General features: G+C 46.5%; 4 protein-coding genes across 5 annotated transcripts; 3 read left to right on the top strand and 1 right to left on the bottom strand.

Moving 5' to 3' along the window:
- The first annotated feature begins 3,048 nt into the window (after nt 1-3,048).
- LOC146184983 (uncharacterized) lies at nt 3,049-6,683 on the top strand. The gene is made up of 3 exons (XM_084605857.1): nt 3,049-4,095; nt 5,114-5,342; nt 6,679-6,683. Exons 1-3 carry the CDS (start codon nt 3,049-3,051, stop codon nt 6,681-6,683), a joined length of 1,281 nt encoding a protein of 426 aa, XP_084461983.1.
- An 850-nt stretch (nt 6,684-7,533) lies between these two features.
- On the top strand, nt 7,534-32,139 carry LOC146184982 (neprilysin-4-like). Its single transcript, XM_084605856.1, has 2 exons — nt 7,534-7,811; nt 31,692-32,139. Exons 1-2 carry the CDS (start codon nt 7,534-7,536, stop codon nt 32,137-32,139), a joined length of 726 nt encoding a protein of 241 aa, XP_084461982.1.
- A 34,339-nt stretch (nt 32,140-66,478) lies between these two features.
- LOC146184981 (aurora kinase A-B-like) lies at nt 66,479-85,874 on the bottom strand. The gene is made up of 9 exons (XM_084605933.1): nt 85,696-85,874; nt 85,403-85,435; nt 85,241-85,311; nt 84,978-85,095; nt 80,497-80,576; nt 80,272-80,410; nt 73,079-73,227; nt 70,338-70,569; nt 66,479-66,745 (listed from the first exon to the last, which is right to left on the bottom strand). Exons 2-9 carry the CDS (start codon nt 85,421-85,423, stop codon nt 66,653-66,655), a joined length of 903 nt encoding a protein of 300 aa, XP_084462059.1. The 5' UTR covers nt 85,424-85,435; nt 85,696-85,874; the 3' UTR covers nt 66,479-66,652.
- A 196-nt stretch (nt 85,875-86,070) lies between these two features.
- LOC146184980 (protein disulfide-isomerase A5) lies at nt 86,071-125,841 on the top strand. Of its 2 annotated transcripts, none has more exons than XM_084605931.1 (22): nt 86,071-86,206; nt 86,695-86,830; nt 87,570-87,660; nt 87,733-87,798; nt 88,403-88,448; nt 90,718-90,810; nt 90,926-90,986; nt 92,013-92,080; nt 95,723-95,814; nt 95,900-95,968; nt 99,952-100,088; nt 100,948-101,015; nt 101,148-101,242; nt 102,169-102,234; nt 103,435-103,574; nt 105,202-105,272; nt 107,343-107,471; nt 109,853-110,078; nt 112,798-112,865; nt 113,876-113,970; nt 116,429-116,567; nt 121,933-125,841. In XM_084605931.1, exons 1-21 carry the CDS (start codon nt 86,156-86,158, stop codon nt 116,532-116,534), a joined length of 1,974 nt encoding a protein of 657 aa, XP_084462057.1. In that variant the 5' UTR covers nt 86,071-86,155; the 3' UTR covers nt 116,535-116,567; nt 121,933-125,841. The 2 variants fall into 2 exon arrangements, with proteins under 2 accessions (XP_084462057.1, XP_084462058.1); XM_084605932.1 differs by lacking the exon at nt 86,071-86,206 and adding an exon at nt 86,270-86,400.
- The last annotated feature ends 6,430 nt before the right edge of the window (nt 125,842-132,271 follow it).

Genomic DNA, 132,271 nt, shown 5'->3' with positions numbered 1-132,271 from the left:
GGGGCGGAGCTGGTTACGAGGCCGACGCCGACGCGAAACCCAGGAACGGACGCCAAAGAGCTGCGCTCTAAAAGGATTGCTTCGGCAGCTTAGCGCGCAACTTTGGGCCCCTGCGATAAGAAAACTGCAAAGCATGCATTGCGTTTTGCCTGAGCGTACGAAGCCAAATCCGCTGTCTACGCGGCGATCGGTCACAGTGGAAAAGAAATCAAAGCGAGCTACGCACCAGCCAGTGAGACGCCGTGAACGCGCTCAGAGTTTATCATGACCTTGGACTATCTAGCACCTGATGACTATCGCTTCGCGGCGCTGCGCGGTAGTCCAAGGCACGCTTTCCGTCATTCGGGTCAAGTCTGCATCCTTTGCTGATTTTAGAGCAACGTGCACTGCGCCTTTGCCTAGGTCTCCCACAATCAGTCTCCACCGCTGTTCTGTACTTTGAGGCTCGTATATATTCCGGACCATAACAACTGCGACTGCGCGGCGCTAGCGACCCTTTCTCCCTCATCTTTCCTCCTCTCCCCCCTTCTCCAACTATCAGCACCTCGGCAGTGGCGGTGTCGACAGTCAACCTGCCAGTGCACTCCCCCTTCATTTTCAAGTCAACCACTACCACCACCACCCGCACTTAACTCTCAGATAATTCTTGCGGTCATGTGAGTCTGCTCCCGGGGTGGCTATAACTATCTTTGTGTCCCACCCGGCCCTCACTCACCAATGACCAATGATCCGCATGCCTCAGGTTGTTTTCACTCAGGACATTTTACCAAAAATTGGTGTGGACCTCACTTCTATACATTCTTTTGGTTACACAAAATCAATTGTGGGTATCAATCTTGATTCTCTATTTCCATCTAATGTAAAGCACTCACTTTCAAGTCTAATATCTAGTCTGTTATCTTATCACCTTGAAAAGTTCCCGATTTACACTGTAATCACCACGGATGCGTCTGTGACCGTACAGAAGGCAGCGATTGGAATTTTTTCAGTCTCTTTTCTGTAGGTTTTGGGTGCGCGTCCCCCATTACACACGGATCTTTTTAGCATAGTTTATGGCAATTGGGCTTGCACTTTTAAAAGTTCCCTGCATTCAGTCGAAAATAATTTTTCTGTCAGACTGTCTCTCTGTTTCATTGTCATTGGAGTCAGCACGGGAGGCTCTTTTGAGCCGCTCACGAAAGTATTTCATACCGGTATGGGAGAAATAAATACGCTTCATCGGGGTCCCAGGTCACTGCGTTATTTTCCGGAACGAACCGGTAGACTTTCTTGGCTAAATCAGATCTTGATGCACCTGTTCTATGTATCATTCCTCATTCCATCATTTTTGGAGTGTATCGTTTTCAGCGCTATCAATGCAATGATCCCTTGTCTTCAGCAGAATACCAACATCTCATTTACTCATGGAAAGTTCGTTCATGTAAATCGCGGCAGTTATAGATAACGATGACTCTTATGCGCTGCGGGATCCCCCGCCTAGATCTTTATGTAGATGCAGGTTCAGTCCCACAAACCTTTGTGAAGCTTGCGGTGAGATTGAAACTATTGATCATTTCCTTCTCGCTCACTGAAGATTTTCACATCATAGAAGGGTGCATTTCGAATTTCTAATAGCACAATTGTGATTTATTTTGTCTTATCCGCTTTTTCTCTCCTTAGGTGAGAGTGCAAGAGGATTTGCGTTGCCTAAAGTTCGTCATTATTTACATAACTACATCATAGCTACGGACAGATTTTCTTACTAATTGTATTTCAAATTTACAAACTTCCAAAACTGCTCGTTTTTTTTTTTTCTTTTGCTTTCATTCAATTCTATGATCTTAAATCCTGGGCTTTTGTTTAGTCGATAATTGATTTATTACACTAATTTAGTATCTGTAGTACATTTGGGAGTCAACAATGAACGCTGGCCAATCCTCCTTCGTGGTTATGTGGCGTTGATCAAGGTGGAAGAAGAAGAAGGTGCTCTCGCGCCGCGACGCCAGCAGTCGTATTCGGTGCCGTTTTCCGTGCGGAGCACAGCACAGCATTTCATGGACCCCAGTTCAGAACAAGATAGGCAGCGTTATCGACAGTATGTGGACGATCCATCATACTTTAATTCTGTTTCTCCCTCCATGGTAAGTTACCGGAAGTGGTAGAATGTGTTATACGCGTCCTAACCAAAGTGGCGCTTCGGCGTTAGTAGTGGTCGAGGTTGTTAAATTTGCATCAGGAATGGGTGGAATAATAATGCTGACTTGCCGCTAAGGATTGGTGCTGTCCACATAGTCGCAATGTTGTTCTTATAGTTCAGATGTGATTTCTGTCAACCCAGTTGTGTTTCTTCCTTTATCTTAAAAATCGAAATTGTAGGGCGCCCCAACTGCGGGTTTTATGCATCCTCGATAACCCTCATGATGATGATGATGATGATGATGATGATGATGATTATAATCCTCTGTGATTTGCACCGCGGTATCGTGGTGCTCTAGTTCATCTGTGATCAACCTTTGTGATGAGCGTCTTCCGCAATTTTTGGACGCTCATCACACTGGGGGAGACCTGTTGCTTCATTGCAAACATAAAATATCAGCCACAATCCGGAAATAAGTGGAACAAGGAGCAGACGAGGGACGCGGCATGTGCTTGAGCATGAACGGGAATTAATCCGCATGCTGACTTCCGGTCGGTATAAAACATTCAAGGCGGGTGAGTAGAAAATTTGAAAAAAAAAGAAATGATGCAGTTCATGAAGAAAGCCTCACCGGGAGGTTTAGTTATGAAAAATATCGAAGACTAATCTCGCGCTTCTATAGCGTGCATTCTGTGAATTTGTTATCGTGCTGAAGTGTTCATTCTTTTCTTGGCTCTTCCCTTTGTGGCGCGCATCCCAAAATTCTCTTCACTTGAACTGTTTCCGTACACTTTCAGACTCCGGAAGTGCTTTCTGAGAGCCTGTCCGAGGTTGCCGGCGTTGCGACAGCAGCCGAGGGCTCCGACGCCAACAAGAAGCTGACGCTGGTTGCTGTCGGGGTACTACTCTTCACCGTTTTCGTAATCCTGCTAATGCGCTATGGATATCCGAAGGGCAGCACTGATGCTGTTCCCTCCCTCAACGTCTGCAGCCTGGAACCGTGCCTGGACTACTCGGGCATACTACGCGCCTCTCTCTCCGACACCGTGCACCCATGCAACAACTTCTACGCTTACGTCTGCCACGGCTTACAGCTGCGCGGCAAGAGCATCCTCTCGCAGACAAGGCAGCGGCTTATCGACTCCGTACTCGGGGAGTGGCTGCACAACTACAGCGCGGATCCACGAACTCCTAACAAGTCCCTCTTAGCTGGGAGGTTACTGCAAATGTGTGTCGACCAGCACGAGTCGGGAGCCGGATCTATCACTGAGCTACAGCGGTTCATGCTTGAAATGAACCTCATCTGGCCTGATGCTGGTGTGAATGCCACGAGCCGCGACACGCTAGCCACACTAGTCGAGATGTCTCTACGCTGGAATGTGGACGTGTGGTTTTCGCTCAGAGTACTGCACGTGAACTCGTCAACGCGAAGGCCCACGTTCATACTGACCCGCAGCGACAGCTACCTCGAATGGGAAGGCAAGCGTCGGTTGCTATTGGAAAACAGCACGTATAGCCAGATCCTGGCGCCGTACCTCAGCGTTTTTGGTGTCAACGAGACTGCTCACGCAAAGAGCATCGCAGCCAGCCTCCGCACGCTCGAGGATGACATTGCCAGCGTATTGGTTGCGTCCATGAACGATACCCGTTCGAGCAGATTTGTCGGGCTGCCTATAAAAGAGATGACACCCAATGTCTCGAGCACCCACGCATTCGATTGGACCGCATCTGTAGCCAAGGCGTTCGGCACCGCAGATAGCGAGTTCGCCAGCGACAATGTCGTGGTCGAGAGCATGAGCCTTTTGCAAGGACTCAACAAGCTCTTGCAGATGGACGCCGACAAGGCGAACGCTTACGCACTAGCTGTCGGCTGGAGCGTGGCAAGGGACCTTGGGAGCTTCTTCCACGCCGACATCAGTCGGGCGTACGGCGTGGGAAAGAGGGAAGCCGCCGAACGTTGCCTGAACCGAATCGATGAGGTAAGTTGGGTGTGCTACTGCAATTTATGACAAATATCCAGCTCGAAACCTAGATGTGTACCGGCATTGTGGCCTTTCCGTTTTGTATTTGTCAATTGGAGTTGAAATTTAATTGCGGCAATATTACGAAATTCGAGCCTTTCTCTTTATAATAATAACAAAGAAATAACACCTATCGAAGTCATCAGTACCCATAGCAGCAATTGCTAGGAACTACAAAAGACAATCAGGGATTTTTGTGCAGAACAACCGCTGTTTGAAAATAAAATCATTCATGTTCGAAGCCTGAGCTCAGCCCCACCACCCGTTTGGCACTCTCATCTTCAACGGGTATCCAGAGAGCGAAGCCGATGGCAGGGTACGGACGAATATTGTCGGGAAGGGATAAATTCCGAGTTGCAAGGTAGAGATGCGAAGCTTTGCTGGAATAACTAAAGTTGAACGAATTCATCCTGCTCATATGCCCGAATGTTTTGAGAAAGCTATAGGCCTGCTTTCGTCTCTAAAAGTGAATAATACCTGAATGCTCAATTTCAAAAGATGTGTTTGAACTGAAAATTTAAAGCAAGTGTAGTTTTACTCGTACGAAGAGTGAATGTTATTCAGGTATTATCCCACCAGCAAGGGTTCAGTGAGAGTTGCATACAACCGGGGGGGAGAATATAAACATTGTATGGCCAACAAAATTCATGTGAATTTATGCATAAGCTGCAAAACGAAATTATGCCACTCTGTTATTGAAGTCTAGGAGTCCAGGTTTTCATGATCAGTGCTTTTTTTATCTCCACTAAGACATGAGCGGCAACGAGTGCCGCTCCACGACCCTTTCGATTAGTCTCTCGTCGGCTACTTTTGTCCGCTCGCCGATGGCTGTAGGCCTTTGAGTTTCGTATCCTGATCCTTCAGATCACTTACTGCCCCATGATTACCCGTTTCGGCCGCAGTCAACCAGGCCGGCGTTGACACTCCCTCTCTTCCGGAGGACGCTGCCGGACGAGTTGCTACTGAGGGTACGCAGGATGTTCCACGCGGTGCAGGACGTCGCCATCCAAAATCTGGATTCCAGCCTCTGGATGGACAGCGGCACCAAGCGCAGGGCTCTGTTCAGCGCCCGCCGGATAGCCCTCGTGACGAGGCTGCCGCGCGAGTCAGACTTGCGCCACGAAAGCGGCCACAGCATGCCTCGCCTGAACGACAGCCAGAGCTTCTTCCAGGCGTGGAGAACCGCTATGGAACACATGCAGGAGGTAAGAGAAAGGAGGTTATGAACTCACCTATGGGGCTGAAACTTGGAGGCTAACAAAATGGTTCTACCTAAGTTGAGGACAACGCAGAGGGCTATGGAACTGGAACTAAAAATGGTAGGAGTAACATTAAGAGATAGGACACGTGCAGAGTGGGTCAGGGAAATAAGTCAAGTTACTGACATTCCAGTGGAAGTCATGAAGAAATGGGCATGGGCAGGACATGTAGGACGAAGAGAGGATAACCGATGGTCGCTTAGGGTAACAAACTGGATTCCAAGGGAAGGAAAGCGTAGCAGGGGGCCGCAGAAAGTTAGGTGGGCGGATGAGGTTAAGAAGTTCGCAGGGGTCAAGTGGATGCAGCTACCACAGGACCGGGTTAATTGGAGGAGCATGGGAGAGGCCTTCGTCCTGCAGAGGGTGTATTCAATCTGATGATGATGATGATGATGATGATGATGATGATGAAATCGAGAGTTTTTGGGCTCATTATTTTTTAATACGATAGCCTCAAAAGAACAATTAGATTCCTTTCTCCGGTATATGGCGTAGGTACTCGGAGTGAAACTCACGGAAATGACTTTGGCAGGTGATAGCTGGTGGCTAGAATGGACAGGTGCTGATTGGTCTCCGGGCTGTCTGACGTCACGATAGCATATTACAAGGGCGATTTGGCAAGAGCTGCCAACTCGGGTATCTCCTTTCAGATGGGAGGACGAAGATCAGAATCTAGTCTTCCAGGAGCCTTACAATCGAGACAGGCACTCTACCCTTATATGGGGCACGCAGGCTCGCCATTGCGGCTTGGTTAAGCGGAGCTCCGGGTGGCTTTTCACATTCGACTGTACGCTTAAGGGCATGTGTGAGATATTAGAAGAACAAATCAAAGGATTTCTAATTAGGCGAGTAGCATAGTCCGTATACACGAACTACAGGATCCGTGAGAGGAGCAGGCAAACTGTAGACATCGCTGTTGCGTCATACCCTTAAAAGCGCAGCTCAAGTGCTTTCCCCCCTCCCTCAATACCCAATTGTTTTTCATTTGTGCGAAGTTCATTTTACACCAAGGCCAACGAAGGAAGGCTGATAATTCCTTGCTCTCTAAATCTTTTATGCGGCGGACCGAACTCACGAGCTTGAGCCCGGCAGCCAAACACCTTCCACTGCAAGGAATACATAGTTGAATATGGAGGCAAAAAAAAATTTATTCAGCATGCGTTACGAAGTAATTACACCTTACGGCCCGCCCAAATGCAGCAGTGCGGCTACACAGCTTTCAGAGAATTTTCGTAGGTGAAGAAAAGTTTGTCCTAGTGTTCGTGTTTCTCCATTCATGCAGGCTAGCTTTAGCGCAATAGATTTTCTTGGTTCACAATTATAATAGCAGATTTCGCGCTTCGATTATGCTCACTGCATGTCATACGATGACGCGCCTGCGCACTTCAACACACGCTACACACAGTATCCCATCAGCAGTCCTGAATATCTGCTCTTCTAAAGTTGTACGTCACTGTGTCGCAACTGCGGAGGGCCTTCTACTCTATGACTCTAAGTGCTTTTCTACGGGTGTCGCCATTTTAGACATACGCCTACCTAACTCTGCGTCCATTGGCTCGAGCCCCATCGACCGATGGCTCACGCGGCCGCTCGAGCCAATGGGCGCAGACAGAAGTAGACGTGTCTAAAAAAGACGACACCCGCCAAAAAAAAAAAATTAGCTGGGGGTTCTGGTTAAACTTGCCATGCAAACGGAAGAATCTTTTGCCTGGCGACGCCTGTGGCCGAAAGTGTGATTAAACACAAGGTTAAGTAGTGGCTAAATTTGTGCATGGTTTCGTGAAGCTTCCGCTTCAAAATTATGAGGGACACTTAATATCCACCTTTAAGGGTATGATGCGATAGCACATAGGCTACCAGCCCACATGTAAAGCTCAGCTCTAACCAAGCCGCATAAACGTGCCTGCGTGGCCTAGAGGTAACGTGAATTCAAGGGTCGTGGCAGGATTATTCATATGCTGCTCCTCCATTTGAAATGGTATAGAACCGAGTTGGAAGCTCCTGCCAGACGTACCGTCTGACGACCCGGCGTAATGTCTGGCCCCCACTGACACTTAGGCTGAAGGCTCGAGCTGGCTGGCGTAGTGAAGCTCCCGCTTCAATATCACCGTCGCTATATGACGCATGACCGCTGGCAATGACGCAGCATTTGCTGGAACCGCGTGGAGGAAGCCCCGTCGAACTGGCCTTTCTGGGAACGCTGCCCTCTTTCGATGCCGACAGCAACCACGTCGTGCTCCATCCGGCCTCGCTTGGGCCCCCGCTGTTCACACCTGTTCTGCCAGGGGCTGTTAAATTCGCCGGTCTCGGACAGCTTCTAGCCCGCGAACTCATGCGAGGGTTCTATGAGGCACTGAGCCGGGACATTGCGGATGCTCGCGACGCATCAGACCAATGGCGCCCAGAGACCTTCCAGTGAGTAGGAAGCGATATAGTCAAGTGGTTTTAACAGACGCGTGTTTCGTGTCTCCTCGGTTCCCCGTTTCCAATTGAACACGCGCGTGCATCATTACACGTTTAATAGTACACATCTCGGAGCACCAATATTAAGGCAATAGCCTTTAATGGCTCAGGTTTGCGGATCATGTCAGTCCGCCCGTAACGCTTTCGTTACGTGGGAGCCGGTAGCTGGCAGCTGTCATGGCCGAGCACTAACTGGACGTAGGGCTTCCTGGCATTATATTTGGCAGGAGCTGTCAACTCGGGCCTCTCCTTTCATATGGGAGGGTGATATCACAATCAGCCTGCCAGGACCTTGCATTCACGTTATTACTAGGCCACGCAGGCACGTTCATATGGATCGATTAAAGCGGGGCTTTATATGTTGGCTGGTAGCTTACGCTGTCGCGTATTGAGAAGGTGAGAGTGAAAACAGAGAGAACGAGGTGCCGTAGTGGAGAGCTTCGGACCACGCGCAATAGAGGTTTTCGCCTTATCGCAGTTTAGTGATCCAAAGTGCCCCTAAATTTTTTTATATGCAAAGACCATCTGGGCAGCATGACAGACATGATAAGGTGAGTCCTCCTATCCAGAAACCACCGTCTTCATTCCCTCATACGCTACTCTCGACAACCTATCAAGCTGACGAACCAGCTGTCTGGTTCACGGGATACATCGCTCGCACCAAGTCGTCCAAAAATTTATCGGGACAGCGTGACATACAAAGCCCCGATTTAACCAATGCACATGAATGTGCCTTCGTGGTCAAGAGGTATATGAATGCAAGATCCTGCAGGCTGATTCGGATATCCCATATGAAAGGAGAAGCCCGAGTTGACACTCCTGCCCCAACGTAACGTCGGGCAACCTTACGTCCAATCAATGCGCTGCCATATAAGCTGGCAGCTACCACCTGCTAGCGCCATGCTCGTAATTTTTTGCTCACAACGCCAGCAACGACGCTGACTGCGCCGCCGCTGCATTTTCTAGTAAACGGGGCATTTAACGCTTTCGCGTTAAAGCTTCTCGCCGTGCGTAGACGACGCTCTATAGTTGCTCTTCCCAAGAAACGCTGAGAATTGGCGGAATGGCAGATCAGTCTCCTCTTTTCCTGTGCGAACTCGCCCTCTCACCAGTATCCAATGCATCGCGCACTTTCCTGTGAAGCGGTTCTAAAGCATCCCCTTACAAATTGCCACTACCCACTTTGTGAATTTATAGCACTCTGTCGAATATGTACCGTCTGTTGCAGAAGTTTGCGGCCCAACGCGCCGGGCAGAGGAGCAGTATCGCTCCCGAGAGGCGGCGCTGCGCCCGCCGGCGCTGCCTGGTGACGCAGCTATAAAGAGTGAGGAGACTTGTTCTCTTCCCCTCATCCCGCGGCTGAGAGCAAAGATGTGCGATATCAACCGCGGGATGAGGAGAAGAGAACAAGCCTCCTCACTCTTTATAGCTACGTCACGAGGCAGCGCCGGCGGGCGCAGCGCCGCCTCTCGGGAGAGATACTGCTCCTCTGCCCGGCGCGTTGGGCCGCAAACTTCTGCAACAGACGGTACCTAACTAAACACATACAATCTGCTTGTAATGCGGCTTTCTCACTTGAACGGCGCTTCCGTTGAAGGAGTATCCACGTGTGCATAGTATAAATTAAAGAGGATATTTGGGAAAGAGGGGAGGACTGTGGCAGCCACGATGCGGCGTACGGATCTGTTCTGCACTAGACTCACTAGAAAATTGCCAAGGTCTATGTGGTAGACGTAGCCGGTATAACAAGTAAAACTTCATTTTCGGAGGCATACAATCGGAGGCACATATGTGCCTCCGATTGTATGCCTTTAATTGTGCATATGTCCACCGAGAAATGAGACTTACTTCGGCTTCCTTTCCTCAAAAAATAGCTTAAGCATTTATTTTTTATTTTATTTATTTATTTATTTATTTATTTATTTATTTATTTATAACAATGTAAAGGCGCCTTATCTGTCACTTTTTCCGCGATTGATTGATTGATTGATTGATTGATTGATTGATTGATTGATTGATTGATTGATTGATTGATTTATAGGAAGGGAAAGGCGCGGTAACTGTCTCACTTGTTTTCTGTGGACACCTCAACCGCGCCTTAAGGGAAGGGAGGAAGGTGGGAGTGAAAGTGGAAAGAGAGAAAGAGGAGCCGTAGTGGAGGGCTACGGAGTAATTTCGACCACCTGGGGATCTTTAACGTGCGCTGACATCACACAGCACACGGACTCCTCTTCGTTTCGCCTCCATCGAAACGCAGCCGCCGAGGTCGGGTTCGAACCCGGGTGCACCGGCACAGTAGTCGGGCGTCTTACCACTGCACCACCCCGGCGGGGCACTTTTTCCGCGAACCGCGCCGTAACGGAAGGTATGAACGTGGGAGTAAAAGCGGAAAGAGAGAAAAAGGTGCCGTAGTGGAGGACTACAGAGTAATTTCGACCACCGGGGATCTTTAACGTGCACTGGCACCGCACAGCATGCGGTAGTCTTAACCGCTGGTTCAGTGGTTAAGACTTCCGGCTGCTGATTCGGAATACCCGGGATCGAACCTGACCGCCGGCACTGCGAAGAAAAGTGAGGGCGCAGATTGGCGGAGCTTGCGTCCACGCTTGGCTTCACTCTTTGCACTGACCTAGTCCATCTAACCCGACTGAGTAACTCCATGATAAGACACCTTCCCGGACCTTGCCTTTACTTATAGCATCCAAAATGCAGACTGAATCAACTCCGAGGAAACCCTTGGCAGCGACCATTGAATTATAATATACCACAATTGGAACTTGTCCACTCTTCTAACCTACAACACAAGCCTGTATCCGAGACTGGACGACATTTTGGCAAAATTTCGACAACACAAACGTCATTATAGAGCATGGTTACACCTCATGGTCCCAGCAATTGGTTTGACAATTTCGCTCCACCGAAACTCAGATTAAGCTCTCAGAGGTGATCTCAAATGTGGACAACCACCTCCTCCACATATGGGCAGCTCGTCACTGCCTCGTCCGCCGATGGCGCTAGCATAAGTATAATAGAAAGCTTAAAGCTCTAATTGCCGAACTCACCCAGAGAGCGGCTGAGTACGCGGCCTAGCTAGCCGACTGTATCTGGACAGGTGCAACGTGGCAGCGCGACAAATTTCCAGCCGAAACACACGACGCTTCTTTCGCGCCCTCACTGATACATCTCAGACCCGTATAGAAACTTAGAAGCATCTTCAGCACACAATCCATACCCTAGAAATACTACACAAATCGTGCCCAAATTAAGGGAAATATATTTATGCGCCATACAGGACAACCTTGAACCGACTACACATCAAACGCGATTACCACATTGAGGAAAGGGTGAGAGTGCCAGAACTCTGGAGCCGCGCCCTCCGGGTCCGACCCCTTCCCCGCAACATGTCCAAAGAAGACCATAACCGTCGTAGCTGCAGGCGCGCGCGGAAGCATCGGAGCGACACTAGGGTCACCAGCAACACATATATTATGTGAATATTGCCGGACCATACCACAGGGGGGTGGTATACGGCTGCAGTTGCACACAACACAAACATGGCTAACGGGCTAACTTTCAAAGCATACAGCACAACTCACGCGGCGGAGATTGCTATTGCTCTAACTCTCAGCATCCCCAAGTCGTAACATATGCATCATCATCGACTCGCGAGGGGCCTGTCGGAACTATAGGCTGGGATGGCCGCTCCCCCGCTTGCCCGGCGTATCCTGCAATTTAGCTGCCGATACATAGACCCAACTCCGCATAACCTCATTTGTGCACCCGTTCCCCAGGAACTCAAGAGAAACGAACAGGCCGATCAGGCCGCCCGTGCACTCTCTCCCCGGGCTATCTCCCTGTCCTTGGAAGCCTACTCCCAATCAGACAATCTGGCCCTTACATTCAAAAACATCACCGATTACTACAAGGAGGAGCACAGGCGCTACCCGGCCCCTTGTAAGAGACTGGATCGCGCTGACGAACGCCTCCTCATCAAATTTTTTACTAATACAGTACTGTGCCCGGCGGTGCTTAAACATTTCAACCCGTCCTTTGATGGTGCGTGTCAGTACTGTGGGAAGGTGGCTGACACCTTCCACATGGTCTGGGCGTGCCAGTCAAACCCATCCATTCCCCCAACCCCAATCCAACTAGAGAGGACTGGGAGGCGGCCCTGCTCGGCTGTCAAGATCTCAAGGCTCAAAAGGTATTGGTTCAACGGACGGTGTTACTTGCCAATGGTGCCTCGGGGCTCCATCTAGTATTGTGAGGGAAGGAGGCCAATAAGGCTCTAACCCAACCACCTCTCTATAACCACTTAATTGTTAATAAATGTTTTGACCACCACCCTATGCAGGCTCAGAGAACGTTGAGCTGGATCAAGCGTTCCAGCTCTTCGACCTACGAGCGGCCCTGGCCAAAATGAAACGTGGCACTGAAATGGGCCGGGATATATTCACTAATAAATTACTAGCCAACCTCCTCGACTCAGCTTATCCGACTTCATTGGGCTACATCAATGCAATTTGGCGAGGAGACATGCCACTCCCATTGATTAGAAAACTGCTGTGGTCACTTTCATCCCAAAGGCCGACAAATCAATTTACATGGAGAACCTCCACCCCACCTCTCTTACCTCTTCTGTGGGCGAAATTATGGAGACTATATGGTGCGGGATCGGTTGTCGAAATACCTTGAAGCACAACACGTCTTCGCGGACATTATACACGGATTTCGCCCACACATATCGGTACAGGATGTCTTGCTTCAACTACATCAGGAAGTTCTTCATCTCCTCGAGTGCCCTCATACCGACAGGGTCGTACTCGCCCTGGATCTTAAGGGAGCATTCGACAGTGTAACTCACGACTTTATTCTCACTCATATAAGTAAAACCAACTGCTGCCACCGTGCCTTCGAATACACCCGCCAATTCCTCACGGACCGCCACTCTTATTCGGGATCCCGAAAACGGTCTCTTCCTACTAGGCACCACGGTAACGCCGCAATGTGCAGTGCTTTCTCCACTGCCATTCAATTTGTCCATGATGCACGTGCCTGTCTAGCTGGGTGCTGTCGCGAGCATGTTCTGTATACCTACGGCATCACCCTGTGAGCCACGCCACTTTCGCTTGGATATAGTGAGGCCAACCTTCAGCAGGCGAAGACTATAGTGGACCCCTATGCACGTTCCTGCGACCTTCAATGCACCCACAAAAGTATGAATTTGGGCACATCCGCCCCTCACCTAAATGCACTACCAAAATTCAGCTTTCCTTTCAATCGGGTCCAATTCCAGAAACACAGGACGTCCGAGCACTGGGACTTTTCATTCCCAAACACCGCAAGCCAGACACCACATTGGCAAAAATTCGTAAGATGGGGGACCAGGTGGACCGCATGGTCCGCCAAGTTTTTAATAAACGCAGGGGTTACGAAGTAAAGATGCCGTGCGGCTGGCAAACGCCTTCGTAACCAGACGAATCTTGTTATCGACTCCACACCTCCGCCTGCGAAAGCAAGATAAGGATGCCCTCGAACTCATTCTCCACAAAACCATTAATCGTGCCCTCCATATCCCGGTGAACACCTCCAACCTGCTCCTCATTGCGCTGGGAATGAACAATTTCAGGGATTGATGGAAGTACACCTTACCAACCCCCATACGAGTTAGTCGCATACTCAATCGGTTCGTCGCCTTCGAGCCCGGCTCCACATCCAACACACCATACTTATGGAAGAACGGGTACGCATTCCAGCGCCGTGAAGATGTGCCCTACGCTTACGCCGTGTTCCCGCCAAAATGGCACGCAAAGACCATGACGGCCGGCGTCTGCGCGGGCGCGGGCGGAAGCTCTGACACGCCATTATGGTTCCAAGCCCGACATTTATTATGTGGACGCCTCCGACCCACACCCTGAGGCATACATGGCAGTAATTGAATTACAGTAATGGAATTACTGTAATTTAATTACTTTTCTCGGTAATTTGTAATGTAATGAATTCCTTTGTCGGCTTGGTAATTTAGTAATGTAATGAATTACTTTTGGCAGTAATTTCGCAGCAAAAGTAATTAATTCCTTTCGAAATTACTTTTGCTAAAATGCGCCACTACTCCTTCAACATATGACGAAGTAGAGTGCCGTGAAAGCAGGAACGGCGTGCGGCAAGCGAAGCCAGCGTAACGGATCGGCAAAGGGGGACAGAGTTGAGCAGAACAGTGCGTCTGAGACCTCAACCATTCTCCAAGCCGCAGGATACAAGGCGTCAAGGGAATGCTAAAGGGAGAGATGGTGCAAGAAGGCTGGAGCTGAAAACTAGTTTGGAGCGCGGCGTAGCGCCACTCCCTGTTGCGTCGGCTAGGGCACAGTGGTGCCTGGTTACACTCAACACCACGGGGCGAAGGAGGATTGGGGTTGAGGGAGATAAGCAGAAGGGTCCATGACGTGAGGCACCGGGGCTTGAGCATTACTGAGCAGTGAGCACAAATGTGCCGACATCGATTCTTGGGACTGCGGAAGCAATAAATAAGCTAGCTTCTTCGGGCCCTTCAAATGGCGGAGACAGCTCCGGGCCAGCAAGATGCTGGGTTCGCCGGTCATTTCAGGACCGTTCGACCGTGTTTTATTATTTTTTTTTTGAGGTAGTCTTGTTTTTGTAATGGCACGTACTGTAGGAGAGAGAGAAGGAATAGCTCTCTAGGACGGAATTTGACGGGAAGACGAAAGATCGTGCGTGCTTCGCGTCTGGAGAACAAGTTGTTGTTTTGTTTACTAGCTTTGCTTAGTTTTTGCCTGGATGGAAACTAGAAAGTAATTTAAAAGTAATTTAATTACTCAGTAAAAGTAATTGTAATGTAATTTCATTACTTTTTTTGGGAGCAGTAATGAGTAATGTAATTTATTTACTTTTCTGCGATTTTCAGCAAAGTAATTAGTAATGTAATTTAATTCCTTTTCAAAAGTAATTTTGCCATGTATGCCCTGAGGGATGGTACATGGTCGCAGTCGTCCACGAGGCGAAAACAGTCAACAGTCTTAGCTTCAGGGTCCGCAACATAACTCATGCGGGGGAGGTCGCCATGGACATAACATTGGTTGCTTCCCAACCTGATTCAAAATATATAACCTCCGACTCGCTAGGGATCTGTCAGAACATCGAACAAGGCTGAACTCCTTTTCTAGCCTATCAAATTCTTCAAACATACCCCGCTCACCGATATATTATTTGGGAGCTCCTGCTCACCAGGGGATGGCTGGAAACGAGGCTGCGACGCTGCCGCCCGCGCGCTCTTTCTTCGATAAATTTCTTCCTCCTCTCCCTCCGACTAGGACGCCGATCCTAATCCGGCTTATACATTTAGAGATGTCGTAATTCAATCAATCAATCAATCAATCAATCAATCAATCAATTTTTATTTTCACCGAAAACAAAAAATACATGGCGAAAAAAGGGAGTGGGAGAAAAAGCTGCACAATAGCAGTTTGACAAAGCTCCAACCACCCTGACAACAATGACAGCTTTGTAACATTTCAGATTTTTGTTCAGTGTACTAGGAACTGTACAAAACTAAAGTAAAAAGAAACATCTAGTTACACTAATGCTATTTTATAAATAACTGCTCTATGTCCCTTTTGTTAAGTTTCGTATTGTATATGTCTTGCTTCGCAAAGTCATTGAGTGTGTGGGGGAGTGTGTATTCAACGCGTTGGCGGCCATAACCTGTGCGCGTGACGGGAACTTTCCATGGTATAGTTTATGGCGATGAGGGTATATGTATTCTTCCTTATGGAGATTGGCGAGTGAGAGGAATGTATCTAAATTGCCCTGCATTGCTGCAGTGTAACTTTTTATTAGTTTGTACTTGTATATGCTATCGGCTTTCATTATTTTGTACTTGTAGAATAGAGGTCTAGTATGCTCGTTGAATGGAACGCTTTCTATCGCCCTAACAGCTTTTTTTTTTTTGTAGTAAGATTAGTTTGTTTAAATTATGCGCACTAGTGTTTCCCCACACCAGTGCACAGTAACTGAGCACGGAATGGAATAAGGAATTATACAAAAGCTGTTTAATTTTGGCAGGAAATAAATGTCGATTTTTATTGAGAATGCCAACTACTTTTCGCGCTTTTGAGCAAAGATGATCGACATGGTCGTTCCAAAGTATGTGTTCAGAGAAAATAACACCAAATGTTTTCACAGATGTCTCTCTATTAATTATATATGGACCAATGATGATGGTTTCAGGCATTTTCAGACATGTACTGGGTGCGCGGAACAAAACACATTTTGTTTTTGATTCATTTAATAAGAGGTTGTTTTTCTCGGTCCAATCCTGCAGCCGAAAACAAACTGAGCTTGCAAGTGGTAGAATATCGGTCACATTTTTTCCACTAAAAAATATGTTACAATCATCAGCGTAGATGACAAATTTGGACACATTATCTATTAGCACTATATCATTTATATAAAATAGAAAAAGGACTGGACCAAGAATGCTGCCCTGAGGCACACCACTTTGTATGGATCGTATTTGTGACTTATGGTCATTAATTTCAACGAACTGTTAGCGTGAGAATAAGTATGAACGAATTAATCGAGTGCACTTACCACGGAAACCATATTTTTCTATCTTGTCTATTAACAGATTGTGATTAACACGATCAAAGGCTTTGCTGAAATCAATATAGATTCCCAAAGTCATTAGTTACTTTTCTATGTTTTCCAAGATGATGTCTTTTTGGGTGAGCAAAGCATTTTCTGTGGAACGCTGTTTCCTGAATCCAAACTGACATTCAGTCAACAGACTGTGTTTTTGACAAAAAGTATCCATTCGAATGCTAATTGTTTTTTCTAGCCCTTTAGAAAATATTGGTAAAATGGATATTGGACGGTAGTTATATTATTTCTGTCACCTCCCTTATGAATTACGATAACGCGCGCCAGTTACATGTCCTTTGGGAACACACCTGCTGAGAGTGCTGAATTAAATATATGGGCTAACACAGGTGCAATTAGTATCAATCTCTGGCCACAGCATACATTGATGGGCCCGGCAGCTCTAAAACATTTTTACCCTGCTTTCTCTGGCAGCTGCCCACACTGTGGGGCGGTGTCTTTGGACATCTACCGTATGGTGTGGGCCTGCCCCTCCAATCCCGCTCCCCCTCTCAGCCAAAACCAACCCGGCAGTACTGGGAAGCAACCCTGATCGACTGCTCTGACCTTCAAGCCCAACGGTCCTTTGTCGGGCGAACCCGAGCGACGGCAGACGTCAGTGGGGTTCCGAACTGGAGGCCTACATCTAGTGTTTATGAGGGCTCGCCCCTCAGGGTCAGCTCGTGCATAACCTCCTGTATTATCTGTGCAGTGTTTTCCATCAGCAGCTGCGTTTGGATGCAGGCGAAACGGAAGCATCTGTCTGCTGTACAATGACAGTGCACGTCAATTCCCCAGGCGTTTAAGTTACTATACACAAAGCCCTCAACCACGGCACGTCTTTTCAATTTCACTCCCTTCTTCCTCCCTTCCTTTACGGCGTGGTACAGGTGTCCACGCAAGAAGTGTGACAAATATTGTTTCTTTTTTTTTTGCTGTAAACTAATTATTATTATTATTATTTAGCCCAGCCGCGGTGGCTCAGTGTTTAAGGCACCCGGCTACTAATACGGAGCACCCAGGCTCGAACCAGACCGCCGACAGCTGTGTTTCGATACAGGTCGTCCGTGTGCTGTGCGACGTCAGTGCACGTTAAGATCCTCATGTGGTCGAAATTAATCCGTATCCCTCTATTACGGCACCTCTCTCTCCACATTCACTCGCATCTTCCTTCCTTCCCTTACGGCCCTATTCAGGTGCCCACCGAGAAGTTGGACTGATGCAATGCCTTCCTTTTCCTATAAATCCACATAAAATTTCACTAAAGACTGTAACACTCTGCCAATGTCTGTACCAGTCTTCTAATGTTAAACCTGTCCTGCCGCGGTGGCGCCGCTGCTAAGATGTACGACTACTGTTCTGGAGTGCCCGACGGCTGCGTTCCAGTGGAGGCGAAACGAAAAGGTGTCCGCGTGCTGTGCGATGTCAGCGCGCGGTAATAAATAATAATAAATTGGTTCACAGGAAAGGAAAGGCGCAGTGTCTGTCTCGCACTTGTTCTGTGAACACCTGAACCGTACCATAAGAGAAGGGAGAAAGGTGGGAATGAACGTGGAAGGAGAAAGGGGTGCCGTAGTGGAGGGCTCCGGAGTAATTTCGATCCCCTGGAGATCTTTAACATGCACTCACATCACACATCACAAGGATGATTATCCGTTTCGCCTTCATCGAAACGCAGCCGCCGACAGTCGGAATCGAACCAGCTTACTCCGGCACAGTAGTCGGGCATCTTAACCACTGCACCAACGCGACGGGGCCGTTAAAGATCCCCGGGAGGTGGAAATTACTCGTAGGCATCCACTACTGCCCCTCTTTCTCTTTCCACTTTCACTTCCTCCTTTCCCTTACAGCGCGGGTCAGGTGTCCACAGAAAAAGTGCGACGGATACTGCGCCTTTGTTGTTGTACTAAACCGCCAAGCAAAACTATGCCAAAAAACTGCTTTTGCTGTTCTTAATTTGTTAAGTGGATCTAAACGCGTGCGGTGGTGCAGTAGTTGGGGCGCTCGACTTCTGTGCCCAAGGATGTGGGATCGAATCCCGGCCGCGGCGGCCGCTTTTAGACGGAGGCCGCTTTGGGACGTTAACCCTCACAAACCAAACGAAACCGTATGTTATTTTTATTTTATTTTCTTGCATCGGTGTACGCGCTGGAGTGAAAGCATCTTAAATTCTGCACCACCATTTTCATTGTGCTGTATAGTGCCGCGAAACCTGCAAAACAGTATTTGTTGCAGTATTTGTCCCCGTATTTGTCCAGTATTTGTCCCCGTAGCTTCGAAGTCTGCTTCGAAGCTACGGGGAGTGCTTCTCATCGTCATCGAAGGTACGACAAACACCACTGGCCAAGCATCGCATAATAACGGACGAACACGCCCGACCTCTGCGCCAAAGCCCTTATCGTGTATCGCCGCGAGAACGCCAGGCCATTCGCGATCAAGTTGAGGAAATGCTGCGTGATGACGTAATCCAGCCATCGAACAGCCCCTGGGCGGCACCAGTCGTTTTGGTCAAGAAGAAAGACAGCACACTTCGCTTCTGCGTTGATTATCGCCGCTTGAATAGCATAACGAAGAAGGATGTCTACCCGCTTCCCCGCATCGACGACACTCTCGACCGGCTCTGCAATGCAAGGTACTTCTCATCGATGGACCTGAAGAGCGGATATTGGCAAATTGAGGTCGACGAAAGAGATCGCGAAAAGACCGCATTCATCACACCGGACGGCCTTTACGAGTTCAAGGTGATGCCATTTGGGCTCTGCTCCGCACCAGCCACGTTTCAACGAGTAATGGACACAGTCCTGGCAGGCTTGAAGTGGCAAATTTGTTTGGTGTATTTGGACGACGTTGTTGTCTTCTCGTCAAACTTTGAAGACCACCTAAAACGACTACAGACAGTGCTGGAAGCCATCAAGTCATCGGGACTAACGCTAAAAGCAGAGAAGTGTCACTTCGCCTACGAAGAACTCCGGTTCCTAGGTCACATCGTTAGCAAGGACGGTATTCGCCCAGACCCGGAGAAAACAGCTGCAATCGCACAATTCCCACCGCCTGCCGACAAGAAAGCTGTGCGCCGATTCCTTGGGCTGTGCGCTTATTATCGACGATTTGTCAGAAACTTTTCGCGGATCACCGAACCGTTGACGCAGCTTACAAAGGCTGACGTACCTTTTAAATGGGAAGCGCCGCAAGGAGAAGCCTTCAACGAACTTAAGCGCCGCCTGCAATGCCCTCCTGTACTTGGCCACTTTGATGAAAACGCCGAGACCGAAATTCACACCGACGCGAGCAGTGTAGGCCTAGGAGCCATTCTCGTCCAGAAGACTGCCGGACAGGAAAAAGTAATCGCCTACGCTAGCAGGTCTCTCAGAAAAGCCGAAGTCAATTACTCGACGACCGAGAAGGAGTGCCTTGCGATCATCTGGGCTACTTCTAAGTTTCGTCCATACCTATACGGCCGACCATTCAAGGTGGTAAGCGACCATCACGCGCTCTGCTGGCTGGCTAATTTGAAAGATCCTTCCGGCCGCCTTGCCAGATGGAGCCTACGACTTCAAGAATTTGACATGACTGTAGTCTATAAGTCGGGCAGGAAGCATTCCGACGCAGACTGCTTATCCCGCGCTCCCGTCGATTCTCCCCCGAAGGACGATGACGATGACGCCTTTTTGGGACCGGTAAGCGCCAACAGTTTCGCAGAACAACAGCGATCAGACCCTGAGCTGAAAGCGCTAGCCGATTACTTGGAAGGAAAGACCGCTTCCCCTCCTGGTGTGTTCAGACGACATTTATCATCCTTCACGTTAAGCAATGGCCTCCTCGTGAAGAAGAACTTCGCACCTAACAAGACCGCGCAGCTTCTCGTAGTGCCTAAAACCCTTCGGCAAGAAATTCTGCAGGCGTTGCACGATGAGCCAACAGCAGGCCACCTCGGATTTGCGCGCACGTTGCGTCGAATCCAGGAGAAGTATTACTGGCCGCGACTGCCTGCCGAAGTTGCCCACTACGTGAAGACGTGTCGTGAGTGCCAACGACGCAAGACGCCGCCGAACAGACCAGCAGGACTACTAAACCCGATTCCGCCCCCAATCCTGCCCTTTCAACAAATTGGGATGGATCTCCTCGGCCCCTTTCCATCTTCGTCTATGGGTAACAAGTGGATCATCGTGGCCACTGACTACCTTACCCGTTACGCCGAAGCAAGAGCACTACCAAATGGTACCGCGGCAGAAGTCGCCAAATTTTTTGTCGAACAAATTCTCTTGCGACACGGCGCCCCAGAAGTGCTCATCACGGACAGGGGAACGGCGTTTACGGCAGAGTTGACGCAAGCCATCCTGGAATACAGTCACACACGCCATCGACGAACAACTGCGTACCATCCCCAGACCAATGGCCTTACGGAGCGCCTGAACAAAACGATCGCGGACATGATCGCTATGTACGTCGACGCTGAACACAAGACCTGGGACGCCATCTTGCCGTACGTGATCTTCGCGTATAACACGGCAGTCCAGGAGACGACCAGAGCGACCCCGTTTAAGCTTGTGTACGGCAGGGAGCCCACGACGACGCTCGACGCAATGCTGCCGCACGTAACCAGCGAGGACAACCTTGACGTCGCCGCCTACCTGCAGCGTGCAGAGGAAGCCCGACGACTCGCACGGCTGCGTATTAAAGACCAACAGCGCACCGACAGCCGACGATACAATTTACGACGACGCCACGCAGAGTACAATACAGGAGACCAAGTGTGGGTTTGGACACCAATTCGCCGTCGCGGATTAAGTGAAAAGTTGTTGCGTCGATACTTTGGGCCATATAAAATCCTTCGCCGCGTCGGACCCCTGGACTATGAAGTCATTCCCGACGGAACATCAGCATCACAACGGCGACGCGCACGCCCAGAAATTGTACATGTTGTACGACTGAAGCCATATTACGCGCGTTAAAGAATCTGTGGTGTTTATACTTTGCAGTGTTTATGTTTAAGTTTCTTTGTTTTGAAACATCGAGGCGATGTTTTTTTAAGGGGGGAGTAATGCCGCGAAACCTGCAAAACAGTATTTGTTGTTTTTTAACAGCCGCCGGCATACAGGCTTATCACTCTGATTCTGGACCGCGTATCAGTTCTGTAATCTTTGTTTGTTACTGCTCGATGTCGCGAGTCACACCTTTATCAGTTTTGTCGTAGCGCAAGACGCACCGAGATCTGTCTGGAAGGTTCCGGCCACTCGGGTGTCTTTCCACAATGTTCCAGCCCGTGCTGGTAGCTGTTTGCGACGTTATCTAGATTGTTCTGTGCAGCCTTTAAATTGAGCGTTGCCGAGTGTGACGAGCATTCTTTGTTCGACGAGCACGTTTATTGCTATCGCCGCCGCCGAGTTGCTTAGTTCTTTTGCGGGCGCAAGTCAGCCCCAATAAACAGTTTATTTCAGTACCATCACGCCTGTGTTTTCTTTTGGCGTGTACGGCCTTGTCACCACTACGTGACAATAGTTCATCTGAATACCGCTAGCAGCGCGAAAGCCAGTTGTCTTGAGAGTTTAGTCATAGAGAAAGAGATTGGTAAAGAGCGGACACTCCCATAGGGCCCAGCGGCCCATTTGACTGTAGTGCACCAAGCGGCCGGCGGCAACTACATCCGGTCTTGCTGAAGGGCGCGCGATTTGAATGCTAGCCATGCGCTGCGCCCTTCCCGGCCCTTTTGGCACATTATTTTGGTTTTAAATGGTCTGCTAGTGTTTCTATTTATTTTCAGCATGCATAACAACAGAAAAAATAGATTCCCAGTTCTCTAAACTGCCCATCAACGCAGCTGCGCCACAGCCTTTGCAATACAATATTGCAGAAAAGACGCCAAGTGCTTCGTGAAATGAATTTATTTTGCTGCATATAAAACACGAGATGCAACAGATGTACACGGATGCATTGACAATACTTGACACACATTAGGCGATGTGCACAATACAGAAAAATAAAAATACACAAGGTGAGAAACAGCACTTAGGTAGAGACAAAAAATAGCATAAGTTATTTCCGAATTATTGCAAATGATGTGTAACAAAACAGGCATTATACATAAACTACACAGTCCCAGTCGCGGCTACCTTAGCAAGGGTAACTTGTATTGTCCAGGGCAGAGAGGAGTACTAACGCTTGAGAAAAGGCCACACCATTCACTCGTCGCATCTGCCGTGCTTCGGCAGCAGTCCGTAGGTCCATGCAGTGCTGTTGGAAAAGGAATGAACATGATGCAGAAGGTTGCAATGAAATGTAAGGCCACTGCACCGAGCGCACATCTGTGCATGTGGGTGGGTACTGAAAACTTTCTGAGCAGCAGTTACGGTCCAGAACAGAAAAGCTGTCATTAGTAAAATTGATACAAAAGCTACTCTTGCAACGTAGAGGTCAGGAAATGCAGGCTAACCGAACCTATCTGAAAATACATTTCTACAGAGCGTGAAATAGCAGCCACTAAACTAAGAATATTGTAACGAAGTGTTCGCACGTTGAACTTTCTTGACGGCACGACGGCTCCGCCGCATTGAAGAAAGGGACCAGGCGATTTCGTTTGATAACACAAGTTAACTGAATTTAATAAAGATGAACTCAAACAATAATTAAAGCGAATCCAGTAGTACCAAATAAACAACTAATTCAAATTAACAACACATCAGTCCGCCAACGCGACATCTTCCGAGCAGGGGTCCCGAGCAGCAGCTCGGATGGTCGCCGTCCTCCCTTACTTGCCGCCAAAACCCCTCTGTCCAACGTTGTTCAGGATTCTCCAGGCAGTGTTTGTTACCAGGCGGAAATGCGCTTATCGGAGCCAATGAGACGACTTTCTTTACAGCTGAGAAACCAATAGAACGCCGGTGCCCGCGAGGTTGTTTCCTGGCGAGCACCGCGTGAATTTCTAGAAGACGCGGCGCATCTCCGCCTGGCACCCAAACACACAAAAGGTAAACCAAAAACACATGGGCCGCAAGGACGCAGACGGCACAAAACACAAAGTTCCGTCCGTGCTCTCAGCCGTCGCCCCCAAGCCCTCAGGCGTTAACCGGTTGGGACGCGAGCTTTCAACAGCTCGCCTCCTTCACAGCCGTTAACCATTTTCCGAACGGCGTACATCGTGAATACCCCCCCAAGAAGAAGGGGAAAGCACAGCGACGCCGTGCAAAAGAAAAAAAAGGACCGCTCCCCGGCTGTGCACGGGTCCGGAAAACGGCGCGCGACATAGGCATAGCTCGCTATGCGACACCTCCCCCCTATGAAAAAGAGTGTCCCACTCGGTCACAATCATGCCCGTACAAATAAACCGCAAGGAAATGCTATGAATAACTATGTACAAGGTTCAAAAATGAAATTACGTCTACTGGATAGGACCACACAACAATACCAAAATTGAATAAAATATACGCAATGCCGAAAAAACGAGAAAATATAAATGTCAGGTGAAACAGATTACAACCAGGAAGGTAGAGAAGAACACTTACACGCAATAAAACATTGGCATATCAGTCAAAATGTTACAGGGCACACTCAAAATGTCCACTTGCACGTATTCACACAAAACACAAAACATTCGGGAGTATATACAAAGTCACGGCGGATTAATTAACACTTCCGTCCGCGCTCATCTCGGTATCACTGTCATAATCGGTCCTTACTCCTTTGGGGTTGGTGCGAGTTCCCGTGGGTCTACACTGAAATGTTGATTCGGAGTATGAATATGTCTCAGTCGCACTTCCAGCAGAGGTACCGCGATCACTGTTTTTCACGGTCGAGGCCGCTACACGTTTTGGCCTTGCGGAGACACGAACACAGCGCTCAAACGCATGCACACCATCACCACGATCACCGTTTGCTGACTCGTCGTCGGCGTCCTCATCAGAAGCAAGCCGTGGGTGGTAGTGTTTCAGACGTTCAGCGTTGACGACATCCCGCTTTCGGCCGGTGCGATCGATGACCTCCCAGTTATTTTCTGATACCTTCCGGAGCAGACGGAACGGCCCGTGGTATCTGTGGAGCAGTTTGGTGGTCTTTCCTTTCGATCGAGAAGGCGTCCACAGGTACACAAGGTCTCCCGGATAGAAAACAGCATCCCGTCGTTTGGAGTCGTATGCCCTTTTGTTCTTTTCTTGCCGGTCTTTCTCACGCTGAGCTACGACTTGGCGCGCCTGGCGAAGCCGGTGCACCACCTTGTGAGCATCCACTTCGTCACAGTCGACCTGCGCGACACCGAGGGCCACCTCAACAGGAAGTGTTGGCTCGTGTCCGTGAAGAAGAAAAAACGGTGAAAAACCTGTCGTTTCGTGTTGCGACGAATTATAGGCGAAAAGAACATAAGGCAGGAATTCGTCCCAGTCCCGATGATGCGAGGAGACATACATGCTGAGCATGTCGGCAAGCGTGCGGTTGAAACGTTCGCACAAGCCATTGGTTTGCGGGTGGTACGCTGTTGTTTTCACGTGGTCTGTACCCATGGCTTTAAATATTTCCTCAATCAAGGAAGCAACAAAATGTTGTCCGCGGTCCGTAATGATGCGGCCTGGTGCCCCGTGGCGTAGGACGATCTCTCGCACAAAGCCCTGCGCGGCCTCAGCAGCTGTAGCCGCCGGGCATGCTACTGCTTCGACCCACTTCGTGTGGTAATCAGTCATCACGAGGATGTAGCGGTTTCCGGATTGACTCTTCGTAAATGGTCCCAAAAAGTCCATTCCAACCTGTTTAAAAGGCATTCCCACCGGAGGAAGAGGCTGGAGAAACCCGATTGGTTTGCCCGGTGGGGCTTTGCGCGTCTGGCAGTCAGGGCAAGACAGCACGTAGTTTGACACCTGCGCGAACATCTTAGGCCAGAAGTAACGCCTACGTATCTTCTCCCATGTGCGCTTGACCCCGAGGTGTCCCGCCGTGAGATCATCGTGGCAGCCCCTTAGCACCTCTGACCGCAAACATTTTGGTACAACCAGTGCGTCGTAGTCTGACTCGAAACCTTTCGCTCGCCTGTGCAACACACCGTTGATCATTCGAAAACACCGTGCCGTTTTTTTCAGTGTTCTGGCAACGGGTGAATCCGGGTTCTCCAGGTGTCCTATCACTTCCCTCATCCAAGGGTCTTCCCTCTGCTTCATGCCTACATCCACGCGACCTAGCACAAGCAGCGGTGCAAAGTTATCTTCACTAACCGGTGCCGGCTCGCGTGGCAGGCGAGAAAGGGTGTCTGCATCTGCGTTCTTCAAGCCTGGGCGGTGTTTGAGAGTCAGGTCAAACTCTTGCAACAGCAGGGACCATCTCATGAGGCGTCCATTCGGATTCTTGACATTCATCAGCCATGCGAGGCTGGCTTGATCTGTGATCACGGTGAAGTTACTGCCGAATATATAAGGTCGAAACTGCCTACAGGCGTAAACGACAGCCAGACATTCCTTTTCTGTGGTGCTGTAATTAGCTTCCGCTTTGTTGAGATGACGGCTGGCGTAGGCGATGACATGTTCCCGACCCTCGTCTTTTTGAACCAGCACAGCACCAAGACCGTAGTCACAGGCATCCGTATGGATTTCGATGGGCTTGCCTGGCTCGAATTGACGCAGAACTGGCGCCGTAGTCAGCTTCTCTTTGAGCGCTTGCATGGCCGCCTCGCATGCCGTGTCCCACTCAAACGAAACATTCTTTCTTGTCAAATTAGTCAAAGGTCGGGAGATAAGGGAGAAATCCTTGATGAAACGCCGATAATAATTGCAGATTCCCAGGAAACTCTGAACTCCTTTCTTGTTTTTTGGCGCTGGGAGCTTTTCGATCGCGGCTATTTTGTCCGGATCTGGTCTGATGTTCTCTCCAGTCAGCACGTGCCCGAGATACCTGATTTCTTGTTGCGCGAAGCTGCATTTTTCCGGCTTCAGACGCAAGTTGGCTTCATCAAGAGCACTTAACACCTTTTCCAAGTCCTCTAGGTGAGTTTTCATGGTCTTCGAGAAAATGACAATGTCATCCAAATAAGCCAAACACACCCTCCAGAGAAGACCACTCAAAACTTTGTTGATCATCCTCTGGAATGTCGCGGGAGCATTGCACAGACCGAAAGGAACGACATTGAACTCGTACAGACCGGAGCCGCATGCGAATGCTGTCTTCGACTTGTCCTCTTCGCGGATTCCTACCTGCCAATAGCCTGAAGTGAGGTCAAGCGTCGTGAAATATCGAGAACCCTGCAGCAGATCCAAAATGTCATCGATTCGCGGTAATGGGTGCACGTCTTTCTCGGTAACCGCGTTCACCCTTCGGAAATCAACGCAGAAACGCCAACCTCCCTGCGGCTTTTTCACGAGTACGACGGGCGATGACCAGGGACTGTGCGACTCTCTGATCACTCCGTCACGAAGCATCTCTTCCACTTGCGCTTTAATGACCTCCCTCTCGAAGGGTGAGTGGCGGTACGGATGTTGACAAATGGGTGCTGAGCTGCCCGTGTTTATAGCATGCTCCGTTACGTGAGTGCGCTGAATCGGATTGTGCTCGCCGGTAAACAGGTGACGAAACTTATGAATAACGGACAAGAGCTCATCCCTCTCAGATGGCGTCAGGTGTGGCCCAGTTTGGACGTCAAAGTCCTCTGTCGCAGTGGGGTCGTGTGGCACGGCGAGTCCGAGTTGCGCCTCATGAAGTGATGTGGCCCAGCCGATCTTCGCGTCGCGATGTACCACTATCGGCAGCAAGGTAGGGTTTGCAACACGGACGATTCCGATCCCACCAACCACGTTCACGACGGTCCGCGCCACCTGCAGTCCACTTCTAAGGGTTGACTTTGGCTCGACAAGCTGAATTCCGTCTCTCGGTATGTGTACCCTTAAAATGGCTTCCGTACGAGGCTCGATGGAAACTTGGTCTTTACTTCGTGCAGTGACCACATTTGACTGCGATTGCACGCTAGTATTGAGGTGCAGCTGGTACACTTCACTCCCTATTTTTAGTTGTTTACGGAGGAAGTCAATCAGCAGGTTTGCCTGCCGGCAAAATGGGAGCCCTCCTATCAACTCATAAGGGCAGTCCTTGAGGACAATGAATCTTACGCTGAATCTGGTCGATCCGAATTGAAGCACTACTTCTGTTTCTCCTACAGGTGCTAATAAGTCTCCGCTGATTCCTTTGATAAAAGCAGGGCCCTCAGTTAGTTCGACTTTTGAAGCAATTTTAGCCGCGAAGCTGGAAGAAATGATGTTTACGGAGGCGCCAGTGTCGATGAGAAGGGTGGTCTTCAAATTATTTGCCTCGACTTGGACCGTGAGGAGTTGGTCTTCGGTCATCACGCTCACAGATCGGCCAGGCTGACCACCTAAGCCCGGCCGTTCCCGTTTCCCGGATTGGGAGCCTGCTCGTCGCGCGCATTTCTCTGTTCGCGGTCCTCGTCTCTCCATCGCTGGCGACAATTCCGAGCTATGTGACCGCTTCGGTTACAGTAGCGGCATCGCGGCCGTCCGTCGTCGTCACGCGAGGTTCTCTGGGGCAATGGCGCGCGCCTACGAAAAATTTCTTCTTCCATTGTCTTTAGACGTCCGGATAATGATTCTAGAGAGGCGGCGATCGCCTTGAAATCTTGCTCACCTGCGAGCCTTTGTTGTTGACCATGGAAGGCAGCAGTGTAGGTGGGAAGTAGGTGGTGCTGCCCAGATCCCGGCACAGTCAACGGACGAGGCTCGTTGTTAGCGCTGCCAGCTGTTGGCAAGATGTCCGAACTACAAACACAGGGTCCCGTTGCCAGGTAGGTGGTGTTTGCTGCGGTGGCCGGCAGCACCCGGGAAGTGAAACCCATCAGCGCGGTCCGACTGAGGCTTTGCAGTGTCTGCAGGAAGTCGGCGCAGCTGGACGGATCGGATATTATCATCTTCTCCATTGTCGCCGGTTGCAGGCCCCGCAGCAGATGACGCAATTTGTCTTCTTCCGGCATTTTGCGGTTGACCCTGGCGCACAGCTGCAGCACATCATAAAAATATTGCTCCGGAGTCTCCGACGGCAGGTGTATTCGATTCTGCAGCCGAAGGTGAGCGATTTCCGTCGCGTGGCGGCTGCTGAAGCAGGTCTTGAGCTTCGCCGCCCAGTCACTCCACGAAATCGGCGCACCGGTAAGCAGCTGTGTGGTGTGCCACTTCTTCGCATCGCCATCAAGGGCAAGGTACAAAAATTTCACCTTTGTGTCGTCGTCCCAAGCGTTCAACGATGATACGTGCTCGTAGCAGGTCAGCCATTCCGCCACGGACTCCTCAGGGGTTCCCTTAAAAACAGGAGGGGGGATGGACATCCTCTGTTGAGAGCTCGTCATCGTAGCGAAGTCAGCTGTCGCCTGCATGTCCGGATCACTCCTGAGATGGGGGCGCATCTCCGGTAGAGCGGGGTCGTCGTTACCACGCACCTTCCACCACTTGTAACGAAGTGTTCGCACGTTGAACTTTCTTGACGGCACGACGGCTCCGCCGCATTGAAGAAAGGGACCAGGCGATTTCGTTTGATAACACAAGTTAACTGAATTTAATAAAGATGAACTCAAACAATAATTAAAGCGAATCCAGTAGTACCAAATAAACAACTAATTCAAATTAACAACACATCAGTCCGCCAACGCGACATCTTCCGAGCAGGGGTCCCGAGCAGCAGCTCGGATGGTCGCCGTCCTCCCTTACTTGCCGCCAAAACCCCTCTGTCCAACGTTGTTCAGGATTCTCCAGGCAGTGTTTGTTACCAGGCGGAAATGCGCTTATCGGAGCCAATGAGACGACTTTCTTTACAGCTGAGAAACCAATAGAACGCCGGTGCCCGCGAGGTTGTTTCCTGGCGAGCACCGCGTGAATTTCTAGAAGACGCGGCGCATCTCCGCCTGGCACCCAAACACACAAAAGGTAAACCAAAAACACATGGGCCGCAAGGACGCAGACGGCACAAAACACAAAGTTCCGTCCGTGCTCTCAGCCGTCGCCCCCAAGCCCTCAGGCGTTAACCGGTTGGGACGCGAGCTTTCAACAGCTCGCCTCCTTCACAGCCGTTAACCATTTTCCGAACGGCGTACATCGTGAATACCCCCCCAAGAAGAAGGGGAAAGCACAGCGACGCCGTGCAAAAGAAAAAAAAGGACCGCTCCCCGGCTGTGCACGGGTCCGGAAAACGGCGCGCGACATAGGCATAGCTCGCTATGCGACAATATTCTTCAAGAGCACTGAACAGCTGAAGCAATGAAGCTTGCCGCATAATAAAACATTTTTCACTTCAACGTTGTCCTGTTAAATGTAACGCGACACCACGCAAAACTAGCCGTTCGCAAAACCGCGGCCTGGCCTCACTGCGGCCGGCGAGCACGCCATGTTGGCTTGCCTTTCATACGCGACTTTGTGAAGCGCAGACCACCGCGCTGAGCTAAACAGCCCGAAATGCCTCGCAGTTTTACAAGAATGCAACATTTCTCACCTTGCGGTTGCCCTGTTAAACGCGACACCACGCAAAACTAGCCGTTCGCAAAACCTCGCGCCATGTCACATCTGCACAACTTTGCATGTCACATGTCATCGCGGCCGGCGAGCCATATCGGCGAGCGCTTGGTCATGCCTGTTGGCTGCCCTTCATGTGCGACTTTGTGAAGCGCAGACCGCCGTACTGAGCTAAACTGCCTGAAATACTGCGTAGTTTGACAAGATAGTCAAGAATGAAACGTTTCTCACTTTACCGTTGCTCTGCTAAACGCGACACTTAGCAAAACTAGCCGTTCGGCAAACTGCGTCACCATGGCCGCACCGGCCGGCGAACACGCCATTTTGGCGCAACGGCGTGCCTTGATGCCTTCACATGCCACTTTGTCAAGCGTTACGAGCTAAACTGTTCGAAATGAAGCTATTTCCCGAGAACACAACATATTACACCTCGCCGTGGTGGGAACCGCCAGAGTTACGGCGTAACGAACTGCGCCTGAACAGCTGGCGCTCCTGTTCACGAGCTGCGAAACTTATTGGCACCGGCCGGCATGGTCAGCGTAAACTGCTTGAAATGCAGCGTAGTTAAGCAAAAAACGTTGCTCACCTTGCCGTCGTTTCAAACCGCTGTCGTTCCGCGCAGCAGCCCACGAGAGGTCTGTGCCGCACAAGCGCGGCGAGTCACGAGCACACAGCTTCCTTCGACAACTTCTTGTCGTCTGCTAGTGCTCCGGCGGGCTGCCGCTGCAGCGAGTGCCGTCGCGCGCGCGTCCGCGCATGCGCACATTGGTGCCGCCATCCATCAATCGGCGGCAGCGCAAAAAGTCGCGCGTCATTTCCTGGGGCCGGTTTTCGCCGAGTGACCGCTCTTTACCAATCTCTTTCTCTATGGTTTAGTGCCAGCAATCGTCCACGGTATTTTGTTGCATTGGCGTCAGTAAAAGTTTCATAATAGCCACGATCTAGAATCCGTTAGATCTCTGGCTTGTGCATCAATGAGGCATTCCTGTTTATCTACCGCATGTAGATAGAGGAAGGGAAAGAATAGCGCAATATTAGCGGCGAAGATATCTTGGATCAGAACCACTAAAGCCAAATGGACCGACAACTTGGTCGCGGCTAGACAATCCCTCTACGTTGGATGAGAAATGTGTGCATGTTTAATTGTCTAGTGGCCTGATTATTCTTGAAAGGGGGGCCGCATGAAATTGGTTGTATCATGCCGCTTCAGTGTGGAATTGAGTTCCAGGCGCTGTTTTCTTTTGACCTGCTTGTTATGCATGGAAAGCTAATCTCGAGGTTAAAGCTCAATAACCTTAATGTTTCGCCTTCTGTAATAAAGCGCAGTATTTAATAATTGATTGATTGATTGATTGATTGATTGATTGATTGAATGAATGAATGAATGAATGAATGAATGAATGAATGAATGAATGAATGAATGAATGAATGAATGAATGAATGAATGAGTAACGTTGAGATGAGTTATGAAGTCACATGATGGAAGTAGGTGCTCGCAACAGACCAAGGAGCAGCTAAATGTTCTGATATCAACGTGCACTGCATAGAGCTCGTGCTATCATTTGAACCGCACTTATGGAAGGAGCAATACGCCAACGTTTAAACAGCGCTTGTTCGAAATGTTACGACAGCCCGGCTATTGCACCGCGCCCGATTTTGCAGCAAACGTAACACTTTCGCGCGCCCTGCATCGCCTACGCAGGGAATACAAGGAGCGGATGGCATGCTTCTCGCGCTCCTACGAGAACTACGGGCCGCGTCCCAATCGAGCACCAGCAGCAGCGGACTTGCAGAGGGAACGTTTCAGCGACTTCACCTCGGCACCCGCGCTGTTCGCCGCATTCCTGAGGTACCAACGCAGCGGCGGCGGACCGGCCTCGTCGCTGGACGAGCGGCTGCCGGGGCTGGAAACCATAGACGGCCGCAAACTGTTCTTTCTCGCCTACTGCCTGACGCTGTGCGCAACAGACCGCGACAGGGAGGACGAACGGAACTGGACAGTCACGGCGGCGACGCCGATCGGCGAGCGTCTCATATACCCGGAGCAGCGCTGCAATGTGCCCTTCATGCACATGCAGCAGTTCTCCAGCGCCTTCAGCTGCTCCCAAGACGACGAGATGAACCCGCACAAAAAATGTTCATTTTGGTGAATGCCGCTTGGCATACAAACGCACGGCAGACTCATGGAGTGCGACAGATGGTTAATTAGTTAATGACATCCATATTTTGGTTCCTTTTAGTTAGTATTTTGAGGCGTACTTAGGTAACCGAATTTTCTCATTTGCATTCATCTGGAACTGCCTGCATTTGACATTGAAATATTTCATGTGACTCAGATGCTCCGCTATTCTGGCGCACTCTACAGATGTCACTTTTTTACACTGTTGCAAAACTTTACGAACATGAACTCCCTCTTGCCTGGGTGTTTACTTTATTACCAAATAGTGCTTGAGGAATGCAAGCAGTCCGGGTAGGGAGAGGGGCTGAGGAGGTGGTCATGGGGCTAGAAATGTCATAATAATAATAATAATAATAATAATAATAATAATAATAATAATAATAATAATAATGTTTATTTTTATCTACGCAGGAACAGCCATACGGTCTTGCAGCACACCTAAGAAAAGAAAAATGCACACACAAGTATTACACACACATACAGATAGAAAAAAAAAGAAACAAATAAGACATGAAATGAAAAATAAAATCAGTCTTGCAGATATTGAAATCAATGAGAACATGCCAATTGAACAAAAGACTTGAAAGGAAGTTATATAAAGGACTGTTCAGAATAAGGCGCTACGAACTTCCAATGAAAACGAAGACGGGAGAAAAAGAGAAACATTTGCCTTCTGTCGGGAGGGGAGTGAGAATGCAGAAACGAAGAAACTGGAAATGGTTTGGTTTGTGAGGTTTAACGTCCCAAAGCAACTCAGGCTATGAGAGACGCCGTAGTGGAGGACTCCTGAAATTTCGACCACCTGGGGTTCTTTCCTTCACGCTCTTCCACGAAGATCGCAGTAAGATGGACTAAATCTCGGGGGCACAATATGGGCATGAAGGAACAATAATACAGTAAAGCGTTGAGCTAGTTCGTCAGACATGATGAAACATGCAGCTAAATAGATGACAAAACACAGAAAAGGAACACACACACATAGACAAGGACGAGCATCGTCCTTTTCTGTGTGTGTCTTCCTCTTCTATGTTTTGTCACCTATTTTGCATGTGTCATCATGTGTGACGAGTAATGTCTTTGTCTATGTGTGTGTGTTCCTCTTGTCATCTATTCAGCTTCGTGTTTCATCAGCCCGTGAAGGCGTTTGTACAAGAAAAGGATATCGGCAGTTCAGAGATTGCACCTGAAACGCTATGTTGCACTCCATTTTGTTACGTCTTGCACATTTAACTGGCATGCTCGTTCCATACCATGAGATGTCCTTATTACGCACTCCCATATGAAAATTTCAGTTGTTTATTCGAACTTACGTAGCTTGGTCCCAAGCGCACTTATCTGAGAAGCTAAACTTGGCGATTCGATATGAGCGTGCGCAAAGGCATTTGACCTGCCCCCACCGGCGAACCGAGTGACCATTCTACGGTCGCTTGACTGATGAGCGCGCAGTCACGCGCGTGCACGGCTTGCCATTGCCTGCTTCCGCACCTACAACTACTCACGTCCCCATTATGACAAGCCGGGGCGCCATTCGTCGATTTCTTCCTGAAGAACGGGGCCTTTAACGCTGTCCAGTTAAGGATATGCTATTAACTAAGATGATTATTAAGGTTACCGTTAGTTATATGTCATCGTGGCAATGCCCAAGATTATAATTAGAGCCTGGAACTGCATCCGAAACAGTTATTGCTCTAGGTAAAACTCAGCTCGGCTCAAGCAATAAAATAACGTTTTTACTTTGGCATTGGAATTATAAAATCTGTGGCGCGGCCGTCAGGATGCAATTTGCACATTTGCGGCTTGGGAATTCCAGATGGTAGGCAAATTTCACTGCGTTTAGTGAATGACAAGTCGTCCCAAGAATCTAGAAGTCGGCCAAAGCCCTGTTCGTTCATCCATGCCTCCCTGCCCAAAAAAGAAAGGCTGGTGACCACGTTGTAGCCCAGCCACCGCCTCATATCGGGGAGGACGCCGTGGCTACTGCGAAGCTTTGTTCCGAGGCCGATGCGAGCTGCTTTGAAGGTCCCGACGCGTCACCTCCGAACTGGGCGACAACCGGGTCAAACCTCCTAGAGCTCCAGCGGCCGTGCGCTTTGAGGGCAGTACTAGGCCGTGCCTTCCAGGGCTTCGTGCCTTCGCAGAAGGCCCACGTCGTTTTACTTCGCGTGTCACCATGCTGTCCGTGGTGTTTTCAGCCTTGAGAGCATCTCCGTGACCTGTCCCTCCGTGCAGAGGCCCATGGTGCCGTCTTGCGGAGGCGACAGCGGTGGCGCTGTTACCAGTGCTGATGGACTGGCTGTCGATGTCCCTGCTTTGACCGACGTAGTCATCGTTCACACTTTCTGCAACAGGGTCGTGCAGCCAGAACGTCAGCGCGATCACGGTGGCTGACACCATTGTGACCACGAGGGCGGACAGCTGCACTGACCAGGTCATGGACCTGCGATGCAAGAGATGCGAGATTTCCGCTTTTGCAGGCGTACACTTTGCGTTCGTCGACAAGCCATCTGTGTCGAAACGGAACACAACTTACGTTTTCGGCATATAAACACTTGGTACACCACAGCATATCAAAGTGCGGAGGTCTTCATGGGAGTCTCCCAGGCAACTTTATATGTCCACGAGGCGCTCATAGAGCACCTCCCAAAATTAGTGTACATGCATACCGTGCACGTGCGCAGTTCATCCTCCGAAGGTCTATCTCCCAGATATTTCCCATTAGGCATATTCATTACAATGTCTGCAGGTATCAACAGGCCGAATTCTGCAATGTATACAGGATTTGATTAGCCATTTCAGTGAAGCGAAACGTTGTAGTTGAGCACAACATGTAGTGCTCAATAATAACACAGTAATATTCCTGCTGGTACTGGAATCAGAGAATCGAATGTAGTAGATTGTGAATATTATAAGTGAACAGTGGTGGTGCTGGCATTAGAAGGCATGGTCAACCAATCACTATAACGCAAGCATTCCGCAACTAATCACTACCATTTTCACCATGCTTACACAAACCACAGCAAAACTACTCGTCACGAAATGTCACGCAGCGCCAGCATGCTGAGTACGAACCCGTATATTATCTCGCGTCTGTGAGATGAGTCAACGCGATTGTTCGCGAGATGTGTCAGCGAGATTCTGCGAGATTCCGCGAGATGTGCCAGCGAGACATCGCAATAGGTTCTGAGGTCAATAGGTTCTGAGGTCAGCGACTCCTCTCTTCTCATCAGATGGTCAAAGTACCCGAGCTTTAACTTTAAAATTTGACCCTCCAATGAGCAGTCAGGGTCAAAGCATAGCGATATCTTTGTCAAAGTGCGGCGACTATCTTCCGAAGCAGGAAAGCTCTCTATCCAGTATATAGCCTCTACAGAGAGGAGCCTCTTAGCAAATTAGGGGAAATAAATTTTTCCCGCCTCATGCGGATGGCAAACAGCATGTGTTCAGTGTTCAATGCAGATATATGGACAATGGCTGGTCCTTTAAGAGGCCATTTGTTGGAAGGCCTCCTATGAGGGGCATTTGCCGTTGCATTCGTGACATGTAAATGGCTTGGCCGTTGATTCTTGGAAAGCTGTTTCATTATGAACCGGTTACAACATATATTGCAAATGCAATTCAGCTCACAAAGCCTTACCGTCTTTGTGATGAATTTTACGCCAGTATACAGGTTGTTGCGCACGTACTATGCAAGAAAGTTTACTGTCGATGACATAGCCAAGAGGCTTTTTTTTTTTCGGTGCATAAAGCAGTGCTCGTTGTCTACACAAAACTTCGTGTCATGTGTCGCACATAACAATTTGTAACAGAGGAAAACTACCATACCGGTTAGGATCTTTCATGTCGCTACGCATGAAGACTAGCTCCTAAGCGAGTGTACTCGGAGTGACCGAGGGGAAGGCTACAAAGGTGCAGCATAGTCGGGCAGCTGTGCCGATGTTACATTCGTCGTGGAGAAGCATCATGCAGCCGCAGCCAATCATATCCCCAGTAATATCTCACTATTTATCCTCAGTGAAAGCATGCATGGAGCTCCTTTGTGTGAGCAACTAATGGATATGGACATATGAATCGTGCATGTTAGAACTTCAGCACTAGACTGAGTACCATAATCATTGTTCACCGTAACGCAGCCATGCATCCAGGGGGACGGCTAGGCCTCCTTTTCCCACCCTCAACGATGTTCACCTCAACGCAGGCATGGATCGAAACGAGCGGCTAGGCATTTCACTTACATCCCCAACCAAACAAATTTTAGTGTATTACAGTAAGGCTCTCAGTCCAACGATATAACCCGTTGTTTGTGTGTTTGAATTTGCCCCAGATTCGTAGAAAGAAATACAAGGTAACATGGTCCAATTGCACTGACCAAATACCGGGGTAGCGAGGACAAGCTCCGCTATGCTAACGTACTATACTAACGCCGCAAATACAGTGACCCACTCGCCCCTAAGTGTTTAACTACCAATCTCTTGCGCTGTGCAATGCATTTTGTCGCCTTCATCAAACTTCGATCCACCCCGCCGGGGTGAGGCAGTGGTTACGGCGCTCGACTACTGTTCCCAAGGAGGCGGGATCGAATCCCGGCCTCGGCGGCCACTTTTCGATGGGGGCGAAAAGCAAGATGCCCATGTTCTGTGCGATGTCAGTGCACGTTAAGGAACCCCAGGTGGTCGAAATTTCCGGAGCCCTCCACTACAGCGTCTCTCATAGCCTGAGTCGATTTGGGACGTTAAACCCCACAAACCACCAACCAACCAAACTTCGATCAGTGCGCAGTATATATCCAGAACACGCGCATACAGCATGCCCTTTTAAGGTACTATTTGAGCACACAATTTCATATTGCGCTACCACTGCGGTGCCCAATCACCGATTTCGCAGACCCAGTGCCCACAGCCTGACCTTGAAACCCTAGCCTCTAACCGAAAGCGAAATTCAGCGCGACGCGTGCTAGCGCACATATTTCTCATTTGACCGATTTTGCTAAATAGGCTGCGATTGACTTTTGCTTGAATTCCTTAAAAACAAAGTCTATAGACTGGTGTCTGACCCAACCCCAGAAAGTACTGATATCCATATGACATCCGATTTACTCCTTTTTAACAAATTCTGGATATACGTGGCATACGCCGAACATTCTGTAGATTTTTCTCATGCGAAACCGTTAAGAAAATCCGGCGTCGGCATGATAGGCGTCGGCCTTGTGATCGAAACATCACAACCATGTCTGGGGCATGTGGTTGTTGGTAGCTGGCATGGCTAGGCACTGCCAATTGTCCTGCGGCTTGTGTAACGTCACGAGACCACATGACATGGCTGGTTTGGCAGAAGCTAGCTGCCCAGCCGAGCAGCTCTTTGATATGGGAGGGTAAGTGGCCACCAAACCTTCCAGAGCCCTTGGATCTCGTGACGACGCGGTAATCGAAGACCATTCAGTCACATTCGTACACCTGAGCGGGACGTTAGATCTATATATGTCATAGATCTATGTGATAGCTTACGACTCTGTGCTGAGGAGTATGTGCGAGTCAGTAGAGGTACAAATTAAGGGACTGATGATAAGGCGAGTAGCGGCACAGTACACGTGTGTCCAAAAGAGACACGATTCCCTAGGCCGCGGAGACACGTTCGAAACGCGTGGTTAAAGTGGTGATTATATGTTGCTCATGGCACCTTGGACAAACTTATTACGAGAACACGTCGACACCATTATTTATTTTTACCATATACCAAGATAAACTACGCCAAACTAGTGCTTTAGCATCTTATGCTAGGTTTAGCTACGTACACCCTAAACAGTTGTTTCATTTTTTTTTTTCTGCTTCAAAACCTCGATAAATTTGGACCCGTCTGAAAGTCTACCCAGCATAACAGCTGAGGAGCACGTAAGCCGCGCGTACCAGTGCTGCCGCCTGACCCTTCGGCGGCTTTGGTGGATGAAGGATGTGTGCTGCACGGAGTCTACGAGTCGGGCCTCCGATGACAGCGGCGTCGACAAGCGGCCCTTCCGCTGCCCCCATCGCGTCTGCCTGGACTGCTCAGGGTGCCGTCCTGCCTCTTGGAAGCCGACCACAGGAACAGGGGCAGAGTATGCGAGCTCAGGGGGTGTCGTCGGGGCCTCTCGCCCCGAGAACCGGCTATTCGTGGATAGGGTGTCTTGTCCCGCCACCGGTATCTTGTCCTCTCCGCCGCCGCCCGACGGGGCGAGTTCGGTAGCTGAGGAGTGCTTGCCTGCGTTCTGCAGGGGGGGACAGCAGCGGAGTCGGCGAAATAAGTATACAGACAACGTGCGCCGTAAGGGCATCAGCAATCCAGTTTCAGTGCTTCAGTGTTTTCACGGCCAGAGCCGTTTAAGCAGATCTCGCCCGACCGAGATCTGCATATTCCGACAACGCAGCGAGCTTGATGCAAGAGCTATCGTGCAGCCTATTAAAAGTAAGAATAAAGGGGAAGGAATCAGTGGAAGACAGACATGGCGCACCGCCAGAAATTTCGAGTGGTCTGATGTCAGAGTCATCGCTCCGTTTAAGATAGTAGATGGTGGATGCCAGTTATATTGCGATGTCAGAACTTGATTCATACGGCGTAAGAAGAGTATATATATGCAGTACGCTACGAGCGTGACAGCTGTTCTTTTGCTAGTACAATGGCCGATAAATATGGCATGGCCGTTGCCGCGCACAGCAGACCAAGTGTCGTCGCTGCCACACAGAAGCTGCTGCTGTACGCAAAAGCGATAAAAAGGGGGGTGTTACGTCGTGTGGCCTCTCCCATGATGTAGTAGCTTACGACGGTATATAATAATTATTACATGCGAGATAGTGATTAAGTGAGTGACAAACCATTGAGAAATATATCATAGCGGAGACGTGCTAGCATAGACGTCATCGGTTTACCGAACGTTTCGTATACGCACGTGCAGAGGGAACGCGTGGAGGCCACACCTTGGGCCTCTCTTGCTACTCTGTGCTCTGTGTGAGCAGTGTGCGTCCGGTAAAGTGGTAAAGGTAAACTTTACTACATCTACGGAATGCTAAATCTCTTTATTAGTGCCTTCGCGTCATACCCTAAATGTTGAGCTTAAGTGTGCCCCCCCCCCCCCCCCCGCCTCCCTTTTTTTTTATTAGTCATATTTGAGATACTCGGTTTAAAGGATACTGCCAGGGAAAACGCTATTTGAATGGGCCGCTTTGTTCCCTTTCCTATGTGACGTATTCAAAACATGTTTTAGAGATGAAACCGGGAAAATGGTATTCAATATCCTGACGATACGGCTAAAAGAGAACTTTGGGTCATTAGTCTCCCTAATATCCCAATATCTCGACCCTAAGATATTGTAACGACACGATGAATAAATGGTTTCCTCCCTTGCCTCGCGGAAAGGAAAGGCAGGTGACGAAGAAGTGAAACTGCTCTCGTGGTACAGCTCACTACTATGCCGGTTGTGGCTTTGTTGTAATTCATTTCAATACATTAACTCTTCACGTAACAATATACATAGGATATAAGATTTGAGGGGAAAGGAATCTAATTTTGGAGGGTTATTTGTCTTGCAGTGGCTGCGGAACCCCAAGAACGTTCCTATTATATATTTGGGGGGGAGGAGAGGAAGAAAAGGTGGGAGGGGATTGGTTGGTTGGTTTTGTGAGGTTTAACGTCCCAAAGCGACTTAGGCTATGAGAGTCGCCCTAGTGGAGGACTCCGGAGGGGGGTGTATTTCCTTAGAGTGTGGCAACTTAACGACTGTATGCTAATGAACACGAGGGAGAGCCGTCTTTAAGACATACGACAGAGGTTTCGGCGGGATTTCCAGGCTTGTGATGCACGAGTTTGAAGAATTGGCTCCGTTCCTGTCTTCTTTAAGACATATAACACACTACAGTTACTTCTGTAGACAGGAAGCTAGACTAGCGGACTGTTTCGGCTCGGTGTTAAGCAGCTCATCGGGACAGATGGTGGCAGCCCTATATAGTATACCGCAAGCAATGACACGATCTCTGCAGAATTTTTGCATCAAGCCCGGGTCATGATATGCAAATTCCTCGTTGTGGAGCTGACTTTTCTGGCACCTGTGTAACACTAACCGCAATTTTGCCATGTTTCCGCAGTATATATCCCTCTTCGCTCGCCCGGCTTCCTGTGACAGCGGTCACTGCTGGCGCCTTTGTGCACTCAGCCTGCTCTCGGCGCTGCCGCCACGCGGTGGAACCCTTCCCATCGTCCTCCGGTACTCGTCCTGCGACAGTCTTCACGAGAACTCTTCACAAAACTTCAATCCAATATATCCACATAGTTTAGCTATAGCAGAACTACACCGGCGGTCCCTTATTGTTTTCTTACTACAGGGCGGATATCACGCGTTTCAAGCAGTGCTCCTTTCGAGGGCGATAAAACTGAGTCTTCACGAGCCAATATAGCCCCAATACCCCTCCTATCTTGTTTGCCTGCGCGGGCTCGATTCGCTTCTGTTATCAAGTTAGCGGACAATCTCTTTTCGCTCGTACAAAGACAATTGGCTGGACTTGTTTATGTAGCATCCCCGTTTTCCTAGCACGCTGAATGAACGATATTTAAAGCGACGCTTCAGAGGTGTCTTATTACCAAGAAAATGCCGCGTCAGCGTTGTGAGCGAAGAATCACGGGCACGGCACTGACAGCTGACATGACCGAGCACTGACTCTTCAATTGCTTGTGCAACTTAACAAGAGATATTAGAAAGTTGGAATATAAGAACCAACATTTCAGTGCTCTTGCACTGCCGAGTCAAGCACGATAACCTATAAGCCGGGGACGTCGTCCACACGACTATCTCGTCATACCATCAAAGGCGCTGCTTGAGTGTCCCCCATAATTTTGTTTGCATTAAACCAGAGCAGAACTGAAGGAGCCAATTTCTTGAATAGTTTTTTTTTCTTGTTTTTTTAAATTGAGCTAGACATACAGAAACAAGAACGAAAAAAAAAAACGAGTTTATTGTTCGAATAAACTGCAGCGCTGTCCAAGCCGTTATATAATATGATTTATATTAAAGTTTAAGCACCATCTACTGAAAAATTATGAAAATAATTTGGTCAGTACCAGGAAGGAAGCTTTGAATCTGGCACTTTTCGATGTATAGAATTCCTAGATCTGACGCAGCTTTGATCTGAAAACTTTATTTTTGTACAGTAATAACCCAAGCCCTATTTATGAAAGCTATATGCTTAAAACAGATTATTCTTTCAAATAGGCAAGCTCTATTAATATCCTAAGCTTCACAATATATCTCCCAAAGTGGTCTCAGAACTGTCATAAAGGGTCCCGATAGCTTAACAAGAATGTGGTTACGCCAAACTCGATATATATGATTTCAGCGTACCGTCGGGGCTTCACGACGTGATCGGCGACTTACGCAGAAGTTACAGGGTACCAAAATGAGGGAACAAAATGGAGGAGATAAGGGAGGACCGACTCCTCACTGGCCTTCTCTAGTTAATGCTTCCAAAGGAAGAAGTCCTTACATGCAAAACAAGTAGCAAGGAACAAAACGTCGATGTTAATTTCGGCCCTTTGCAGGCTGTTAGGAACAGGTGCATAATTTAGATTTTCGATTATAATTCCTTGGACATGCATTTACTTTTTAATTATCTTTTTCATTATTTTGTTTCTTTGCTTTGTGCTATCCCTTACTCATATTTAGAAGCGAGCACAAAAAATTGCGCGGAGCTTCCTTGGTGAGCTTCAATGCTTGCGCTGTCTCAAACTCAAGCAGGAATTATCGACGCTTTCTGCGCAAACTACAATTTCGGTTCGGAACAGCCGCAATAAAATTCCCAGCAATGCTAACATCTCCAACAGAAGTCTCAAAATTGTCACAAAGAGCTTCCATAGCCTACCAGGAATATTGGTACGCGAAACTCCATGCATCTTCAGCGCAGTGTACGTCTGTATTTCTGAAGCGAGCTACGACTTAAACATATAGATTAGAAAGCAATAAAATTTAAAGAGTCCTTGGTCACTGTCCTTCGCGACATAACGCTTCTAAAAAGCTGTTCTCTCCCGCGAAACAAATAGTAAACGACAAAACCTCCTTCTGAGTTGATGACTTCGGCCATTTGCAGGCTGTTGCAGGCGCTCACGCTACTTCATTATGACGATTTGAACATGCGTTTCTGAAATTCTGCGGTTTTTCTTATCTTCGTTCGTTTTGTTTGTTTCATATCTCTCCTTACACTTAGAAACAAGCTCGAAGACTATCGCGGAGCTTACATGAAGCGCTCGATTTTCGCGCTATCACAATTACGATCAACCAGCAATGTCGGCCGATACTGCGCAAGCGACGTAACAAGTTGGCAACAGCTTTATTACTGTTGTGGGCGCCACTGACGACAGCGCCCTAAGCAGTAAACTAACCAGGCGGACCGCCGGGAGACCCCGGCATGGGCGACCGCGCCAAGGAGAGCGAGAACGGGCGCCATTACCTGATGTATAAATAAACAGTTTTGCTTGTTATACCGGCTACGTCTACCACATGGTGGCAGCGGTGGGATAACCAACGCAGCGTGACACCCAGAAGGACAGCGAGCCCAACGTAAGCGGCCGCAGCGTCATGCCAGACACTCGCGGCGCGAATGAAGAGCGCGCGAGCGGCACTCCCAGCATGACGTTCAACCCGCTCGCCGTGGGTCTGCCGACAAAGCTTATTTCCGCAAGCCCGAAGATTGGACACGATGGTACCGCAGGTGGGAACGCTACGGACTCATCTCCAGTCTGACAGGACAGTACGAGACGACGCAAATCAACACGTTACTCTACGCCATGGGCGAAGAAGCGGAGGACGTGCTCGCTGCTTTGAAACTGACAGACGAACAGATGGCATCATACTCCGCCGTGGTGACGGAAACAAGATCAGCATTAAAACGTCGACGCATTTGCGACTGAACTGTTCAAGATGGCCGAAAGATGCGATTACGGAACTCTCAAAGACGAACTGATTCGGGACAGGCTCGTGGTCGGCTTGCGTGACGTAAAACTCAGCGAGAGCCTGCAGCTTGACGCAGAACTCACTCTCGAAAAAGCAATCACAGCTGCCCGCAATTCAGAGAGCGTGAAACTTAACACAAGGAAATTCGCTCCATCGAACAGCCAGCTCTCGACATAGGAGAAGTTCGCGGCCAGACAAACGTCAAAACTCGCCGGAACGAAGCGAAGGTGCCTTTCAAGTCGCGCCCTCAACGTACACACAAGACGGGAGACGAACGCTGCAAGTGGTGTGGTGGTGTGCGTGACCACACGAAGACACAGTGTCCCGCGATAGACAAGACGTGCAACCAGTGTGGGAAAAAAGGCCACTACGCCCGCGTCTGCATGTCTAAGCCGAAGGACGAGACCTCGAGTATCCGACAACGACCAAAAGCTCTAGGTGAGCTATATCTAGGCGAAATCAAAGTGGGAGTGAACACGCCGTGAAGGATTACTGCTACGTGAACAACTTGCCTTTTACCTTCAAGGTCGACACCGGCGCGGATGTGACTGCAGTCGCACACGACCAGTACGACAGAACCGTCATGGGACCCATCAAGTCAACGCAACAGCTGTTGATAGGCCCAGGCCAGACAGCGATAGCCACTGTTGGCTACATCGATGCAAGAGTCACCTGGCGCAACACTGAAGTCCAAGAAGCAGTCTTCATCATCAAATGGATTAAAAGAACCGCTGCTCAGTCGACCAGCTATAGAATCACTTGGTATTCTACAGCGCCCTCTTGAGCTAGACGAAACCCTCGCACGATCAACTGATGCCCCCAACTTCTTGGCGTCATACCCAAAGCTAACGTCTGGGCTTGGAGTCATGAAGACTGAGTACCGCATCAAAGTCAAAAAGGATGCTGAGCCATACGCAGTCAGTTATCCTAGGCGCGTGCCTCTTCCACTGCTTCCACTTGTGAAGAAAGAACTAGAAAGGATGGAAGACTTGGGAGTCATCCAGAAGATCGAGCGAGCAACCGAGTGGTGTTTTCCAATGGTTGTCGCACGAAAAAAGAACAATGAGCTGCGCATCTGCGTGGACTATGCTCAACTCAACTAACAAATAATACGCGAACGTGTGTTCATGCCTACGGTGGACGAGTGTCTTGCAAAATTAGCAGGTGCAACAGTTTTCAGCCGCCTAGATGCACGAGCAGGATACTGGCAGGTGCCACTGTCCAAGGAATCTCGCGAATACACAACCTTCATCACACCAGCTGGCAGGTTCCAGTTCCTGAGGCTTCCCTTCGGAATCTCCACAGCGTCAGAGTTCTACCAACGAGAAATGATCCATGTGCTCGAAGGACTAGATGGTGTGAGTTGTCTACAAAATGACATCATTGTCTCATGGAAGACAACTGAGGAACACGACACCAACCTAACTGCTGGTGCTGAGGAAGCTGGAAGATGCCGGCGTTACCCTCAACATGAACAAGTGCTCCTTTCGACAAACAGACGTAACATTCTTATGACACGTCGTAAACTCAACAGGAGTCAGCGCCGACCCGGAAAACGTCAGGGCCATAGTCCAGCTCGACCCACTATGTGATGTGTCAGAAGTCAGGTCTTTGTTGGGCTCTGCAAACCACCTAGCGAAATTTCTTCCAGAGCTAGAAGACTTTACGAAGCCTCTCAGAGACTTGCTCCACCAAGACGCCGACTGGCACTGGGGCCCAGCTCTGCAGCAGAGTTTTGACAAACTCAAGCAAGCTTTAAGCAGGACGCCGATTCTCACTCACTATGATGCTCAGTCGCCTCACACAGTGTTTGAGGATGCTTCCTCATACGGTCTTGGGGCTGTACTTCTACATCAGTCGCACGAAAAGCTCCTACCTGTGGCATATGCATCACGCTCCCTTACGGATACAGAACAAATATATGCCCAAATCGAAAAGGAGGCACTGGCAATCACGTGGGCTTGCGAACATTTCCGCAAATACCTGCTGGGTTCAACCTTTCACGTGGAAACGGACCACAAGCCGTTAATACCGCTGCTGACGACTAAACGACTTCACGAGCTGAGTCCTCGCCTTCAACGTTTCAGGATGCGCCTTTTGGAGTACGACTACACCATGTCCCACACTCCCGGCAAAAAGCTGTACACAGCTGACCTTCTGTCCCGGAAGCCATCTGGGAAACCAGCAGACAAAGAAAGAACTCTCGAGAGTGCAGTGTGCGAGTTTGAAGAATTAGCACTTGAACAGCTTCCTGCTTCAAACCAAATGCTGGACAGAATCAGGGCAAGCATCCAGTCAGACGAAACACTTTCCAGAGTGGCTACCTTCTGCACATCATGGCCAACTGTGCATGGGCTGTCACCTGACCTGAAAAGGTACGTCGAGGTGGCTGGTGAGATTTCGCTCGTTGATGGTCTGCTATTCAAAGGCGACAGAATAATCATCCCGCCAGACATCAGAGTAGAGGTTCTGGAAAAACTCCATGCAGGCCACTTGGGCACAACGGGGTGCCGAGCGAGGGCAAGATAATGCATATGGTGGCCAGGCATAGGCAAGCACATTGAAGACTACGTGGAAAAGTGTCCAACTTGCAGAGAGCACAGAAAGCCAGAAACAGAACCCCTGCTTCAAACCCGATTGCCAGCACACCCTTGGGACACAGTCGGCATGGATCTCTTCACGCTGGAGGGGAAAGAGTATGTTGTAGTGGTAGACTACTACTCCCGATTTTTCGAGCTAGAACAGCTACCGAGGACAGCTACAAAAAACATAGCCCTAGTCTTGGAGCCAATGTTTGCACGGTACGGTGTTCCACGGACAATACGCACAGACAACGGGCCGCAGTTCACTTCCGCAGAGTTCAAAGAACTAGTGCATCACTGGGGAGCCTCACACACAACCTCAAGCCCTTACTACCCGCAGAGCAACGGTATGGCTGAGAGGGCTGTGCAGACAACAAAGCAGCTTTTGAGGAAGTCTTCCAACATACACGAAGCGCTGCTTGCCTACAGGGCCACACCCAGCGTGGAAGGGTTTTCACCAGGAGAACTCTTAATGGGTCGTCGTCTAACACCACAGTACCAACCACTTCGAAACTGCTAGCCCCGAAGTGGGACGACAGCGAATTCAGACAAAATAATGAAGCCTACAGAGCTCGTGCAAAACGATCATACGACACCCGGCACAAGGTATACGGAGCCGAGAGCGCTTACCACCAGGCACAGCGGTGCGCATCCTCGCTGGAGCTGCATCACACGGCGTGGTAACACAGCCAACATCAGAACCAAGGTCCTACGTTGTACAAACCGACAGAGAACAAGAAGACGTACAGCAAGACACCTGCAACCGTTGCAGGACACGAGCACCACAAGAAGTGGACGTGTTTGTAAGCGACCAGGACGCCTGGACCTGTGAGATCAAACCTTTCAAGAAAGGGGGGTGTTGTACGCGCCACTGACGACAGCGCCCCAAGCGGCAAGCTAACCAGGCGAACCGCCGGGAACCCCGGCATGGGCGACCGCGCCAAGGAGAGCGAAAACGGGCGCCATTACCTGATGTATAAATAAACAGTTTTGCTTGTTATACCGCGGCTACGTCTACCACAATTAACATGTCCACCAAGTCCATGCACATATTTCCCGTCGGTGACTCGAAAGTGTGAAATAACGCCCGCTTAATATGTTGGGTATGATATACTCGACATGTACTTTCAGCATTGCCTCGCGTCTTTACTGCGCGGGCGCTGATTTTGCCGATGTTAAAGGACGGCAAAATTCTGACAACTTCCTAACTTCTATCGGCTATATTACGCTCCGAAATGGAGCTTTGTTCACTTGTGCTCATACTCGATAATATTGTCGCCAGTCCGCTTGTCACGGCGCAAACGTTCTAGCGCATCATAGTTGGCCTGTGCGAATGTTTTTGTTCACTGCGAGATATGAGTAAGCAGGAGGCAAAAAAATATAGCTGTGGTTTAGCTCTGGTTAAACCTGGATAGAAGCGTTCTTTAACCTAGCTACGTCTGTGGCCGAACTTGTGATTAAACACACGGTTAAGCAGTGGTTTAATTTGTGGTTTCGTGAAGCTTCCGCTTCAAAATTATGGCGGACACCTAAGCTCCGCCTTTAAGGGTATGACGCGATAGCGTAGGCTACCAGCCCACATATAAAGCTCGGCTGTAACTAAGCCGTGTGAAGGTGCCTGCGTGGCCAAGGGGTAACGTGAATGCAAGGGTCCTGACAGGCTAATTATGATATCCCTCTTCCTTGTGGAAGAATATAGGGCCCAGCTCCTGCCAGACGTAATGTCTGACAACCCGGCATCTAGTCAGTGCGTGGCAATGTCAGCTGCCAACTACCGCTTGCCAACGCCATGATCGTGATTCTGCCCCGGTCGTCTTTCCTACTCGCTTATATACTACTCCAGACGTCAATCATGACGTCAGAGCACGAGTCACCAACTTGTTTATGTAGTCCCGCCACCCTTGTTCCCCCCTTGTTCAGTTACCGGCACCGCAAACCGAGTAGGTGACCTTTGATCTTTAACTTGACATTTGACCTTTTAATTGATATTTGACTTTTCGGTTGACCTTTGACTTTTCACATAGTCAACTATAGTTTCATCTATGGCCTACGTGGCTTCGTTCTAAGGCTTGAAGTTCAAGATGCGCAAGGGCAAACTGACACTGACGTTCAAGGCTCTAGCTGGCTGGTCAAGCTTCTGCTTCAAAAAAGAAAGCAGAAAAACATTAATCAGAAACCAGAGAGTTTCAACAAAGCATGTTGTAAGGGCTATCAAAACACGCAAGTGAGCGTCAATTCGTAGCAGCCGGGAAATGGCTAAATTATCAAATAAAAAGATACTTAGCTACTTCTTGTTTCGCGTGTTAGAGAAACTTTCTTTGGAAGAGTTATGTCGGCGAAGACAGTGACGACACAATCTAGAATTTATATCACCGTTTTACATCTTGTACAAGGAAAGCTTTCTTTCGAAGCGTAATATAAACGACGGTAGTGGAGGCAATATCTGATTTTATCGCCAAGCATAGACACCAATTTTCGAAGTGCTGGAAGGAATGCGATCGTCTTCCTGGTTATGTACAGATGCTCCCCAAGCAATCCCAACCTCTTACGTTACCGCGAAGATATTGTTACGAGGCGATAAGCCGATGAAAACAGGAGAACAGAGGACAGAGAGAAGTTGTTTGATGACGTGAGATACACGTTTTAATGAAATGTTAGCGGGCCTAGCGCGAGCGCTCCTGCTCGCGCCACTGCCCGCTTCTTCTTCCTTGCTTGTCCGTAACATGACCCGGGCCACCGAGCGATCGTCCCGATCGTGGACGAGGAAGTTTACCGATGTTGATGATTCCAAGGCAAGATGATGGGCGTGTTTAGATGCTCGAAGAAGAGGAAGAAGGAAGAATAGAACGGCTTGCCGGCACGATGGTTCCCGATGAACCTTGGTTCAGGACACTCTCGGGCCACACGTTGCCACGACTCCATGACGGAGCCCAAGGCACGCACCACATGGCATAGGCAGGGGAAGATGTCTTCAAGTGTAGCGGTGTCTTGGGTCGTGGGGTCTTTGGTTGGCACATCTGGTCAGTGGGGCCACATATGGTCGTTCGGGTCTCTCCTTTTGTCTTGTGGTCATGTGTGGCCCCGTCTCAAGCCAGTCTCTCCTTCGTCGTGTCTTGTGGTCGGGGCGGGTGTATGGGGCGGAGTAACGGCAATATCTTGTTGGGTCCGGCAGGCTGGGGAACAGCCATGCGATGCCTCTTAACCTTCAGCTGACTGCGCTAGAAGTCGCACGGCGCCGAAGCTCCGGACCAGGATGAGGGGGTGATGATGAAGTACCCCGCACCGCCAACCAAATGTTACGAAGCGGCAAGCCGATGAAAACAGGAGAACAGAGGACAGAAAGAGGATATTTGATGACCATGAGATGACGTTTTAATGAAATGTTAGCGGGCCTAGCACGAGCGTGCCTGCCCGCGCCACCGCCCGCTTCTTCTTCCTTGCTCGTCCGTAGCAATATTTTAATTTGATTTTGATTACAAGCCAGACAAAGACCCCATTTTTCAAAACCTATCAACGTTGACATCTCTTCGACGAAAACGTGTACGTATGTAAACATTATGACATCATCAAACAACTATGACGTAGAGTCATCATAGCAAAAATAAGTGATGACACAAGGTAGCTCGCCGTGTCTGTGTAGATTGTGCACTCCAGGTAAGCTCTGCTATCTGCTCGATTTACTCGACCGCCTTTCACGCTGTCTGCGTTGGTGCATTTCACAATTAGTTAACCTTGCGTCGATTCCATGGTCGACGTGTCTTATGAACACAAAGCTTAGGCATACTTTGTGCTCGCGCACGTACAATCCCCCCTCCCCCCCCTCGCGACGACCACCCTAAGGACAACGACCCACGAAAATCGAAGAGTATGTCGCTGAACAGCGTCTATCTTCTCAGCGGCGGCTGTCACAATTTTCTTCTCGCCGCCTCTCCGCATCATCCCAGACTTCCTCACATGGGACACCTGGACGATCCCCTAGCCCCCGCCAGGGAAACTAGTGACGGCGACCTCCGGGGGTGGGGTTGCTAGAAGTCATCGCGATGAAGTCCCCCCGACGACGCGGATGTCAACTGTCACGGGCCCTATGAAAACGACGAAAACGTCGGAAATGCATAACCGCCCGTCACTTGGCATACCTGTAGTTTTGGATGGACACCGGAGCGGACTTCTGTATTCTGAGCGGCAAACTGGCCAAGCTTCTTCGAAAATTTATGACTCCATGGTCTGGCACACCAATTCGCACTGCTGGTTGACATGTAGTCACCCCGATAGGACAATGCACGGCTCGGTTGCAAATTCAGGACACCACGTTTGTTGTTAGGTGCCTTGTGTTCCAGGAGCGTTCGTGCGACTTGATACTTGGTGTAGATTTTCTGCAGGAGAATGGAGCTGTTTTTGACGTTAGGCAACCGTCACGTTTTCAACCGAGAACGCGGATCGTGACTCAGCCATTCAACAGCCTTGTCCAGCGCTTAGAATTTCCGCGCACAGTGTTACGATTCCCCGGGCCAGTGTTTTAGTGCGTGTCGCCTGCGAACGTCCACGTGATGGGACAGTGCTCTCCGAGGAAAATTCCCTTTTGTTTACACACGGTATCTGTGCAGTCCGAAGCCTCATCCATCTTTGTCAAGATCAGTCAGAAGTACTACTCACTTTCTTTTCGAATGAACACCGACACCTATTTAGTTCTATACTGCGATCGCCTTTGCTAGCCCATTCGAGGAACCTTCAGCCTGCTCTGCATCTGACACCGTGAGCCCTCTGTCCGGCACTCTCGATTTCATTGATATTAGTTCGGTGCTCTCCGCAGAGCAATATCGTGATTTAAGAGATCTGCTGCAAGAGTATGCACCCTGCTTTGCATCCTCATCCAAGGTGCGTCAAACGACCGTTACCAAACACCGTATTATTATGTCCGGCGATGCCCGACCCATCCGACAGCAACCTTACCGCATCTCCCCCAAGGAACGCGACGCCATCCAAACACAAGTCAAGGAGATGCTTACGGGTGGTGTCATTCAACCATCTCACAGCCCATAGTCGTCGCCTGTCGTCCTAGTGAAGAAAAAGGGCGGAACTCTGCGGTTTTGTGTTGATTATCGTAAGTTGAATATCGTCACAAAAGAAAGATGTCTACCCGCTGCCCCGCATCGACGACTCCCTCGACATACTTCGCAGGGCTCAGTATTTTTCATCCATCGACTTGAAAAGCGGTTAGCAGATAGAAGTTGATGAACGGGATCGTGAGAAGAGGCATTTGTTACCCCCGATGATCTTTACGAGTTTAAAGTACTGCATTTTGACCTATGTTCAGCTCCGGCAACTTTTCAGCGTATGATGGACTCGGTCCTCGCTGGCCTTAAATGGCAGATTTGCTTAGTTGACTTGGATGACATCATTGTGTTGTCCGAAACGTTTGAACCGCACCTTGGAAGTCAGAGAAGTGTGCTGGATGCTCTTAAATTGGCTAATTTGGCACTCAAGCCAGAGAAATGTCACTTCGGTTACACAAAGCTGAAGTTTCTTGGCCATGTGGTTAGTGCAGACGGCGTCAGGCCCAATTCCGATAAAATTGTCGCCATAGCAAAATTCCCTGTTCCCACGAACAAGAAAAGTGTAAAACGTTTCTTGGGTTTCTGCGGCTACTACCGTCGCTTCATACCTGACTTCTCCACGATCCGCTGACACGTCTGACACGTGACGATACATCGTTTGCCTGGTCCTCCGAGCAACAAGAAGCTTTCGAGGAGTTGCGCAGGCGGCTAAAAACACCTCCTATACTTGCGCGCTTCGACAAGACAGCTGACACCAAGGTACATACTGAAGCCAGTGGCGCTGGACTCGGTGCTGTACTCGTCCAACATCAGGCTGGCATCGAAAAAGTGATAGCGTACGCGAGCCGCACTCTTATCTCGCGCTGAGCGGAATTATTTTACGTCGGAAAAAAGAATGTCTGGCCGTTTTGTGGGACACTGAAGTTCCGACCCAACCTCATGGTTGCCCTTTCAATGTGATAACCGATCATCATTCCCTGTGCCGGCTGGCGAGTCTTCGAGATTCATCTGGCTGTCTGGTCCGGTGGAGTCTGCGGCTGCAAGATTTCGATTACATAATTGCCTTTAAATCTGGGAGAAAACATGAAGACGCCGACACGTTGTCACGTGCTCCTGTAGAAAAAAGTGATGAAGAGATGGGCGGTGAGACAGATGAAAGTCGTTTCCTTGGTGTGGCCACTGACACACAATTGATGGCACGACAGCGAGCAGACGGCGAACTCCGACCCGTTATTGACCACCTGGAGGGTCGTACTACTGACGTGCCTCGTCATCTTTCCAGATCTCTCCGTTTTATTTGCACAACGATATTCTGTTTAAACGTAACTCAAGTACTGGAACTCGGCCCTATACCTCCTCGTTCCTCCTTCAGATCTGTATGACGACATCCTCCTCGCTTGTCACGACGAGCCGCCGGACATTTAGGTTTCACCCGCATTCTTGCTCGAGTTCGTCAAGCCTACTACTGGCCAAAACTTGATGTCACTGTTCACCAGTACGTCAGGGCTGTCGCCAATACCAACGCCACCGCTCATGCCTGCAGGTTTGCTGCTCCCTTTAACCAAGTTGGTATCGATCTTCTGGGCCCCTTGCAACGGACGTCACTCACAAACTCCCGACGGTATTAGCCAACCTAGCTGTCGCCAACCTCGCTCCGATGTTGTGCACATCGCCCGACTGAAGTCCTACTTTACCCAGTGATGTGTGATGCAATGTCGTGGCAATGTAGCGATGCGTGATGCCGTGGTGTGACTCCGTGCGTTGATTACCTTGTACTGCCCCACCTCACGCTTCCATGATTTCGTTTGTTTGTTTTTTTCTGGAGGGGAGAGAATAATGACACCATGGTTTACCAGCTGGCAGAGAAAGAAGAAGAAAGAGCTCGCGCAGTTGGGAGCTACGAGCGCCGGCCACAGGGCTGTCTGTCAACTGAGCTGTGTCTGTTTTAGATATTTGTGACTATATATGGGGCTCTGCAAAGGGGAAGCATTTGGAGTTTACTCGTTTCATTTTACGCAGGACTCGTACAACTTGAACCTGGTGTACATGGTGACTGAAGTATACTCAGATACCAATGGCGTGCCTGTACAAGCTACTGGTGAGCTTTCGGCAACGGTGCATCCCGCGGGCGTGCCCGGAGTTGAACTGCACTGCGCGTCGCCTGCCCTAGACGTCGCTAAGCCTAGCCGGTTTCGCATCGAAGCGGCAGCAGACGCACGTTATAACGGGTTAACGTATTAAGGGGCTTTATGCTAACGCTGTAAAAAGCGCTGGAGTTTCGCACCGCTTTACTGAGCAGTACATATCCTTCATCCCCTTTAATTGCTACTCGAATTCCCGGTGCGACTCGCCTGGCGTCTACTAACTCCGCTGCTGAAGGCGTCGCGCAGGAGCCGCACTGGGAATTCGAGTAGCAATTAAAGTGGATGAAGGAAACAAATCTCAATTGCATCACTGTAATCGCTTCTGCCAGCACCCCAGTATTGGCTAAACAATCTCCCAATTTGTTCCTTATTTAAAGTCCTCTAGAAGAGGTTGTTATGTATGCTGTTACGACCAAGCATCCGCATTTGCGCGCTCTATTGTTCGCCTGTGGGCATGGATAAGTTTTGTGAATATGTGGTGATGGTCCAATGGCTCTAAGTGAGCCTGTTTCCAGGAATCCTGTTTTGTAAGCCTGTTTTGCTTTGTGGACAACCTGCAAATGCCAAATTGACCCTGTCAAGAGAACGTCTGGAAAAACACAAAGAAACGTCCCCCTGCGGGAAATAGCAGGAAGTGCTTTCTTTTGTTCACCCTTCCAGTCGAGAAGGGCTATCCTCCAGTGATGAATGCCTCCTATCCAAAGGAGACGACAGAGTGACATGTCCGCTGACGTGCAGGACAAGAAAGGAGCATGACTCATACGGCCATTAAGTGATTTCCTGGGAATGCAGGAAAGATTTGCAATTGTCGAAAAGGGACAATGTTGGGAGCCCTATGCGGCGCCACGTGCACTCGGGTTTCTGAGAAGTAAAACCCCTTGTCAGAACCAGCCTGTGGTTTCTTTGCTGAAGAATAGAAATGTACCTCCTCTCCTCGCCATTCCCAAGCTTTTCCCGCCAACAAGTGATCACGCCCAACGAATGAATGCCGGACCAGTCAGTGCTTCAGACCATCAGTGCAGTGATGTGTTCGATTGGATGCCGATACCTGAGGGGCGTGCCCTGGATTTGGTTGGTCAGCATCTTCAGAGAGGGGTTTTTAAGGACGCTGCAGAGTACGAAATGTCGCTCTGGGCCCTGGGTAAACGGCTCATCCAGTCGCTTCTCGCTATGAACTCTTAACGCTTGCCATTTTGCTGATGTACCCTTCTTTTTCGTGTAAATAATCTTGTAAATAAGTTTCTCAAAGTGCCATTAAACCTGCTTGTACATATTTCACCAACTTCGAAGATTCAATCCTACTTCAACCCCGAGTCTCTGCACGCTACCAAGTGAAGGCCGGGTCGACGTAGCCCCAGCGTCACGACAACTGGTGACCAGCGTTGGGATCTGAATCTACAAGCCACAACATCTGATGACTAGAGGTGGATCTGAAGCTACAAGCCACAACACCTTGTGATCGGAGGTGGCATCTCAAGCAACAAGCAGGAGCAACAATCGGCCAAGAGGGCAGCTCGGAACATCGATCGCATGTGTGGGTGAGTGCTTGGCTTTTCTTCTGATGTGGACCAGGTTCTAGAACAGGGTTAGATTTTAGAACTGGTAAAGAGAGTGTGGAAACGCCTTTAGGTTGGTAGTTTGCACAGTTGTTTTGGAAGTAGCCGACACTCGGAGCGATCATGGACCTACAAAAGCTGCAGAAACCGGACCTGTTGCTATTGTGTGAGGAATTGGGAAAGTTGTCGTGACGCTGGGGCTACGTCGACCCGGCCTTCACTTGGTAGCGTGCAGAGACTCGGGGTTGAAGTAGGATTGAATCTTCGAAGTTGGTGAAATATGTACAAGCAGGTTTAATGGCACTTTGAGAAACTTATTTACAAGATTATTTACACGAAAAAGAAGGGTACATCAGCAAAATGGCAAGCGTTAAGAGTTCATAGCGAGAAGCGACTGGATGAGCCGTTTACCCAGGGCCCAGAGCGACATTTCGTACTCTGCAGCGTCCTTAAAAACCCCTCTCTGAAGATGCTGACCAACCAAATCCAGGGCACGCCCCTCAGGTATCGGCATCCAATCGAACACATCACTGCACTGATGGTCTGAAGCACTGACTGGTCCGGCATTCATTCGTTGGGCGTGATCACTTGTTGGCGGGAAAAGCTTGGGAATGGCGAGGAGAGGAGGTACATTTCTATTCTTCAGCAAAGAAACCACAGGCTGGTTCTGACAAGGGGTTTTACTTCTCAGAAACCCGAGTGCACGTGGCGCCGCATAGGGCTCCCAACATTGTCCCTTTTCGACAATTGCAAATCTTTCCTGCATTCCCAGGAAATCACTTAATGGCCGTATGAGTCATGCTCCTTTCTTGTCCTGCACGTCAGCGGACATGTCACTCTGTCGTCTCCTTTGGATAGGAGGCATTCATCACTGGAGGATAGCCCTTCTCGACTGGAAGGGTGAACAAAAGAAAGCACTTCCTGCTATTTCCCGCAGGGGGACGTTTCTTTGTGTTTTTCCAGACGTTCTCTTGACAGGGTCAATTTGGCATTTGCAGGTTGTCCACAAAGCAAAACAGGCTTACAAAACAGGATTCCTGGAAACAGGCTCACTTAGAGCCATTGGACCATCACCACATATTCACAAAACTTATCCATGCCCACAGGCGAACAATAGAGCGCGCAAATGCGGATGCTTGGTCGTAACAGCCTCCCGGGGCGCCTATTGAGCAGGGGGAAACCATGGTAAATCTAACGTTAAACCTTCCTGAGGAGATTGGGGATAACTTGATTTGTCTCAGCGGAAAAGGAAGCAACGCTCAGGAGCTTCTCAAAAAGACAGAGCAGAGAGGAGAACTAAAGAAATCCCAGCTGTCCGATCTGGGCGAGATAATAACAGAGTTTGAGGCCTGCTTCGTGGACAGGCCAGGCAGAACTGATTTGACTGAGCACGATATTGAGCTGACTTCAGACGTGCCAGTGCGATCAAGGTGCTACCGATTTTCTCCAAGGCAAAGAGAAATTCTGGATAGGGAAGTAACTCGCATGCTGGAATTGGGAGTAATAAAACCCTCGGAAAGCGATTATGCTTCGCCTATGATCTTAGTAGAAGCTCCAGGTAAAGACCCTAGGCCTGTGGTAGACTACCGAAAGCTAAATTCTCTCACCAGGGATCAAGTGTATCCTATTCCGAATATTGAGGAGAGAGTAGAACAGGTCAGTAGAGCGGCATATGTGACTACGCTGGACCTTACTCGAGGATACTGGCAAGTACCGCTCACTGAACGCGCCAGCAGATACGCGGCTTTCGTCACTCCGACGGGCAGCTACCAGCCAACAATGATGAGTTTCGGGCTCAAAAATGCTCCATTTTGTTTTTCCCGACTCATGGATAGGGTTTGAAAGGGGTGTGAAACATTCGCGGTGCCTTATTTAGACGACATTGCGGTTTTTTCCGACTCATGGGCGGACCATATGGTACATCTAAGAGCTGTACTGAGCCTTTTGCGTCAAGCTGGACTAACCGTAAAGGCCGAGAAATGTTGCCTGGCAAGGGCGACCGTGGACTACTTGGGTCACAATGTAGGTCAAGGTTTCAGGAAACCCAGCGAGATTAAGATTTCTGCGGTAGCAGACTACCCGCGGCCGAGCACGAAGACGGAAATTCGAGCATTCCTGGGTCTGACTGGGTACTACAATCACTACATCCCTAACTATTCAGCTTTGGCCAGCCCTCTGACCGACGCTCTCCGCAGGACAGAACCGACAAATGTAGTCTGGGACGAACAAAAGGAAGCCTCCTTCGTAAACCTGAAGGCTGTGCTGATTAGTCGTCCGGTATTGCGAGCTCCAGACTATGACCGAGAATTCACAGTCCAGTGTGATGCCAGTGATCGAGGGCTAGGTGCTGTTCTCTGCCAGAGAGATGACGACGGTAATGAGCACCCGGTGCTCTACCTGAGCAGAAAACTGAGTTCTAGAGAGAGGGCTTATTGCGCGTCAGAGAAAGAATGCGCTTGCATTGTATGGGCCATTCAAAAATTGCAGTGCTATCTTGGAGGGGCCAAATTCACCGTAGAGACGGACCATTGTCCCCTGGCTTGGCTGCAAACTGCGACATCGAAGAACAGTCGCCTTCTTAGGTGGAGCTTGATTTTACAGCAGTACAATTTTGAAATAAGATACAAAAAAGGGAAGTTAAATGGGAATGCGGACGCGCTTAGCCGCTCTTTCTAAGCGGTCCGAGATGTTCCTCACCATGTATCCAAATTGATAATCAGGTTTTTTTTTTTTCGTGCGCTTGTATATGTGTGGCTATGTAAAGCAGCACGTTTGGTTTTCTAGGAATACGTGGGTCCTGAACGTCTTGAGAGTGGGCTTTTCTCGAACAACAATGGCAGTTTTCTTTTAACCTGGTCTCTTCAGACGGGAGCCGAGTGCTTGCTTCGACATGTGGTTGAGTTTCAGACAGCTCGAGCAATTTGGCCTACAACAATCAAGACAACGCGACAAGCAACAGCGAGCTTCAAGCGTTCACGTGCAGGCCATTAAGTCGTCTCTTCATGCAGCAGCTGGGAATGCTGCCCTCCGAGTCTCTTCTGGCGGGGGAGGAGGCTGTTACGACCAAGCATCCGCATTTGCGCGCTCTATTGTTCGCCTGTGGGCATGGATAAGTTTTGTGAATATGTGGTGATGGTCCAATGGCTCTAAGTGAGCCTGTTTCCAGGAATCCTGTTTTGTAAGCCTGTTTTGCTTTGTGGACAACCTGCAAATGCCAAATTGACCCTGTCAAGAGAACGTCTGGAAAAACACAAAGAAACGTCCCCCTGCGGGAAATAGCAGGAAGTGCTTTCTTTTGTTCACCCTTCCAGTCGAGAAGGGCTATCCTCCAGTGATGAATGCCTCCTATCCAAAGGAGACGACAGAGTGACATGTCCGCTGACGTGCAGGACCAGAAAGGAGCATGACTCATACGGCCATTAAGTGATTTCCTGGGAATGCAGGAAAGATTTGCAATTGTCGAAAAGGGACAATGTTGGGAGCCCTATGCGGCGCCACGTGCACTCGGGTTTCTGAGAAGTAAAACCCCTTGTCAGAACCAGCCTGTGGTTTCTTTGCTGAAGAATAGAAATGTACCTCCTCTCCTCGCCATTCCCAAGCTTTTCCCGCCAACAAGTGATCACGCCCAACGAATGAATGCCGGACCAGTCAGTGCTTCAGACCATCAGTGCAGTGATGTGTTCGATTGGATGCCGATACCTGAGGGGCGTGCCCTGGATTTGGTTGGTCAGCATCTTCAGAGAGGGGTTTTTAAGGACGCTGCAGAGTACGAAATGTCGCTCTGGGCCCTGGGTAAACGGCTCATCCAGTCGCTTCTCGCTATGAACTCTTAACGCTTGCCATTTTGCTGATGTACCCTTCTTTTTCGTGTAAATAATCTTGTAAATAAGTTTCTCAAAGTGCCATTAAACCTGCTTGTACATATTTCACCAACTTCGAAGATTCAATCCTACTTCAACCCCGAGTCTCTGCACGCTACCAAGTGAAGGCCGGGTTGACGTAGCCCCAGCGTCACGACAATGCGAATATAGCAGCGATCCGCGATAAATTAGCGACAGCTAGATCGCATTGACGGCGCCAGAGAGAGCCATTTGCCTGGACGGCGGTTTGTGTTGTTTTTTCCTTACGACTGGGGCACCAACACGGCACCTACCCGATACAAAGGGCATGGTCAATAAATAATCATCATCATCAGCGGTACGCAAGCCTATCTCATCGGGACCAATCAGCGCGTGAGCACAGAAGCTGCGCTCTGTAGCCGCGCGGTGCAGCAGGTAACGGTGGCTTATCGCTGGCGTATCGCGCTACGCTGTAACCATCTACTTTTTTCGGATGCCGGCTTGGCTGACAGCGCAAACAGGACTGAGGAAGCAGCATCTTCATCAGAGCATGAGAAAACATCGTCTGTTCTTCCGCTAATAAAGTACAAGGTGAAATTAACTCTACTTCCCCGCGAATTACATCGATAAGGCAGATGACACCTGCATCAAACCAGCAGTGTTTAAAAGTCAGCCGGCATTCTTACAGCATCTTCCTTTATTCAACATATCTTACCAGCTGACATTGCCACAGGCCAACTGACCAAGGTTTCTTCGCTGCTGCTTCATGCTTTGTCGCTTCAGTCTCTAGTGAGCGGGTCGAAATCAAGGCGATGGCAATGTCGGCAATGTCGGCAACGTCCGCGCCATCGGGCGAAATCGCGTTAGCTACGCGAATACTGGTACGTGTTTGAGCATTCTAGTGAATGCTCAAACACGTACCCTGCTTAAACTTTAAAATAACTACCTCAAGGTCTATCGATTACGGTTTAGAAGATGTACAAAAGTTTAAGCAGGGTAGATATTTGAACATTCACGCGAATGCTCAAATACGTACGTATACACTGACGGGCTCGGTTCAGGGTCCTCGAGCCATTATATTTGAAGGGCGATTTGCAACATTGAAAGGAGCGGCAAAAAAAAAAAAAAGAAATCGCGCGTGATGAAGCATCTTTTCTGTGGCATATGGTGTGTGTCAGAGATCGTTTCATTCAGAGCTGTGAAGCTGGGCATCATCTTGCAGGCGCAGATTGGGCGAGCAGAGCCTGACGAGTACGGCTAATGTATCCGCGTAGTATCAGTGAACGTCTTACCATAGCGTGACGTCTTGGGATATTCGTAGAAATCGACGGCGCTGACGCAACTGTACGCGTTCCGCTTGCAGCGAGGGCACCTAGGCGTCCAATATGGCGGCGCACGTGCTCGGAACACAGCTGGATCCATCATACTCCGAGGAAGACAATGATTCCTATCTCAATATTCTTTCAGCTTTCATTTACAATTCCCTTGAATATACCTTCTTGCCATCTCTGCATATCAACAAAGATTACTCACTCACTCAGAATTCCTTATGCTTAATTTATTTCACAATTCTTTGCAGTGCCGTTACTATGTCAAAATCTTTTGTTATATCTTGGAGTGGAGCCTCATCACGGGGGGGGGGGGGGGGGGGGGGGGGGCGATTTGTAAATTAGGCCAAGAGCAATATCTTCTGCGATGGTGTAGTGACTATTTAGACTGCAGAAGTTTCAAACACGTATTTTCAACCTGAGGGGTATTTTCAGAAGAGACGATAACTGATGATCACTAAGGATAACAAACTCAATTCGAAGGGAGGAGGACGAGGAGGATAAACATTTTTATTTGAGGAAGTCAGGCAGGCAGGAGCTTCCGCGTAGATGGCCAGGAGCCCTTGAACTCTGGCGACCTGGGTTGCACGCTCGATAGCCCGCAGTTGCATTACCGAGTCCGAGCTGAGCATAGCGGCCTCCCACAGCTCGCAGGTGGAGAGCTGCAGATCCCGCGGTGGGGGGTCTTATGGGCACGCTCATAGTGGATGGAATATAGGAGAGTCCCCTTTGAAACGGGGTGGTAGCAGTAGCTATCATGCTCATTTTTTTACATATATCTTAATTATTGATTTAGATTGGTTAACTAAACCATCATTCTAATTATTAAATTTTTGTTTCTACATTACTAACATTATGTCACTTCTCTGCTTTTAAGCCACCAATCTTCCAGTCGTTTTTTGCTAGTTTCCACCACCGGTTTATTCACCCGGCCACTGGTATCTCTGAATCCCTGAGCTTCAGGAACAGTGACTGCGCCTGCATCAACTTCCGGATGGATACCATTCTATTCTATTATAATATGGTCAATACCACATACAGCACATGCGTCATCTCCATTGTTAAATTTCTTTTTGTAGCTGCGTGTTCTAAAGCACCCTGATCTAGCTTCAAAAAGTAGGGCACTGCCTCTTGAGTTACCAAAGAAATCTTCCTTCCTGATCTGCATTTTATCCAATTTTTACCTTCTGTGTTTTTCACCTGTTGCTTTTTAACGCTTTTTAAGTACAGTTATTTAAATACTTTAGCTGCCCATCTTTTACTGTCCAATTTCCTCAGGCGTTCCTCATATATTTTACTCCGAGCTTCCCGTACTTCGAAAGATGCCCAGCCCATATCTCCCTGTACCACCTCATTTGTAGTTTTGCCGTGGGCACCTAGTGCTAATCGTCCAACGGATCTCTGATTTTTTTGTAATGTCGACTGTACCTCTGATTTTAGGCACAAAACCGCATTTCTGAAAGTAAGTCCGGGCACCATAATTCCTTTCCAAATACCCCTCAAAACCTCATACCTGTTGTATCCCCACAATGCCCTATGCTTCATTATCCCGGCATTCCTTCGCCCTTTGGCTTCAAGTGATTGCTCATGCTTCCCAATGTATGCCAATCCTTCGTTTACCCATACCCCCAGATATTTATATTCTGCTACTCTGGGTATTTCATGGCCTTGTATTTTAAGACCCTGATCAGTTCAGCCGTTGAAAATCATCAGACCCGATTTAACTGCGCTAAAACTGAAGCCTAGAGCGTCCCCTTCGTCTCCGCAATACTTAACTAGAGTTTGCAATTCTTCCAGACTCTCAGCCAGCAGCACAATATCGTCTGCATACATCAAACCGGGGAGGCGCTGCTCTACCGCCTTTCCACCTAATCTATATGACAGGTTAAAACCTAGGTTACTGTCCTGTATCCTCCGTTCCAGGTTTATCATATAAAGCATGAACAGCAGCGGTGATAGAGGACAGCCTTGTCTTAATCCTTTGCATACTTTGAAATCTTCCGTACTTCTTATCCCTTCCTACGTAATTTCTACTTTATTATCCCGGTATATTTCCTGTAGGAACTCTATTATCTCACAACCGATACCTTCTTCTTTTAACATGTTCCACAGGAGTTCCCTGCTTACGTTGTCGTACGCCCCGTTTATGTCCAGGAAGGCCAAATACAAAGGTTTATTTTCCACTCTAGATATTTCAATGCATTGGGTAAGCACGAACAGGCTATTATCTAAGCGCCTACCATTTCTAAAGCCGTTCTGAAGTTCTCCGAGTATCTAATTGTTACTTTCTACCCATGCTTGCACCTTCAATTTCACCGCCTGCGTGGCCAACCTGTACATAAAACACGTATGTGGTGTAAGTTGGCCCTCTAGTGGCATAAGTTATAGTAAGAGGTGTATAATGCAGGGTGTGCGCGAAATAAGGAGGGTGGCTGCTCCTGGCCTTGATGGGGCTGGGACAGGTAGGTCACCGCTGCTTGCGGCGGGGGCTAGCCTGCCACCAAATTTTTATGTTGTAGGCCGTCATTGCACCCACCACCGCTTCGGTGATGGACGACGGCTTTTGCGGCGCTACAGTGCCTAGAATATACTGCCAGTATATTCTAGGCACTATAGCGGCACCCTCGCCACGGCCGGACTGAATCCTGCGGCGCGCGCTCCCTCAACCGTCTTTTTTTTTTTTTTTTTCGCGCACGCGGAGTGCCACGCCTCACCTCCCGCTAAACGCTAAACAGTCAGCGGGGAAGAAAGTATTTTCGACCGGAGGGTGGACAGTGGGCCATACAAATCCAAATCCAAATCCAACAAATCCATATGAACGTGCCTTAGTGGCAGGGCTGGGCAAGATACTTCAAAAAGTATCTTCGAAACCGATACTCGATACCTTGAAAAATTGTATTTCCGATACCGATACAAGATACCAAACCGAAATCGATTTCCGATACAGATACTGTATCGAATCCCAATGTGATAAAGGCGGTAATATTATTAGCGAAGCTGGAAAATTTTACCATGCTTTCTAGACCTTTCAGTGGTACCTATATCGCAGTTTTTGTTTCTCTTAAAGGGCTGAAACAGATTTGACAACACGGATTTATTGAAGCTCCGCTGTCTAGGCAGCTGGCCTTATCAGAACTTCACATTGAATTGAAGCTATGGTTACAAAGTTTCCACAAAAAGCCTAGCGAACAATTTCTTTAAGCTAGCGTTCTTCATACGAACCACCCTGTGAGCACTTGGCACATACAATGCAAAGGTGGCCACATGTTATGCCGTCGGGGCCAGGAGTCGTTCGTTGTCGAGACTAAGAAAGAGCCGTGCGGAGTTCAGCCATGCTGAAATCCACATCAGTGGGAAGGTCAGTGGGATTGCTTTTAGGTGGGTCTGGTACAGGAGCTGCAGGATGGGGCGGGAAAAACTTGGTGTGGAGTTCGGAAGAAAGCGTGGAATTTGAGAGTCCGGTAGATATCTGTAACTGCGGAATGTGCGTGTGAACACGTGCCTGCGCAATCATTGCTTTGAGTATGTGCCATACTCTGGCCGTGTGCAGCTGGCCGCCAAGCGAGTCGCAGAACTGGAGCCAGTTGCTGGTCTCCAGCTGGCGTGCGTAGTCCAGGGCCTCTGCTGTAATGGCTTTGAGCTTAGATCTGAGCAGACGGTACTGCTTATTTCGCCTCCACTTTTGCAGCGCGTGGCATTGGTCCCAAAGATGGAGCAGGTGCGAGTCAATGGCAGGGACTTTGTCAGTTATTTTAATATGTTTCATCGTTTCGTGCGCGGTCTGTGTGACATTTTCTTTCCATTCGGAGCAATTTTTAGAGAACATCGATTCAAGGCGCCTTCTGAAAAGGGCCCAGTCTATTCAAATTTCTTGTGGTTTTCCATTTTATATACATGTTAATTACCCAATCACCCTCCATTTTCTCTTTGCTATAAGGCTCAGGGCTGCGTGCGCTTGAGGAACTGAGCAGGTATTTTGATATTAGTGCGATAGCAGACTTTTGAAGCTTGCATTCTCTGTTAAAAGCTAGATAACAAATATAAAATGGCTGAACGTTTTTATTTGTTCTGAAATAACCCCGCCATGTAGGCGTTCTGTAAGTGAGGCAAATAAGAAAAGCATCTCTATATAATTAGTCGAGCACGCCGCACTGTTACATTTGATGAAGAGGCCTTTACCAAAAGATGAGTGAAGCATAGCCGAGTGGACTCCAGGATCTTGAAGGCAGTTAAAGTCAAGATTTGCTAGCGTCTATCGATAACTTATTCTGGCTTAGATAAAAGGAAAAATTGTTTTTAAGAGAGTGGCTAATATGACGGCAATCAATTCGCATATTTCAAAAACATTTTAACAGTTTATTGCTTTATGAAACAAGGGTATCTTCACAAGTTTTATTCACGTTTTGCTGAAACGTTTTTGGCAGAAAATTATGTATTTGTTATTCAAATTTATGTGCTGCAAAAGTGTAGTTACATAACTTTCAAGTCGTGTATTTCTTAATATTTTAGACGTAATAGTTTTTACAGAAAAAAACCTAGTGGAAGCCTCTTCCCGGCGTACAAAGAAAGGTTTGTTTCGAATCAAGCGCTGTAAACTACAAGAATGGAGACTGCATCGTGCCCAACTGAGGCCTTCGATGCTTATGTTCTTACCGCCAAGCAAAGCCGACATGCGAAGCTCAAAGGTGTGGAGAGCTAGGGCCGTGCGCAAGTTACGGAGTTCGTCAGCACACTGAGCATGCTGCTTGACAAGAATCACATGCCTCAGAGATGGACAAGGAGGCGGATTGCACAGGGTGGGAGAGCAGCTAGGGATGAAGTGCGTGTGGTCCCTACTCCCCGTTTGTTTTCTTTGGTGTTTCTTTGTCGATTTTAAGGCGAAAGCCTTGAATGGCTCATGCTGTCTTGGACAAAAAGTGTCCCACGTTTGCGGCGGCTCTGATTGGCCGAGGCAGGATGACGTCATAGAGGCCCTGACCAATCACAGAGTACCACCACAGTATGCCCGAATGCGTGCCTTATATGGCCACTTGTCAATCAATGATGAATTACTAATTAATGAGTAATAATTAATGACTAAGCAATTATAATAACTAATCAATCATCAATAATCTGCCTAATGACTAATTGATTATTTAATTACTAATTAGTACCAGTTGCGTAGCAGAATGCATCACTCGGGCATTCGCCTTTCACTACTTCAGTCACTAAAGTCCCTTGTAATTGTTTTGTTTCTGCGTGTCTGTTAACGGCTTAACGGCTTCGTTGTACGCATTCGGTGCTCACAAGTAAACCTCATAAAGGCCTACTTGCGACTGGTTCCTTCAGTTTTAAAGAAAGGAAATATGGATAGATGGAGGAAAGAAGGAAACTTCGAGCTGGAGGGAAATCGGGATGCACTGCATGCAAATGCCTTCAGACTTGTAATAGCGCCTCAGTGAACGCAGTCAAGCAAATGTCTGACACACAGTGGCTTCAATATTTTGCGGAGTATCGAGTATTGTTAAAATACACGATACACCAAAAATGCATTTTCGATACAGATACTTTCATTTTCAGCACTCTATACCTGATACACAAAATGTATTTAACGATAGTATCGAGGATTTATGTATCTTCGATACTGCCCATGACTGCTTAGTGGCCTATAGGGGTAACGTGAATGCGAGGGTCCTAGCAGGCTGATTCTGACATAACAGTCCCCTGTGAAACCAGGCCCAAGTTGGCAGCTCCTGCCAGCCCATGTGTCACGTGGGTAAGACGTAACTGCCGCCGGGTCACGCGAAGCCTTGAAAGTGAGAGTAGTATTGCTTTCGCAATAAAAACCTGTTCTGAGCTGTCGCGACGGCTCGAGACCGGACGTAGTTCCAATACTTCCAACTCCTTCGAAATTTTTCGCTGTAGTCGATGCCGCTCAATCGCTTGCATGTGAACCAGCCTTTACGCCTTCTCTCCCCCGCATAAGGAAACTTTCCCTCCTCCCACGGGTCATCATGCAAGCTTCCCGGTGCACCCAATCAACACATCGGCTCGACGCGAGCTGTTCCGGTTGCTTGCTTCAGTGACGAATACATCGAAAAATTCAGCTGCATCTTGAGGTATACGCGATATTTTGGTGAATTGGCAAGACCAACAAGTGGCAGCCGGCTCCACTGCTCGACCAACAACTGGCAGCTGGCTCCACAGCTCTTAGAATGTGCGTAAATGTTTGGCATGGCTGCAGGATGAAGATGCAGGAGTTGATGTATGCATGAAGATAGGTGCTTGAAGAGCCGAAATTGCCCTCCCACTAAACTAAGCATTCTGTCGACCCATATTACCTACACAGAGACCCTTTACTTTCAGGCTAGCACGGGAAGCGCAGTAGCTTTTGCTAAGTGCAAAGCGCATTGTGTATTGTCCATCCGTACTTTCTCACAGCTGTTACCTTTCCTGCCTAGTGACGAATAGTCTCAACTCTCCAAGGTCAGGAATGCCATTTGCTCAGAACTATGCACAGCAGAACAATAGAGCTGTTGGGGTATTTATGCTTTTAAGAACACCAATGCATGATAAACTGTACCATATTAATCAAAGGCAATGCACATTTGACTAGAAGCATGGTAAACATACAGGTGTCATGAGACTAGTGTGACCCTCCCATCAATAACTCTGGAATTTATTTCAAGGCAAAAACACTAGAGATTGCTGATGCAGGAGTGTACCTTCAGATGCCTACATGAAAGGAATGGTTATGAAGCTATGCTAGATCTGTTGCCAAATCCCAGCCAAGAAGCGCAGGGTAGGATGCCAGAGCTCATTCAGTTTGCTAAAACTGCATCTCTACAAGAAAAACACAAACATGTTAGAAGCACACTTTATTTAGTCTGTTTGCTGGGGTGCCCCTGACTGCTGTCTTGACCTACAAGATTTAAGCACCACAATGTCACGAAACTTTAAAAGCTATATATACAATGGTCCACATTAAAATGCACCTGAACCACACAAAAACACTCACGTAAAAAGAAAAAAAATTCAGCTAGGAGCTGATGCCCTCTGCATTCTTGGTTATCCATGGGTGAGACATCACTTCATCAAGGCTCGCCCTTTCCCTCGGCTCCTTCCGCAGTAGCTGCAAGAAAAAGAACCTGTTAGAGGGACGCTGAAGACAACTCTATCACAATTTTTGTCAGCAAAATGTAATTTCCGATTGGGCATAACCCAATGGGCTGTGGTGGCTACAAATGTATTGTAAGGAAGATGATACAGCGCCGACACAAACGACAATGAAGACTGCTGGGTTCTTGGACGATCAGCTGGCGCGCGCACTGAAAGCTCAGGCTCTCTTGTTCAGACGAGATTGTGCTTCGCTCTATGATAGTCTTGCGTCACCGGTCACAGTCTCCAGTCCTCCGAACAACCCCCCAATAAACCCCTCTTCATTGTCGCTGTAGGTATCATACGGCTGAGGAGCTCCACGGTGATCGTGTAAGAGTCGTACCCCAACAGGTTCCACCAAATGAAGAGAGGTTTATTGGAGGTTCAGAGGACTGGAGACTGCGACCAGTGACGCAAGACTGTCATAGAGTGAAGCACAATCTCGTCCGAACAAAACAGCCAGAGCTTTCAATGCGTGCGCCAGCTGATCGGCCAGGAACCCAGCAGTCTTCATGGTCGTTTGTGTCGGCGCTGTATCATCATCTTCCTTACAGTATTTCTATTCCCGCCCTCTTCGACTTGGAAGAGCTTTTCTTTGTGTTCATTAAAAGTGGTGTTTTTGTGATTAAAAGCTAGTATTCTATTGATACAAACCAAGTTCATTTTCCTCTCAGCGTCCCTTTAGTTTTGCAGCAGAAATGGCCCAATTGCACACGCATTTTCAAAGCACAAAGACAATAGAGGCAAGTTTTCAAGAGAAACCCGAAGCGACTAGAATATTTGTTCAGCTTATCAGAGGCCACCACAGCGCCACTGCGGCAGAGGCATTGATCTAGCTTTCCTTTTACAGTCTGTTTTGTAGTGTAAAGCTACACTACGTGGGTCAGAGCAGTTTCACGCGAGTCTTGGCCGCCCGTTATGTGCATGCGTGAGAGCCGCCAAATTCAAAGCGACCAACCAGAAGTCTCATGCCCAATCACCATTGAATCGATATTAAAAAAATAAATAAACATTGTCTTCCACTGGGGAATCAAACCTCCATCCCTTGAATCCCCAGCCCAGCGCTTTACCACTGTGCCACGCCCCGGACTGTGAAACGCTCTTCATAATTCCCCTTGTCTACAGTGAGAATGATAGCGAGATTCCGTGAGTGACAGATACTGCGCCTTTCCTTTCTTGTAGACGAATTATACAATGCCGGTGAAATTTAACGCGTTCAATGAAATGCTGGTTGTGTTCGACAAGGGGCGCATGATGTACCGTCCCGACAATTCCCAGAGCGGAGAGAGAGGCCCGGAAGACAATCTTCCTAGAGCGCACTGCCACGGCCGCTTTACGCCACGTATATCCAGGCACAGCAGAACTAAGCAATTTTTTTCATCGTATCCTACAGTAGCTTCTATTTTATGGCTGCTTTTTTCTTCATAATTCTAGCTTTGCATCTTGCTTCGAGTACTCTTGAGGTGCCCAAGCAGGTAGCCATGAGCTGGCACACGACGCACCTTTCCGTACGCCACAGACAATGTGCACTGCGGCAATATCTGTCTCTCGATAAGCATGTTGTGAAGGGGTGCGGAAAAGCAGCACTGGGATAACTGAACCTCAATTCAATGAATGGGTATGCACTGTGCATACGTGGAATGCAACGTGCGGCACATGCCATGTGCACAGTGTTCATTCTGACCAGGTTAGATATTAGCACTGGAACAAAAGCAACAGTGCCATGCCTTTTCCCACACCAGCAAAGTGACTACCATGCAGTTTAGTGTGAAGGTTCATGGAAGTCATTTCTGGGATGCGCTTCCCAGCAAAGATGCATTATACATACATTTTTGCTTACATCTGTTCTGAGCAAACGCCTCACGAGCGCCATCACAAAGGGTAGCCATGGCTCGCAATCGTAGCAAAACCACAATAACTAAACTGAGTCATAACTGAAGCATATATAAAAAGTTTTAATCTGTAGTTAAGAAAATTGTTTTATGCAGAGTCCTACAGAAAAGCAATCAAATGGACTCGCAATGATATTAGTCTATTTTGTCCAATGCTATACAGTGAAGCCTCATTATAACGAACAGTTAAAAAATCTGAAAATAGTTCGCTCTATCCATAATTCATAATATAAAATTTCGTAGAAAATACATGCAAGAGCAGTAAAATTCAATCAGAGAAGGTACGGCAACTCGGAGGGTGGCTACTTGGGTCACGTCCATTTATTTAAGCGCAATGAACTGCGTTATTGTGGCCTGCTTTTTTGTGTTGATCGCATTCCGTATTACGCCCTGTTTCACAGTTTGCAAACACTCAACAAGGACAAATCCACTGCTCTCAATAGCACTGCAGTGGCGGCGCAGTAAATCCAATGCAGCAAGCGCTTGTGAAGTCGCAATGTTCTCATCGTCTGCAGGGTCAGCCAGAGCTTTGTCCGTGCGGGATGTTCAGAAACTTCCAGAGAAATTTCTTCGTCCGTCAGTACAGCCGTGGTTGCCACAATGTCGTCGTCGCCTACAAAGTCCTCTGCAGTCATTGTTGCGGGCATGTCACCAACAAAACGCAAAAGATCTTTCCAGGCCTCATCGAGCTTGCGGAGCTCTGCTCCGTCGGGATCGTCCCCATCATCACTTGATGCACGGGCCTCTGCTGGAACAAAAACTGCGTGCCGAAAGCAGTTGGCAATCATTTTGCCTTTGACGCTGTCCCGTGCTGTTCCCAGCAAGTCGATCTTCCAAGTTCTGCTTCATACGAAGCTTCACGAGAAGAGTGTCAATCAGTCTCCTCTTGTAAACTGCCTTGAAGGCCCCGATTTTATCTCGAGCTTGGTCGTTAACGTCAGTGCTGCTCTTTTTTTCACGTTCACCGCCATCACAGCACTACGCACATCCGCGCATCACACTCCACCTCCACCGAACGCTACGACGGCCACACCGCGACGCCGCTGCTAACACAAAACGCAAAGGACGCAAAAACCAAAAAGGCAAAAGCAACATTCGTTTGCGCCGCTGCCGCCACTGCTGAAGCGGCGCTGTCAGCGATTGCGAGATGCGAACGATTTCTAATGGCCTCCGAGATCACCTCCGTGCGCTCAAACGCGCCCGGTGGTGATCTCGGAGGCCATGGAGTTTTTTGGCTGTCAACCCTCAATGCCATCGTAGCATCTGTGGCGCTGTCAGCGCCTGCGAGGTAGTCCTGAACGTTTGCTGCGCCACACAACACACTTGTAGTGCAACGAAGCCTGCCTCCTGCTATTAAAGTGAAGTAGTGCTTGGCGTCGCGAAATTTGTAATATCTGTTTTATGCCGAACTGCGTTCGCTATGCGAAATTAAAAATACACGTGTTTGGCAAAAATATTTCGGAAGAGTTCGATATATTTAATAATTCGTTATATGCATGTTCGTTATATCGAGGTTTGACTGTATATGACAACAGAATGCCCACCTGTCACCCCATACATAACAAGATGAATAAATTGGCAACTGAATTTGTGCCCCAAACTAGTTTTGTTTCTTTTCCAGCCAAGTGAAAGAAATGGCCAAACCAAAAGAAGGAGGTTGACACAAAGCCTCACCCTAGAAATGAGATCCTTGGCATCATCCGAGACATGGTCAGGAAACTGCAGATCCACACGCCTGATCCTGTCATAGGTATTCTTGGCGCAGCTCGTCTCGAAAGGAGGCCTTCCGACAAGGAATTCGTAGATGAGAACACCTAAAGCCCAGAGATCCACTTTCTCGTCATAGACACTGTTCTCCACCATCTCAGGTGGCAGGTAATCCATGGTACCACACAGGGTTTCACGCCTGCACAAAAGAACAAACATTGCACATTCACACAGTTCTAGAGAGCTGCCATGCAAATCGGCTGGAACAAAACTATGAGCAAAGTTGAAGTAAGCCGGGTAGCGAAACTTTACTTGGATCAATGTTAATGCCATCATCTCAACTTGCACCAAAGAGCAAGCTATGCTGCATCCCTTGCACAGCCACTGATGTACGGAGAACATTAAACGATTAGTCTACTGGCTTTTACACAGTTTCTTTTTTTCCTTGCTTAATTCGAAAGGTCCATTCCTGGAGCTGAGAAACATGGAAGAACAATTTAAAACTTAATTTCTTCATATGGCAGTCTTGTTTTCTCGATGGTATTTGGCACCTGCAAACAAAGACATCGTGGACATCACCTACAGTTAGTACAGGAACTATGCAGCTATAAGAGCTCAGATTTCCACACCGCCTAGGTCGCGCAGAGAACATTTTATTAAGATGCACAGATGAGAGTATTAAGAGAGCTCTAAATAGAATGAAATGAATAAATACACTAAATAAACCCAGTGAAATCTACGATAGATACCAAAAACAGTTTTCCCTTGTAGGAACACTTCTGATGCCAGTGCCACTTTAAATATAATGGCATCCTAGGTTGTGTGATTTTTTGTTTTAAATGCATTTTTAAAGCGAATCAAGCAAGGTTAAAGAACAAAAGTAGCAGTCTTTAGGAAAAGAGAAAGGTAGGCTGCCTTAAGTTGATATTGCAACTAGAGGTGGAAGCAGGATCGAGCATTTTGGAGCAACTCATGAGCAAAGAGAGTTTTGGAGATTGTTTTTTGCGTCCCCAATCTGATTCTTTTCTTTATGTGGCATTCAATGCTTTTCGAACTGGCACACATTTGTAACAAGACAAAATAAATGGCTAAAATATTTTTAATATTTTATTTATTATCACACTTGACAGATTCAAACGATGCACTCAAGCAACACTAGCCTGGATTTCACACACATGGGCATGACATTTCTGGTCAGTCTTGTGCATATCCTTTTTGACCCTATGCCAGTGCTGATAAATTCCCGAGGGTCAGTTGTGCCTTTAGGGAGGATAAATTGCACCAAGGGCAGCCTTTTTAGAAAATTCAGCTTAATTTAATTACCTCCTGCTAGTAACTCCATGTTTTTGCTTGCACGATACCAAGGCTTCAGTTTTAACAGCTTGGTGATAGGTCCTGCATGCCTTCCCGAACCCTTGAGAAGGTATCCTGCGACTAGCACCTTCGGCACACCTCCCCATTAAGTTTTAAATATGCTTTGCGAGACCTAGGCCTGACACTATTGTTATTGAAAAAGAGGCTAGATGGTGAAGCACCTGCTTGTTTTTATAGCAAAAGAGCAACTTGTGTAGTTCTTACAGCCGTACAAGTTTCCGAATGGCTCCCAGTAGTATGAGCTACCTGCTTTGCTTACTGCTCTCGTTTCTCTCTGCTGGCATTCAAAATGCTGGGAGGCGGTCATCATCAACCAGATTATGCCCACTGCAGGGCAAAGGCCTCGCCCATATTGCTCCAATTAACCCGGTCCCCTGTTAGCTGCATTCACTTGACCCCTGCGAACTTCGTAACCTCACCCGCCTACCTAACTTTCTGCCTCTCCCTGCTACGCTTTCCATGTCACATACACAGTGCATTTTTCACAATTGATTCTGCCCAGGCGCTTATGACTCTTAATAAATTTACTTGTAAACAAATATGTTCCAAGCTTTCCTACATTATGCAAATTTTTATATTAAGCCCTAGTCCTAGATTCTCTCCCTCTGCCATGGTCACCATGTGCAGAAAAATTTGGTAGTGAGACATCGCGGCAGCTGGTTTGGAGCAGTTTTGAAGTAATATTCTGCTTCAGAACAGGACAGGGCAGGGAAAGCAGTTTGTAGCAGAATGAAGCAGCACTTCCACCTCTTATTTGAACACAAATAGCTGCCTGTATGACGCTGCGACATAGCAAGACAACATAGTACATTTACTTTGGATGCTCCAAGCAGATACCATGTTAGTGGCAACACAACAAAGGAACAGTCCGATGCCACCATCTGCTTAAATCAGACTTTCTTCAATTTATAATATAAATTCCTGGTTGAATCACACGTTCTTCCCTCGATACTGCCATCAAGTGTTGAGATCTACCAGAATGTGGCAACATTTTTATACTCATCTCCTGCAGCAGACTATCCCTTTAAATGAACAATGGCCAATGTCGACTACTGCACTGCAATGAAAACTAATGCAGATAGAAAAGTTCTGCACGATAGAAAGGCCACTCGCCCAAGAGCACAAATTTTAACTTATACAAAATTCAGCTGAAAGCTAGTGCTCCTCTGCTTAGCGTGCCAGTGCTATTGGACTGCTTAAAGGTGGCTTAGTTGATCAAACATATGAGCAAGTTAAGTCATAAATAATTTCATGCCTGGCTGCTTGTTACAAGCATGTGCGACTCAACACAATGCAAAGTCAAAGGGTTTATGAGAAATGGTCTAAAAATGTACCTTGAGGAAGGAGCATGAACCGACCAGCCGAAGTCTGCTATCTTGATCACGCCATTGTAGCCGAACAGGATGTTCTCTGGTTTGATATCCCGGTGAATAACTTTTTTGCTGTGGCAGTACTGGAGTGCCTTACAAACTTGGAAGATGTACTGAATAAAAGAAACAGTGAGAGGGGCAAGAAAGAGAAGGCAGGATGTAGTAAATTCCTATATTACAAAGTTCCTCAATTCCTCAACATTCACATTGAAGCACATACATGCGAGAACTCTACGTAATAAAGGTGTTGGGGCGGTTGACCTTGACATAAATTCCTTATGCAGATTATCTAGTGCTAGCTACTTCAAATTAACCCCGTGGCAGTTTCATGATGACAAAGCATTAACCAGCGTGACAGGAATGTCCAACCAGAAGTGCTGGCACATTCATGTGGCTAATGCAGCAGCACTTTTCTCTTTATTGGCAAAATGCAATTTTGAGCAATTTCATAATTGGCAGATAACTGCACCTGACAGACCCTTTAATTCCAAGTTTTATGCTTACTTGAAGATCACTACTATGCATGTACTCGTTATCAAAGTAGCTCGCGTTTCTCTGTAAAGCTTTGACTTTACCAAATCTCATTAAAACCTCTCAGATTTCTTTATAATAGCCAGCTCAGTCATATTTTATGCACACTTGCGCTTCAACAGAAGCAATTACCCAGACACAGTCACCTCCATCAAGCCAGGTCAATCTTGTTTATGCCAGAGTACTTCAATACCGCTTTGTGGTCGTGAAACTTCATCGCTTTCTTCAGAAAGCTTGGCACACTGGCCAGAGTGGCCACATGACGGAGCTGGCATCAGTCAAAGAGGCCCGTGATTTCACTCTCCAAATGTGCGCGTCAGATATCTTGGTCCCACTATGATAAATTCACAATAGATGAGATAGTTATGTCTTTGAAAAACTACCCAAGCTGAAGCCTGCAGTTGTTTCGAAAGAAAAAAATATGCCACTTTACAGGACTGTTTTCATTAACTGCATCGTCATTTTCATCCTTAATATCCTCCGCATTATCATTACTATCGCTACTATCATCATTATTATTGTCATTGACTGCATCGTTGTTGTCATCACTACTGCTATCCTCACGCGAGATAAGGAGAACTACAGTTGGTTTCTCACGAGTCCGGCATAGCCCAGTGGCTAGCACACTCTGCTAGAGATTGGAGCGATAGTAGTTCAATTCCCGGTAGAGACGGGTTTTCTTTTTCTTAATCGCCAGTTCATGCGAACATTTGCTGCGGACACTTGCACAGCCCATGAGTCTGGTATTTGAAAGGCTGCCATGGTTGTTGGCGATGTAAATATTACGTCCTTGGCCATCTCCACATTGAGGCCATACTTCATTCCTTCTTAAATATCACCTACAGTTTTTCACTCAGGTAAAAATCAAGGCCTTGAGAGCAACTATGCACACTAACTGCTCAGCCAGTGGAGGCAAAACTCGAACAGCTTATATGTTGCGACTTGTCCTTGTGCCTTTGCAGTAAATTGTCTCGGAGAATTGCACTATTCACTCTCAATCCGCTGCTACACAGCTCCATTGCTTTGCTAAGCGAGATATGACCAGGCTGCGCCTTACTGCTTCCATATTGATCTACATTGCTGTAGTTGCTTTTGAGTCTTGCCTTGACAGTGACTTAGTACTTTTAAATTGAGCACGGCTGAAAGTAGCAGGCATTCAGTTCTTTGACAACCACCAAGCACTTTGTTGCTATCTGCACTGCTAAGTGTGTTTCTTCGCAGGCACAGGTCAGCATGAGTTTCTTTTTGAAGCCATTTGCTGCTCTCTTCCCTTCTGAATTGCCATCACCACTATGTGACAAAAGAAATTAGCTACACCACGCTGCACCATGGGAGTGAAAGTAATGATTACAGGTGCAACTGCACCATGCATCGCGGTGTGGTAGCTCCTCAATCAGAAGTAGTGCCCCTCACGGCCGCTTTTTTTTCCCTGATAAACTTGAAAGGGAGTTTCAAGACCATTAGGAGTATTTAAGGACTCTGATCACACCTTTGTGCACACTATAGAAATTCTGCCTCGAATGCGCACAGGACCTGTGCTAATCTTTCCCAATATTTAAAACCAATGGTGCAGTGCTAGGGTCACCATGCTGCACAAGCGAAATGAGCAGGAAAGTGCAAGCAAAGAAGATTTATGCTGTTCATTTGGATGAGTGGATCATGCCCAACACAAATTTCTGCTGTTGGCCATGCTGCCCAAGATTTTAACAAACAAAATTTACAAGTGACTGCCCTTTATTTCACGTAAAAATCCTACTACAGAGTGTGCAACAGCCTCCATGCAAAAACTCCACGTAATGAAAACCTTGATTTACCAAAAAGCGGCAGCCTTTCTTCAGTTTTATCATACCCAGGTTTAATGTAAATGAAGGAAGTATAGGTGAAAAGTCTGCGTACACGAATCAATAAAAATACAAAGAAAATTGCTTTCAAATATCAAATTATCTGTTCAGCACAAAAAAAAATTGACAGCATATTGTTACTGCAGTCAACATGAACAGAACTGAGCAAACTCTCCACCACACAAACCTTCACTTTAACAGTAGTCATAACAGTGCTTTAACATCACACTCATTCTGCAAACCTTTAAAATATTTTTTTAAATTTGCTTTTGGTGAAAGGAAGCTGCAGCATGTATCACTTCTCCGTACGCACCTAGTACATTTACAATTAAAGGCATACAATTTAAGGTATATATGTCATTGGTTCAAATCCTTATCACATGCTAGCCTCCAACTTGACTAGCAGATGAATGCTTAATGAGAAGCGAAAAAGTATGACACCATCCTGAACACTGCACAAATGAATAGTTGCATCATAATTTTGACACAAAATATGTGCACATTCTTCCAGCCCTTCGGATTGATGCCAAGTTTTTTACTGACAATTTAGCTGTAAAGACGACTGCTTTAAGGCCCAATAAGCCCAATACGTTGTCGAAAAAAAAAAAAATGTATACTGGTTAAATGGGCAACATTAGGATATGCAGTTTGTAATGCAGTCATGCAAAATGAGCGACAAAATGAAATAAATGAACGAATGCACAACCAGCGACTAAAATGGCATGATTGATAGCAAAACCTGAGCAGAATTTCCCAGAACCACAAGAAACGCTCGAATTTTTTAAAGGTCAAATTATGAAATATCAACCAAACTTCTCAAAAATGAACTGCCAAAAATGTGGAGAAGCCTGGAGAGGAGAATCTTGGCTGTGGTTTTGCCACCATCTGATTTATGACTACAAGGAATTCGACTGCTGCCGAACATCTACACGTTCTTTAATAATTGTTTTTAATCTAATAAGAACTGACTAACGTATTTGATTCTTACTCAAAATCTAATATTTTCACATCCCTAGTGGTAAGTGTCAATCCGCCTTTTGCGCGAGTTTTCTGCGCATGCGCAAAGTCGTAGCGGCGACCAATGGAAACACATTGGACGGCGCCGACGGCGTTTCTTGGAGCCGCCAGTGCACGGGGGCTGGCGGCCCCGGGCGGCACGGTGGCAGTCACAGGCTTGGCAAAGCGATGCCAGCCACATCTGCCGCGTACGGTTGCCACTATCTTAAGCGTGCCAAGATGCAAGACGTGGTTTTTCAGGTTTCCTTCGGCGAGCCGCGGCCAACAACGACGTGAAGCTTGAATTAGGGCCACCAAGCGTCAAGATGTGAATGGCCGACCTTGGTAACAGACTGCGTACTCTCGACTGTGCGAAAAACACTTCGTTACAGGTATGTATGCATCTAAAGGAAATGTGCATGATGAAAAGTATCTACCGGAGTTTGCACCAAGCCTGTAACCCACCAGTGATAGCCGCAATGAGCATTTGTTTGGCGCGTCTGATGGCGATGTATTTTGTCGTTTGTTTTCTTTATGTGCGGAGGGGCCGGGTAGCACAGATATCACAGGTGGCTGTATGCGCTAGACCGTAATATTGAGCATGTTTTATCGCGACTGCCGCCTGACTAAAAAGAAAATAAAATTGGGCGTTTGTTGTGATGCACCGCCGTTCGCGAGCCGAGTGGTTGAGCTGGTCATGAGGCTCGCGAACGGCAGTGCATTAAAACGCCGTATTTTTTTTTTGTGAGGTGGCAGTCACAATAAAACATGCTAAATATTACGGCCTAGCGCACACAGCCGCCTGTGATATCTAAGCTACCTAGCCCTTTCGCACATGAAGAAAAGAAACGACAAAATAAATCGCCTTCAGGCCCCGGCGCAACTAAAGCAATCACGCACCGAAGAAATCCTCATTGCAGCTATCACTAGTGCGTTACAGCCTGGGTGAAAACTCCAGTAGGTATTTTTCATCATGCATATCTCGTTTAGATGCATACATACCTGTAGTATGTTTTTGCCGCTCTGAGCGTATGACACACTTGACACTTTTGCACGACGCACAGTATTTTTTTTTTAAATTAAAGGCTCGCCTTCGTGCATGCCAAAGCATCTGGATTTTGTTCCTTCGGTGTACGCAATCAGATGCACTTCGTTAGGGAGCTTGATAATCGTAGTCTTTGTCCAACCGTTTGCAACGGCAAGGAAACCGCCCGGCACAATAAACGAGTCTCCTGGAGGTTCATGCTCGTTCACTTGCAGAGTGGATCGCTCTGGACGTAGAACAGGGTTGGTTCCTGACAGAGATGCGCATCCAATATGTAGGAGATGCACATGTGTCACCAAGTTGTTGATTCCGCAGAAATCGCGGCGGAGGCAGAAAGGAACGTTGTGGATCCTTTCACAACAGAATGACCATTCTCTGTGCACCGAGAACCTTTTCACCACTGCGACCACATCCGTTCTGACTCCTGAGGCCAGAAACCGGCTACAGCGCTGAATCATCCATTACCAGAAAAATGCCGCACGTTTCCTGCAGGTGTGCATTTCGGCCGGGACAATGCCCTTTTCAGGGGGTGTGTATATGTGCCTCTCTGCCGAGCTTCGTAGATGAAATCCTATAGACCCTTTACAGCGCCAGCACATGGGCGCTGCCATATTTGATCATGTGACCCTTCCGCCATCGCCGGCCTTCTGGCCTTCTGGTTTGACGGCTTCCTGCACGCTGGTACTCGGCTGCACGGTGCGGCATACCAGCTTTCGCTGGGGACAACGAGCTTGTAGACAGGCAATAAACTTCATGTGAATGCCTATAGTATGTGTAGGCGCTAAAAAATGTTTAATTTAACCACGTAGTTCATTTATTGCGTCCTCCTAAATGTTTGCATTGGCTAGAACGTTTCGACAAACCCATCAGTCGTCTACTCTGTTTTTTGTTTTGCTTTTTTTATCAATTCCCTCTCTAGTGCTCTGTGTGGAAAACGTGACTTTCTGGAAAACTGAATAGATTACAAACTGATTATTCCCTGAAACTTATTTTTTTTAATTTTCTTGCGCAAAGGGCGAACGCATGCTCAGATTATGCTGGCTGAGACGCATTATGAATGTTCATTTAACATTGTGCACAATACTTACTGCTCAATAAGGACACGCGTGTAAGGATTGATAAGATATAATTTTATCTCCTGTAAACGTCCTGGCTTCAAAAGACTATTACGCTGCTTGAAGGCCGCATCAGGCGCTCAGCGGCGTTCACCTGCGCTCGGGCGAAGGTGACTGGAAACTGCACCGGATTTCAGAACGCGCAGTACGCAGCCCAAGCAAGCGGGATATAAAAAAAAATTTTATCATGGTAAATTTCATCATTGGCCCGTGCATTAGTTTCATAAAAGCAGCAGTTATTACATGTATTTCAGCAGTACTTGTCTAATTAAAGTTTGGTTTTGTTTGTGCGGTGTTACGTCCCAAAGCGACTCAGGCTATGAGTGGAGGACTGCGGAAATTCCCATCCCCTTGGGGTTCTTTTAATGTGCACTGATATCGCACAAAACACGGGCGCCTGGGTGTTTGGCTCCAGCGAAAAGCAGCCGCCGAGGCAGAGATTCGATCCCGCATATCCTAGGGAATAGTACCTAATTAAAGTAAACAGATTCACTTACATGTCCACACTAACTTTCCTTCTTTGCGCAATCAATTCGTATAACTGCTAGACATTAATAGTAACGTCAAGGTACCTCTTAACGCCCTGCGAAAAAAACTCCGCAGCAGTGCAAAGACTCAATATCCAATTCCTGAGAAAACGTCAGGGTCGTTCTCGCATTCCCATGGCTACTGCCGGTGCTAAAACGAGCTGGGGCGTGAGGTATAGCCATTCTCTTCAATTCACAGGCGCTTTCTTGACCCAGAAAGGAAAGCGCTTTCTTGACCCAGAAAGGAACATGAACTCGTGATACATCTCCCAGAAAAACGGTTGCCTAGGCCATGATGTGACTTGTGTAGAAAGCGTCTTCTGTTCTTCCGCCAATAAACAACAGGGTCATTAGCTCTACTTCCTCGCAGAATACTTCGCCAATACAAATGACACCTGCATCAAAGCAGCGCTGTTTAAAAGTCAGCTGGTATTCTTACACAAGATACACAGCAGCAGTTAGCACTGCGCGCCGATGCGTTCCGAAGGCCAGCAATGACAGCCGTCCTAGTGGCGCCACCTGTTAGGGAAGAGTGGAACTACTCGCTGTAAACGGTCTATAGCTGCACGCTTGTAGATGACGCGAGGAGGAAGCGACGCCCATCGCACCATGCCGGCACCTGCTGCTTTGCCCTTTGAGATCCCCCTCTCTCTCTCTGCCCCCGCGCTCTCCTGTCTGCTGAAAACCTGCACGCTGAGAGAGTCTCATTTTGTCACGTCGAACACGGCCCGCGCTACACGCTCTTACAATACAAAGATAGTATATGCGTGTATGCGTTATAAGTGGATTGTGAAAACTCTCTACATTACCCTATACTGCGTGAACAAGATATGCTGCAATCACTGTCACTACTTTCCGCCCCGAGGCCAAAAAAAAAAGGGGGGGGGGGGGGGGGGAGTTTTCGGTTGCTACCTGCGTTGGCGTGGCCATTTCGCATGGTGCGCTTTCGCGTCGTCTGCTACACTGCCGTCCAATGTGTCTCTCGCCCGCTCCCGCATGATGGCGCCACATCCCCCCGCAAAAGGCGGATTATGCTCCAGATAGAAGTGAAAATAATTATTTGTTGGACTGATGGTTAGAAAAATTTCTGAACACGACTTACAGTAGCAGTCTTCTTGTTGTCAAACCTCTTGGCTTTGGTGAGCTCCTTGTACAGCTCTCCTCCGGGAGCGTACTCCAGAATGAGATAAACCCTAGTCTCATCATGGAAGTAGCCATACAGCCTTAGGATATGGGGATGCCTGCACAAGAAATGCAAGCTTTTGTCATAAATGCAGATGAAAAATAAAAAAGAATAAAAGGCAGATTTGTAGGACCCGAAACAAACCTGAGGTGAGACTGTATTTCTATCTCTCTTCGAAGCTGGTGCTCAACATGGTTGCTCTTTAGCTGAGACTTAAACATCACCTGCAAAAGTGCAAAAGGAAAATCCAGGGATGCAGGCAAAAAGTTTGCTGAAATACATACGTTTAACACTGAGAGGTGAATAAACATTTATTGCATGTGTGCCTAAGGACTGATGGGAATGCATTTACATGTGAGTAACCACTGGAACATGGATGCTGCCTCATTCACCATTAACTTTCCTGGAGCTGAAGGGATTAAAGAATTGCCAATGATTTTAGCGCGATTAGGACAAATTTAGCATTAGGTGCGCAACTATTCTGGTAGCCCTTCAGTTTCAATCAAGAGTATTTTCAAGGACAAAAACACATGAAATCTGTGATTGAGGATCTTAGTGGTAGTGCATTATAAAATTTTGGGGCCACTTAACACGTCCTAGGAGGGCGACAGAATTGCGGTACGTTCCGGATACATTGAGTGCGTGGATGGAAATTAAAGACCGCATGCAAAGTGTAGTGCAAGAAGCTTCCAATTAAACATGCAGGACATTCACCTGTGCCGTTGGTGTAGTCTCTTGCAGTGGCCAGAAAAGCTGATATGTTTGCACAGCTGGAGAATCAAAACCCACTCACAGCCACAAAGTCCTATTTTCCGCAATGTGCTCACTCAAAATAGTCACTGTCGAACGGAAGTCATGCATCGCTTAAGACAGCATGCAGAACTGATGTACTAATTTGTGCTGCAATGTTCACCTCTAATGAAGATGAACTGATTAAACAGCTCACTTGAGTACACACTAGCTTACTCGCCCAGAAAGCCTGCCACTGCAAAGTGGTTCCTAGCAAGTTTTCTGTCCCAAAGGCATGGTCTAAACAAAATGCACAGGCAGACAGGCCACGGTATTCAAGAGGGCACACTGCACATCTCAACAGGCACACACGTAATATAGCACTGACAAGCAGTTTTATACCCTTCCCATGGTCTCTCCACTTTTCTGATGCCTGTACATATAATAGTGTTTGAAGGCAATGACTTGGGGTGACACGACTGCACAAGCTCAAATTGACAACATAGTTGCAAAAGAAGCACTGACCAGAGTCGGTACATAGTACTAAGTGGTACACTGTGTGCTTGGTAGATGAATTGGTGGTTTAAACAAGTTGATGCAGCACTAGCAATCAAGACTGAGCTACATGTGACCGAAAAGGGACTCGATGAGGCGCCGCAACGAAAGCAATCGTGGTTCGCTCCGTCGCCTACTGGGAAAGATACATGCTCGCGACAGGGCAACGACGCTCTGTGTTGCTGGCATAATACACCACAAAATTATTTGCAAATGCAACAACAGTCATAGCAATTAAACGAATAGAAATATAATGCAACAGCATGCAAAATGAAATAAAATGAATTTACAACACACCGTATTTTGAAGCATTTAACATGTGTTAACTTGAGCTATAAGGTAGTCATGTGACCTTTCGTTGTTTTTTCCCCCCTTTTGCTTGTGACTACGTAAGAGACTCTCTCAAAGTGAGAAGCAACCGTCCAAATTGGAGAACACAAGTCTGACAAATTTACGCTGGGCAGCAGAGAACACCCCAAGGCTCAGTCCTTTCACCCTTGCTTTTCAATGTTGCACTGATCAAACTTCCATCAAAGCTACAAGAAATTGAAGGCCTAAACTACAGCCTTTATGCAGACGACATCACACACTGCACCGCAAGAGGTAGTGATGGACAAATTGAAGGCACCTTTCAGGCAGCTGTGAAAACTGTTGAAGAATACGTAATTCCTAGATGCCTCAAATGCTCTCCTGAAAAGTTGGAGATGCTCGTGTACCAGCCAACGCGCAGCAGATTGGACAAAGAACAACCAAGAATTGAACTAAAAGTAGACTGATTACCCATCCGCAAAGTGGACATGACTAGGATCCTAGGAATTTGGCTATAGGAAAATGGTCATCACGAAGAAGCTATGTAAGAAAACTCGAAGGCTGCGCACAAACTATGTGTCCAATTAGACTCATAACTAATCGCAAGTCGGGCATCAGAGAAGCCAATCTCCTAAGACTTGTACAGTATTTTGTCATCAGCAGGATCGCCTATGCTGTCCCGTACTTACACATGGCCAACTGCAAGAAGGCTAAGATAGAAGCAACCATCAGGAAGAGCATAAAAACAGCCCTTTGTCTCCCCATCAGTACGTCAACAAACCGGCTAATGAAGCTGGGGATGCACAATACGGTGACAGAAGTAATAGAGGATAACCAAATCTCCCAATACGAAAGACTGGCAAAGACCTGGATGGGAAGGAGCATACTGCTAAGACTAGGCATTCAATATGCCAGCCAAGTGGACCAGAAGATAGATGTCCCGATGGAAGTCGGGAAGCGACTAAAAATTCCCCCGCTGCCACGGAACCTGCATCCAGAGCGTCACCAGGAAAGGAAGAAAGGAACGGAAAAGCTGCAGAAGATATATCAAGGAAGACGGGAGCATCTATGTCAATGCCGTCAAGTATGAAAACAGGCAGGTTGTGGTTGCAGTAGCGACAGATGGTGAACAAAAGCTAAGAGTAAGCGGCAGGACGAGCATAGCTGACAGAGCTGAAGAGGTCGTCATTGGCTTTGCGATAGCAGCGACAATGGCTACTGATTCTGAAACGGCAATACGCAATTTTCTCAAGGGAAGAGTGTCTCCAGAGGCAAAGAGGATACTGGAAACTTGTCAGGATGACAGAATAAACCGGCTAACATGGGCACCAGCCCACTTCCAGCTTCAGGGAAATGAGGGAGTTCATAAGCTTGCCTGCAGTCTCACCTAGGCTCGGACTCTCAGTACACTCTGAGCAGGGACAGGCTGGTCAGCTATAAAGAGATTATGGAGCACTATCGGCTAAACAGGGTAGAATATCCACGGCAGATAGGACACTAAATAGGAGGCATGAAAGCATCTGGAGGCGCTTACAAACAAGTTTACCGAATCCAGCTACCCTTAGCCAGTGGTGCCCGGAGCAGGATAAAGCAGATTTGGTACATATGATATGGACATGTCCACAAATCGAAAATATTGGGAATTTTGGGAGAATGACTACTGTTGATCTCACACCCTGACACGCAGCTAGGAGTAATCAGACTGGCCAAACATGCCGCCCGGGTCCAAAGACTCCAGTCTATCCTGTATCTGTTCGATATTAAAGTTTTACCACCACCATTGGTTGAGATTGGACGTTCGTTAAATATTCCTCGTAGATATAATAATAATAACTAGGTCACAGGAAAGGCACAGTATCTGTGACAATGGCTTCTGTGGACACCTGAACCGCACCCCAAGGAAAGGGAGGAAAGTGGCAAGATAGAAATAGGAGCGGTGTTGGAGGGCTACCATGTGATTTCGACCACCCAGGATCTTTCCCATTTTTCATACAAAGTGAGAAATTTACGCGGCAATTCGCAATCACAATGCAGCACTGAAAAAAAAAAAAAAAAAAAAAGCGTGTGCGAAATGGGCGGCAGTGACGTACACTTCGCGTTCATGCCTGTTCGTGCTGTTGGCTGACCGCGCATGTAATTCCGGATGAACAAGCGAAATTTAATTTTTTTATTTCGGCAGATCCGAGCTATCAGCCAAGCGACCTATGAATTTATTTTTGCGCGACGCGCGAGTTTTCGCGCACACGTACACTTAATTGCGGCGGAGGTTAGCCTGTCACCTGATTTCTATCTGTTGGAGGCCATCATTGCACCCGCCACTGCTTCAGTGGTGGACAACGGCTGTTGCGACGCGCGTCTTTCTCTCGCGCGGCGTGTCGCGCGAATTGTCGCCCCATGCTGTTACCGCTTTATGCGGATGGCATCGAAGTACCATGGCCTAAAGCAAACCATGCAATTTGTGTTACATTATTAAACTAAATAAAATACAATGGACTTCAGCGACTAAAGTAGTGAAAGGCGAAAGCCTAAGTAGTCTCATCTTGTCTAGCGTTCCTGCCATCTGCAATCCCACACTTGAACGCACGCCAAGGAACGCCACGCGACAGGAGCGATGGCGTATCGTCCAAACGCACACTTGTCGGAGAAAGTGTGGCAGATACTGCGCCTTTCCTCCCCAAGTCTCATCTTGTCTAACGTTCTAGCTATCTGCAATCCCACACTTGAACGAGCACCAAAGAACGCGACAGCCGCCGCAAAAGCGAGACACACTGTCCACGACAGTATGAGCCATTAAAGGCTTTCGCCTTTAATGAAAACATTTTCCACGAGTGGTGACGATGCCACTTGTTGTGAAGCATGTGAAACATAACCGAAACGGATGACACTTTTTCTGAATCATTGCACCGCCACTTTCGGAAAAGTGCTGCCAGGACAGCAGTATCTATAAATGATGAGCAGTGCATCGAGACAGGCCTCAGAAAAGGCCGCTCCTTCCTCGTCGTAAAAATAAAAGTTGCGATAACACCACTCACCTTCAAAGCAATGACGTATTTGCTTTTCTTTTCCCGCGCCAAGTAAACGTTCCCAAACTTTCCTTTGCCTAGGGGTCTGCCAATCTCGAAGTCGTCGAGCGTCCATTCCAAGTTAGCTCTGGAACGGACGAAGCCAAATGAACTTCCGTTCCGGACAGAAAAACCGAAATAACTAAATGTAACCCTTTTAAATTTAAATGTACTACGCAGAGCTGATGCTGCGTTCCCTGAAGTTTTGCGGAGGGCAATACAAGAGGACTTGCTTTTTCTTGCTGCAGCCTGCGTCCGTGCCTGCACTCCTCTTGTTGGCGTCCGCAGCCTGCGCGTTCTGAGGCTGAACAAAAAAGAAAGGCACTGGTCATGTGGGAAAGCTTTTCCTCAGCGATGAAGCCAAAATAAAAGCGCCCGTTGGAGCACATGATTACCTGATTTTCTTTATCAGCCATCGCTTCTAGGAACTGGAATGTCAGAACGCCAACGGCAGAACACATTAGCACCTTGTCGATGAAGTCAAGCAAGTGCGCGCCGAGGGCGCAGGCAAAAATTAGGCCAAACTGTCCGTTGCGATACAATGAAAGCGCTTTGAAACGTGAAATTAATAAAGGCAACGCTGACGGGGAAGAGCAACAATAATGGCGGTACACATCACACTGTGAAGTGCACGCGCTGTAAAGATTACAGCGTGTGAACTCGATAGGCTTCCGGAACAAGGGCTCACCTCGGGAAATGAACACAATGAATGGTGGAAGAACTGAAGCAAGGGGACTAACAATGTCTGATGACAGCAGTCATAACAGGGTGTCAGTTAACTAATGAAGCATTGCCCTGCGCGACTGCACCAACTGCACCGCACACTGACTGACGTGCATTCTGTTTGAATTCTTACAAACGATACAACGATACGTTCTATTGGCCGCCGGCGCGTGGGAATAATGATGGTGATGGTGAAAGTTTACAAGGTCCGCGATGTCCGTTTAGCAGAGCTTGAAGCTATTCTAAACCAGCAAGCAGTGTACGAGGCTTCTTACTTACGCATCTTCTTTATTCGTGCTACGTAAGCTTTCAAAATGACAAATTTTACAGCGAGGCAGCAAGGTAGACCCTTTGAGGCAGAAGAAAGCAAACAAAAATTGCAGTCATTTGTAGCCAAGCCAAGAAACAGCCACGTATCAAAAATCATGGCGCCGTGCGTAAGGTTGCATGTGCGAGATGTTTTAATAATTTGTCTAGTAAGTTGATTCGGATTTTTCACACGTGATTGTGGTAATAAGAACTTGGCCCACCATGTACCTAGGTGGTTCTTTTGTTTTGCTTTTATATTTTCAACATGCCTTCAGCCTACTTCTGTGAGCGGGCGGATGCCGGCTATCAGTATGTCATCTGCTCAAAGTTGTTGATACTTCGGCGGAAGTATTGTTTTTGTGTGCGCATTTCCTGTGCTAACTGAGAAAGATGAGTCGTTTGAGATACACAGCCTTGCAGACAGGCAAATCACTGGTCTCGGAAGGTTTTGCTTGATCTGTTGCCACAAAACTAGTATTCAGGATTTGTTGTGCCACGTAACCTTTCAGACACGATTTCTTTAAGTGACAGATAATTCCAGTACATATTCGCTTTTAGCCCCGGCTTGCAGCAAATTCAAAGAGCAACGTGTTTTGCTGTCACTGTGACCAGACCTGTAATTCCTGACAGCGACTCTGCAACCATTTCTTTTCAGGTGTTAGTATGCTGTCTTGAAATTGAATCCAAAAAAGTGAGCGGGAGGGATCTCATCGAAGACATTGTTGACATAAAGCAGCACAAAAAGCTTCTGCGTACCAAAAAGAATGTTCTCATCTTGTACACTAAAAATGGTAAGCCCCGTGCTAACTTGGCAAAAAGTTTACCATATTCGCGAAACTGCGACTTCACTTCCAGTGCAGAACGATCTGGACCTGAGCTTGTTGGTTCATGTCAAAGGTGGAACTACAGCCTAGCAGCAAAAAAACACACTCTCTCCTGTTGTCTTCCTTGTGTGTGTTTTTCTATTAGGCTCAAGTTCCACTTTTGACTTCCAGTAAACTGCGTGCCTCACGGTACTTTTGTTACAACTGTTCGGTCGTTGTGAAAAGTGTAATTTCTTGCTATCCAAACTAACTTCACTACACAGCTCGTATAAAAGCTGAAAACTGTAACTAAGCATACAAATTAGCCTGTGTGGTGGGCGCAGACAGTAGTTGAATAAAAACGCAAGTGGCACTGTCATGACGCGTTTCTTGTTCACTTTGCATCTTGATTGTTTATGTGTGTTGTATATTAGTAACTCACTTGAGCAGGCTTTTGCAGGTTTGGCATGCCCATGGCAGTAGCATTTGTTTACAAACTGATGTTCAGTTTTTAGAGGTGGTCTGAATATGACAGGCATTTAATTGTTTTGCTTTTGTATGAAACAGTACATAGAAAACTTAGCAAATTCAAGATAGTAGTGACACCATTGATGCTGCTTGCAACTCGTCAGCATACAATTGTCCTGCAGTTATTGAAAGCTGTGAAAGTCTAGCACTTTACAGTGGCACTTTCCGCATGCCTTAACACTGCTATTTCTGTTTGCAGCAAAAGAAGCGGCTGAGCCACTGCGGATATGCAGTGATGTTGCTCTGGAGCTTAAAGGTCAAGCCACGCTCGCACATGTTGATTGCACTGGGTATGTTTTATAGCATTGTAGGTTTAGCCGAATTACTTTCTTGATGGTTTATTTCACTTCTTTGTTTTTCAGGGAAGGAAAAAAGCTTTGCAAAAAGCTTAAGATAGCTCCAGAGACTGCAGTTCTAAAGCATTACAAGTAAGACTTATGCGTGCTTTGATATAGATCCTTTCATGTAACTCTCTAGTTTCACCCCATATTGTGTGTATTTTCTTCAACTATGCCACGAGACAAAAAGATTGTGCTCATTGCAGTTTTAGGTGCACTTAAAAGTGGTTCTTGTGGACATCCTAGTTTTTTAAATCATGTACTAATTCTTTTCTTCCTCATATCATGTACAAAGCCTTTTTTACGATATTTGTTATTTGGAGCTTGTTGGCTGTCAGTAGCTGTTCATTCACAGGTGGCCTATTCAGTCTTTGGTTGCATTGTGGCTGCATATTTTTTTCTACCCTTTGCTGCGTGCTTGAAAGAGTTGCATTGTTATGAGAATAAGAGCACATATATTGCACTAATGAAATAGTTATACCTTTTGTTCTGCTGATAAGCCTGCCTGGCACTTTGTGTGTTTGAATATTAGTTAATGCATATCAGCTTTGCTGCTCTCTGTTCTAAGCACAGGATCTTTTTTTTATGTCTGTGGTAACGTTTGTTCTGCTTTCTGTAAGTTCACTTTTTTGTGGGAACTTGAGCTCTCTGTGACCATCATTTCGGGTGCTTCACTTGCATTATTGTTTTTCAGGGACAGCGAGTTTCACAAGGACTATGACCGGAAGCTGACAGTCACGGTATGCTTAGGGAGGGTTTGGATATGGGTTTCAATCTGTTTGCAAGAAGCTGATCTTCATCAGACCATACTGCAGCAAAATCAAGGGTTCTGACTCAGGCTTACTCACAAAATTGTGGTCAGCCTGTGAAGTGAGTAAGCCTGTGAACTCACTGAAACTTACTCTTGAAAGCTCAGGTGGCTGAACTTGTGAATTCCAAATCATTTAGACCCACGACTGTCTCCTGACTCATCTGAAGTCAACCACTTGATGTGGCTCACTCACTCGTTATGACTCCAGACATGTATGGGCTGACTGAGCTGAGTAATTTCTTTAGCCCAGGCAGCACCGACCAAGACAGTTATCTTTAGGCAGGAGGTTACGTTTTGCATACTTCAGGTGGTCTGATTGATCAATGTAAGCAAAGCTTAACACATGATTTTTACATTTTTTAAAAACTCATGGAAGGCTTGACTGGGCCTCTGCCCATTATCTGTTGTATAACATGGCAATATTAGTTGCATGTTAAATACATAAAGTATGTCATGGAGTGCTTGCAGAAAGACATTGCAAAGAATCTTTTTCATCGATCAACCTGAGACATCTCTCATTCACCTTGCCGTCAAGTGTCCTTGGTCGAGGCTATAAATCTTCCATCCGTTGTCAGTAAAGGAGGAAATAAGTGCGCAGTGTTGTCACGAAAACACAGATCATGATGCGAGCCCGGTCTTGTGACTCGGATCATCATATGAATGCGGGTATGAACTTCCTCGCAACTCGGACCATTATCGTAATGTGAGTCCAGACTTGTAGCTCGGGTCATGATCTGAATGGGAGTTTGAATGAACCTGAGTGAGTCGATTCATGAGCAGTTTGACTAAGTTATGCATCAGACTAACACAAACTTCAATAAATTTTAATTTTTTATGCGTTTGTTAGAGGTACTGCTACGCAATCAGTGTTTAATAAAGACTTGGTGAGAATACGCAAGGGGCATAAAAACGTCCATATAAAGACTTGGTGAGAATACGCAAGGGGCATAAAAACGTCCATAACAGCCGAGACAAATACCAGGCACATTATAGACTGAGTGAAAAAGAAAGTTTAGAAGCACTGGGTTCAAGCAGTATGTATAGTAGTCTAAGAATACAGCCTGGCTTAATTGTAAGTGCCTCGTGTGCATCTGTATTTATGCTTATGTATTTATATTAATGCAATAGCATTAAAGGCCCCCATTCTCCAGAAAATTCGGCATCAGCATTGTTAACAAAGTCATGGGCATGGCTCTGGCAGTTGGTAGCTGGCAGCTGTTGCAGCCGGGCACTAATTGGTTCTAGAGTTGTTCGTGATCGTGCTACCACGCAATGTGGTCGATTTGGCAGGAACTGCCAACTTAGGTTCCCAATTTCAGATGAAAATGGAAGTGGAATTGAACCCTCCGAAACCCTTGCATTCATAGCCAGACATGTGGCCCTTAGGCCATACAACATCTTCATACAACTTAGTTAACTGGAGCTTTCAACCAACTCTGTGTCTGGTGGTCTTTCACATAATATGGCATGGAGCTTGCAACTCTGTGCTAAAAGGATGTGTAAAATAATGAACGCACATATCAACAGATTAATGAATAACTAGTTGCAAAGTGCCTGTATATGAACAAGGATCTGCTAGGAAAGCCATAGACAGGAGCTTTTAACGCTGTCCCCTAAAGGCAGAGCTTCAGTGTTTCTCCCCCATTTTTATGCATGTGTCATGTATCTGTTGTATATCTGGGAAAAAAATTGAATGAAGGCTATTTCTGCAGGCATTGAGTAGCCTGTGAAACTATACTTTAACATGCTTTTTTTTTTTTTCATTTCTGAGACCGAATTCTCCACATTTAACAACATTCAGCCAGGCAACTAGTAGAAACACTGCAGTAGGGGAATAGACTGCAAGTCCTTGTAGATAATTACTAGAATGAACTTCAGGGAAGCCGAATGTGCTACATAGAAGACATATTCATGGGAGGTAAAATAAGAGTTTTGCTGTGGAATGTGTCGTCGTGGAATTCACATCTGAATGCACTGCTGCATTTGTAACCACATTGCTTTGGTATGATAGGTAGTGCTGGTCCTTAGGTGGAAAACAAAAAAAAAATAAACATTACTAACAATGTGTATATGAGAACTCTGCTCAGAAACCTTTTACTCGTGTCCTGCTGTGTAACTTTATTTTTGTTTTAGGGTTCATGTTAAACTTCATGCTTGTCCTCTGCCTATAAAGTCATTTTTAGCTTTTTTCATTGCAGTCAATGTCTAACTTTTTGAAAGACCCCACTGGTGACATACCTTGGGAAGAAGAGGAAAATAGTGTGGATGTCACTCATATTGCTAACATTGAGGTAAGTATTCCACTATACCAGCTTGGTTAAGACATAAACAGCAGAAAACTATCATCGCGGACCATGAAGCTGCTTGGAAGCTGTTCAATATACGCAACTCATTCTGCTTTTTCAGGAGCTGAAGAGGCTGTTCCAGAGAGAAACATCCCCTGTTCTGATCATGTTCTATGCTCCATGTAAGTGTGACACCTTCTTCATGATAAATGCGCTGTTTTGAAGTTCTAGCTTTGGCTCATGTAAGACATTTCGTTTAGTTTTTGGATTGTATAATGAGGTAAACGACTCTTGGAAATGAGATAAAAGAAGTTCACAGCAAAGAACCATTATGCATATGCATTTTCCTGGTATAGTTTTTAACAGACAAGGGCTACTTTAATTTAGAAGTGCTGATTGTTTATTTCCCTAAGGTGTGGAGACTATTAGCTTTTGTTGCAATTTAGATTTGCGGTAGTGCCGAGTACCCACAAGTGAAAGCTTTTTTTGTCAGTCTTTCCACATCTTTTGGCCAATATTTTCAATTTCTTTTTTTTTTGAGCAGTAACTTCGCTACTAGAGGTCTCGGGCTCTCTTCGACATGCGCTGCCCATGAGCTTCAAGGCTCAGCCGAGGTCAAACCTTCAGTTTATAAGTTTGGAGAACCACTGGATGGCCAATGGTCAAGCCATTGCATAGGTCAAAGGTGGGGGATGTCAAGATCACTTCAAGGTCAACCAAACGGGGATGTCAAGGTCATTTCAAGGTCAAACAAAATCTGGTCACGTGATCAACTCTGGGCTTGCTGAGGAGCCGAAATGTGGTGTTTACGTGATATGGCGTGACATCATGCCATCCGACACTGAGTGCCTGACGGAAGGAGTGCTTGCGCACATAGGAATAAGTCGACATGCAATGTTCATGTTCTAGGCTATGACGTCACGGCCTCCTAAACTGAGTACAAAATGAGAGTAGTGCCAACACGCCTGGCACGAAGTCCACATGTGATGTTAGTGGGCTAGGCCGTGATGTCACGCATTCAAATCTTAGAAACACTGGCAAATACGAAAAACATGTTCAACAAACAGCATAACAAGACTTAGTGAGGTTAAAACACCATTGAGGCTCGGTTTAACCAAAGCTAAACCACTGTTAATTTTTTTTTCTCAAGTTCACTTGCCTGAACATTCCGAAATATAAGCCACTTCAAATGTCTGTGCTTGTTTAAGGGTGCTCATTTTGCAAGCGGCTCAAGCCAGACTATGCAAAGGCTGCCACTGAGCTGAAAGGCCATTCGGTGAGTCATTAGCCTCCATTCTGTGTTGCGTCACTTAATGCACACTGCATGGCATATTGTGGTTCTTTTGGTTAGCCACTGTAATACCCCAATCACACGGCACTTCTTCAAGGTCTTTACTGCAAAGGAGGTTTATTGCATTAAAGGAGCAAAACTAAAAAGGAGAAGCAGCGCAGTTACATGGCAAGTGCAAAGTAGATTGATGATGATAATTCAGGAATTCTCCGTGAGCGCCATCTGTCGAGCGGCCATCACAACGGCTGTCAATATGATATCTTTCAGCTTAAGTAATAAGTGAACAAGACTGCCCTTGTTTATGCTAACAGAATAACTAACTCATTAATAAAAAATATTCTGAAGGCTTGAAGTGGTTGTTTAGTAATAAAAGTTTTCCTTTTTTTTTCTTCCATTCTGACCACGTACGTCGATGCGGCTGCTGAAAACGTTCGAAGTCTTCTATCAACACTCGAGATTTTTAAGTTCATTGAAATGCACAGTTAAGGCCTAAGTAGGATCAATTAAGCTTAAATATAACCCGCTCGGTGGCGCTCTGATTTGTGCTGCTCCTTTACTCAGCTGAAGGCCGCTGACGACCGCCTTTCCCGCTACGGGCCTTTATCGCAAAGGGCTCACGACTTTGCCCCTGTAGGTGCACGTCAACCGCCTTTGGAGCAGAGAACTTTAATTCTTAAGGCCTTACAAGTGCCCATGTGACAGGGATATAAGCAACACTTCAACTTAATCTATCCCAGCCTTTTGCTGCCCATCTGTACAAAAAGAAAAAATACCATGTTTTGCATTCTGACCTTCCTACTCTGACTTCTTTGTTGTGTTTGGCTTTTATCCTTTATGCATTCTTGCTGTAGTTAGGAAGAGTGGTTGCTTAGAAAATTTGATGCGGTAATGCATTTAATTGAATTCATTAAAGGGACACTAAAGACATTCAAAGATGCTATGAAAATCGAATAAACTACATTTGGTGACACTGTCGCCGCATATCCGGCAGCAAAAAATCGAATAATTGCTGAGATATTGCGATAAGAAGTTGAGGTTTTTTTCTTGTTCCCGCCAGTCGAATTCAAACTGTGCCCTCCGATTACGTAGTTGGAGTTGAGTGACGCACACTATGACGTAAGCGGAGACTCCGTGACAGCTAGCGAGCCGGCGCGGACGCGGCGTCGCATCCCTCAAGTGCCAACATAGCAACAGCGTACTCGCAATGACGGCCACAGCCGAAATAAATAAAACGATGAAGAGAGCAATTTACCGAGCGATGGGCCCATAAAGGAAGAAAAAAAAACATACAACGCTTGTAATGCACAATACTTTACATGTTTCTCAAGCTTTTGCGCTCCTTCTTGCACTGTGTATAAACAAACCGAGCCCTCGGTAATCGCAACGCTTCCCGACATGTTTACATACAAATAAGATTTAGTTAGCAGCAAAATAGTGTCCTCGCTGCGGCGCTTGTCAGTTTTGAAGCTTCGTCGCACTTTTTTCCTTCAAGGTTTGTGCTACAGCTCCGTGTTCAACGAAAATTACGTCCACGGTAGCAGAGCATGACCGAAGTGCCGGCGCCACTAAATTTGCCAGCGCTGTGAAATTCCACATGTTAAAATGGATCCAGTGCACAATATAGTGCGTATAGGCATCCAGAACATTAGTTGCAAGTCGTGAGAGCAGGCAGCATACGCCGATGGTGAAGAAGTTGTAATTTTTAGACCGGCAGCAGAAACATTTTATTGTAAATGGGGCCATGACGTTAAGACCGGAAATATTTCCAACGATCTTGTTGCGCGGCGTAGTCGAGCGAGGTAATCCATTCTGGCTTGATGTTTTGGTGTTGCTGAGAGAATTTTATTCCGTGTTTGCCGAAGCCTAGCTTACGCGTTTTATGCACTGTATTTCTGATTTCACTTTCAAATGTCAAAGTCAGCAATAAAGAAAAAAAAAAACGGCATAGTCGAGCGGTTAGCGTCTAACGTTACGGATAAAGCAGTGGCGAGTTCGAATCTCACCGCTACTGGATTTTTTTTTCTTCAAATCGATTTGTTTTTACTATTTGTAATGTATTTCTGGTGCTTCGTTATTTTTAGTTTTTACTTTTTACCCGAGGCCCTTTTTTTCGCCGGGCGACGAGCACAATATATCGACGCTCTCCTTGGTATGAGCAGCTAGTATGCCCCTTTTGTTTACGATGCTTGCAAGCTTTGAAGGTCTTGTTGACACATTATGTTGGTCAGATGTTCCATGATTTAGTGAACAATTGAATTATAATGCGTTTTTCCTTTGGTACATAGCATAAGTATGCTTTTTGTGGCGTACGTAGCTGCAGTCGAGCGGTCAGGTCGCAGTCGAAGCGGCGACGGCGGCGATATGTTGGCGCGGAAGTGTGAACGAAGGAGCGTGCCGGCGGCAGCGGATTTCGCTCGCTTATCCTCCGAATGCTCAAATGGGAACCAGCAAGGCGCATCTGCTGCTCCAAGCTCGTAATTAAGGCGCTGCAGGTCCAAACAAACTATCCGAGTGCGCACGAAATGCCTGAGCCGATACATAACCAAAACTGAAGTGGGCGCCTGTGGCGCCTCCAAGTATATTTTTGTATTTGCCGTGCAACATTTAGGTTGTCTTTTCGCCGTCGTTTACGTATGATAAAAGCGTGTTATTATATTCGAGACAAAACCCACGACCGCATTCAAACGGGCAACGTAATTCCATTTGTCAGCCTCCGTGATCCCTAGCGCGTCACGTGATTTGTAGTTGCGCGTTTCGGCTATGGCGGCGATACCTGTATTTCTGTTCTTCCTCTTTACTACCTTATAACAGCTCTGTTTTCAGTAAGAGTGGATTTTTTGTAATCAGGAATAGGCATTCTATCGATGCAAGCCCACTTCAGTTTTCTCTTTAGTGTCCTTTTAAAGCCAAGAATAACTGGATGGAAATAAACTCATTTGATGCAAGACTGAAGGGGCTGCCATGTTGCTTTTTTACAGCCTGATTGGTTGTGGCATAGACAGCACCTATTTACAATGTGCATTGTTCTAACAAAAATTAAACAAATTCAACAGGAGGCGCGCTGCCACTTTCTGAAATGTTATTTGTAATAATGAAGTGTTAAGCCTTGATCCTTGAGCCTAGATTGATTTGGGTGTTTTGATTAGGACTTTGTGTATCAAGCAAGCATGCGTTTTTGTTTTGTTTTTTTGTTTTTTGTAATGTGGCTCATAGATGCTAATTTGAAATATGTGTGGCTCAAAACTTTTGTTAGATAGCTGGACCATGGTCATCTGTTTGAAGGGATTAGGGGGCAGACATATAACACGTATAAAGAGGACGTAATTTATCATTAGCATTATCTTTCTGCACTTTTTATAGAGGCCATAATGGTTAGTTTTGTCCATTGCAATGTTAATAGACATACTACTACTGTGCATTCATTTCGAAAGCTTCTTGCAATGCCTATGGCACTACAGAATTTTTGCAACACTTGAAACTCCAGACACATTGACGCAAAGTGTTTCTAAAGTTTGACACAAGCTCCACTCTACGAGTTCAAAAGTTAGCATTGATTTCTTTTGCTTTAAATTGGGAACAACTTTCTATTTTCATACTTGCACTTTTCTATATTGTGCATGTTTATAGGTTTTAGCTGCTATGGATCTGAACAGGCCTGAAAATGCTGCCATCCGCCGGCATTACAACATCACAGGCTTCCCAACGTTGCTGTACTTTTTGTGAGTCTTTTGTCTGTTTGGCCACTGCCAGAGTCGTCTAGCACTTTAGCATGTATGCCATTGTTTCTCATTTCAACTTTCCCAGGGGTGGAGGCTTGAAGTTTCGCTATGAGGGAGAAAACAACAAGGATGCCATCATAAAATTCATGAAAAAGTGAGTTGTGCACTTCATTCTCCCGAGAAGCTGCGGACAATAAGGGAAGGGTAGAGGTACCGTCTTTGCCAAAAGTAACCAGGCTGCGTGTTCTGCTTCTCAGCCGGGTAGCAGAGAATTCGTACCACTTCTAAAGCTGTAAATCTGTGCAAAGTAAAGGCGAGCTCCTGTCCTCACTTCTCAACAAGTTGTGATCTGGGAATTCATGTTGCCTTTAAAATACAAGCCAGAAGTAAAACATGCAGCCTGGTTTTTTTTGGCAAAGGTGGTACATAATGAACTGTGAGCACCATAATCAAGATTTAAGGTTTCTGGTGAATGGTTGCACTTTGAGGAATTGCTCCATGGCAGTTTAGAAACAAAGTTTTTTGTGGAATATGTACACATGGATTGCACTTGATGTTATGAGTACTATAATGGCATTCAAGGCATTGTTTCCACTTTGCAAGCAAGGGCATTTGGTGATAAGCGGATTAGAAAAATGTGCTGGTTTTCAACGTGCTTCTAGTCTCAAGCATGACGACCACCGGGACGTCAATGCAACCAATATATTGTGAGCCACAACTGGAACAAACGTGTTTATTCCACGACTTATCTGGAACTATGTACGTGACCTTCAGAACACCGGTGAACGATGATGGTGGTAATGATGATGATGGTGATGGACATATACATGCTGAAAAGGCGAAGGTTTCTTCTGCACTGTGCTGGCAAGAAAGCGACTGCCCTGGTCGCTGTTTAAATGGAAATGGGTTGACGTGCTTATGTCTTCATGCTTGATGCATGAATGACCTCTTCTGAGCGTCAACGCCAATTAGGAATGGTATGTGAGGTGACATGGTAGGTTACGGGCGATGTTTGTTGGAGCACGGTGTAAGGACATATATAGCGATGGAAAACCTTCTCGCACGATCGAAGAGTGTAGACTGGCATCCAGAAGAGAATTTGATTACCGGGGGAAAGGGAGATAGTGCTGTGGGGCTGGTCATAGCAGTATTTTTTTTTTTGCTGGGCAGCTTCAGTGTCGCGGCGGGCAAGTGGCGACAATGGACGATAGGAGCAACAAACTGGTCACCTAATGATGTAGATGGGGAGTCAGGAGCAGGGAAGATGGTGTCGAATGCTGTGGTAAGTTGATGGCCATAAACTAGGAAGAAAGGGCTGTAGCCAGTAGTGCTCTGAACGGAGGAATTATATGCATAGTTGACAAAGGGCGAAACGTCCCAGTTCCTTTAATCGCGTCTGATGTACATGGAAATCATGTCGGTCAATAATGCTTATGGTGCTAGCAAGACACTGGCGACGCTGGTAGAAAGCCCGGGTTAAAAGCAACAGTTTTTTATACGGTTGAATGCCTTGTAGGGTTCTAAATGTCCAGCAGTGGCATCATCGTGTTAAGTTTCCAACACTCGATGTTAAAGAGATCGAGGTACAATAAGGACCCACCTGTGACCGGTAGAGTGGTAAAGATAGTGGTACAGTGTTCTAGTATGTTGAAATCAGAAGAGGTGAAGCTGACTATGCAAGTGACAGTTGAGTGCCGGTGATTGTCCACGGAGGCAATCAATAATTGAACTACAGTAGGATCAGCCTGCTGCAAGCCAGGAAGTCAGTGCTGATGTCCAGTGGAGCCGCATGAATGGGTGCAACATTCGGATGGTCATCAGAAGCCAGACGTGAGGGACAAAGTTGAGTAGGATGCAGCAGGCAACAAGTGTGGGCATTGGCGTTAAGATGTTTTTCTGCCAGATTTGTAGATGATGGTGAAAGTATACTCCTGGAGACATAGCACGTAGCTACCCAGCTGTCCTGATAAGTTATTTTACAATGACAGCCAACAAAGCGCATGATGGTCTGTAACGGTTGTGAAGTGTTGGAGTCGAAATTTCTGGACAGACCAAACGGTGGGAAATACATTTTTGCTCCGTAATGTTGTAGTTACGTTCATCTGCTGTGAGAAAATGGCTAGCGTATGCTATGCGACAACCTGCTGATGTGTTGCATGAGGACCGCACTGATGCCTTTTCCACTGCTGTCAGTATAAAGACTTGGGGGCGCTGTCTCATCAAAATGGTGAAGCACAAGAGTTGAAGTGAGTGCTTGCTTGAGGGTTGGAAGGTTCACACTCGGTGGACCATAAGAAGAGTGCTTCAGACTTCAATAGGTTGCATAAATGAGCCACAATAGAAGCAAAGTTCCGGATAAAATGGTAGAAGTGCAACACCAACCCAAGGAAGCTGCAGAGTTCTTTCTGGTATTTGGGCCAAGGAAAATTATTTTCAGCTGCAATTTTGTTGGGATTGACCTGGATGCCCGCCTTGCTAATGACATGTTTGAGGATTTTGATGGTTTCCCTTGCGAACTGGCACTTAGCATTGAGCTGGAGACTGGCTTGTGTAAGACAAGTGAGAACGAACTTCTGTGTGATGGTGGAATTGCTGAGCAAAGTCCGATGAAAAGATGTTGATATTGTCTAGATAACACAAGCATGTCTTCCATTTCATTCCCCGAAGCACGGTTTCGATCATGCACTCGAAGGTGGCAGTATTGCGCAACCCGAAAGGCGTCGCATTAAATTCATGGAAATCATCGGAAGTAGCAAAGGCGGTCTTGTCCTTGTGCAGTTCATGCATGGGAATTTGCTTGTATCACGAGCATGAGACAAGACTGGAAATATGTTCAGTTCCTTGGAGGCAGTCCAATGCATCATCAGTGCGAAGCAGAGGGTAAACATCTTTGCAGTCATCTTGTTAAAGGCCCGGCAATCCACGTGGAAACGCAGAGAAGCATCTTTTCTCTGATGAGAACAACAGGAAACGACCAGGAGCTTCTTGATGGCCGGATGATATTTTGCGTGAGCATTGTCGGCAACTTGGTCTTCAGGATTTTGCATTCTGATGATGAAGCACGACATTGACATCGACAAACGATTGTAGGCAGTATGTGATGGGAGGCGACACATGTTTGCCCTAAATGTGAGGTACATTTATTCAAAAGTCTTTGTACTTTAAAAGGACTGCAAGCAAGGCTGCCGACTGTTCAGAGGTTAGGCCAGTGCTGATGATAGCCGCAAGTACAGAGAAAGAGCTCGAAATGGGAGGGAGTATCAGGATGGTGGTGCCCAGGAAAGCGCGGCGAGAGGCACAGGATCTTCATCGAAAAGAAAGCCCTCCTTTCCCTCCTGTTGGTGAGAGTGATGGTATTTGTTATATAGAGGTTGAAGAGGGGAAGTTCATACACCGCGCTCACAATATCACTACCTCTGTAGCTCAATGCACGAGTTTCAGACAGTGCATTAGACAGTTGTTCCAGTTGTGCTGCTGTCACTAGTAAGTGCGAGGAGCTGCATTGTAAATGCATGAATAAGTGGATTTAACATAGTGCCGTGCAGCAGTGCACCACTAGGAGTGTGGTTGTTCCATAAGTCAGCCTACCTCTTATGCCACGCTGTCTGGTTTTAATCCGTTGGTATAATGACTTACTATGATCACATTTGCAGTTCTACTTGCCTATATCATTTGCGACCACGAGGGCAGTATGCTGCTTATGGAGAGAGGTTATGGAACTCTGGACTGTGTGTTCCTTTACTAAATTCTTGGGAAGCTTTATAGCTGATTTTTTCTGTCTTGCACTACCATGATTACTTTTGTTTACTATTAGTGCTGCTTATGGAGAGAAGTTATGGAACTCTGGACTGTGTGTTCCTTTACTAAATTCTTGGGAAGCTTTATAGCTGATTTTTTCTGTCTTGCACTACCATGATTACTTTTGTTTACTATTAGTTTGCTTTTGTTCATTGTAATTGCCCATTCCCATGACACTCTGTAGAGTTATGCTATCTGCTTTGCACTGGAGGAAAACTGTAATCACTGGTTTTATAAACATTACTTTAACCACACTTTGTTACTTCCATTTTCTTGCAAGTGTTGAATGTGAGAACCCCAGGCGGCAGCTACTTATTGCTGAATTTAACCATTTCGCAGCCCTCAGCAACAAAATAAGAAACCCAAGGAGCAAGCCTGGTCAGATGAGCCAAGTGATGTTGTCCACTTGACTGAGGAAACATTTGAATCAACGCTTCAAAAGATTCCATCAGTTCTTGTTATGTTCTATGCACCATGTAAGTACATAATGCCGCGAACCATTCAAATCTTTATTTGTTCTTTTTCGATAGCCGCCTGCATATGGTCTTATCATTGTGAATCTAGCGCGCGGATCACTTCTGTATTCTTTGTTTGTTCATGCTCGTTTCTTTGTTAGGGCAGGTGTTTCGAGATGTATGTTGAAGGATTCTAGCCATGCGCTTGTATTTCTGTAATGTTCTCGGTTATGCTAGTCACTGTTCATGTTTTTATATAGATGTTTCTATGCCGCTTTTAAATTGAGGACTGATGGGTGAAACGGGGCATTCTTAGTTCGACGACCGACGAGCACGTTAGTTATTATTGCTGCCGCCAACCCTCTTAGTTCTTTTGCGGGCGCAAGTAAGCCCAATAAAGAGTACCTTTTTTTTTTTTTTTTTTTTTTTTTTTTTAGTCTTGAGTGGCCGCATTGTTTGCTAAAAAGCTGTAGGTCTACTGATTGCAGTGAAGAGAGATGCACCTAGCACATTCGAAATAAATTCCTTTGAAGTATGTATCGCAAATTTTGGTTTCACCTTTTGGTGATTAAAATGACACTTAGTTCAAACCAATCCAGGTTTTTATTCTTTGTAAAAGTAGACTCGCTGGCTCTTTTTGGGTGTGTTAATGTTTGACTGGCAGTGGAAGATGGGTTTGTTGCTGAGAAAGCTGCATTTAAAAATTTCCCCTCTTTTTTATCCAGGATGGGATTTTCACTATGAAAATGACTTTGTGATCATTGCTTTTAAGTAAATGGCAGTGATGATGCCATTGAGGCTACATAAGTGCGTACACAGGCTAAGGGACCAGCGAAGCTCTCTATTTTGGTGCTGTGCTCAACAATCTTGTGTCCTGCAGGGTGTGGCCACTGCAAGAAGATGAAGCCAGAGTATGTCACAGCTGCTGCCACACTCAAAAGTGAAGGGGTGAGTACTGTTATGCTTCCTCAGAAGCTGCATGCAATCATGTTTCAGGCTTGAGTCACTTGTGAAGCTTTCTGTGTGCATCAGTAGAGGTATATGCTACTTGAGGTTGATGTGATGCATTGTTTTTGCTAGGTTGCTGGCATCCTGGCTGCTGTAGATGCCACCAAGGAAAAATCACTTGGCTCCAGATTCAATGTCAGTGGCTACCCCACTGTCAAATACTTTGAGTAAGATACACTCTTTCGCATCGATTCCTTGACCTCATATACTTGAAAAGAGCAGTTTCTGAGGCCATGTCACTGGTGTGGAAACGCTTAGTTTGCGCTCAGGAACAAACCTTTTTCTTGCATCTGCATCAAATCTGAAAACACATTGAAGAGATTGCAAATGTTGAGAAAAACGGGGCTTAAAAGTATGCTTCTCAACCATATTTGCATGCTAGTCATTGAGTGTACGGTGACTGAGCATTCCCTTTTACATTGGTTCTAGCTGTGCTTTTGCTAGCAGCAATTGGGCCAGCTGGTTCATATCAATGGCCACTCCCATTCACAGTATAGTGAGAACGCATCTTGCGGCACCTTAAAGATAATTATAAGTGTGCTGTGTTCTTCACCATGGCAGCTAGTTTGCCGCGCATGCAAGTGTGGCTGAACTAAAGGTTATTTTTTGGCACTTCAAACATACCCTAACTTCTGCACTGGTTCAGTGGTCTTAAAGCATACTCTGGCCAGAGCACTCTTCCACTGTGCTCAGCGTTGCTCCATTGGTTGTGAAGCATAACAAGTTTAAGCGTTCAACAATAGCTACAATGCTTGCAAGTTATTAGGAAGTTTGCTTCGTTATAGGATGGTCGCAGCTGATGCAGAATGTGGTTAATTGGAGGTTGTCGAGAGAGCCCCTTGCCCTGTCAGAAAGAGAGTGGGATGATGGCAGTGGGGGGGATTTTTACTATATAATACATTTCGGCCATGCTGGAGTCGGATCGTTGATTTTTCTGGTCTTTAGAAACCATTTATCGTTATCTGGTTACGTCTGTTCTGCAAGCAGGATCATGAGCTACTATAATTTAGTGATAGATTCATTTTACTTTTTTTGCCCTGACATGGTGCAAAAAGTGCAGCCTTATACTCCAAGCATATTTTCATTGTTTCAGGAATGGTGCCTATGCATACGACGTTAACCTAAGGGTTGCATCAAAGATTGTGGAATTCATGAAGGAGTAAGTATTTGTACACTCATTAAGGAAATGCAAGAAAAAGAAGTCCTTCACTGAACTGGCAGCATGAAGTTCAGGATGCTGAATTTTTCTTTGTGTTGTGTAAGCCTGAGTCAGAACAAGCTTTTGTTTGTGCTCACTCAGCACATTTGAAATAAGGTGTAGGGGTGAAAGTCATGCATGCACAAGACTGCTCACCTTTTTTAGTGACTTGACAGAAAGAGCCCCTTTATGAGGAGTAAGTTTATACAAATAATGATGGCTGACAGCCCCCTTTTCTCTTTGGGAGGCATCAGAGCTGAGCTGCGGCCTGTGTCCAGGTTGACTAGCTGATGTGGAAGATCGGTTGCCCTTCTAAACGTGCCCAAGTACACCCCTTTGTTTGGCATGAAACACACTTCGGAGCAGGCAGTGTGGCTTATGAGCACTGCCTGTTGCTACGAAGGAGCTGTTCCTAAATATGTTGTGTGATTTGGAAAATTACAATGTTCAACTTTTGTCATTCTTTTGGTTCGAATGCTATGTGAAATTTGAGCATGTCATGTGAACACATCTTGTAGGTAGGATCCCGCAACCCCTGCTTTTGCTCTGCTGAGTTTGAGTTCACGTGTATATGTCATCTGGACTGTCTTGTGCCACTGACAAAAGACAAGACTAGGCACTCTCATTTTAGTTATTACATCCAAGAAAAACATATCTAATGTCGATACAGCATGAGACAAAGAGATCATCAATGCATTCTTAAACAGAACAATAGAGCTCAAGCACAGAAGAAATCTAGTTGCAGTATTTTCTCACACAAAGGACTTGGTAGCAATGTTCCACAGGTTTAGAAGAGCGAATTTTGATTAAATGATATTTCCTCTCTTGTGAAATGGCTTTGTTTTGCAAAATTGTGGTCTGTAGAAACAAACCACAACACAATGGATTATAGAAATCAAGTGTAGGCAGCTCAGGCTTAATATGAATATTTTTGTGATGACTGGATGAAATGGCGTTATTTTTTAGCATTAGCTCTTATTAGCGTGTTCCTCATTTCCACACTGCCATTGTAGCCCGTCTTCTTAGAGGTGTGCAGTTGGAAGAGGTTCTTCAAATAGCACTGCACCCTTTCAAAGGAAAACCCAGTTTTGAGCTAAAAAATTCATCATCCATGTTACATATAGTAACTTCTTTTTGTTTTGTTTTTTTTGTCTGGCACAGCCCTAAAGAGCCCCCTCCACCTCCGCCTCCAGAGCAGCCCTGGAGCCAAGTAAAGAGCGAGGTGGTTCATCTTGACGAGGAGACCTTCAAGCCAATCCTTAAGCGCAAAAAGCATGCCCTGGTTATGTTCTACGCTCCCTGTAAGTGCCACTTCAACCACAGCAGTCGCATTTCAAATATATATTTCGTGTGGACTCAATTGATGACCTCCTTTCTTCTGCAAATAATGCAGTGTCAGAATTCCCTGATGGTCCAGTAATAAGTGCTTGAAAATCAATATTCTCACATAGTCGTGACAATGCCGAGGACAGCAAATGGAGAGACTGGTGTGACAGTTAAATTAGCTCTTTATTGCCCTGACTTGTGCCCTCAAAAAAAATTGAGCAACTCAGCGGCTGCAATAACAGCAAGCGGGCTCGTCGAACAAAGAATGCCCGTTTCACTTATCAGCGCTAAATTTAAAGGTGGTGAAGAAACATCTAGATAAAACCACAAACAGTGACTAGCATAACCTGGAACCTTGTGGAAACATTTTCACATGGCTGGAATCCTTCAAAATGCATCTCGAAGCATCTACCGCAACAAAGGAAATGATAAGGCCATGTCTCGCGACAACAAGCCTAAACAGTACATAATCGATCCATGCGCTACAATCAAAGTTATAAGGCCGCATGCCGATGGCTACTGAAAAGAAGAAATCAAATAGTGATTTGAATGGTTCGCAGCAATAGCAGGGAGTATGACAGCCCCATTATTTGCACCTAAAAATAATGTATGTGCAGAGAATAAAATAACATTGAATACATCATCATTTTGATATAGTTAAAACACACACAGTGGTAGGAGTAGTAGTGTTATCAGGACGCTTGACATGGGATGCTCTCATAGATGAGATGTCATAGAAATTATCTGCTTTGATGCACAATAATAATGCCAAGGGATATTTTTTGTCCGTGTGAAGTTACAGATTTACTACTCTTTTTTGCCCGCCTATAAAAGTGCTTTTTTTGTGTTACATGGCAAAACTATTTACAAAGCATATTATAATTGGCATTCAGAAACTTTACAGCTACCAGTTACGTTCAACTTTTCAAATGGCCACTATCAAGGCTTTCTGAAAAGTTTGTAATGATTAGCAATGCGGCCTTGTCCTAGTAGAACAAGAGGTTCTGAAGAATGTTTGGTGCCTCACTGTCAAACGAATTACGCATTTTCGTGATTAATGCAATGTCTCCGTGATTTTAAGAAAGCAATGCATTAACACACCGCCGTTGCATGTGCTGAACTGCATGATAAAGTATGCGCCATATGCTATTTCTAGTTGGGTGCTTTAATCAAAAACTCTGTTATTATGTGCATTTTGTTGCAGTACTCTTGCTGGTGTTTGTTAACAACAGAATTCATCATGCAGTTTGTGCTGTGTGCTTGCATACGCCGTTCTCTGTTCAGAAAGTAGTTCCCTTTCCACCGTCAAGCAGTTCTCACAGCATTTTCCCGGGAGACCGTCAGCATTGTAGTGGATGCTGAGAACAAACTTTGATTTGATTTAAAAGGCATGAAAAAAAGGATAAGTGGCACTTCACTCTTTCTGCCCACAATTTGCAGTGCCTAGCACAGGAAATACTACTAATCTGCTTTTCTTCCTTTTCGAATGTCACTGTACTTTTTTCTTATTAATGTGCGGTACATCTGGTATTCATCTAATATTTATGTAGATGCATTAACTTATGCTTATCTTTATGTGAAAACGTTCCTGTTGTCTTTAAGGGTGTGTTCACTGCAAGCGAGCCAAGCCAGAATTCCAGTCTGCTGCTGAAGAATTGAAGGATGACCCAAAGGTAAGAGATAAGTTAAATGTGGATTCGCTGTTAATCTCTTTACTTCTTTCCTTGCTGGTTTCAAACCTCAAAATGCACATGTGCAATTCTTTTTACTATGTTTTAGTTTTGCAAATATAAAGTGCGTATGTTGTATTTTCGAACATAGATTTTATGTTGTGAAATCACCATAAAGAGATATGTTTTAAGGTCAAACAACTGAATCGAGTCAACCATGAAAGCACAGTAAACACAGTAATAAAACGTGCATGAGTTGGTGCAGAAGTGTGCACCAATGCAAGAGAGAAATGGCACAACATTCAAAATTAGGAGGTAAGAGAAGCAGAATGTGTTCTAATTTGAGTGGCAATAGATGGCACCCGCCCCAATCGTTCATGGCATGAACAAGCAAATGTACCGTAAACAAGGCTTGCAGAACCAGACAAGCGCTGGCACTCTGTCAAGTTCACTTCCCCCCGTTGCTACAGCTAACGTGAAAAGGTAAACACACCATGATGTTATCGCTGCGCAGCATCTTGGCGCACTACCAAGAAATGAGTTGTGGACCGCAACAGCGCGAAACGGAAGGACCACTGACGCTTTTTTTTTTCTTCAAATTTTTAGGCAAAAATCGGGAGGGGGGTGAGTTCATTATGCGAGCGGGTTCGTTACGCAGGTAAATACAGTAAATTTACCGTAATGCAAATGGTTCTCGTCAGTTTTTTTTAGGCCATTCGATAATTTGAACATCAGATAATTCAAACTTTTTCCCGGTCCCATGAAGTTTGAATTAACGAGATTTTATTGTATAAGCTAGGAGTTTGGTTATGGAAGGGGCTCGTTTTAATTTATATCTAAAAAACACAGTTTACGGAAGGATGATGCACAAATGTTAAAAATATGAGCATTCCAACTTAAGGTATTAGTTATTGTTGCACCAATGTACTTGTACTGCATTACTTCTGATAGGCACCGTGATGATAGGCGGGACTGGTAAGATAAACTGTTTTTTATTTGTTATTCTCATGTAAACTGTTTTTTCAGCACTTAGTTTCATATCTTGTCTGCAACACCAATCGTTAATGCTGTTGAGGTTAGAGTTAAGCACTACTTGGTCCTCCGAAGTTTTAAGTTTTGTGAACATGTTCCTGGCATTGTGGAGGATCTCTCTGGCCTTTAGAAATGCCTTATATTTTTGCATCACTGTGCCTTTTGTCATTCAAAGATAATGGGACTCTGCATGAAAGTGGTCAAAGCACTCGCATGGCTTGACACCACTATATTGGCTGCATGTCTGTAAAATGCACTTTCCTTTCAGCCCCCATTTGGTTTACCAATGTTGTCAACTGATATCCTGTGTCTTTTGGTGCATTAACTGAAGTGCTCTGCCCAAGAAAAGTGCCTTCTCTGTAACTGACCTTGCATATGTCAGTTCCGTAAAACATTATCCTCGAAAGTTGATTTGGTTGGTTTACAGTGTTTAACGTTCCAAAATGGCCCAGGCTTTGAGGGTTGCCACAGTGGAGAGCTCAGAAGGTTTCGACTACCTAGGGTTCTTAATGTGCACTAACATCGCACAGGACATAGGCACCCTGCTTTTTGCCTGCGTCATAAAGTGGCTGCTGCGGCCAAGGGCAAACCCATGTTCTTGATTTAAGCAGTCAAGCACCGTCACCACTGAGACAGCGTAAAAGGACGATCGCTGAAAATGTGATTGCTGTTAGGTCTAGTGCCATCATTTGAAAGCCGGCCTTGCAGTTCCTTTTAGAGGGAAGGTATCAAGATAAGAAAAAAACGATTAAAGACTTTTGGAAGAACTCTTACGAAATGGCTGTGTACGCGCAGCAGATGAATAAAATAAATGCTAGAAAAATTCGGAGGTTGCATAATGATGAAAGAGCTTGGTGCTGCCTGGTATGATGACTTCCAATTCTTTGATGCCAGCTTGACCTGGCTGACATCTGAAAAGGTTGAATGTATCTGGTGAGCTGCAGCGAATTCGAGATATAAAATGAACTGTGGTGCCTTTAGTATGCTAAAGTCCTTGTGCTTGAGTGGTTGATACTTACAGTGTTCGCTGTGCTTTCTCAGGTTGCGCTCGCAGCTGTGGACTGCACGGAGCACAGTGGCATCTGCAGTGCCTACGATGTGGCTGGCTACCCCACATTCAAGTATTTCAGCTATCTCAAGACAGTGTCAGAATACTCCAAGGGAAAAACGGTGCGATTTATTTTTTCCCTTGTGTTGACTTGTCTGTAAAGCTCTGTAAGTAACCCTGCAAGGAGATGCAGATTAGGTTTGCATTTTTATAGTTTCCATCATAATTGAAGTAAGGTTCTCTACAGTCATGATGTGCACTTGAAGCAGCAATGCTTCTGCAAGCTCTTACTGTGGTCCCTTGCATAGTGTTTCTCTGATGATGTGTTTGTTTGAGCAGCTTCAACATGCTCATATCGCCGTCCCTTTACTGCCCCCTCCTGTGATGGATATAGCTTTTTCTTCGAATGCCTCACATAAAACAAATGACATATCTGTTTGGCTTTCCTGCGCATGCCCATGCCAGACATTCTTTCCACTGTTGTGCTGTGCTACTTTGCAGAGAAGTGCTTTAATGAGTTGGGCAGCTTGTTATGTTATACTGCTGTCTCACTGCACTTCGGATTTCTGTCAATAACTGAAGTTTCAAGCACGATTGAGACAGGCCATGCTACGCATACCCATTCGATCCCGATCCACAAGTTAGACTGCTACACGAGAGGTGGCACTGCATGAACGATGTACATTGTCATCAGTTTGTAATATATATAAAAATACAAGCCTGAATAAAACTTTCTGCTCCTTTTCATAGCTTCACAGATTCCATGGACGAGTGGCAGTTGTATCATTCATTGCGCACACAGGCAGGACACCAGGCTACTAGCACATGCGGGAACTGGCGAGCATAGTTGAGCCCGCAAGTTTGTTTACCACTGCCAAAACACGCACATGGTGTCGAGAGTTTGAACATAGCTTTGCAGTTCAAATCACATAAATTTAAATATGCAGTTATTTATTTTATAACTATGTTTTTATAATAACATTTTTGGGTAATCTTCATTTTTTTCGGTTCAGTTGATTAACGCCTGCGAATGAAGGTGGCAACGACAGTTTGACCGCGGTCAAGGCGGTAGAGCAGGATCATAGGCAATCACGATTGAGGTTGATCGACTTGATCACAATCAAAAGTATTCATGTAACAGGGGTATTAAGTTCTATGTCCTATTTGTGTCATGTGCTCGTTAATTTAAACTCACTGAACTCAAACTTGTGAGTTTTACAGTAATACTTTAACTGACCTTTTGTTCCTCCAAACCTCAAGTGTATTATAAAGTACGTCCTTAATTTGAACTGTGCATCATTTTGAGAAATTTTTGGTACCCTGCATGCTCGAAATATTGAGACCTGGCTGTATTAGCAGACATTTACACATAGTACCTCATTTCAGGCATTTAATCATTTCCAAAGCATCTTAATCCGGCTGTGCCTGATTATTGTAGTTTACTTGGGAATAGCTCGCCTGCCCAAGTTGCTCTTGGCCTGTGGAAACTTCTTGTGTGCTTCTCTCAAATTCATGCCCTCACTATTGAAGTCCATAGCACTGACCTTGATGGCCTGCCATAGGGATGCATGCCATTAACATCTTCATGTGTTTATCTTTTGACAATACGTCCTGTGGGGGCGATATTGTCAGCAAAGCTAGCGGACCACCAAGTTTATGACACTCTTCGTGTCCTTGTTGCAGGTGTGAAGCTAAGTGATGAAATTGCAACTTGTTTCTACGAGTTTCCGAAAAGCTTGCCTTTGGATATTGAGAAATGAAAAGCTTAGTGCAAAATGGCAGGTTATTCAAAGCACAATGATTGAAGTAAATTCTATCCCAAGTATGTTTCATTGGTGATCCTTTGGGGCCTGTTTTGAACAGTACGATTTTCAGATATAAATACCTTTTCGTTTCCAATTCCTGTGGGAGTCATATCAATGAGATTCCACCGTACATGCTCTTAGTGGAACTGGAAAGAGGCATTGGTCCATTAATCTGCTTGAATTTCAAATGGATGTCAGCTGCCTTTCATGAGCAAGGTGCCAGACAAGCTGCCATCTCTTTTGTCTCCAAATGTACTTTTTTCTTTTGATTATGAGGGTCTGTGCTACGTATCAACTTGTATTCTTTCAGTAGCACCTTGCCAGCCATCCTAAGTGGTACCCACCACCATGCATTTAGGCAAAATCGAGCATGCGCTGCTTTTCTGTTCATATAATTAGGAGGGTGTGATCTCAAAATGAGTTGTTTCAATTTATTTTTATTGAGTTCATTGTTGTTTCAAATACCTTTGTTTTTATTTATTGTTGCCATATATATATATATATATATATATATATATATTGCCCTGTCTGGCTCCTGGCCCTCAAGGAACAACATTTTCTCCATGTGGCCAGCATAAAAAAAAACCTGCTGTATAGAGTTTGGCTTAGCGTTTTCTACGACTGATCCTTGGGCTAGTTTTCGCACAACTAGCCGTCAGCAATGCATAAGTGCAGTGTGTGTTGTTCTTTGTGTGCAGAAAACAGATTTTGTCAACTTCATCCGGGAGCAAAGTGGCACAACAGCTGCACCCGCCCCGCCGCCACTGACGACACCACCTCCACCAACACCAAAGCCCAAAGCGAAGTCGAAATCGTGGTGGGACGATTCACTCGGCGGTTCCCACATTCAGGTCCTGAAGTCTGGTGATTTCCAGACCTTTCTTGATGGCCAGGACTCCGTGTTGGTGATGTTCTTTGCCCCATGTAAGTAGCCAATTGATGCTGACTTTTGTTGCATAAATCACCAGAGGTGCAGTTCCATCCTTGTCATTATTGTGAAATGTTGACAAGAGGCAAGTCAAAGGAAAGCCATTTATTCATTCGTCGTCATCAGCCAGGCTACATCCTCTCCGTGGAAAAGGCATATATGCCTACATTAAATATTCTCCTGTGCCACCTGCACTCTCTTGACTCCGGCAGACTTCCTAATCTCATCCACCCACCTAACTTTCTGCCGTCCCCTGATACTCTTGCTTTTTTCATTGAAATATAGCTTGTTACCATTAGCGACCATCAGTCATCCTTTCTTTGCATTGCGTTCCCTGCTTATGCACATTTCTTATTGATTTCAGCTAGAATGTCAGTAACTCTCATTTCTTCTGTGACTCACTCTGCATGCTTCCTATCATTCAATGTTACACCTATCATTTTCCGTTCCATAGCTCTGTGCATTGTCCTTTTTCATTAGCGTCCATATTTCTTCCCCATAGGTGAGTATTAGCAGAGTCCCTCAATACTTTTTTTTCTGGTCACGAAACTCCCGCCAAAGTTTAATATAGGGTCAGTGCTGGCCGCTAGAGGCACAGATGGGCACTGAAGGGCATGCATCCGCTGCCGGTGCTGCAGGCGACTGTCATATTTCTAGTTTTATTTGCCCTTAAAAGTTCAAATTGTCTCGTGATTGTCGTATTAGGTGACGTAAGGGTGTGTTCCCCATTAGGCAATTGCACGAGAGATGAGGAAAACGCTAATGATATACACGTAGGCCTCACCAGAGCAGACACCAGGCGTGAAACTATACTGCACAGCATAGAACCTGCTATGAAGGAAATTTATAACGTTGCGGCACACTTAGCCCCACTCTGACCCCACTAAACGAGCCACAACACCGTTTGCTTGTTTCCTGCCTACACGCTGTTCTCTCCGATCGCAAAACTTGCGGCACGCAAGCAAAAATGCCACCGCAGTCTGTGTTGAATACGTACCGCGTGATCGCTACACTAAGGCGCAGTCACAGATCTTCGTCACCCGATATCGGTTGGCAGATCGTCAGCAAACACATTTTCAGTGCTTTATTTGCCCTTGTCACTCTATGGTGATGGTCAGCGGTGTGCCAATGTCAGGCTACAGTACCACCGGTGCCACCGTGTCGTCGAGATTGGAGCTTTCAGGCGTGCGTCGGCCTGCACGTCGCCGCGGTGCTCCACTGTCCTCGCCAACCAATAGTCGCCGCCGTTTTCTCTTGAGCCCGCCCACAGCCGCGGCGCATGTAGAATGTAAGCTGAGCCAGCTGACCTCCCTCTGTTATCACTAAATTTGGGACCGCCGCGGTCTCCCCTGTTTCCGAGCTACTGGGGACCACCTACGTGGTTTATGCAATTGTCAAATAGCTTGGAAGGCCTTCGAAAATCCTTGGGATAGTGTAAGGCCAGAGCGCTGGCCTCCCCTGTTGTAGTGATACTGCGTCGCCATTCACAGTAAATTCCTTGACACGAATGATGTCTGCGACGTGAAAATGCTTTTCGCAAACACGTGCATATTTAGAATCGAAAGTGAAGTCACCATGTCTCTTTCCGCGGTATTGCACGCTTCCATTTTTCCGACAGCTCCTTGTCAGCAGAGAAGCAAAACAACGAGACCTTCTCGGTCGCACCTTTGTGGCCAGAATGGCCTCCTGGTACGCAGCAAGTGTTCGGCATGGTTCCACGCGCACGAGTTACATGACGTCAACGCACAACATAACACGAGACGTCGAAATTCGTACCAGCGGCGATGCTTTCTGATTGGTCGCGACAGTGCTGAGCTCTTCAACGGTGCCCTTCAGTGCCCTGTGGCGGCGCGGCGCGGGTGGTATATGAACCTTTCCCATAGCGTTACAGAGGAGTTTCGTGACATTGAGGGACTCTGGTATTAGTAAGATACGGGTACATATTGTGTACTTTCCTCTTGAGGGTTGCTGATAAACTCCATCCTAATCTTATTCTTTCAGTTATTTCTCTCTCATAGTCCAGATATGTGGTCAACACCTCTCCTATATGTAGCCGTATTCCCTTTAGGGGTGTAAGAATATTGAAACTTTTTAATAGGAATCGATACAAATATGGGGGGAAAAACGCCTTCGAATATCACATATCTGATCAGTGGGAGAAAAATGGAAAAGTAAACATGTGCATCTCGCTGAAGCTCTGCGATGCATGCGTCGAAACTGGCAAGCGTAATGCCATGGGTTGGCGCCTGACAAACATACAGCACCATACTTGCAACATTTTGTGAGCATGCACTGTTGTCCCTCATTGCTACCATAATGTACTAACATAGGATAGTTTCTGAGACCTTCAAAAGCCTCCAAGGCTCCTGAAAACAGAAGGCAGAAATATCGAAAACTCTCCACGTGTGTTTCTCACGTTCGACTGACACACATATGGACCTCTTAGTCGGGTTGTGTTTGCTGTCACTTCCCATGCACCAGCACGGAGGCAGCACTCTTCAGCCGAAGACACCGTTATTCATTACTTGCATCCCTTGTCAACAACACAGTACAATGCAATCATATATGAAGCTTGTATCTCATCATAAGTGTTGTGAAATGCAGTCGGTGATAATAATTGTGTTCATTATGGTTTGGAAGCTTCTTTTGACTTTTTGCTTTGTGACAAGTCTTGTTTTGTTGTTTTGTTCTTGCTTTTGAAAAATTCATTTCCAGGGTGCAAATTCAGCCAGGAACTGAAGCCAGCTTTTGCTGAAGCTGCCTTACGGCTACACAATGAACAAGTAAGTGCAGGGAGCATACTTCTGCTTAACCACTTGCATCGTAAGCCAAGTGCGGCGGTACAAGCGCAATTTATTCTGGACAAGGGCATTCTGCGTCGAAAAAAAAAAAAAATTGTAATATTTGTTGTCCTGGCCATTGCATTGCTAGGTTAGGTGCATTAGAGGCAGTCTTGGGGCAGTGCTATTGCAGTTGTTGGACTGGGGTTTTTTGTGGACAAGCAGCATTGTAATTGGCATTGCCTTCAATGTCATGGTAGTGTTGTAATATCTTGTGCTCACTTGCTACTTGATAAAAATGTTATCCACAGCTGGCTGGAGTGTATGAGCTCTTCTAGCACGGCTATCTGTCATCCTCAAAATGGATTCTTCTGTTAGTTTGTTTCAAAGACTTTTGTTCTGCAACCTTGCCTTGCTGTTGACTTCATAGAAAGTATTCACATAGTGTCATGGGGGCTATTTTGTTGAACAGCGCACAGCTTCAGCAGAGCAGGTAGTGATATGCTGATTAGACATGCATACAGCCTTTCGCTGTGCTCAGTGCACAAAAACTTGATGGCCGCATTGACTTTGGGTGAATTATTTCTACACTAAGCAGTCCAAGGAAAATTTCGTTTGCTGTAATGTAGCTATTTGTTGCTAGAAAACTGCTATAAGTGTGCTAGCTGTGCCATGTCTGCTGTTGCATTTGTGACTTTGAGAGCAGCAACACATGCACAAACATTTGCTGCTTTTTTTATTTTTCCTCTTTATTATAAAAAGTTATGAAGTGTTTCTATAGGCTCGGAGAAAGAGTGGCTGAGTCACAAGCCAGTAAATGTTAACCTCTATATACGGTTCTGTTTTGCACTATTGCTTCATTCAGTTTTCTCTTTTTCTCTCTCTCTGTGATAACTGTCCTTTCCCGCTTGTAATGACCATTAAGTGCCAGACCTGTGGACTGTTTCTCGAGCAACCTGTATCTCTCCATAATATTTTTCTTTGTCCCCCTTTTCCCCTCTTTTTCTCTCCAGATACCTGGGAAGCTGGCATCAGTTGACGCGGCTGAAGAGAAAACCCTTGCATCTAAGTGGAAAGTGAACAGCCTTCCTGCACTCAAGTATTTCAGGTACTACACCAGGGTGCCTTTTTTCCATGTACTGACATACTTGAGCCATTCGGCTTGCCCCTTAGTTGGTTACAAACTCAGATTAACAGACTTTGTAGGATGTTTCATGGTTTTTACAACACATTGAGCAGTCTTTGGTGGCATTTGTAAGGTTAGTGACTCGTTCAGGTGGTTCAGTTTAGTCTGTTAGTGCAGTTTAAAGCTGTGTGCTTGAAAAGTGAGGAAATGTGGAATATTGAATAGTAATTATATTCTACTGAGATTGGCCAGGACCTGCTGTGGCATTACATAAATGTTTTTGTGACATCAAGTTTGCGAGCTGTTGTGAACCTATACTTTTGCCAAGTAGACGTGTGGACATAAGTAAACGGAGCATGTGGCAAGAATGGGAGTGGTACTTAGTGCTACCTGGCTGATCACCGAGAAAATTGAAATATGTAGCGCACATAGGCACACCTCCTTCAAGTGGGACCCTTAAACAGCTCTTTAGGCCTTGCATTTGCCGGTCATTGATGTGGCAGCTTTTCAACGACATTGCTGGCAGTTCTAGCAGCACTTCATCCTAAGCATCTGTTGTTGTCTTGTCAAGGCAGTCCACAGCTGCACATTCTGGCGGTGGCATCAATTCTGCTTGCACATTGCTGTCAGGGCAGGGTTGAATAACACGGCAAATGAAGCTTCCAAATGTGTTAAGGTAAAAGCCTTATGTGCTTCATCAGCAGCGGAACCTGGCAGTCATTGTCCACAAAAAGTGGTCCAGAAAATCTTGGCTCGGTCGAGCAGGACTGTGATGTCATCACATCGGAGACCACCTGTGCCAAAAATTGAAAATGCGTCTTGGCCTACGGGAAACCCCTGCCACAGTATCTGTGAAACTCGTCAGTGTGTTCCAAAACACCACAGCAATGATGCAAAAGGGAAACAGTTCAAAGAGAGGGAACCGCTAGGGGGTGCAGAGCACTGTGTAAGAGGCAGGGCTCAATCTGGCTGTCATCTAATTTACAGATGCCAAAAATTGCCACTACAGGTCAACACCAGTGACCAAAAATGAGACCCACCAACAAACAAGTGCGACAGATACTGCGCCTTTCCTTTTCTGCGAAACAATTATTTATTATGCACAACACAAAGTGTTGAACATTGAGGTATCAGCATCTTCTTGGGAGTTCAGGCATTGCAATGACCCTTACATACAGAGAATAAAAACCACATGCTTGACATGTATCACTGGGTCAATTTAACTCTTGTTAGCATGGGGAGAAAATAATTTACTTTGGCTTTGGAGTAAAAATAGCATTCATAGAAACAACTAATGTAGCTCCTGCAGTGTACATCATAATGTAATCTAATGTAGTTGATCTTTGGTGCACTGAACTTGGAAGCTAAACAGCGCTTAAGGGAAAAATTCTTCAGCATCGAATTTTTTAATGATGATTGCAAAAATCCAGAAATGCATATGTTGTTTAAAAGTATGAAGAGATAAAAAAAGAAAATATTTGGTAAATGCTAGGCACTGTCTGCTATCACATCCAGGAGTTTTACACTTCCGTCTGTTAGTTTTTCTGGTTGTTGCTTCTGTTTTTGCTTCCAAGAGAAAGTACTCAGTTGCATGCCTTGCAGACTATCACTGGTCAATGCTCAGTCGTGTGCTCACTATAACATTGGTTGCAATTTCTTTGTTTTCCTGCTTTTTGGGCCTCGTAACGCAATTCTTGCGAGAGGTGCAGGGGCATGTAGCTTCATTTTACTGGTTCGAATTTGAAAACCTGCTCCAGAAGATCTAGTCTAAATGCAAGCAAGGCAGACTGGAAACTTGAAGCCTGTTCAGAAACTTAGCGGTGAACTTTGCTGTGTGCTTTGAAAAGGGATGAAGTTGTTGATGGGGGCATAGGAAAAATATTTTAAACCATTGTGAAGTACTCGTTAACACATTGTAATGATTAGTGAGCTAATCTGACTATTTTTTTTTTAGTTATGAAGCAGTCAAACTAATTTCACCATTAGGTTGGATGGCCTGTGGACATAGTAAGGAAAGAGTCAAGTTTTAATAACTGCAATTCTAATACTCTTTACATCTGCATCAAAATACCATGATTTATGTGTGGAACTCCTCTACATGCTAAAGTTGACAGTCGCCCTGGCTTGTGTATTGGATGGGTGCGTTCCTTGTCAAAAGTAAGGAGCCTAAGGGGTTTGCTATTCAGTCGTGTAATGTGCCTTTAGTAACATCTGGGAAATCCTCACTTATCGAAGGGTGAGGAAAAGAGTTCCTCTCATGTTCAGGAGATTTGTAGCACTCGAGATGCATAATAAGCGTTAAAACACAGGCCTGAAGCCAGCATCATGTCCCCGAAACTTTGGCAGAGGCTGTCCAGTTCTTACTGATCTGATCTCCGGTAATAAGTTTATTCCTGTTTGATTTCATTTCTCTCTTTTCTCCTTTTCTTTTTCTTATAAGGCACGGAAAGCTTGTGGCTGACTACGACAAGCGGAAAAACACCGTTGAAGACCTGGTGGCATACCTGAAAAACCCTCCTGCTAAGGACAAGAAAGTGGAGTTATGAGATTAGTGTGCCTTCCTTTTACTGGGTCTAAAGGTATGTTCCTGTTGCGTACTTATTAGTTATTAGTCAGAGGAGAAGCTCTGTCATATTAAAGCCACAGAGAGGAGAGGATTAATGTTCATGAGTGGATGAACTCCCCATGGTTTGGCCACATGCAGATAATGTCTGGAAAAGAGGAGGCACAGCACATGGGCAATGGAGTCAAAGCTACCCTGAGGCGCATTCAGTTTCGCCTGCATTGGTCGAATTATGTGATATTCTAATGACAGACAGATTCATTGCTCTGGAAGCAAAGATCTTAGAAGCTAGAGAATGAAATTCAGGCATCACCACCTCTTGAAGCATTCAGTGGGTGGTGACTACTGCTTTGACTCTGAGTCAGTCATGAGCTGGCAGAATTGGGCACCAGGAAGGGCAGTCTTCCCCAACTGCATCTTTCACAGCAACTGTGTTTACGAGGCACCCAGTCATAATGCTTTTCGGTCTAGTGCAGACACTTTTCTAGTGATGCCTGCTAGTGGTACTGCTTTCATAAGTGCATGCCAAAATATAAAGCTTGGAACTCTATTCCACCAGGTCCTGATTTCAGCTGAGTCCACAAAGAGCTACTTAGCCTGGTCAGATGCAGGCTTTCTTTTGAGTTACTATTCTTTTCATAATTTAAGAGGGCAGTTCTGCGGGTTAATGAAAGCGTCTGCAACTCTTGTTCATTCTACAAAACCAAGTTTCCTTGCTTTGTGGTTTTGACGTGGCAGATATTTTGTGGCCACTGGCGCTCAATCGGTTTTACCACTCTCAACTTTTTTTAATTTTAGTCCTCCTTGTGTATCAGTGACTGCGAGCAACTGGAGCATAGTGCTGGTCCTTTGCCTGACCACCTCTGAAGCTCAGACACCCTCCCGGCATTTACTGTTGATTCTGTGTCAGTTATAGCGTTACTATTCTTGTGGGCCCTATTCGAAATTTATATATTGCGGTGTGAGTAAGGTCATATACTGGGTGACATTCTATTTAAACATGATGCATTATGCTCTCTGTAATGAAATTTGATTTTGAAATTTCAATTTCACATCACAAGGGGCAAAATAAAGGTATAATACTATTAAAATAATATTTTGTGTTCACTTCAACCTTGTTCTTGTAAATGATGGCAGACACCCATCGGATGTCACTTGCACAGAGGTGGCTGGAAATATGCCGAGAAACGTAGCATGCAGTTGCTAGTTGCCTTGCCGTTAAGACTATTTATGTTAACAGGTATACAGGGTGTTTCATTACCTTAGGAAGGCTTTCTGCAATCATTAAAAACAGACATTTTGATTCGGAAGACCATTTTCTCCAGCATGGCATTGTAGCAATGATGTGCGTCAGAATACAGCTATATAACATTCTAACTAGCAGGCAGGTTGACTGATCATAAATAAAAGACTAGCGCAAATAACACAGACACAGACATAGAAGAAGACAGGACGAGCGCTCGTCCTGTCTTCTCCTATGTCTGTGTCTGTGTTATTTGCGCTAGTCTTTTTATTTATGATGACACACCAACTAGCCCAGCTTTCTGCTTTGGGTTGACTGATATTAAATATTTAACTTTCTAACTTTTACTCTTAGGCTCTTCATTTGCTGACAGGTTTGTAGCCCACTGTAAATAATACCCATATCAGTTTTCAGATTTTTGAAAACACCATTTCTGTTGTCACTGCAGGGCAGCAAATTTCGGGACCGCACTCGATTGTACGCGAAACTGAGCAGTGGAGACAGTGCCAGCCAGACCTATGAACATGCATTGCACACTAGCACACCTGAAAAGTTAGAAAGTTTACTATCTAATATTAACTACTAACTGGCCTGCTGATTAATTAGGTCATCTGAATATAAAATTATGTTTTGCTTCAAAAATGCCAATATACCATGCAAGGAAGACAGGAAAAAAGGCAGCCTATATGTTGTAAGCCAAAGAAGACCTATATTTGACGTCGCTGCATATGACCAGTTCTGTTTTGCTTCGGTATGTTGTTGGTAGAAGTGCGAGAATATTGAAATTTTCAATACGAATACGGGAAAAATTGCCTTCGAATAACGAATTGAATACTGAATACCTGATCAGATAAAAAAAATGGAAAATTGAAAAAACAGCAAACATTGTTCGTCTTGTTTGTTTCAAAATTCACTTGGTGTTTGCAAATAGCATTAAACTAGCACTGAAGTGTATACCATACTGAAAAATTCATTTTAAATTTTATACAGGATTTCGTGTACTGGTTTTGTACAGGAAGGACCTTGATGAAAGTGGGTGGAGCTGTCATATCACTGCTTAATACAGTAAACTCTCTATAGTTCAGTCTTCAAGGGAGCAGGAAAAAATGTCCGAATTAATGAAAAGCTCGAATTATCAAATGAGCCTGAAAAAAAGCGCTGAAAACTATTTGCATTACAGTAATCTTGAACACCTGTACGACATCTGCATATGAGATGAAATCAAGTGAGAACAATGTTTTACGCCGGAGATTTATACCTCTACCATCCAAGGAAATTTTTGTGTTGTGGTAAGGAAAAGCACCAAGCCTTGGGGTGTGGGGAAACCATTTGGTTCAAAATTGTAGTCTAATTGTTGGTCACCTAAGCTTCGGACTGGTGTCGGATTGTTGGGTTAATGCACACAAAATTGCTTGTGGAATCAAGCTTTATCATTGTGAGGGAGTCGTACCGATGACCCCTGGTTATTGAAACCGTAATGGAGGTGTAACATCCGGGCGCCGTGGCAACAAATTGTTAAATTGATTTAGAGGAAAGGAAAGGCACATGTATCTGTCACACTTCTCGGTGGACACCTGAGCCAAGGAATAAGGAAGAAAGGGAGGTGGGACTCAAAGAAATAAAGAGGTGCTGTACTGGAGGGCTCTGAAATTTGAATCAAAATAGAGTGGATGTCAATATATCACAGGGAAGTGCAAACAGGGGGGACATCTGAATAGCAAAAAAGTCAAAATGGGGTAAGAACTATTGGGTTTGTGTCGCTTTAGATTAGGAATGTGGAATTAAGACGCACTAATGCTTAACGTCACCCAAAATAGATATATATAATTTTGTCTGTATACCTCTACTGTCCAAGGAAATTTTCAAGTCATTGTCATAAGCAGAAAACGCCAGGCCTTCGAAAAGGGTTGACATCATTCGAAGCCTTCGTGTGAAGTGCAAACTGCATAATGTGTAATAACTGCACCGACAAACAATGTGAAGCACGTTCCTTAACCCCACATGTGTATTTCCTGGTAAAGATTACGGTTGCATAAGCTACTCCTAGTAGAAAAGTACCCAACAGCATAGAAATCGCGTAGTGACGTCACCACGCTTTCATATATAACAGGGAGACCGGTCCAGTAACTCATTCAGTTCATTCCAGGCTACCATGAGTAGACCGCGGAAAGTAAAGACGCCAGAATTTGGGGAGCCACATGTATGTATTTTCAAGTGACGTCATAATGAGTTGTTTTACAGCTTCGCTGTCCAACCACCTTCACAGCATGGATCGAAGCCACATTTGTTTTTCCCCATTTCGTCAAATGCTTTGCTCTGCGCACACTATTGGGAAGGCCCTCTTCACAAAGTGGTGCCGTCGCGTTTTGAGGGTGCTTGCAGGGAAGCGTGCAGTGCGGTGAAGCTGCGGTGAATTTGAAAATTTTCAAATATTTGGAAATTCCAAATTTCACGTTTTTCGAATGCAGATACGAATTGAATAATAAACATATTCAATTTCTGTCATAATTTAGAGTGTTCGCACACCCATATTTTTTGGCTTTGGCACTTCACATCTATGCGTTTTGCATGCCAGTGGGGTTTCTCTTTTGATATGTCTCAGTCCACAAGTGCGAAGCATTTGAATAAATCCAAATTCCTTACTAATTTCTATTCAGATGAAGTTTGTGTCTCAGCACCAGAATTAAATGTATACGAGATGAACCTGCATTAAAAAAAGTGGAGCTGTCATGCAGGATGGCCCTGTATTGCTCAGCAGCTCTGGTTGCAAGGCGAGAAAGAGAAGGCGGGAAAAAAGTTCAGAGCTGTAAACTACTATGGCTACATACATAATAAGCAAATATTTAGATGGGGAAGGTGGAAAAGCTAGATGGGATTTGAACCATAGAACCTTAGCCCAGCATATTAACCTCCTAAAGCCACGACGGGCACTGAGAGTGGATGATTGATTATCTTTACTTGTTTTTAGCATAACTTTGCTTTTTTTGCAGTTCTCATATTTTTCTCAAGTGCATGACTGTAGTTAGTCTGTTGTCCTGCAGGCACGCTGATATTCTTTTCCTGGCTACTAGGAGACACCACCGCGGTCTCGCATCTTTAACAAGCATGGTGTTTTGCTTTATATGTGATTGCATGTGAATTTAGCTTTACGTGTGATTGCAGAGCAGTGATGCCACCATTTCACTTTCAACCAAACGTTCTGTAGGTGTAAACACCCAGGAAAGCGCTGAACGAAATAGCTTGGATGGCTCAGAATAAGAACTGCAGTAATGAAAAAAAGAAAAAAAGAAACAGAAAAAAAAAATAACAACAATGGACCCTGTGTTTCGTTTTTGTTTTACTGTTCCACACTGTATGCTGAATCGCTTGCTAGTATTTAAAAATGCCCATGCATGGGAGCCTGTACGCATCAGTCATGACAGTGACTTGGCGGTGACAGCTGTGCAGCGGTAACTTTGCTTGCCGCCAACACTGCTGACTCATTATTGCTATGCAGCTGTATAGTCCATCCGCCTCAGCCCTCACAAGCATCAAACTCTCTATGGTGGCTCGGGTTCCTTAAGTGGTGGTCTGAGTTCCTCACGTGAGCTTCATTATTAGGATCGGGAGTGAGATTCTTATCAAGGCTGGTGCAAACAAAAAAGATGCGTGCAGTGTCCAACCAGCAGTGGTCTGCAATTTTGGCTGTTGCTAGAGCACACTGCCTACTGTCAGAAATCTCATAATCTGCATTTATGTCATGGCTTACGTAATTTCTTGGTGATCTCATCATCCACAAATCTCGAGTTGGAGTTAGGAAAATAAATTTTTTCAACCTTGAATTGAAATGTTCCCACAATAAATGCATATTTTGCTGCCAGACAAACAATAGCAAATTGTGCGATGTGGAATTGTTGAATTTTGCCAACTACATAAATTCGATAGAGCTGACCTCAGCATTCGTTTAATACACTAAGGTCTTTATGGCTGTGTGACTATATTGCAACAAACCTCTTCTCTTTTCCCTGGTTATAAGTTTTTCAGTGTGGTATAACTGTGTTTTCCATGCTTTTACTTCAAGGGCACAATGTAATCTCGCATCACTTTTGAGTTCTTTCAAGAGAGTAACATCTTTCTACTTCTCCCATTGTTCCCTCAGCTCAAAACTTCAGCAGTGCTCCTAACTCTGTGCCAGCACCTGCCCTGTTGTCCAGTGTGGACATGCAAATGGTATTTCAATGGTTTTTACAAAATCAAGCGGCGCCCTGGGCCACTAGTTGCCCTGTGCAGCAAATTCACCGTGGCTCTATTCGTTGGATCTAGACGTGCTCTGTGCCAAGGAAATATGCATTGTCTTTCTGCCCTTTTGAACACAATTCTCCGTTTTGCCTTTATCCTCTCACTTCGCTGATTGAACATCCCTTGTATCTGCATTAACTGTACATGTGTCCTTGCGGGTCTTTCTTTGCAGCATTGGGCCATTGCTGGAACAAAAGCGTTTTTGCATCCAAACACATTGTCTAACCATTTTACGGCAGTTGGCATCTCGTGTTGTTGTTCTTGTTTTCTTAACTTTGTCAGTAGCTGCTAAAACTGAGCTTTATTGCAGCTTTAATTTCATGAAGTAAATCAAATCAAAAAGGTGTTACTGCAGTTGGAAAAGCTGTAAGCTCTAAAGTTGGAGATAATGTCTTCTCTTCATCAAGTTCTTTGCCTTTAAGCAGTGCCCTGTGGTCATGCGCCCTCAGTGACGCCTTCAATGCATGTTTTAGCTTGCAGTCCTTCTCAGTGCTTCCTGCTTATCCTTTACTAGCATTCCTTGATCGGCAGATCTTGCAGAGCTTTGGGAAGTGCTCAAAGCAACGCAGAAAGCTTGCAAAATTGCAAATAACAGTGATCCTGTAGGATTGTTTGTTGTTGCACCTGAAGACAACAGGGCCACAGTAGACTACCACTTGTGCATAGATCAATACAAGCACCATAACTGCAAAGAGCAGAAGTGGGCTATATCACCTGTAACATTTGTTTCTGGAGATGTAATTGTAGTGTCTGCAGCATCGGCGTCTTCATCTCAAAATAGCAGTCTAAATCTTTGCAAAACTTTACTTTCTCTTTGTGACTGAACAGACTTATTCCGCTATGTTTAAATTAAGGTGTGGATTTCTTATGCACCTTTCTTCATTGTTATCTCCAGCACAGTTATTAGCTATGATGTTTGCCTAATGTTTGTCTTGCTCAAAGCAGCATTTTGCAGCGCCCCTCTTGAACTTGCTTCACAGTTTCTGTAGCCAGGTGTTGGTAGACACAACCTGCTGGTGAGTGTTTCACAGTGCAAGGACTATCATACTAGCACTTTTTGCCAAGCAGCCGTGTGGTTGTTGATGATATTCTTCTCATATGTGTGTGCCGTGTGCAATCAGACGAAGCGTGGTTTTAGCCCCCTTTAGTTCTTGTGGTTGCTTTGGGGCCTCATTAGGCCACAGGGCCTGACTGTCCCAGGGCATTATGCAGGATAGCTATTTTGTCACTGCCTAATTTTGGCACAGCTGAGAGATTCTACTCGGCAAGGATCTCTTGAGGCCTAAGTGGATAGAATGTTCCTGTACCGTGAGAAAGTAGTGCCAAGTATTGTTCCTTACTTGTTCTTTGTTAAATGTGTCACGCATTTGTGTAGGCAGTATGTGGTAGGTGCCAGCAACTCTATACATAACATTTGTACTGTAGCCCACATATAGTTGCCAACATACTCCAGGCATGGTGGTTATTCATTAGGTGCTACTGCAGCAATGGCATCGTCTTTAATGCATCACAAAACATAGAAATGGGGCTTATCTGTGGTTCCTATATTTACACTTGAGGTTGCATTCCAGCCAATGAAACAATCTGCCACTAATTTCTTTTTTTTTCCTTTCTGTTGTCTGACTGTCACGGTTTTGTTCTTGTTTTGGCTTTTAATTTCATTCTCTGGGCATGGATTAGGTCAACAGCTTATTGCCTGTACATGCAAATGTCAACCCTATTTTGTATGACTATTGCATTCAGCCCTCCTTGCGTGTTGAGACAATCAAAATGCATTACCTTTGTTGGCTTTTTATTTCAGCAAGTTTGTTCAACTTTTGTGGCACTTTCGGGGGTGTTTTTGCCTCGCATTGTTTATTCTAAGTGCTTTTTCTGTTTTATTCTTGGGAAAGTTTTTTTTTTGCCAACCTAAGATATTCTTACTGACAACCTGTTATATTCACTGATTAATGATAGCTATCGATCAACAGGGCCTGGTCTTGAATTAGGTTGACCACGTGCAAGGGGAACATGCGAGCCTGCACTATTAGGAACGCCAATGTATCTGAAACAACCTTACATCAAAGCAAAGTGGCGCAGGCAAAGAGAAGCTTTGAGGCCTCTTATCACCTGCTTAATGTCCTGATGCTTTAAAGAGCACAACCGCATGCTCACATGTTCACCCGACAGCAGATGACTCTGTGTACTCACGCACATGTCAAACCCACATTAACTGAGCCGCTGTTTGTGTGCAGTAGGGTTGTTTCGCATGCATGACTGTGCACTCTTACAGATGCAGGTCTTCCTCCTTTCATGCTGCCGAAGTAACTACATTTTGTTCTTTCCGTTTGTGCTCTTACGCATGAGAATAGATGCCCAGTAATTATCAGCCAGTCTTTATTTTCACACTAGCAGTCAGACCCATTGTTCTATGTACAACGCATCAAAACTTTTCTTTTTCATGGAATGGCAGATGGTTTTTGCCGATTTTCAACCACTCCACTACTTTCATTTCTTATGAACAAAGCTGAAGCCATATTGTGAGCTGTTGTCAATGGCTGTTAGTGTTCAGCGCACAAAGGAGCAGCTTACAATGTGTGAAGCATCCTGTCTTCCATAGTGATCGTGTAGCATATAGCCTTTACTCCATAAAAACGTATTGTGACTTGTGTAAGACTACAAGCAAAGCTTCCTAGTGTGTCTGGTAAAGCAGACAGAAGAAAAAAAGAATGAAAAACTTGATACCACTAGCACTGTTTTCTTTTACCCCTTTGTATGAGCGAGATTTGTGTACACTGCCCTCAAATATTCGTTTCTTTTTTGTGCTTGTGTGTGTTTTACCTACAGAGAGGCTTGTTTGGGAACTACTCAGCTGTTAAGTGCCGGTGCAATGTCTTTTTGGCCATGTCGTGAGATAGGTGAAGAGGAGTAGTGGTAAGCGATTTTATATGGGGCCCACATGTGTAGGCTTTGCAATGACATGGTGTCATGCAAAGTGTGGCTTGTGTGTAAGACAGTAGTGATGTCCGAACCAGTGCCTTCTATGCACTCACTTATGTAAGCTAAGAATGCACACTTGTCAGGGACAGTGAGAGAGAGAAAGAGGGAACAACATCTGGGCTGTTGTTCACAACTTAATTTCATGAATGGCTCAGAATAATTGTTGCTCAGCTAAAACAACAGTGAATTGACTCCATAGACTCATTGTAGCAGTGTAAACCCCGAGGCTATGTTAATAGTTGCTATACTTGCAATTATAGTTGTGAACCTATTCCTAGCTCAACGGTTTGTCATTGGTGATTCCTTTTGCTTCCACTGAATTGCAGGCAGTGGCAGTATGTGTGAGGATGGTGGTGAATTTTAGAGAGACTTGGCAAACTGCAAATGTTTGAACTTTAGTCAAATGCATAATTTGGTTGCAGTGCAACCTGACACATATGTAACTTGCCATTTTTCTCTAATTTACAAGTGCACTGGTTCTCTCAGTACCTTGGAGATTATTTTGTTGGGATGCTTGGCAGTTCAGTATATTTCATGACACCAAATATGTTGTCACTTTACGCATATGATGCTGTGGCATTTCAGTCTCTTATGCTTGGCTATCAATCTTTAGTGCAATCACTTTTTCCTGCTGATATTGAAAGACGTGTTGTTATGGGTGTTCTTTCTTTTCTTTAATTTGGGTTTTTCCAGGGTGCACCCACTGCTGTGTGTCCTGCCTTTTTGGCTTACGCTTTCACTGTGCATGTTTTGAGTGATCAAGTCCATAATAAAGATAACAAATTTTCTACCTCTCTGTACATGTTCATTTCTGCTTCACACTTAATCTGATCTGAAAAGGGTTTCTAGCATCTGATCTCCCTTCACTGCTTGACAAGCCTAGGTAGCAGTTGATGTGCTAGAGGCGAGTAGCCAAGATTTTTTTACGAGGTTTTGGGAAGGGTATGCAGTTTTTTAACAATTAGTTTTGCCTTGCACATGTGACTTGTGTGTCCCCAATTCATTTTCTGCCCCTTTAGCATCATCATTTCAATTCCTCGTAGTGGACTGCACCCTTGGTAGCTTCGCTTATTTCTACAGTAAGGATTTGCTCCATTTTTTGACCCAAGAAGCCTTTGTCTTGCCCTCTTTAGCACAAAGCAGTGAAACCAGAGAGCAGCATTGTTCGCTCACATTTTCACTGCTTGTGTGGCAGCTAATCATGTTCTGTACAAGGTTAGGCAGTTGGGTGTTTCGATATTCTCTCCGGCCATTTTAGTTCATTGTAACTTCCGATCAGATCTTTAGTATGATTCTGCTGTTTTAAATGCACGTGAAAAGCCTTCTTCCATGGTACACTTTACTTCAGTACCATTATAGTCATCCTTTCCTTGCTACTCATCTCCCCAAAGCTGCAATAAATGCAGGCAATTATTGTCGGTTCACAAACTCTATCACTCCTTACTATTCCATAATTAGCTCTCGATGCTGCTCACAACGGTCTTCTGTCGTTCATTTCTTCCCAATGCATCATCTTTCTGGTGCTTGTTCTTTTTTCTGTCAGCACAATTTGTCATTTTATTCAGTTAATATTTTCTCATCTTGTATAGCTCTCTGTCACCTCATCTTCAGACCCATTGCAAAGCAGATGTTCATGTCTCAATCCTGTTGGCTGCACCAATTAAATTAATTTGTGATGATGTTATCTCCCCTCAACAATTTTATTTCAGATGGAAACAAAGGGGGGAGGGGGCCTTAAAACGAATGCAAGATGTTGGCACATTGTTGGACCGGTGCAGCTTCCGCTTACAGGAGTTTGACACCTTTGTGGCATGAAGATGCTGTCATGGATTCGCGCACACCTGTGAAATTAACCGGTGATACCCTGGATGACAACAGTCATTTCCTTAATGTGATCGGCCATGCCGACCCGATGGCAAGGCAGCAAGCTGAAGTGCACCTGCGACCTTCATTCCTGCATGTACGCTGTTAGCTTAGCTATTGATGCATCATCCAAATTCTTTCTTTCTGGACTTGCCGCTGTTTTCGTTCTAGGTATGTATGTTTAATTCCATAACCTCTCCGATGGTGATGGGCCCATCAAGAATCTGGTTCTCAGCGCCATTATCTCAGGGAGGTGTGGGGGGGTGTCCATCGCAAGCACCTGTCCCTCACTTCAGAGATCAGTTGGTCACTAGTGCCTTCGTAGGAGCTTGCATACATTCCTGTACCCCCTGATTTGGGTAAGCTTTGCTTCTAGCTCCCTTTTCTTGCGTTCCAGACCTATCAAACGCTTATCCACCTATTCTTGCGCTTCATCTAGCTCCACCTTTTCGATAGCTTCTTTAACTGTGGTGAGAATGTCTGGGCCCCAAGATCCTATGCCTGTGATTTCGTCTTCGGCGTGAAGGTTCTGCCTGAATAGGTCCCAGTCTCGGTGGCACTGCACTTAGTACACGCCGTCAACCTCAACCTGAGGTGGTGCACGTGCTCTGCTTGAAGCCGTACTTCACGCATTGATGGTCGACGCTTCCATTTTTTTTGCTCCCATTCAGCCAGAAGTATTATTCTTTCTTAATTTGTTATGTTCTTTACGCGCCCCAAACAGATTTCCTTTTTTTTTTTATGATGATGTATTGCATCCGGCCCCTTTAAAACTGGCGGACACAAATGATGTGCCCTGACGTGAAGAAATGCCACAAAAATATAAAAACAAACACCACAGGAAAAAGAACAAAAGATAGAAGGAAAGCAAAAAGAAAAATGAATGCGTCACTTACAGCGGTCCTCCAATCAGACAATTGCTGCTTAGTAGCACGTGGCGTCATCAGGTAGCATCCGAAGAAGATGTTTTGAAAAGGAAGAGGACTCGCGATCTTTTTTGTTTACCTTCTTTCATCATCTCTCCTAAACCTCTCATACCCGAGCTCCCTTTATTCACCTGACTGGCCCCATTGCGGTGAGCTGGCAACGCTGTACCACAGGTTTGGGTGTGCCAGGTTACCCTTTTTCGTCGTCCACTCCCTCACCCTTGCATAGGAGATTAGGAGGCCGCTCTGCAGGACCCCTGTCCGGAGCGCCAGCAATGGCTGGCCCGCCGCGTGTTTACTGCAGCCTCGGCCAGCGGGACCCTGAACGGAGGGTACCCCCTCCCCCTGACTGAATAGTAAAAGTTGTTTTGTCCTAGCTCCTCCTCTCGGAGCTCTACCTCGATCTTCCGCAGGCGATGTGAATTCATCATTAAGTACGCAAACTGGATCTCTTAAAATCTGATTACTTCCTGTTTGTGCTATTTTTATTGACAATGGATGTTTACCAAACTCGCCTACAAGTATATCTTGTGATGACTACCTACATCTCAGATATTCGTGGAGAAGGAAACCATGTCAATCACGGCAGATTGAGGTTTCTCTAACAAGGCTGTGTTGCCGCATCCCGCCCCAAAATTTCTATATGCACAGGTCAGATTTGGCATTTACTCCCGTCTGGGTATTTTGCGGGGAACCGGAATCACTAGAACAAATTTATTGCTGTTCTGCCGCCGTTTCACAATGATGAGAAGACGGTATTTGGAGAAGCCGTTGTAACAGCTTGGACTTAATTTGAGCGGCCAGATCTTATTGTCGTTTGGTGCCTTGTACTTAGGTACAGCCACAGGTATTTTAACGTCATTCAAAACTTTTTATTGGAATCTAAACGTCCGCCTTTGCTAATAGGCTTTCAATTTCCTCATCATATAGCTGCAAATCTCACAGTATTCAGCTCCTGCATGCTTTATGATTCCTCAATTTGGTGTGTAGCACTACTAGCCGCAATCACGGGTTTCGCCGATGTCTGTCCGAAGTCGCTCACTCTCCGTGAAAGAGAAGGGGCGACGCACGCGTCGTGGAGGCGGAGCGGCCGCACCGCTGCAGCAGAAGCCTCTATCTCTCCCTCTCTGTCTGTCCATCCATCTCACCGTGAACTTGAAAAGGAGGAAGGGAAAGTGGCGACGCCCGCATCACGCCTCCCCAACCTTCCCCTAATCCCAACTTCCCTTCCCCCTGGTCACCAAGAGTGATGCCACAAAGATGGCTAACATAAGACGTGACCAGTACCCCCTCCCCAAAAATAAACCATAGTCACCACCACCACCACCACACTGAGGGCGAGGAGCGGTCGCATATACCCACCCAGTGAGAGGTGCGTGTCTGTTGCGGGCGTAGCAGCCGTCACTGGGCAGCGTTGCACAAGGCATGCGTGTGTTACTCCGGAGTGAGCAGTCGTGTCGGTCGTGTCGCTCGCGCGTCCTCAACTTCGGCATATCTCCAGTCTCCTCGCATCCGTCACTCCTCAGCCTTCACGGACAGCAAATGTTCACGCGCGGTGCTCCCTGGATCTCGGCTCCGAGCTGCTCGCCGCGTCGTGAAGCAGCTTGTGCTCACCTCCGCGCTCGCCTTCAAGCGCGTTTCCCTCTCCCCCTATGATACCACCCCGGACCTTTCGGCTGCAGAAGCAGGGCATTGTAAAGGGCTACATTGTGCCTGTTTTCGCTCATTTCTGAATATGATGTAAGGAAGCTGAGGACACAGCTCCGCCGCGCGCTTGCTTCGCAATGGATGGGCTGTCTGGCACTGCGGCGCAGGTTCGCCGTACTGAAGTACAGCTGTTACGAAGGCAGCGGGATCGTGAGTCTACTGATTTTGATATTGCAGCTAAACGGTGCAAGAATCTAGAATCACAAAGAATCAGGAAACTTGCCGAGTGTGCTCAAGCCACTGAGCGTCGTCGTTAAACGGATGCCGAAGCGAAGAACAACAAACGTGCGGTAGGAACTCCAGTGCTACGTACCTACTTCGCATTTGCGGAACTATGCACATCAGCAGTAGATTTTTATTTCGCTGATTTATCTTTTAGTTACCTTCTCCTTTAGTAATCAATTTATTTTCGGCGATGTAATTATACATCTCAAAAACAAATATATCTGCACCCCAATTCTTGGCCGATCCTCCTATCTGTGTGGGTATGTGCCATCAATTTAGAGGACAAGAACAATGCACCCCGAAGCTTTTCTTCACAAATGTTGATTTTACAATCTCCAAAGCCAAATTACGTTTAATGCATCATTTCAAACTCAATTCAAGACTTTGTCGTAACTTCTACTCTCGGGATACCCCCGTAAAATGTTCCGCTTCTATCCGAAACTCATGACTCCCGAGCACATACACGACCGACTTTCCGGGCCGGCGAAAGCCAGCTTCCCGAGAGTAGCTATTAAAGTTAAAATACATATCTATAAAAACTATTTTATCCATTGTGGGGTTCTTACTAAGCCGTCGAGCCTCTTCTGAGGTCTAGGCCGCAGACACACCACGGGCAGCCGTTCTCACGGCCGCAAAGTGGTAATGCTATGTACGACACAACACAGAACAGGACTTCGCCCGGAACCAGATGTTTATTGGGTCTTTCCAAAAGAACGCTGGTGAAGATCTTGCTGGCGACCCTATCCTTTTGGATGGGGCCTGACAGTTAGAAGGGCAAGATGGCGACAACAAAGAAGAGCTGGGAGGTATTTACCTTGCGTCTTCCGTTGTCGCGGCTCGCTGTCGTCTCTCTCTCCTTCGGCGGTAGCCGGTTCCCGCCGATCTCGCGCATCTTGCCCTTTGTCCTTTTTCGGCCAATGAGCGTCGCGCCTGCGACGCCTAGCGGTGCGCTCCTACGCCCGGCGAGGGAAGAAGGAAACGCGGCGCTATTAGGGACTCTAGCGCTATCGAGCAACCCGTTTGGGGTACTCATCCTCGGAGAAGGAATATTTCTGTCCCCTTCATCCTCCGCGGCGCGCGGTGTTTCGGAGGGATGCGCGGTTCTCCGCGATCGCTACACTATCACTGTAATATGCTCGCCACATTGGTGACCCGAAGCGTGCGTGCCACTGCCAACCGGGGGCGAGACGCGATGGTTAATGCGTGTGTAACAGGCGGCCACGTCGGCAGAAACGGCGCAACGGCGCGCAGAGTATGGCCAGATTATAGTGGTGCCTAGCGGAACTCGAGAAGCTAGCGAACAATAATTACAAAGTGAGAAATGCGAGACTACAATCACGCTATGCTACCTACAGGCCTCACCGCCAGTCCCACCGGTGGCAGCCCATGCTCCCGTACGACATGGGGACAGCCCTGAGATGAATATTCTCACGGTTGCCGGCCATCCCGTGCCAGAACAGCGACTGAAGGAAAAGAAAATGCACGGGCCTGTTACTGATTGATTGATTTATAGGAAGGGAAAGGCGCGGTAATTGTCTCACTTTTCTGTGGACACCTCAACCGCGCCGTAAGGGAAGGGAGGAAGGTGGGAAGAGAGAAAGAGGATCCGTAGTGGAGGGCTACGGAGTAATTTAGACTACCTGGGGATCTTTAACGTGCGCTGACATCGCACAGCACACGGACGCCTCTTCGTTTCGCCTCCATCGAAACGCAGCCGCCGAGGTGGGGTTCGAACCCGGGTACTTCGGCACAGTAGTCGGGCGTCTTACCACTGCACCACCCCGGCGGGGCGGCTCTCTAGCTAAGCCACCTCCGCTGCCTCGTGCGGACAGAAGAGAAAATAGAGAAGAAAAAAATTGCCCACGATTACGTTATTTCCTCATGCGAAATTTGAGCGCAGCTCATCAGCTGTTTCACCTTTTCGATAAGTTGCGGCAAATATTTCGAGCAAGACACGTATGTACAATTACATACAACTTTTATTATTTTTCACAGGTATTGCTTCAAGAAACACTCCACTAACAGTTCTTGGCTGTCATGAAAGAAGCTTTGTGGTCGGAGAAATGGAGAGCAATTGAGTTATCGGGAGGTTGCGGGAGGCAGCGTGTGGGTCCATAGGAACGTTCCGCAACGAACAGGTAGCAGCAATTGACTGATGCCGCTGACGCCGCTAGCGAGTGAGAACGACTTGCACCGTGATCCGCTGAGAGCACCCTCGCCTCCACACAGGAAGAGGGGGCGGACCCCCTCCTCCTCTTTCTACATGGCGACGACGGCATTGTTGTGCCCCGCCGGGGTGGTGCAGTGGTAAGACGCCCGACCACTGTGCCGGAGTACCCGGGTTCGAACCCGACCTCGATGGCTGCGTTTCGATGGAGGCGAAACGAAGAGGCGTCCGTGTGCTGTGCGATGTCAGCGCACGTTAAAGAACCCCAGTGGTCAAAATTACTCCGAAGCCCTCCACTACGGCTCCTTCTCTCTTTCCACTTTAACTCCCAC

Source organism: Amblyomma maculatum, chromosome 6 (genome assembly GCF_055883805.1).
Source record: "Amblyomma maculatum isolate TAMU_Amacu chromosome 6, ASM5588380v1, whole genome shotgun sequence".
Taxonomy (NCBI): domain Eukaryota; kingdom Metazoa; phylum Arthropoda; class Arachnida; order Ixodida; family Ixodidae; genus Amblyomma; species Amblyomma maculatum.
Note: the sequence above shows the minus strand (reverse complement) of the source record. Positions and strands in the feature narration are given on the sequence as shown.

Coding starts and splice junctions, on each gene's coding strand:
- LOC146184983 (XM_084605857.1), top strand. CDS start 3,049: ATGCGCTATGGATATCCGAAGGGCAGCACTGATGCTGTTCCCTCCCTC. Junction 4,096..5,113: donor GCCTGAACCGAATCGATGAG/GTAAGTTGGGTG, acceptor GAGGGTACGCAG/GATGTTCCACGCGGTGCAGG.
- LOC146184982 (XM_084605856.1), top strand. CDS start 7,534: ATGACGCAGCATTTGCTGGAACCGCGTGGAGGAAGCCCCGTCGAACTG. Junction 7,812..31,691: donor TGGCGCCCAGAGACCTTCCA/GTGAGTAGGAAG, acceptor TCGCCTACGCAG/GGAATACAAGGAGCGGATGG.
- LOC146184981 (XM_084605933.1), bottom strand. CDS start 85,423: ATGGCTGATAAAGAAAATCAG. Junction 80,411..80,496: donor GAAATACAGTCTCACCTCAG/GTTTGTTTCGGG, acceptor TTTCTTGTGCAG/GCATCCCCATATCCTAAGGC. Junction 70,570..73,078: donor GTTCATGCTCCTTCCTCAAG/GTACATTTTTAG, acceptor TCTTTTGTGCAG/GCGTGAAACCCTGTGTGGTA.
- LOC146184980 (XM_084605932.1), top strand. CDS start 86,305: ATGCCTTCAGCCTACTTCTGTGAGCGGGCGGATGCCGGCTATCAGTAT. Junction 87,799..88,402: donor GCAGTTCTAAAGCATTACAA/GTAAGACTTATG, acceptor ATTGTTTTTCAG/GGACAGCGAGTTTCACAAGG. Junction 90,811..90,925: donor CTCATATTGCTAACATTGAG/GTAAGTATTCCA, acceptor CTGCTTTTTCAG/GAGCTGAAGAGGCTGTTCCA.